Genomic DNA, 102,638 nt, shown 5'->3' on the forward strand with positions numbered 1-102,638 from the left:
CATTGGTAATGGAATTGATGTATTCACATGTAGCATTATTGGCAAGAAATTCTGGGTTATCTGAAAATCCAGGAAGGAGTGGAGGGTAACAGTGAATATTTTCCCACGCTCAAGAGTTCATATGAGTTCATGTCGCCAGGGGGGCGCAGCTTCGGTGAGGGCACCGCTAGTCACCAAAGCTTCGCTCCTTGCATTTCATTCATTCCCCAGTCATTTACAGCCGGGAGCGGTCACATTAGCACCTCTCCGGGTTTATTTAACCCCTTGGGATTACTGCGTGGGATATGACTGTACGGCGGACAGGTATGGGATATTGTTGCTTTTTTATTTTGGATTTTTTTTTTTTACAGGAGAACGAGGGCTTCGCTTGGATTGAGTGTGCAATAAAGATGTTAAACCTGTGTGTTTCATTATTTCATTAAAATACTTTACTCTTAATGTGTGTGTGTGTGTATTTTTAACCCTTTCATACTATTGGATTAGTAATGGATAGGTGTCTTATTGATACCTCTCCATTATTAACCAGGCTTAATGTCACCTTACAATAGCAAGGTGACATTAACCCCTTATTGCCCCATATGCCAATGCCACAGGGAGTGGGAAGAGAGTGGCCAAGTGGCAGAATAGGCGCATCTTACAGATGTGCCTTTTCTGGGGTGGCTGGGGGCAGATGTTTTTAGCCACGGGGGGCCAATAACCATGGACCCTCTCCTGGCTATTAATATCTGCCCTCAGTCACTGGCTTTAACACTCTGGCGGAGAAAATTGCGCGGGAGCCCACACCAGTGTTTTCCGTGAATTAATCCTTTAATTTAACCCCTACAACTCCCAAATTTTACACACACACACACACACACACACACACACACACACACACACACACACACACACACACACACACACACACACACACCTAACATTATTAGTGAGGAATATGTAAAAATTTAATGGATATGCAATGGTTTATTGTATGTAAACCATGTCTCATATCCTGTGTTTTGTTTATCATGTATGCCACACTGACAATGAAGAGGTCAAGCGAGCAAGTACACACAGTGTCAGGCCGGTTTCACACGTCAGTGGCTCCGGTACGTGAGGTGACAGTTTCCTCACGTACCGGAGACACTGACACACGTAGACACATAAAAATCAATGCATCTGTTCAGATGTCATTGATTTTTTGCGGACCGTGTCTCCGTGTGCCAAACACGGAGACATGTCAGTGTTCGTGGGAGCGCACGTTTTACACGGACCCAATAGAGTCAATGGGTCCGCGTAAAACACGGACCTCACACGGACATTCTCCGTCTGGGGTACAGTAAGCGCTGTCCCCCCCACATGGTGCTGAAGCCGGTATTCATATCTTCCCTGTAGCAGCGTTTGCTGTAGAGAAAATATGAAGAATAGTGTTAAAAATAAAGATCCATGTGTCCGCCGCCCCCCCACCCCCTGTGCGCCCCCCCGCTGGTCAGAAAATACTTACCCGCTCCCTCGCTCCTTCCTGGTCTGGCCGCGCCTCCTACTGTATGCGGTCACGTGGGGCCGATCATTTACAATCATGAATAGTCGGCTCCGCCCCTATGGGGGGTGGAGCCACATATTCCTGACTGTAAATGATCGGCCCCACGTGACCGCATGCAGGAGAAGCCGCGGCCAGACCAGGAAGCAGCGAGGGAGGCGGGTAAGTATTTTCTGACCAGCGGGGGGGCGCACAGGGGGTGGGGGGGCGGCGGACACATAGATCTTTATTTTAAACACTATTCTTCATATTTTCTCTACAGCAAACGCTGCTACAGGGAAGATATGAATCGCAGCTTCAGCACCATGCAGAGTGGGTACCACACGCTCCGTGTGGTACCCACTCGCCATACGGGCGGCACACGTGTGCCGCACGTATGGCCTCCGTGAGTTCCCAGGCACACGGACACGGATAACTCCGGTACCGATTTATTCCGGTACCGGAATTATCTGGACGTGTGGGACAGCCCTCAGTGTTTGCACACTCTCATCCCGCTCTCCTCTCTGCGTCGGTTGTTTGGTACTGTGTAATCCAGTGTGCAGTGAGCGGACACCGCAGACAGGAGAGAGGCAGGAAAGCGAGTCTGTATGGACACTGTGTGTTAATGCCCTCACTGGGCTTCTGCAGTGTTAGTGCAGGCCCAGAGATTTATTGCCGGCAGCACTCGCTTTGGATGTGAGGGCATGGTCATCAAGCTAACAGGACATTCGCAGCATGCTAATTGATGTCCTGGAACACTATTCTGGGCCCTTGGCCACACCATGGGTGCACCGGGGACCCCCCACTCCTGCATTTTTGTTTTAATTTCACTCGCTTTTAAATCTGCTGTCACCTCGGCTAAACAGGCCTACTTCACAACCCTCATATCTTCCCTATCCTACAACCCCAAACAGTTATTCAAAACCTTTAACTCCCTCCTCCGCCCCCCACTGCCTCCTCCAACCTCCCTCATCTCTGCTGAGGACTTTGCCACACACTTTAAAAATAAGATTGGCCAGACAAGTCTTCATTGTTCAACCACCACAACCCCTTTGTATACCAGACCAATGCCCAAACCCCATAACTTCCCTATCCAACATCACCGAAGGGGGGCTTAATTGTCTCCTTTCTAAATCGCACCTCACCACCTGTGCGCTCAACCCCATCCCACCTCCTCCCCACCACTCTTATCCCATCCCTAACCCATCTCTTCAACCTATCACTAACTTCTGGCACCTTCCCTTCTGCTTTCAAACATGCCACAATCACGCCTATCCTTAAAAAGCCAACCCTCGATCCAACTGCTATGTCCAGCTATCGCCCAATATCGCTGCTCCCATTCGCTTCCAAACTCCAGGAGCAGCACGTCCACGCTGAACTTTCCTCCCACCTCTCATCTAACTTGCTCTTTGACAATCTACAATCTGGTTTCTGCCCCCATCATTCAACTGAGACAGCCCTGACCAAAATCACTAACGACCTACTTACCGCCAAAGCTAACGGACAATACCCTGTAGTCCTCCTTCTAGACCTGTCCTCTGCTTTCGACACAGTTGACCACTGCCTCCTACTACAGATCCTCTCCTCCTTTGGCATCAAAGACCTCTCCCTATCCTGGATCTCGTCGTACCTTTCCAACCACACATTCAGCGTCTCCCACTCCCACACTGCCTCCTCATCCCACCATCTCTCTGTTGGAGTCCCCCAAGGCTCTGTTCTAGGACCCCTACTCTTCTTAATCTATACACTTGGCCTGGGACAACTCATAAAGTCCCATGGATTCCAGTACCACCTCTATGCTGATGACACTCAGATCTACCTCTCTGGCCCAGACGTCACCGCTCTGCTGTCCAGAATCCCAGAGTGTCTATCAGCCATATCCTCCTTCTTCTCCTCTCGCTTCCTCAAACTCAATGTGGACAAATCTGAACTCATAATTTTTCCTCCATCTTATAGATCTTCCTTACTTGATCTATCTATCGCAATCAACGACATCATGCTTTCCCCCGTACCAGAAGTCCGCTGCCTTGGAGTAACCTTTGACTCTGCCCTTTCCTTCAAACCGCACATCCAAGCTCTGTCCACCTCCTGTCGCCTCCAGCTCAAAAATATCTCCAGAATCCGGCCTTTCCTCAACCGTCAATCTACTAAAATGCTCGTGCATGCCTTCATCATCTCCCGCCTTGTCTACTGCAACATCCTTTCCTGCGGCCTCCCTGCTAACACCCTTGCACCTCTCCAGTCCATTCTTAGCTCTGCTGCCCGACTAACTCATCTCTCTCCTCGCTACTCCTCCACTTCCCCCCTCTGCAAATCTCTTCACTGGCTCCCATTCCATTAGCGTATCCAGTTCAAATGACTAATACTGACCTACAAAGCCATCCATAACCTGTCTCCTCCATATATCTCTGAACTAATCTCCCGATATCTTCCCTCACGTAATCTCTGGTCCTCCCAAGACCTCCTTCTCTCCTCCACACTTATCCGCTCCTCATCCAACCGCCTCCAAGACTTCTCCCGAATATCCCCCATCCTCTGGAATTCTCTGCCCCAACACATCTATCAACCACATTCGGATCCTTCAGACGGAACCTGAAAACCCATCTCTTCAGGAAAGCCTACAGCCTGCACTGACCCCGCTGCCTCCTCATCACTACTGGAGATACTGCCTCACCAACACTGGAGCTCCTGCAACCCTCAACCTACTGTATCCATCCCCACCATCCTGCAGAATGTAAGCCCACAAGGGCAGGGTCCTCGCCCCTCTGTATCAGTGTGTAATTGTTAGTTTGTTTGCTGTAAGTGATATCTGTAAAAAAGAGTTTTCTTTATTCACAAACTTTAAGCATAGAGGATACAGACTTCAGCACGAGCCATATGGGTAAGAATCTCAACGCGTTTCTGGAGACTAAGCTCCCTTAATCATGAACTTTTTTACGGATTCGGTGAAGCTGGACATTCTCTTCTTTTTTGGATTCTATACGCCTGGACACAGGGGGTCCGTGCTCCCGAAGATTGGTTTATGCATCACGGGTGAGCTGGTTTATATTCCTTCTTTCTAAGTGATATCTGTAACTTGTATGTAACCCCTTCTCATGTACAGCACCATGGAATCAATGGTGCTATATAAATAATAATTTCAGCGCAGTATTGGTGTCACTAATCCATGTTCCCTGCCCCTAATAATATACATATCAGCCACTGTCTACAGCTGTTCCTTGCATCACTTCGGTCCCGACCCGCCACCTTGTGAACACAACTTCTGACCCACCAAAAGGCAGAGATAGCAGTCGCAAGCTCTCAATGTAAGTCTACGATTGGATCTTTCTGGCACTCAGAGTTACATTCAGTATTGACTTCTAGATCGCCTAGAAAACACTGGACTGATGGGGCATATCACAACGTGCAGAAGATAACCGTATCAGTGTCGGGAAGAAGATGGCGGCTTATTTTTACATATTACTGGTTACCGTTAGTTAATAAAATTGCATTTTTTGCAGTTTCAGTTTGCAGTCTACATCTCTTCATTTAATTTCTGGACCTCCTGACGTGTAGTTTGCAGAATCATTCAGATTTTTCACTTGTGGGAGTAATGTAGGCAATTCAAGCTGGATATAAGGTCTGTAGGTATCCGTGGTGCCACAGTCTTCCTTAGCTCATGAATCAGCATAGTTTCTTACCTGTATTCATTTCCTCTTCATGTACTTTCCTCCTTTTCTAAAAGACTGATTTCTCTGCACTCCCCGAGACTGTAGATACTTTCTCCCTATCTATACTGTGAATATCTGTGTATAGCTCTTCCATGCTGTGAATTTCTCTTCTCCACTTCTATCTCTGACATTTAGAGAAGGGAGAGCAGAGAGTTATCAAAGCCAGGAGCAGCAGCTTTTCTTGAAAAAAGATGATAATCTGCAGCAGGAAAACTTGTGCAAAATTTTTAATGCAGACTAGTTAGGAGAAACAACAATGAACATTTTTTTTTGTAAAGAATGTACACACCCTTTAAAATTTAGGTACTAAAATGCTCATCTTAATATTAGGATTATATCAAATTGTAATATAAAACAGTATTATAAAACCCATTCTGACATGTATTTTGGAAGCCAGTACACCAGCCTCATCAGTTATAATCTATAGTGTGCGTGTATTTAATAATTTATGCAGTTTGTAATGTGAATCCTGGTGAAAACATTTTCATTAACCCCTTCCCACCATGGCCAATTTTCATTTTTGCACAATTACGGTACGTGTTTTCCTCCCCTTCTTCCATGATAGAGCCATAACTTTTTTCCCCCCCCTTCAACATGGCCATTAGATAGTAGTTTTTTTTCTTTTTTCAGGACAAGTGTTTTTGGACAGCACCATTTAGTCTACCATAGAGCTTACCGAAAAAATAGGGGACATTGTGAAAGAAAAAAAAAAAAATACAGCAATTCATGCATTTTTTTTGTTTTTGTTTTTTTTAAAGTGCATATTGTGTGGTAAAAAAAAAATTACCTGCACGTACATGATTTTCCGGGTTAATATGATTAAGGTAATAACATCGTAATTGTATTGATGATTACAATCATATTGTGAGGTCATTTTTTACCATAAAGTGTACACCGTAAAAACTATTCCCAAAAAACAATGTCAGAACTGTGTATATGTGGTACTTTTCCCTGGCATGAATCCAGTCTGATCTGGATGTATAATTTTGAGAACGACTCCATTAAGTCTAGTGGCTAGGATTTTTGTGAATATCTTGTAATCTACATTTACTAACGAGATTGGACGGTATGATCCACATTCTAATGGGTCTTTTCCCTTCTTTTTTAAGAACTATAAAAGGAGTTTGGTAAGTGTTCCCCTTGTTTGGTCTGCTAGAAGACATCCGATAAAAGGGGGGCTAGAGTATCTTGGTATTTGCTGTATAACTCAATGGGAAAACCATCTGGGCCTGCTGCCTTTCCTTTAGCCGTTTCTTTAATAGCAGTAATTATCTCATCCAATGCAAAATCTGCCTCCAGGAAGGATTGCTGAGAATGGGTCACTTCTGGGAATCACAAGTCTGACAGGTATGAGAGGCAGTGTGCGGTGTTATAGTCGCTTTTGGATTGATATAGTGATTTATAGTAATCATGAAATGGACTATGTCTTCAGTGGAGGTGGCTATAGTGCCGTCTGGCCTCCTAATTTGAAGTCTGGTGTTAGATGCATTATGTTGATGGGCCAAAAACAAACGATGCACAAAGTTTGATTTAGAACAATGTTTTAATTTAAAAACCAGTGAAAACGAACTTATCAACTTTTACTGGTAGACAGAACAATACAAATTATTTGACGTTTCCATACATAAAACATAAAAATACATAGTCGCCCATCACAAAAAAAACTAAACAAAAGCTAACAAAAAATTCATTTAAAAGGATTGGTCCCCACTACTAGACTAGTGGCCCCAGGATGTTGAAATAAAGCCTCAATACATCCCTCCTGAAACAGCCATGTTCTGAGCCGTGTGTCCCCCGCTGGTTTCATGATAAAGCGGTGTCATACGACCGACGTACACAGTAGGTGGCTACTGATTGCCTGCAGCGCTCACAGCTTTGTCTGAGCAGAACTGACTTATTTTCTACTAGGACAAAAATATGACTGCTGCAGCCGATCAGCTCCCCCCTATTGACTTCAGCCGCCATGTGACATCACTTAGGTGATGAGACCGGCGGGGGACACAGGGCTAAGAACAGATCTGGTCCAGGAGGTCAGTATAAAGACACCATAGGGCCACTGATAATACAACCACTTAATTTAGTAAGTAATATGGTTACAACCCCATCTCCAGCAGAGGTGATAGTTTATAGGTGGGACACGTCCTTTACACCTCGACATTTGGATATCGTGATACGTGTCACTGAGGACACAGACTTACTACTACTGTCACAATAAGGTCTCTAAATCTTCCCTCCCGACACTATAATTATACACTTACCAGAAAATGTTTACATTATTGTGTGCAAATATGATTAAATAATATATAGTAGGTGTCGTATCTGTTACTGCAAATTTGTAATGTTTCCGCCTTCGGAAGGTTACTGTAAAGGGCTCACAGTGAAAATGGCAAGTACCGGTAATTAAAATACTCGCTTGATATGGATTCAGCCTGATCCCCATAGGATAAGATTATATATATTTTTTCCATTTTAAAGGCAGGTGGCCTACACCATATGGTGTTTGTGCACTTCGTGTCAGGGCTAGGACTTGCTAAACCTTGTCATCGCCTCTATTTTTGAGTATATTTACTTAGGGCTCTGAATCCACTTTTGTTCTTATAAATTTAATGGAGTTTCCCCTTTCAGAAACGTTTTTTTTCCTATCCGCTTCATTAGCAGAAAAAAACAAACAAACAAATTTTGCTTTAGTCACCCTCCCCAGGTTCAGCGCTGGATCTTCGTAGCTGGCAGACATATGGTTTCCGTAATGTAGGCTATATTTCCCGTGAGGTCACGTGCTTTGCAGAGGGGCAGGGTCTCACACCATTCTTGCTTCTAGGATATTGTAATCCTGGTGGGTGTGGACCCACGGGCCGGGCTTACTCTGGAGGGGCAGAACTAAGTATCTTCCGGCTATTCACGAGAGCCTCTGGTGGTGAAGATAGGCTTTGCCACCGGTAGTCACCAGGTACCACTCCAGAACAGTCCCCGGTTCTGCAGCAGCTGACTGGAGGGTCAGAGGCACGGGTACAAGGGGCAAAACAGAGGTATAGTCAAAAGGTCGGGGAAGGCAGCACAGGATCAGTATACGTAGCCGACGGCAGGATCGGAGAGGATAGAAAGGACAGGTAAACAAGCCGGGTCGTTAACGGAAAACGGAATATGGACAAATGCATAAATGGGTGCTATCAGGATAGGAACTAACGTTTGAGCAAGAAGTGGTAAGAGGAGCTGTCTAAAAAAGGCCCTGCTAGCAAGGGATTGGCCGAGGAAGCTAATCTCTACAGGACCCAGCAGGGCTAAGTTCCTGCAGGGACCGGCCATGCCCCTTAAGGTTATATGAATGCATATGTAGATGCTGCAGAAGCAGACTCAGCGGGACGACCTGAACGCGGGCAGAAACCAAACAGTGAGTAGAGGCGTGCTGAGGAGGGATGCAGGTTACCGCCGTGACAGATATCACTAGCTGTGTGGGCCGACATACAGAGGCACAGGGAGAGTGGCGCTAGGTCAGGAGAGGTGGGCGAGAGCTGCCAGGAAGGATTTGATTGGTGGTGATGTCATCCTGTAGTTCACAGGAAGTCAGAGACTGACATCCTGTCTCCACACGAGTGCATGTAGTGGGCTGGTAGTCACAGTACTAAGCGCTTCACATTTATTACAGGACATCCATGTATGACTAAGGCAGTAACCATTTATATTACTCATTATGTACAATACGAAGAAATGCCAAGACTCCACAGAGAACCATATTATACATACATACATATATAAAAAGATTATATTTCTCTTTCCTCGGTCGTCTGTTAGTTACTCACAGGATAGAAGTCGGGTATTATCTAGCCTGATACACCCAGTAATGCAGATTTATACTGGGCGTACTATGACTATTGCCTATAGTGCTTCTAATTTCAACTTGGAGCCATACCAGAAAAAGCTGCCTGTGAACATTAGCAGATGGATCGATCATTTACAGTATATGCCAGTCGTCCATTCATGGCGGAGAATGCTACAGTAAGTGAGCCGTCTCTTCATGGACAAGCCCTTGAATGGGAGCGCTGTCATTGAGATCACCGAGGGTCTGGCACATGGATGGCCCCCGCCAGACTGATAGGGGTTCCCCAATGATGTCCATATGCCCTAATAGCGCCTAAAGATAAAGACTGGCCTGATAGGGAAACCCCTTCAATGTCTAAGCTTCCTATTAGAACTAAACAAAAGAGGCAAAAATTCTAGATCTGATCTATGTACACAAGGAGCGACGTCATCAGCAGCTAAAGAGACTCAACTTGTACCAAATTCACCATAAAACAGAATGAAAAGTTCTCCCAAGTCGGTAGAAAATGTCCATTCTGGGATTTTTCTTACCGTACAGATATTAAAACAAAATGTAAGGCACCGGTGAGATAATCAGAAAGTTATTGTATATTTAGCGGCTCAATGTGTATTGGTCACATGACTGCTCCGAATGGAGTATGGCGTCCAGATGATGATCTGTATGGCGGCTATACCGAGAGGAATGATGCACGTCAGGTAGAACATGGCGTCATGGAGGCCTAGAAATAAACTGAATTATAAAGTTAATTTTATTAATGGTCTGCAGAATAAATGATCCAAAATCATTTCACAACAGCAGCAATTTGTATATATATATATATATATATATATATATATATATATATATATATATATATATATATATATATATATATACATATACATACACAAATTTTTGCTGGTGTGAAATATATATACACACATTCATACATATACACACATATAAAGTTATTTGCTGCTATGGAAAAAGCTAGGCCTTATACCATCTCACCAGTGGATGGCGCCAAATGGCCTTTTTAGTGATGGCTCTTCACAGCAATCATAAAGCAATTATTACATATGCCCCAATGAAGCGTATGATCAGGGTATATATATTATATATCATATTTTTTTTTATTGGAGTATTGGAGATGACCAGAATTAATTAATATGAATTAAATAAGGGAGCTATGACCGCAAGACAAGAAAACCCCCAATGTATTCTTCATTTCAGCATGCTGTTACTATGCGATCTAATAACTTCCGTGAGAATGCATGTGTATAGGAGGGGCGTTATAATTGTTAGCCAATATAGGGCGGCATAGAGACATATCAGCGGGGTGCGACTCACCTGGGATCTGGCTGATCCACTTTGTTGGTTAGGTTTTCATATCCATACTGATTAAGAATAGTAACGACCAACATAGGTGCCAGGGACTGGGCAGGCTTTGTGAAGAGGGCATTTGTCCCAAAAACCATGGATGACAGTGGGGACCTAACGAAAAAAGAATATTCATTTATCTTGATGCAAGAACATTTTGTAAAAGCTAGTGGCAGATGTTGCTTTTCAAGGTTTAAATGAAATTATAGGAGCTGTGCAGGGTGAGAAAAACATGAGTGCTTCCTTTCAGAAACAGCGCCACCCCTGACCATGGGTTGTGTGTGGTATTGCAACTCCGCTCTATAGAAGTGAATGGAGCCACGATTAACCCATGACCACCGGCACAGTTTCTATAAGAAGGCAGCCATATTTATTCTAATCCTTGAAGTGCCTGGAACAAAACCAATAAAACATGAGCAGAACATACGTAAAAGGGCTTGGCTTAGGAAGATCACCAGCAATACACAGGATAGGTAATAAATGTACGATCGCTGGGGGTCTTACTCACACCTACTGATCCCCCCCCATCCTGGCCCCATGCTGGTATATAAATATATGTCCTAAATCCTGAGATAGATATATAGATATATATACACATACACACACACACACACACACACACACTGTATATACAGTGTACTCCCCATCCTGGTATACATATCCCTTACCCTTGGCCCCATCCTGGTATACAAGATCCTGGTGTGTGTATATATATATATATCTCGAGGGCTGCAAACAGGTCATGTTTTCAGGATTTCCTTGTATTGCACAGGTGATAATTTAATCACCTGCAGAGAATGATTCCAGCATCTTGTGCAATGCTAAGGAAATCTTGAAAACACACATGGTTTGAGGCCCTCGAGGAATGCAGTTTGAGACCCCTGTACTAGATGGTGGCCCGATTCTAACGCATCAGGTATTCTAGAATGCACAGCCCACATAGTATATAACACAGCCCACACAGTATATAACACAGGCCACGTAAAATATAACACAGCCCACGCAGTATATAGCATAGTCCACGTAGTATATAGCATAGCCACGCAGTATATAACACAGCCCACGTAGTATGCAGCACAGCCCACGTAGTATATAGCATAGCCACGTAGTATATAGCATACTCGTAGCTACGTAGTATATAGCATAGCCACGCAGTATATAACACAGCCCACGTAGTATGCAGCACAGCCCACGTAGTATATAGCATAGCCACGTAGTATATAGCATACTCGTAGCTACGTAGTATATAGCATAGCCACGCAGTATATAACACAGCCCACGTAGTATATAGCATAGACATAGTATATAACACAGGCCACGCAGTATATAACACAGCCCACGCAGTATATAACACAGCCCACGCAGTATATAACACAGCCCACGCAGTATATAACACAGCCCACGCAGTATATAGCACAGCCCACGCAGTATATAGCACAGCCCACGTAGTATATAGCATAGCCATAGTATATAACACAGGCCACGCAGTATATAACACAGCCCACGTAGTATATAGCACAGCCCACGTAGTATATAACACAGGCCATGTAGTATATAACACAGCCCACGCAGTATATAACACAGGCCACGTAGTATATAACACAGGTCATGCAGTATATAACACAGCCACGTAGTATATAACACAGCACACGCAGTATATAACACAGCACACGCAGTATATAACACAGCACACGCAGTATATAACACAGCACACGCAGTATATAACACAGCCCACGTAGTATATAGCAATGTGGGCATCATATCCCTGTTAAAAAAACAATTAAAATAAAAAATAGTTATATACTCACCTTCCGTCGGCCCCCGGATCCAGCCGAGGCCTTTAGCGATGCTCCTCGCGACGCTCTGTTTCCAGTAATGCTTAGCGGCAATAACCCGTGATCATGTAGCGGTTTCACGAGACAGCCACGAGATCTCGGGGCATTCTTGGGACCGGAGCGTGAAGAGCGGGAAAGGCTGCGGCGGACTTCGGAAGGTGAGAATATAATGTTTTGTTTTTTTTAATTATTTTTAACATTATATCTTTTTACTATTGATGCTGCATAGGCAGAATTAATATTAAAAAGTTGGTTCGGGATGGTCGCTGATTGGTCGCGCCCAGCGATGCGTGATTTAAATCCCGCGCCAATGTCGCTGATTGGTCGTGGCCGGCCTGCCACGACCAATCAGTGAAACGGTGGAACCGGAGCATCGCAAGGCGCAGGAAAAGCTGCCGCAGACGCCGGAAGGTGAGAATATCACAATTATTTTTATTTTTTATTATTTTTAACATTATATCCTTTTACTATTGATGCTGCATAGGCATCAGACGGAAGTACCCCTTAGACGATTATAGAGATATGGTATGTGACCCTTATCCTGGCAATATGTTCCTTATCCTTGGCCCCATCCTGGTATATAACGACCCCATTCTGCCGCTGTTTAATGCATAGAGAAAAAAATTGTAGTTACTTACCGATAACGGTATTTCTCTGATCCCATGATGGCACCATGGAGAGAGGGGTCCGCCCCCAGGGACAGGAAACCTACAGGTGAAAAAGGGCGTACCTCTCTCCCACATCAGTTGGTTTACAGAGCCTTATACAGAACTTCAGCTGCAACTTAATATTTACACAAATTAAGCTTAACAATTTTAACTTAACAGAGGCACCGTGACTAAACTAATTATCAATATTAATATCATGTGCACACCTGTGTGTGAAAAGGGAGGGAATATACGGGTGCCATCATGGGATCAGAGAAATACCGTTATCGGTAAGTAACTACAATTTTCTCCATCCCCATGATGGCACCACGGAGAGATTTACATAGATTGTAACTTTTTAGGGAGGGACCACTGCCTCTAGAACCCTTCGACCAAAGGTGAGATCAGAGGAGGTCAAGTCTAAGCGGTAGTGTTTGAAAAATGTAGACTGGGAAGACCAAGTGGCCGCTCTACATATCTGTTGAATTGAAGCGCCAGCTCTTTCCGCCCAGGATGATGCTACTGCTCTGGTCGAGTGCGCTTTTATATTCTCCGGGATGGCCGCCCCGCTGGATGAGTAGGACAAGGCGATGGCATCTCTTATCCACCTCGCTAGCGTAGCTTTTGACGCTTTCTGTCCTTTCCGTGGACCCTGGAAGCAGACAAACAAAGCCCTATCCTTCCTGCACTCCCTAGTGGCTGACAAGTATTGGAGTAGGCACCTTCTAACATCAAGGGTATGTAGTGTTTTTTCTCCCTCATTCTTGGGGTTGGGACAGAATGAGGGCAGGGAGATCTCTTGTGTCCTGTGAAATTGTGACGCGATTTTTGGGAGGTAAGCCGGGTCTGTTTTTAGAATGACTCTGTCCTCGAGAATTTGAGTGAAGGGAGGACACGCGGACAATGCTTGTATGTCACTAACGCGACGGGCTGAGGTTAGGGCCACTAAGAGTGTTGTTTTTAAAGATAGAATCTTTAGGGGTGCGTCTGCCAGGGGTTCAAAGGGAGATTTGGTTAGCGCGTTTAGAACAAGGTTTAGATCCCATGGAGGGGCATTATGCAAAGGAACAGGTCTTGACCTACCCGAGGCCTTGATGAATCTCACGATCCATCGGTTTCTGGCTAAATCATAATTATACAGCGCCCCCAAGGCTGCTACCTTAACCTTTAGTGTACTTGTAGCTAGACCTTTTTCCAAACCCTTTTGCAGGAACTCGAGAATTTTTTCTATTGGGATTTCCCCCCCTGGGTCAGCCCCCGATACAGACATGAATTTTTTCCACACTTTGCCATATATTTTGGTGGTTACGAGTTTCCTACTCTGTAGTAATGTGGACACCAGGTTGGATGAAAACCCTTTGTTGCTTAATAGCTTCCTTTCAAAAGCCAAGCTGTCATATGTAGGCTTTTTACACTGGGGTGACACACCGGGCCCTGGGATAACAGATTTTTCGTGTCTGGTAGCACCCATGGGCTGTCTATGGACATCTTTCTCAACCAAGAAAACCATATCCTGCGAGGCCAGAATGGAGCTATTATTATCACTGTTGCCCTCTCCTCCCGAATTTTCCTCAAGACTAGGGGAATGAGGGATATTGGAGGGAACGCGTAGGCGAGACGATAGTTCCAGGGGACTGTAAGAGCATCCAGAGCTACTGGGCCTCCCCGGGGATCGATTGAGCAGAACTTTCTCACTTTTCGGTTTTGATAGTCCGCGAATAGGTCTATTTCTGGCTCTCCCCAACGCCTCACTATTTGGTTGAACACCGACTGTTTCAGCTCCCACTCCCCCTGTTTCAAGCGTGTTCTGCTGAGGAAGTCTGCCGTCTGGTTTTCTGAACCCTTTATGTAAAGGGCTGTTAGGGACTTCAGATTGTGTTCTGCGATATGAAAGATGGATCGGGTTTCTTCCATCAGTGTTTGCGACCTGGTACCCCCTTGGTGGTTTAGGTATGCCACCACTACCTGATTGTCTGAAAAGACTTTTACGTGGTGGGAGCGGAGGATTTGTAGGAAGTGTGTTAGGGCGAGTTTTACCGCTAGCAGTTCTTTCATGTTCGATGAGGTTAGCTCTTGATTTTTGCTCCAGTTTCCTTGTGCCACCTGACCGTCTACATGAGCACCCCACCCCCAGGGGCTTGCATCCGTCGTTAGGATTTTTTCTATCGGCAGTGCCCAAGGAACCCCCTTGGTAAAATTTATCGGGTCCGCCCACCACTGTAGGGAGTATATCGTAGTTGGTGATATATTTAACTGCCCGTCTAAATTTCCTCCCAGACACAGGTTTGAACTTAAAGTCTCCCATTGTAAGTCCCGGGAATGGCACTGCGCCCACTGTACGGCCGGGATACAGGCTGTCATGGAGCCCAGCAGGGACATGGCTTTCCTGAGCGTGGTGACTGGAGATGCTGACAAGTGCACCGCAGCCTGTGTCATTTTTTGAATCTTCCCCTGAGGAAGATAGCACACTTGTGTGGTTGAGTCGAGGACTATCCCTAAGTACTCCTGTACCTGTGATGGGACCACTTTTGATTTGGTAAGGTTCAACAGCCAACCTAGGCTTGACAGAGAAGTCATAACCAAATCCAACTGTTGTTTGCAGTGATGGAATGATGTCCCTGCTACAAGGAGGTCGTCTAGGTAGGGAACTATCAGGATATTCTGTTCCCGTATATGAGCCATCACTTCCGACATTATTTTCGTGAATACCCGGGGTGCAATAGCTAACCCAAATGGGAGGGCCCGAAACTGATAATGTTTCACCTCCCCCTGGATATTCACTGCTAGCCGGAGGTACTTTTGATGATCCTTGTGGATCGGTACATGATAATATGCATCTCGTAGATCTAGAACAGTCATGAAACACCTGGGAAAGAGTATTTTTACGCAAGATTTTATTGTCTCCATTTTGAAGTGTGGGATCTCGAGAAAACTGTTTAATTTTTTGAGATTTATTATCGTCCTGTATGATCCGTCTGGCTTTTTTCGGAGGAAGAGGGGAGAGTAGAAGCCCATGCCTCTTTCCTGGTATGGGACTTCCTGTAAGACTCCCTTCTGGACTAGGCCTAGAATCTCTTCCTGGAGAGCCGACTGTTCTTGAGACTGTCTCTGCGGTGTCACCATGAAGAGGTTGATGGGGGGAATACGGAACTTTAGCTTGAGTCCTTCTCGTACTATGCCTAGTATCCAGGGACTGCTTGAAATTTTTTCCCAGGCTGGAAGAAACCCGGTTAGTCTCCCGCCAACCTGGGGGACACCTTCATTGAGTTTTTTTATTATCGGGAGTGGGTTTGTTGAATAGGAAACCTCTGGTTTTGTTTCTTTTGTCCTCCCATGTTTCTTTGTTCCCTTTCGGAGGTTTTCTCCGCATAAATTTTTTATTCCGAAAGGAACGTTTGTAAGACTGGTTGGGGAAACCAGGGAAAGATTTTTTCTTGTCCTCGGCTTTCTCGAGGATATCATCTAGCGTTGCGCCGAACAAGAACTCACCCTCACAGGGTATTGAACACAGTCTTGTTTTTGTCTGAAGGTCCCCTGGCCAACATTTTAGCCACAGAGCACGTCTTGCGACGTTTGAGAAGGCGGCAGCCCTGGCTGCTAGTCTGGCCGAATCTACAGATGCATCCGCCAAAAAAGCTGCTGCACCTTTCATTACGGACACTGATTTTTGAATTGTGTCTCTTGAGACTCTCCTTTAATTGGGAATCCAAGTGCTCGAGCCACACCATTAGTGCGCGGGCCGTGCAGGTGGCTGCTACAGCTGGTGTAAGCCCGCCTCCTGCTGCTTCCCAGGAGTTTTTTAAGAAAATCTCGGCTTTTTTGTCCATCGGGTCTTTTAGGGTACCCATGTCCTCAAAAGGCAGGGCAAACTTTTTTGAGGCTTTTGCTATGGCCACATCTAATTTTGGTGCCTTACTCCAGGACGAGCAGGCTGGGTCATCAAACGGGTACTTCCTTTTGGAGGTCAGGAGAGCTTTTTTGTCTGGCTTTTTCCATTCTCTCTTAATTAGAGAGTGAATTTTTTCATTTACTGGAAATGCTCTTTTCCTTTTTTGTTCCAGACCGCTGAACATTATGTCCTGCGCTGTTCTTTTAGGTCGCTCATCTACTAGCCCCATTGTTGCTCTGACCGCTTTCACCAAAGCGTCTGTTTCCTCTATAGGAAAGCAACTGCGCCCCCCCTCTGAGGATACTGAAGAGGTGTCAGAGGCTGATGAATTATTTGAGTCTGATAACTCGCTTTTTGACTCGTCCGCACTGGACTCAGGGAACTCAGGACTTTTTATATGTTTTCTCTTTGCGGTTTTAATGCCTTTTATGGCACTTTCTACCTGGCTTTTTATCAATGACTTTAATTCTGAGGTAAATGATGGGGTTTCCTCCTGAATCGTCTTTTTTATACAGTCGCTGCATAGTCTCTTCTCCTAGGAGGAAGGCAGCTCGTCTGAACATATGGCACATTCCTTGTGCTTAGTTTTGCCTGTACTTTTTCTCCCCTAGGAAAAAAGAGTAACCCGGTATTAAACTCAGCACTTTCACGTAAATCACTCACCCCCTGTGGATCAGAGATACCGTCTCAGGCCTGGGGACTGTATCCGCTGGAATCGTCGCCGGCCGTGTGGTTTTTGAGGACCCCCGACTGCGTTGAGACTCTGATCGTCCGCTGCTACTGCGCTGTACAGAGGAAGCGTTTCCTTTTCGCTGGTGCTGTGAGTGCGGACGCCGCTGCACTTGTGTCTGCTCAGGTAATCGCTGGACAGCTTCCTGCATAACCTGCTCCTCGTTTTCGCTCATAGTGGCCTCCGCACTGTGTGGTGCACTGGAGTTTTAATTTGCCACGCTTTCCGTTTGCTGGCCACTTCTTTTATTGTATTGTGCCGGCGACACCGGAAGTGACGGTCCGCGCATGCGCCCGCCCAACTTCCGGTTCCAGCCTCACATGAGGGAATGTAAACGCTGGGGCACCGGCGCGCGCACACTAGCGTTCCGTTGCGCACTAGCGTTCAGTTGTCGCCGGTAATGGCGTCGGCGAGCGCGCACTAGCGTTTAGTTGTCGGCGCTTTTGTGGCAATGGCGCCTGCGGGCGTATGCCAGCGCTTGCTGTCGGCGCCTGCAACTGTCTCGGTGATGGCGCCGGCGTCTCTGCCCACGGGTGCTCCCCGAACTCAGCTGGGCTTTATGGAAGATAGCCGCCGCTACCTCCATGTTATTTGTAGAGCCCTACGGTGACCGCCGTCACCCGCTCCTTCATCCCTTTTTTTTTTTTTTCTCTGAGGAAGGCAGACTTAATCCTTTCACTGCCTTCCCTCCACTCACCCATGAGGCCCGCCGACCTCTGTGGTGGTGCTTCAGGCAAGGGAGAAAAAGAGGGGAAAAAACCGCTTGATCCAGCCGTAACAGGGCGCCCCCTGTCATGAAGTCGACTGTACCAGCCCCTGGAATCCCACGAAGATCCTTCAGGTACGTGCTGTAGGTTCCCCGTCAGGGACAGGAAACCAACTGATGTGGGAGAGAGGTACGCCCTTTTTCACCTGTAGGTTTCCTGTCCCTGGGGGCGGACCCCTCTCTCCGTGGTGCCATCATGGGGATAGAGAAAAAAGCGATTATACTCACCTTCCCTCCACTGTCCTCTTCTGAAGCCGGCAGCTGACTTCAGCGTGCAAAGACAGGAGCGCATGATGTCACTGCCACGCATCCCCAGTCTCGTGCACGCCGACGTCAGCTACTGGCCTCTGATTGGCCAACAGTGTGTATTGCAGCGCATGGACCAGGCAAGTCTCAGCAGCGCAATACACTTCAGCAGAATATGTGTCCAAAACCGCACATCCAGTGGAAGTTTGTGCTAGTGTCAGCAGGCCCCTCACCCACTCGGGCCTGGTCACAACCGCGGTCGTTACTTCCTTGTCTGTAACGCTTATCTCTCTTCTTCTGAGCCAGGTCAATTTGTGACCAAATCAAAGTTAAACTCTGATGCATTACAGTCACAGGTAAGCAACAAGGCTCAGTTTTTTATTCACCTTATAAACTGAAAATTTGTAAAGAGGTAACACAAGGAGGGAGGCTCTCAGCTGTGCACTGTTAGCCACTCCCATTTCCTATATACTCTGGGCCCTGGCTAGCACTCATTGTCAGAGTTAGCTTTTGCTGCATGGATGTTGTTAGTGGTTATTATTGGAGAAGGCTTTGGTGGATTTATCTGTGACTGTTGCAAGGTTTTGAGCGTGTGACAATTCCCTTTCTTCTCCTACTTTGGTTTAACCCCATCCCTCCACTTCCCAGTGCATTCCTCTGTTGTCTCTGTGAGTATATTTGTATGTTTGGTATTTTTTGTAACCCCTGTTTGTATTACCTTGATCGGCAGGTTTGTGTACTACAGTACACTACTACTACTCCCCACTTCCCTGGGTGGGGGAAGGGTACAGACGGAGAGCGGATTCAGGAGCTAAGGCATGTGGCACCGGCATCTTCACCATCAGAAGTAATCTGGGGAACAGGCCGAGCTAGGGTGCTCCTAGCGTTAAGGACAGGGAAGGAGCACCTGGTCCCAGGACACCCAACAACAAAGTTGTGGACACCAATGCTGCAGATCTGTCCATTGTCTATTTCCATCATAGAATGTTAGATTTGGAAGAGATCAAGGTGTCCACCCCACCGCTCAATGCAGCACCATCAGCTATGAGCACGTTTGAAAAAAAGTCATAAAAGGTTGCCAACTCAATGTGTTGTAGAACGACGTCCCTGTGACATCTCCTCTCCACTGATAATAATCGGACTTATGGTCTATTATTGTAAACCAGGTTGGCATGAATTTGTATAACCAGCCTCCCAGCAGACGGAAATAATGGATCCCATTCATAGTGAGGAAAGGAATAATAGGTCAGATATTACGAGTAAGGTGTAGACAGGTTTTACAAGAAGTGCAAAGCATCAGCAGCAAATCAGGTCAGGCATCATAAAACATGGTAAATGATTGGATAGATTTCCTCTGTTCTTAAAGGGATTGCACATAACACTTGAAGCCATGTGTGTTACTTACTTGCGTTTGTAGTTGGCAAAATCTGCATCTACAATATCGGCCAGAGGCAGATTAAATACGCTGAATGAGGCATGTACCAATACCCTGGAGAGAAAACATAACACAAGTTACAAATAAAAATAAACCTCTAGTTTGTCAGTAATTATAGAGTAATCTCCAATGCAATGTGAATCGGAATAAAATGGCTATGACACAAACTACAGGTCATGTGTCTATTAGGATAGGCAGAAGTGAATAGAACATGTGTCACTATGGTAACAGACTACAATCCAACCCTGTGTAGTCAGATCCTGCAGTCATAGCCTATGCCTCCTGCACACTGATGTTAAAGACCAGCTGTCAGATTCATTTTACAGTGTTATCCAGAGGTAGAGCTCTGTATATCAGGGGGCCACAATTCCAATGATGCCTCTTTAGTCTGGATCTGTTGTGCTATTGTTGAGAAATCCTGTTTTTATTTAGCTTTATGCAAATTAGACTGCAATTGCACTATGGACGTATTGGGGCACTTGCAGTCCATGCCTAGTCTTCCTTTTTCCCCACCATCAGGTGCTTGATTGACAGTGGAGACAGACGCACCGGTGTGAGGTCATCTGTGTGCCATGCTAAAAACGTCACACATACGCCGCCCTTCTTTTGGCTGGAGGAGTGCATGAAGAGCGTCACACGTCTCAGATTTGGGATGGGGCAGGCACGACCTCAGAACAGCAAATCGACAGCAAAAATAGTAATTGCACCCAGTGCCAGAGGCAGCAAAACAACCAGAAAACATCTCTGAACCTCCACCATATTTGACGGTAGGGTTTTTGTTTGAAATTATTTCCAATTTTCTTTTTTTTTACAGGTTTTTTTTTTTGTGTTGTTCCAATACACACAGAGGAAATAAAAATGTGTATAACAAAACATCTGTAATTGCGATAATTAATTTTCTGGGAGAAATACTTCATTTTCTGGAACAAGCTCAAGGGTGCCAACGCTTTGGCTAAGACTGTAAAACATACTAATAAAGGGAATCTTTCAGCAGGTTTCTGCTACTCCATCTGAGAGCAGCATGATGCTGGGGCAGAGACCCCGATTCCAGTGATGTATCACTTACTGGGATGATTATCAAAACTGAAACAAAGTCCCTGTTTTATCTGCTGCATATTTATCAGTTCTCTGAATGCGGAGCTCTGTATAACTCCAGCCACACCACTGATTTACAGCTTTCTGTGTACACTATGCATAGGCAGAAAGCTGTCAATCGGTGGTGGCGGGGTAATATAGCTTAGGTCTATTTAATGCTGATCTATCACCATATTCATCAATACAATCTGCATTCTGTAATAAGCAGATCTGTCTCACCTGATGAGGGGGTGTACTTACTTTGAAACTCCCTGTCAGAATGGTTTTGTAATCCGCTTTGAAAATATCCCTACCGAATATTATAATGCTCTTTCAAGTGCGGATTATACAAGCTTTCTGATGTGCCAATACCAGCCTTATCAGCTCGAAGAGATCCATTTATTAATACTTTCTACAAACTGTATTGTAAAATCTAATGACCGATCCGCTTTATGGATCCGTGACGGAAAGTATGAACAGCAACACAGATTTCCATTGAAAAACAATAAGAGGCAGTGTTTGGGCAGAAGGTTTTGGAACGGAATATGTGCCAAAATTCACATGGAATGCGGAAGACTAGTCACAGAGGTATGTCCGCTCCGGCATCTCCCCCAACCAGCTCCGCATGATTGACAGGTTTTTTTTCTACCTGTTTGTACACAGGGATGTTTCACGTAAAACCTATGTCTGCAATAACATATCCAGTCTCAGATTCATCCCGTCCATGCTTTGGGCAGCATGAATCATTTCCCAGGTTCCCACAAATGCTGGAATATCAGATTTTCTAGACCATCAGATGAACGACTCTCCCACTAAAGATATTTTACTGTCAAGGTTCCCTTGCTGTAATTTATCAGGAGGTCGAGCCGAAAATTACATAATATTCGGTAGAGCAAGAAAAGCAAGTAAGAGAAAATGACAGGGCGGATACATGACACAAGCTAATAAGAGCAACATGCCTTCTCTAAAACAGTCTAAGTACTGTACATATGTTTAAAGATGACCTTTCACCAAATTTTTCATTTTGACCTAATTTTTCCTCTCTGTTGCGGAGATATTAGCAACCAAAGTATATGACACCTAACAAGTTTATTTTTGTTAAGTCCAAGTAGACAATATCAGAGAGTTTTCACTGTGGGCGTGTACTTCTTCCCCCTATATGATGTTGCCCAATCATGAGCAGGAATCAACACAAAGGAGAAAAAGAACACGCCCCCAAAATAGCTTACAGCAGGTTTCTCAGTGTGTGAGGCGTAATGACAGATGGCCTTAATCACCTACTCTCCTGGTCTAACCTCCTGCATGATTAGAAAGTGCTGGGAGTAAAGAACAGATCACTCACACCTTTCAGGTGAGGTACCCATGCAGGGGGAGGACATCACAGTCAACTTTAGCTGTGTCATATTACAAACCCTTCCATCAGCTATCCTCCTCTCATAACACTGTCACCTCTGCTGTTCTGCCCCCACCACCCAATTTGCCTGTCCGGAGGAGAGTCACACAACATGTAATGGATCTGCAGTAAGATCAGATCACATTACATCTCACACAGGAGAAGACTGTTCTGAGCTATAGAGGGACACGCACTTTTTCTCGTCTGTGTTGCTACCTGCTTATGATTGGGCAGTGTCATACAGTGAGAAGAAGTACACGCCCCCAGTGAAAACTCTCCGATAAAGTCAACTTGGACTTAACGAAAATTAACTCATTAGGAGTGGAATACTTTGATTGCCAATTTCTCTACAACAGAGAGGAGACACAAAAACCCCAAGCATTGTATTCCACTCTGCAGCCACTATTACATCATGTGTCCAGTGCAACGTGAAAAGTCCTCTTTAACACTTCACATGTTCAGTCAGCAATACCAGAAATGCCTATATTCCCCATGCTTTAACCCCTTTCTGACCTCGGATGGGATAGTACGTCCGAGGTCAAACGCAGACAGCGGCATTTAACCGGCGCTTCCGGCCGGAAATGAGCGCATCGCCAACCCCCGTCACATGATCGGGGGTCAGCGATGCTTCTGCAGTGTAACCATAGAGGTCCTTGAGACCTCTATGGTTACTGATCGCCGGTAGCTGTGAGCGCAACCCTGTGGTCGGCGCTCACAGCACACCTGCATATCTGCTGCCCAGCAGCGATCTGATGATCGCTGCTATGTAGCAGAGCCGATTGCGTTGTGCCAGCTTCTAGCCTCCCATGCATGGCAAAAGTAAAAAAAAAAAAAAAGTAAAAAAAAAAAAAAAAGTGAAAAAAAAAAAAAAAAAAAATATATAAAAGTTTAAATCACCCCCCTTTCGCCCCATTCAAAATAAATCAATAAAAAAAAAAAAAATCAAATCTACACATATTTGGTATCGCCGCGTTCAGAATCGCCCGATCTATCAATAAAAAAAAAAGGATTAACCTGATCGCTAAACAGGCGTAGCAAGAAAGAAATTAGAAAAGCCAGAATTACGTTTTTTTTGGTCGCCGCGACATTGCATTAAACTGCAATAACGGGCGATCAAAAGAACATATCTGCACCGAAATGGTATCATTAAAAACGCCAGCTCAGCACGCAAAAAATAAGCCCTCACCTGACCCCAGATCATGAAAAATGGAGACGCTACGAGTATCGGAAAATGGCGCAATTTATTTAATTTTTTTTAGCAAAGTTTGGAATTTTTTTTCACCACTTAGATAAAAAATAACCTAGTCATGTTAGGTGTCTATGAACTCGTACTGACCTGGAGAATCATAATGGCAGGTCAGTTTTAGCATTTAGTGAACCTAGCAAAAAAGCCAAGCAAAAAACAAGTGTGGGATTGCACTTTTTTTGCAATTTCACCGCACTTGGAATTTTTTTCCCGATTTCTAGTACACGACATGGTAAAACCAATGACGTCGTTCAAAAGTACAACTCGTCCCGCAAAAAATAAGCCCTCACATAGCCATATTAAAGGAAAAATAAAAAAGCTATGGCTTTGGGAAGGAGAGGAGCGAAAAACGAACACGGAAAAATGGAAAATCCCAAGGTCATGAAGGTGTTAAAGACTATGAACACCTTTAACATGGAAAAAGTTATTTTTCCATGTTAGGGATTACCTTTAGTTAATAAAATGGCATTCTTCATTACTTCATTAATTGTCAGACTCTCGATGTGCAGTTTGCAGACTAAGCTAAGTGTCAGATTTTTTTTCTGTCATGGGAGTGTCTCTCTCAGTAATATAGGTTGGATGTAATCTGTGTCCAGGGTGCTGCTTTCTCCATTAGCTCATTTTTCTGTACAGCTTCTATCCTGCACTAACTTCCTCTTCATGAGCTTTCCTCTTTATGTTAGGCCAGGGTTCTACAAAGTTTCAGAACGATATCCCTGACACTTTTAGCCACAAAATGTCTGACATTTGGGCCTGGAGTCATTGAGATTGGCGTTTTGCATGACAGTCTTATAAACAGTGTACTGGCGCACGATAAGACAAATTCAAGTGAAGTTGCTGTACACCACCACCAAATATGTTCAATCAGCCCCTTGTCAAAAAATTTGCAGAACTGGTCGCTGCTGGTGTAAAAACACCAAAAGTCGCTGAATTTTTGTGCAAGGCTGATTGTATATGTAAAGATTGGCGCCATATAGAAGCCTGCCAGACAAAATACAATTGAGGAAAAACAGAAGGAAATAAAAGACCGTGGTATACCGGACATTGACAGAAAGCAGGAGATGTTTTACTTACATGTTGGTGACGAGGAATGTCGCAAGGATATAGTAATGCTGCGGTCCTATGAACACCATCAACACCGCTGAAATGGCTTCTACATAGAATCCATACAAGATGACCTTATAATACCCGATACGTGATAATAACGAGTGACTGATCAGAACGAGAAACTGAAAATATAAATGAAAAGTGTTCAACCGTGACAAATTCAGAATATGTGACTATAATAATTACATGTTAAGCCAGGCTACGATAAAAAGGATTAAGTATCACATAATATAACTGTGGGACTGTCTCTCACCATTGATATGGAAAAAAATTGTATGTTAGTAGTTACATTTTGTTAATAAAATTGCAATAAGTATCAGTCTACAATCTTCATTCCTTCGTATCATTTTCAGACTGACCCAAGTTTGAAATTTTTCTCTTTTGTGAGTTTCTCTTCCAGTAATACATGCTGGATTTGAAGTCTGAAATTATCCAATCTTTATTAGCTGATATAACAGCACAGCTTCTATGCTGTACTTCATTCATTTTCATCTACTTTCCTCCTTATCTGTAGTCTGTTTTCTTTCCCGACCCTGAGACTGTATATACTTTCTCACCTCTACACATTATGGAGTTCTGTGTACAACTACCTCTCTACTACTGTCTCTAACACCAAAATAAAGGAGTGGGAGATACTGGGTCTAAGTGGTTCAGTTCCTACATGACTGCATGGGAATGCCCATCACAAATGACTCCAAGACGTCTACTATTGGATGACCCTGAACAATACCAACTGACTGTAAAAAATAGATTATTATTAGTGTACAAACTATGCCATTCGTTCCTGGTAATGATTTATTGGACATCAAAACTTTTGTACCCAGGTTGTTTCAGAAAAAAATATGATTTAAAGATCCGGTTGGGGACCATAGCTGAAATTAGTCCTGCTCCGCTCTTAAGTGCCTCTGACAGGTCTCTCGCTATGGAAGAGACCTGTCAATCATCTGTAGCAGTCCTGGGAAAAAAACGGACTTGCCTCGCATCTGGGAATGGTCCCCTGCCAGAACTTAAAGTAGAGCATCTCTGAAACGCCAGAACATACCCGGCTGTAATCGTGCGACCAGGCTGCGATTCATGCTGCTCATGGTTCGGGCAGCACACATTAAGTGACAGGTTCACACTGGAAAAAAAAAAAAATCTGACGCTGTTGGTACCAATAAGACAAGTCCCTTTCAAAAGAGTGGTGCCATTTGTCAATTTTTCCAGAAAAAGATAACAGAGGAAATGGTACAATATTATTTTTTGGGTTAAAAACAGAAATCTACCGGGTCTTTATTTCACTCAAACTCCAAACATTTTCTTTCTCAGAATGGGTGGGCGATTTGACGAAAATGGGACCAGATTCCAGGTGCATGACGTTCCATAATGTTGTCATCGGACGCGTATACAATGGGAGGGACTCGTGCCAACAGCAAGTATTACTGTACTTTGTCAGAAGATTTTTTAGCGATTTTGCACATAAACAGTTAAAAGATAACATTGATAAAACCCCCTTCACACCCCAGTTCACCAGCACCTCCTGTCATCACAAAATCGCTTCTGGGTATCAGAGTTAATACACCAAAGAAAGTAGGAGAGGGAGAGAGACAATTGTCAGATCCCAACATGACCACGACTCCGATGCCTCAATTTCCATGACACCGACTCAGACTCCACCAAAATGGGCTCCGACTCCACAGCCCTGAAAGTGCTATGGAGTCGGTAAGCCAAACCTCCGACTCCTCAATTTCCATGACACCGACTCCACCAAAATGGGCTCCGACTACGACTCCACAGCCCTGACACAAGCTGGCCATACACAATAGACTTATGTTGGCCGAACCCGCCGATATCGAAGGGTTTGACCAATGGTCTAATGTGTATGAGGGCGCCGGCCGATTGATGGTCTGGAGAGGTGTTGATCACATTGTTCTCGCCGAGCTAACCAGTCAGACGATGTGTCAGTCGGCGGCATTCTTATAGAAAGCACAGGATCGTTGGGGCTGAATGAGCGTTCCTGTTTACGGGAGAGTCGGCCGAGAGCCATCTAATGTGTACGGCCAGCTTTACGACCCCTAAATATTGTTATGTCCAAGACAAAATCCAGCACCTCCTTCCAATACCCGTAATGACGTTGTGAGCATCCACAAAGCATGTGAATTAGGTACTGGTTCTGTAGAGCACCAAGGACATTTGGCATCTGACCATCAGCCTAATTTTCTGAAAAATTCTGATGTCCTACAGCCAATCTATCAGGCTTTGTTCACACATCAGTATGTTTGATCAGTATTTGTATGGCCAAATCAGGAGTGTCTCCAAAAACAGAACAAGTGTGAATCTTTAAATTATAGTTTTTCTCTGTTATGCTACGTTCACATTAGCGTTGTGCAGCGCAGCGTCGGGCGCAGCTGCGGCGACGCATGCGTCATGCGCCCCCTATATTTAACATGGGGGCGCATGGACATGCGTTGTCTTGCGTTTTTTGACGCTTGCGTCTTTTTTGACGCAAGCGTCAGGGCGCAGAGGACGCAGCAAGTTGCATTTTTTTTGCGTCCAAATACACAACGCATGCGTCGCAAAACGCAGCGTTATGCATGCGTTGTGCCGCTGCGCTGCACAACGCAAATGTGAACGTACCTTAAGTGCCACTCCTGGTTTTGGCATGCAAAAGACTGAACCAAACTACTGATGTGTGAATGAGACCTAAATTCTAGAGTTGTGTATATGACCTGAGGAAGAAGACTGTACGGTTTCGAAACGCGTCGGTGGTTTTTATAATAAATATTCTAATACCTTGTTACACACTAGCGATGCATCTTTTCATGTGCTTGGAATCTGTAGTTTGGATTGATTTTATTTTTTATTGCCGGACAGATAGGGGAGAAGCAGCCTTGTACTTGGAGCTATCCCATATTATATAACTTCCAAGGGAGCAATTTTACACTCTTCTTCCAATCTACCTTACAGGAGAGCCGCTATTCATATTTCCCTTTATAGCAAAACCCATTTTCGACAAAAGATTTTCAGGTGAGTATTTTTTATTTTTTTAATTCTATGATGGATATTAAACCATATTACAGAAATGTAGCAGGTTTTACTACTTACTGGAGGAAAAATGAAGCCAGCTCCATACATGAGACTTCTGATGGCAGAGGGGAGGGCATCTTTAGGAATGAGGTTATCAGCAAATATTATCATGAAGTTGCTGCAAAAAGTGCCGTGAAAAACTTGGAAAAAGTTCATAGACACAAACAACAGAAAATTCTTTTGGCTAAGGATCTGTTTGGTGAGAGTCAGCACAGCGGCCCAGGATAGAGAGGTGTCTGACTTGGCGCCGCTCTCCACCGATTTTTCCCGCTGTTCGTACTGGCTTATGCCAAACACCCCAGTGTAACACATGCATGCCGCGGCCAGGACGGCCACAAAGACTGTAAATGTCTGAAAGCGGGGGATGTTCTCCATGTTATCAGATGCAAGTCCGCAGAAGAGAATGCTCGATGATGCCAGAAGTGAAGCTACTTGGTTGTACTTAATGAGCTGAAGACGATTTTCGTGCTTGGATGAAATCTCGGCAAAGAGGGCGCATTGGGCAAGCAAGACAAAGGTAAGCATGCCATCAAAAATGCAGAGGGCTACCATGAGATGGACACCACTGAGCCATTCACCTTCTGCGTAATCCTTCCAAGGAAACCAAGGAACCAGAAAAGCGAGGGCATAAAATGGAGCACCGTATAATATGGAGCGGCGTCGTATAGAGCAGAAGCCAGTTTTGGAATTATCTTGGATATAACCAAATAGCGGGTCGTTTATGGCATTCCAGACCATAAAAATTACCTGTAAAGATCAAAATAGCATGTGAAAGAATATAAAGAACAACTACACCCCCGTGTACTAGCAGCTTAGTAGTATCAATAGTCCAAATGCCCTTCCCCCATAACCTCCCTCTCCAACATCACTGACGGGGAGCTTAATTGTCTCCTCTCCAAATCATACCTCACCACTTGTGCACTAGACCCCATCCCATCCCACCTCCTCCCCAACACACTTATCCCATCCCTAACCCACCTCTTCAACCTATCACTAACTTCTGGCACCTTCCCGTCTGCTTTCAAACATGCCACAATCACGCCTATCCTTACAAAGCCAACCCTCGATCCAACAGCTATGTCCAGCTATGGCCCTATATCGCTGCTCCCATTCGCTTCCAAACTCCTGGAGCAGCACGTCCACTCTGAACTTTCCTCCCACCTCTCATCTAACTTTCTCTTTGACAATCTACAATCTGTTTCCATCCCCATCACTCCACTGAAACTGCCCTGACCAAAATCACTAACGACCTACTTACCGCCAAAGCTAACGGACAATACTCTGTACTCCTCCTCTTAGACCTGTCCTCTGCTTTTGAAACAGTTGACCACTGCCTCCTACTACAGATCCTCTCCTCCTTTGGCATCAAAGACCTCGCCCTATCCTTGATCTCCTCGTACCTTTCCAACCGCACAGTCAGCTTCTCCCACTCCCACACTGCCTCCTCATCCCACCCTCTCTGTTGGAGTCCCCCAAGGCTCTGTTCTATGTTCTAGGACCCCTACTCTTCTCAATATATACACATGGCCTGGGACAACTCAAAATCCCATGGATTCCAGTACCACCTTTATGCTGATGACAGTCACATCTAACTCCCTGGCCCAGACGTCACCTCTCTACTGTCCAGAATCCCGGAGTGTCTATCAGCCATATCCTCCTTCTTCACCTCTCGCTACCTCAAACTCAATGTGGACAAATCCGAACTCATCATCTTTCCTACATCCCACAGATCTTCCTTACCTGACCTATCTATCGCAATAAATGACATCACGCTTTCCCCCGTGCCGGAAGTATGCTGCCTCGGAGTAACCTTCGACTCTGCCCTGTCCTTCAAACCACACATCCAAGCTCTGTCCACCTCCTGTCGCCTCCAGCTCAAAAATATCTCCAGAATCCGTCCTTTCCTCAACTTTCAATCTACTAAAATGCTTGTGCATGCCCTCATCATCTCCCTACTGCAACTTTTCTGTGGCCTCCCTGCTAACACCCTTGCACCTCTGCAGTCCATCCTTAACTCTGCTGCCCGACTAATTAATCTCTCTCCTCTCTACTCCTCCGCTTCCCCCCTCTGCAAATCTCTTCACTGGCTCCCATTCCCTCAGCGTATCCAGTTCAAATTACTAATACTGACCTACAAAGCCATCCATAACATGTCTCCTCCATATATCTCTGAACTAATCTCCCGATATCTTCCCTCACGTAATCTCCTCCTCCCAAGACCTCCTTCTCTCCTCCACACTTATTCGCTCCTCACCTAATCGCCTCCAAGACCTCCCCCAAATATGCCCCATCCTCTGGAATTCTTTGCCCCAACACGTCCGACTATCAACCACATTTGGATCCTTCAGATGGAACCTGAAAACTCATCTCTTCAGGACAGCCTACAGCCTGCACTGACCCCGCTGCCTCCTCACCACTACTGGAGATACCGCCTCACCAACACCGGAGCTCCTGTAACCCTCAACCTACTGTCTCCTTCCCCATAATCCTGCAGAATGTAAGCCCGCAAGGGCAGGGTCCTCGCCCCTCTGTATCAGTCTGTGATTGTTAGTTTGCTTACTATAAGTGATATCTGTAATCTGTATGTAACCCCTTCTCATGTACAGCACCATGGAATCAATGGTGCTATATAAATAAATAATAATAGTAATCATGTAAGATTTTTCCCACATTATTGATCCACAAGCTGGAGGTCTGACTATTGGCTCCTTATCAATCACAAGAGGAGGGTCCCAACATCCCATGTTGAATTGCAGTGGTAGCAGCCATGGTCTACCAAAGCTACCTTCACACATGGAACTATGGGACCCTGTTCTTGGGATTGGATGGGGTCCCTGTGAACATTCATCATCTAATATATAAAAATTACAAGATTAGCAATACAAATGAATAGAGAGGGCCATGCACTGGTTGGTGGTCTCAAGATGGGTTGTGGGATTCACATTTGTCATACCATTACGGCATATTGTGTGAATAGGCCATGAATGTTTAAAATGGGACTAATCCTAAACCTTTACCTTATGTGTTTCACTGCATCGAAGTGGACTTTAACGTCTTGCTAAAAAGCTACAAAATAACAAGTCGATATAAACACACACAGTGGCATGTAAAAGTTTGGGCACCCTTTGAAGATGTGAGTGATCAGATAACTTTGACCAAGGTTTCAGACCTTAATTAGCCCGTTAGGGTTATGGCTTGTTCACTATCATTGTTAGGAAAGGCCAGGTGATGCAAATTTCCCAGCCATATAAAAACCCAGCCTCCTCTCACCTTGTGCCCAAAACAGCAGCCATCGGTTCTTCTCAGCAGCTGCCTAACACTCTGAAAATGAAAATGGCGGAGGCCCACAAAGTAGGAGAAGGCTATAAGAAGATAGGAAAGCGTTTTCAAGTTGCCCTTTCCTCAGTTCGAAATGTAATTAAGAAATGGCAGTTACCAGGAACAGTGAAAGTCAAGATAAGGTCTGGAAGACCAAGCAAAATTTCAGTGAGAGCTGCTCCAAGGATTACTAGAGAGGCAAATCAGAACTCCAGCTTCACTGAAAAAGACCTTCAGAAAGATCTAGCAGACCCTGGAGTTGTGATACATTGTTCAACTGTTCAGAGATCCCTGCACAAAAATGGCCTTCATGGAAGAGTCATCAGAAGAAAACCTCTCCTGCATTCTCACCATAAAATACAGCATCAGAAGTATGCATTTGGAAACAAGTCCTGTGGACCCATGAGGTTAAAATAGAACTATTTGTCCACAATTAATTTCAGGAAAAGAACATCTTGTCAACCATTAATCATGGAGGTGGATCTATCAAGCTTTGGGGTTGTATTGCAGCCAATGGCACGGGGAACGTTTCATGGGTAGAGAACAGAAAGGATTCAATAAAAGTTCAACTAATTATTGATTAAAAAAAAAACCATATCATCTGTAATAAAAAGCTGAAGTTGGAAATAGGATGGCTTCTATAAATGGATAATGATCCTAAACACATGTCAAAATCCACAACAGACTATCTCAAAAGGCGCAAGCTGAAGTTTTACAATGGCCCTCATAGTCCCCTGATCTGAACATCATTGGAAATCTGTGGCTAAATCTCAAAATAAGCAGTACATGCAAGACGACCCAGGAATCTCACAGAACTGGAAGAATTTTCCAAGGAAGAATGGATGAAAATCCCTCAAACAAGAATTGAAAGAAGCTGTGATGCTTTTAAAAGGGGTGATACTAGGTACTAACCATGCAGGGTGCCCAAACTTTTGCATCAGCCCATTTTCCTTTTTGTAATTTTTAAAATGTAAAAGATGAATATATATATATATATATATATATATATTTATTTATTTATTTTTTTTGTCTAAAATACAAAGGAAATGTGTCAAATTTAATGCTAGGCCTTTTAGAGACCATTTCATCTTCAACTTGCTTAAATGTTCACAATAACAGTAAGTTTGGCCAGGGGTGCCCAAACTTTTACATCTCACGGTATACACATACCCCCACCAATCTTTCCACTGCCTTATAATAGTGACACCAGATTTCTGCTGGGGTTCTGAAGTTTTTGACATACAGATGAACGGTGTAGACTGCACTATTCTCAGCATAAAAAATACCAGAACCACTGACGGAAAGCGTAGTGGGACGAGAGCAAATGGAAAATGCCTATTTAACAAAGAAGTCAAAACATTGCGTCAATGTGATTTCCAAAAGGAGACTGATCCTGAATCTCCATTTTACCTGCGCTTGGTGAAAGGCTCCTTCTGATATTTTGTAGTGGTTAAGAAACAGCTTCACGTAATAGAAATGGAATATGCTGTTCATCATTCCAGCCCCTAATGTGGTCATGGAGTAGGCCAGGGCCGGCCCGTGGATTCCGAAGGATAACTTCATGTTTACAGTTCACCTACGGAAACATAAACAGCGACAGAACTACATAAAAAGTATAATACAAATATATAAAAGTACAATACTAATACATTAACCATAATACAAATATATAAAAGTATAATAGTAATACACAAGTATAATACTTTAATGTATTTGTATTATGCTTTTTATGTATTTGTATTATGCTTTATGTATTTGTATTATACTTATGTATTACTATTAGACTTTTATGAATTAATATTATACTTTTATGTATTTGTATTATGACTTTTTATGTATTTGTATTATACTTATGTATTTGTATAATACAAATACATAAAAAGTCGTAATACAAATACATAAAAGTATAATACAAATACTTAAAATGCCATAATACAAATACATAAAATGCCATAGTACAAATACATAAAGTATAATAGTAATACATAAGTATAATACAAATACATAAAAGTATAGTACAAATATGCCATATTACAAATACATAAAAGTATAATACTAATACATAAAAAGTTATAACACAAAAGCATAAAGTAAATGAAAAATAACAGAAAGAAATGAGGTGCGCCCTTCAACTGTGTTCGGTCCTGTTTGGCTGATCTTCTGGACAGGGGCAGAGTGATGTACGGGCTCGTAGACTTTTTATTAGAGTTGAGCAGAATGGTTTCCAGCAGTCACGTCAGTAGTCCATGGCCACCAGGCCAGAGTCCTATGACTTTCCTCCTACCTGCCACCATCCCAGGACCACTTCTGATTAGTTGGCCCAACACGATGTCTTGAGAGTGTCACACTGCAATGATGACATTGCGCTGGTCCTACTAATTAGAAGAGGTGACGAGGATGATGGCAAGTATTATTATTATTATATTATCTATTGTTATAGCGCCATTTAGTCCATGGCGCTTTACATGTGAGGAGGGGTATACATAATAAAAACAAGTACAATAATCTTAAACAATACAAGTCGCAACTGGTACAGGAGGAGAGAGGACCCTGCCCGCGAAGGCTCACAATCTACAAGGGATGGGTGAGAATACAGTAGGCGAGGATAGAGCTGGTCGTACAGCGGTTTGGTCGTGGTAGTAGTAGTAGTAGAAGGTTCACAGGCCTCTGATACGGTGGCCGTGGACTAACAACATGGTTGCTGAACCACAGTCCTGAAAATGTTTTTGCTCATCTCTACTGTCTATAGATCAACACATCACTTGGCTTCTTTCTGAGGATCAGCTGAGCAGAACCAAACACTTAGCTAAGGGTCTCCACCTCTTCATTACACTGATCGTGGGAGTTTCAGGACCAGGATCTGCATCTATTAAAACTTGTGCATGTTGCTATCACACGTCAAAAACTATTCCAAAGCGCAGTTCCCCATCAGTCAAATTGCACACCTACTAAATGTATTTTTGTGGACAAGCGCTTGAGCTTAAGGAAGGGGGTTACTTGGTACTTTTACAGTAGTATCTCATGCCTCCATCTATAGTCTCTGAAGGGCCTAGAACAGGCCTAGAACTTTTGCATGTACAGTCTATAAGGGTTTAACCCTTATAGACTGTACATGCAAAAGTTCTAGGCCTGTGTGGGGGAAAACGCTAGCTTTGAAAACTAGAAGTGTGACTAATTTATTTTTATCAAGTTACAAAATGCAAAATTAATTATTTTGTGCGATTTACCTTCAAAACACAATCAGTTCTTCTAGTTACATTTTCACTGTTTTTGAAAGAACTCGGTAGGGAGATTGTCCCAAACATCTTGGAGAACTGACCACAGATCTTCCGTGGATGCGGCTTCTGCAAATCATTCTTCATATCAGATTTGATTATGTTGAAAATCATGGCTCTTTCAGAGCATCACTTCCAGGATTTTTTTGTCTTCTTTACACCAAAGATAGTTCTTAATGACATTGGCTGTATGTTTGGGGTCTTTGTCCTTCTGCAGAATAATTCAGACACCTCTATAATGGTATTACATGATGGATAAGTGTCAGCCTCTATGTCTCAGCATTGAGGACACCATTAATCCTGACCAATGCACAGCTCCATTTGCTAAAATGCAGCCCTCAAACTTGCAGGAGCCTCCACCATGCTTCACTGTTACCTGCAGACCCTCATTATCGCACCTCTCTCCGGCCCTTCGGCAAACAAACTTCCTTCTTCTACTGCCAAATATTTCCCATTCCTCACATCAATTGAGAGCATCATCGCGTCTGTCTGGGATTATATAAAGAGACAGAAAGATTTGCACAAGCAACATCCACAGAAGATCTGTGGTCAGTTCTCCAAGATGTTTGGAACAACCTTCCTGTGTAATTTCTTCACAAACTGTGTGCAAGTATCTAGAATTGATGCCGTTTTGAAGTCAACGTGTGATCACACCAAACACTCATATGACTTAGATTTCTCTTTTGTTTATTCACTTCAAATTTGTATTTTTAATTATAATAAACTATTAACACATTTGTTAGGAAAAACATATACCAGGATCATATGAGATCACAAACCACATGCCCCATTGAATTTGATAATTACCTATTTTTTTCTTGTTTTTAGAACCCCGCATGATCGGTGTTCATGTTGGCAAGAATATTTATAACCATTGGTTTGAAAATGAATATTTTAATAAAAATATTTAATCAATGTCTTATAAAGCTTCCACTGATACCTAGACCAACCCCACTGTGCCATCACGGGGTATTTTTTTTAAATAAAATATTACCCTAACTAAATGGACTCAGCTTCTGGCTTTGAACCTCAGGCTGTACTAGAATATCCAACAGTTGGCGCATTTGGAAAAAAAAAAAAGAAGCTAAAGAGACCTCTGTGCCCAATAGATGCCGGCATCCAGTGATCTGACCCGGACTGTATATCTAACCTGTAAGGCCACAATGTCTATGGCTGGCACACTATGAAACGCATGACTTATCAAACACAATTACAGCTTTGTGCTAAAAGGTGCAAGTTGGCCACATAAACCTGGGAACACCGGGCACGGGATCGTCATATTATTTGCTCTCCTTGTCCTGATGATTTATCACTTTCCGTGTCCTGATGATTTATCACTTTCTGCCTGTGTACTGAAAAGATCAAAACTCTAAGCAAGTTCTGCAGAATCCATAAGTCTCATCAGTGTCTCCGTTTTCCTTAAATCCGAGCCAGGTTGGGGGTTAGGTAAAGTTGGCATCATATGTATGTGATCTATGTCATGTAGTACTACAAAGATCAGAAAGTAGTCAACTGTCAGTCCTGGGCTACACAATAAAAGTGGTGGTGCTCACTGCACAATGTCACCTGGAAAGTCGCCCACGGCAATTTAAAGGGGCCTGTCATGTTGGAAATGGCCTCAGATTTGCAGGCAGGAGCTGATCACAAAAAGTTATTGAGAAAAGTTGTTGACGTCCTCGATACTTGTATGCACAGGAGTCCAGTGGGCGGTCCTATTCAGTGATCCAGTCTTCCTTGCATGACTTTATAGCTGTCAATCACCAAATAGGACCGCCCACTGGACTCCTGTGCATACAAACACCAGGGATTGTAATAAATAATATAAAAGTTTTACTGAATCTTCCCCCCCCCCAAAAAAAAAACCCCCCCATCTATATATCATTCTGCTCAGCTTCTCCATGTCTATACCGCGCTGTCCACAGCTCGGACTGGATCCCTTTAACGTGGCATGGTGACAGTTAAAGGGATATTCTGATTTTTTGTAACCGTAGCCTAATCATATTTTAGTGACACTGCCACAAACTAATAGGGAGGTCCGGTGACAAAATGTGCAATGGGAAGCGGGAGATCCAGCGTCAAATAGATCAATCCGGTCACATCCGCCGAATGTTCAGACGCTGCGCGGATTTATAAAGCGTTTTTAATGATTTCAGATGCTGGAGGATCTACACCAGGGACAGCACAGCCTGCGATCGGTGTCACACCCTCAGCATTTCCAAGATCTGCTTACAGCCAGTGAATGCAGACAGCATGAGTGTATCTGGGCCTGAGGAACATAGGTTTCATTCATTAATAGCAAGCAGAGATCTTGATAGTGGGGAGGAACTGAATATTTGGTAAAGCAACACGAAAAAATGCAGCAAGACACATCTATAGCAAGCAAGCACCCATAGAGAACACATACCACCAGGCAGAGGACATGGATGGTAAGGACGCGTACACACAGGGCGCCAGGACGCGCAGGATCTCCCACCGGCACCCCGCAAGCTTCTGAGCATCTAGCAGCAAAACACGGAAGTGCTACAACAGAAATCTGGGCGTGTTCATGTGCTTAACCAATCACAGCAGGGAAGGGTGCCTTTACTAAAAAGTGATTGGTCCAAAGGTAACCGCCCTCCCTTTATCCTGAGATTTGATTGGTTAGTTTGTAAACAGTCCTTCCCATCTGGAAATTTGATGTCACACACTCCGAATGCCACGTTGCGGCGCTGTTCGGAGGAGTTCGGCTGTTTCCGGCAGCGGTTCGGGGGATGGAGGAGGCGGGAGGGGCAGGCTGGAGGAGAGGAGCAGAAGAATCTGCTGCCTGAGCCGTCAGCATCAGTGCCCGCCGCCGCCTGCTGCAGCCGGGAGTCCCGGGAGAGCGGAGCTCCCGCCGTCATGTTAACCGACAGCAATGTGGAGGAGTTTGAGATCAAGGAGGACGAGCCGTGGTACGACCAGCAGGACCTGCAGCAAGGTGAGAGCGATTAAAGGGACGTAGTCCATGTGCAGCCTGGGGCTGGGATGTCAGCGGCCACTGGTGATCGTGGGGGGCAGAATGGCCAGGAAACGCCTCATCTGAATACTGATATATATATACACTTATACTTGTGGCATCTGTATGTTATGTATGTGTGTGTGTGTGTGTATATATATATATATATATATATATATATATATATATATATATATATATATATATATATATATATATTAGTATTTTAGCACCTTGTTGCGTTGACATGGCTTTTACAGTGTTTTTTTGTTTTTTTTATTATTTATTTAATTTTTTTCCTAAGTATCCTCTGTTATTTACGGTACTTGCACTCTATTTACCTAGTACGGGATATTTGCACATTTTGTTTCTGCCTTAGGTTTTGTTAAATGGCCGCAGTGTGAACGTGCCTCTATATGTTGCACGAGTCCCATCTTTTGCTCCAGCTCGTTTCTTTGGCTTTATCCTATAAATTGTGTCGGTCTTCATTGTTCCTATGTCTGGCGCCCTACAATCGCCCTGTTATATCTGGTCGGTGGTTGCAGCCTGTGTGGCGGATGTGGGGTGCTGGCTGCAATCCCGGACACTGTCCCTTTAACAGTCGTGTCCTTCAGCGCTGTAAAGTGAGTCACAGTAACAGAATCATATCCCACACATCACACTTATTAGATATTTTCGGAGAAATTCTGATCTAAAATCCTCCTGTAAACACTTTTTTTTTTTTTTTTTTTTTTTTTTTTTTTAAGGATGATTTCAAGGAGTTTTTATAGCAGAAATTCTCAATCTGAAAACTCCTATTTAAAAATAACTGAGTGGTTGTGTTTTTTTCAGGCAGATTCCACTCGGAATCTGCCTGAAAAAAGCTCCACAAAAAATTGACAAAATGCACAGGAATGTGAAAACGACATTGCTGTGCACATGTTCAGTATTTTGTTACTTCTTCTTTTAACTGCTTGACACGTTCATTCTTGGGAAGTGCTGTATAAGAGCAGGTGCAAATTGCTGTAGAGACTCAGATGGCATCCGAGTGCAGGTTTGTTTTTTTTTTTGGTGTTTTTCTTCCTTCCATGTGTTTAATGACTTGCATGGCTGATTGCAAACCAAATAGCGGATCAAGCGTGGTCAGTATGAGACTGTCCGAGGGAAAATATCAGACGTGCTCGGGCCCCATAGAATAACATTGGCCCGAGTTTGATCCGATGTTTTGTTGGAGCGAAATCCGCTCGTTTGCACCTTCTGTAATAGAAGATATAAACGCATCAAACTGGGCCCAGTCCAGCGAAAAGGCTTCAAAAATGTCTTCTAAAACTTCACCAGCAAAGTTCAAGAAAATAAAAACTTCAGCCAAAAACTCCCCAAGGCTATGTGCATATAGAATTTTTTTTTTTTGAGGAGCGTTTGTTCGGAACAGAAACTGAACCTCTCCAAATACGCAGCAAAAAAGGCTCTGTGTGCACGTAGCCTCACTGAGTTCTCAGAGCAGAAACCGCTTCGAAACTCCTACAAAAAACTTTCACTTGGAATCTGCCTGAAAAAGCGCCAACGAAATAGACACTTTTGACATCAATGTCAAAAAACTATTGCTGTGCACATGCTCCAGTGTTTTGTTTTTTTTTGTTTTTTTTTCTGAAGCGTCTTTGTGTAAATTTTCCTGTTTGAATTTCTCCTAGCTTTTGGAGGGCCATTCTCCTGATATTTTCTCAAGCAATTTCATTTTTTGTAGAGAAAACACTTTTACTGATCCTCTAGAGTTGGCACGTAATAATAAACAGTTCCCGATTTAAAAAAAAAAAAAAAAAAGTAAATAAAAGTTTTTTCTTAGGTTGACTATAGGTTTAATAAAGGGAACATGTCCTATAATTTCAGTGCTGTTTCCGCTAATAAAATGGCAAGATTTTATTTATTTATTTTTTTTGCTACCTTAAGTCACCACTAGAGGGAGCGCACTAGGTATGGATTAAAGGGTTTGTCCATCATAATTTTTTGTTTTGCGCGGATTGATTAAAAATGTGAAACTGCGACAAACTCTCCTTCCGCCGCCCCCCTGTGTATACGGTGCAGGCTGCTGCGGAGGTTTGCTCCTGAGTGCTGCAGAGCTTTGTGCGAGATCCATGTAGCTTCTGTAGGGCAAGTATGTTTCCATTTCTTATATTTAATGAATCCGTGTCTTAAATGATTTTTTACGGTCGGGACAACCCCTTTTTATAGGCTGACGCGAGCACTGTTTGGCCTGACTCTGATGGCCGTACCTCCTGTACTGTCAGGTTGTTGGGCTCTAGGTAGTACAGTCCCTAATATAGGAGTCTGGTAAACCCTCCGCAATGACGATATGTGCTGTGCCGCCATCTCTGAGGCTGTTATGCCCAAGTGTAAACTGCAGGAACCGCAGTGAATTCTGCTGAGATCAGTGATCTGCACCGGGGGTGATGGCTTATGCAATAGGAATGCTAATCTGCGGCGTGGACTCTAGAGCGGACTGCGTCCACGCTGTGCACCTGGCGAGGGACGGCTGTCGGGGTAATCGATTGATCATTAACTGTTAATGTTTTATATTGCTCATCACAAGGCCTCCTGTCCCAGTGTCGTGCGGCGACATGAAAGCATCGTCCCTAGAAGAGAATACTTCTGCCATTCTGTACTATATGGCGGCTGTACTGTGGAGCCCCAGGCGGACTGCGTGCTGCGCCGTGTACACAGGCCTCACACCTGTACATCGTAGATCTGTTCCAGAACCAGGAATGTGTCCTTAAGCTACAGTCACACTTTCTTGTCAGGTGTCGGTGTGCAGTCCTATGTAAGCCCTAGTCTTATCCTCAAAATCAGGGTCTTAGGGGTCTCGCATGTGGATCTGATTTCCACCGATGTGACTCTGTGAATTCATGTGTTTGCTAAACAAAAAAACAAAAAAAAAATCGAGCCGCACATGTCCAACTCACATGGATGTGTGTAGCCTAAGAGGGCCGGACTGGCTGGTAGCTGTCGCACTTGGGCCGGCTAGTCCGAGCACTGTGTTCTGATCTTGGCCCGATATATACAGGTGTCTGACTGCGCCCTAACACTGAGGAGAAAAGAAGTGACCCCAAATACTTGTATCCAGACTAAGGGCTCGTGCAGGCAACGTAGCTTTGGTCCGTGTAAACGTCCGATCGCACTGCTACCAATGGTTTTCAATTTCTTCATTTCTCCACGTGAGAAAATTAGGCCGCTCCCTGACCACACAATCCAGGTGAGGGCACTATGGGCCCAGCTCACTATTACACTTGTTTTTGGTGGGGGTTTTTTTGTTTTCCCTTTTGCGCCTAATCTTTCATTTAATCTGCGCTTATTCTACAAGTTTTTGCCTCCTTTTGTTTCATTTTATGTTGGACATTCTGGACGGGGTTTTTGTTTTCCAGTTGTTCATAGATGATTCGTCACATTTGCCTTTTTTTTTTTTTTCTTTTTTTTTTGTCTTCAGTCTCAGTTTGGCGCAGAATTAATGAAACGTGAGACTTTTTTTGCACTAAAGGCTACGTTCACATTTGCGTTGCGTCGGGCGCAGGTTTGGCAACGCATAGCGGCGCATGCATCATGCGCCCCTATATTTAACATGGGGGCGCATGGGCATGCGTTGTCTTGCGTTTTGTGACGCATGCGTCATTTTTGGCGCAAGCGTCAGGGCGCAGAGGACGCTGCATGATGCAGTTTTTTTGCGCCGAAAATCATGCCAAAATTGGATGCATGTGTCACAAAAAGCTGCGTTTTGCATGCGTGTTGCGGCGCTGATGCTGCGCCCAACAACGCAAATGTGAATGTAGCCAAAGCCGCAGAGCAGGTCAAAGACGAAAAATAATGAGCATTTGGTTTTTTTTTTTTTTTTTACTTTGCTAAAAATTCATGAACCACGTGTGCCCTTTTTGAGGGATTTGGCGCAAAAATGTCAACAAATGCAACAGGACCAGAAACCTAACCCCTCCCCCCCCCCCCCCCCCCCCCCCCATACAAATGATGACTTGGGCCCCATGGCTACATTTTTGCACCCATGCAAATGCCAGCTGACCAAACAAACAGCATAATCTCTGAGGCTTTAGGGGACCTGCAGTAATAACACATTGATATGTGCAGCCTTGTCATTAAAGGGAGTGACTGCAACTGGACACCTCCCCGGATTGGTGCCGTTGCCCTGATCACAGCGCTGTTCGCGCACTAGTCACGTGCCATTGGCTGCAGGGGTCATGTGACAATTGGTGTCAGCTGCAGCCTTCTCTGGCCGAATAGTAAAGGCTGCTGACAATCATTGGCTGCTGATTAGCTGACAGTCACGTGACCAGTTGAGGGGGCAGCAGTTCATAAAGCGTTTTGGACAACCCCTTTATATGTGGCCATACTGCACTTAGACTATAGTGGTGTGTAGGATTCAGACTATCACTTAATGGATGCTGTTAGATGCAGTCAGTTTGTGCTGCAGAGAGCGTTGATCTTTTCTGCAGCACGAAAGATCCTTTCACCCGACGAATGTTTTGCTCGTTCGTCAGGTGGCTGGCAGCCTGTCATACGGACTAGTGATAACACAAGGAGGTGGTGTAATCCCCATCAGTGACTCTGAAGTCTCCTTTGGGTTTATACTTTCTCCTTTTTGCCTCATTGCGGCAGGATGTTACATAATCTGCTGTGTAACGTCTTCTTGTGTTACGCTAGATACTAATTTTTTTTTTCTTTTTTCTGTTCTTTGCTTCTCTCCATTGTGTTTGTACATTCCTTTAGTTCAGCAGTTTCCTCAAATGCCTCCAAGAAATCCTGAGCATGTGAGCCGGAGATCCTGATTCCTGTTCGTGAGCGATATTCCCTCCCGGACAAAGAGCAGAACTCTCGTCATTTTATATTCATCCTGTTAATATTCCTCCAGCAAAACGGCCAACATATATCTCTGCGGGAAAAAGTGTATCCTGTCTGATGGTTATATCTGCTGCCCTTGTGCATAGTGGATGGGTTACTTGCTGTATGCTTAAAGGGATCCTCTAGAATTAGAGACATTTTTATTTTTATTACCGAAACGACGCCATCCTTGTCCTGTCTGGCATTAAAGCTCAACCCCATTTATGTTAAATGGGGTAAGTTAAAATGTCATAACAGCGCTTTTCTTAAAATGAGTGGAAAACGCTAAAAGAATTTACATGCTGCAGATTTAAGTGCTTCAAATCTGCCACGATAAGATAAGCGTGAGATTTCAGAAATCTCATCATCGGACTTGTGGCAAAAACACAATGAAGGAAAAAAAAGTGATGTGTGCGTATACCCCAAGTCTGTGGGAAGTTTAGTAGCTTCTTGGATTTATTTAGCGAGGATCTGGCTTAGCAAGCGGCCTACAAAGGGTTAAATAGGCCATAAACAATAGCGTCTATTCATATTGACCTCCCATGGTTCAATATTCGGGCCTGTAAATAGGTCACAAGATGGCCGCTGCCCTCCCTGTTTTACTGAATCCTTTGTTCGCACTACAACAATGTTGTCTTCCTTGATGCGTCGAGTGTCTGACAAGAAAGAGGGGCAAAATTGTCTAAAAGAAACCATCTTTATTGTCCATCGCGGCCAATCACAGTGCAGCTTTCACTTTACCTGAGTGTTGTTAAAAATCAAAGCAGATCCCTGGTTGCTATTGACAACTGACTTTTTTCCCCTCTCCTTTAATAAAGAGGCCTTTTTTAAAAAAGTTTTCTTAACTAAGAAATGTATGTAATAAAGGGCCTGCCTGTGCCGCTGTGTCCACACAACACGTTTGTGTAGGTTTTGAATGATGTTTGTATATATCAGTGAGGAGTCATTTTCTGAGGCCTAATAATTTGCATAGCTCGTCTTCTCGTTGTCCAGTTTGTGAATGACCCCTCTGTGTCCCGTGCAGCTGTGCTCGCCTCCATCTATTTAGTCATGGATGTTGCTGTAATTCTCACTATGTGGAAGGCCAGCGCTGGTTAGCTAATGACATCCTGGAGTGTGGGCTACGGGTTTATATTCTTTATTAAGGGCACTTAGCCGTTTACACTAATCCATAGACATGGCTGCAGCGTGACCTTAGCAAGTGTATGCTGCTTTTGCTCTGAATTATTTCCTCATGGTTATTTAACCTGCACCAGGCCTAAGTATATACGGTAATCACCAGATCTACTGTAGCATTGGTGTATTGTTAGAACAGGTGCGCAACATAGTTGGGGAAGTGTGAGGGCTGGCGGGTGCATGATGCGGATGGGGGAAGTGTGAGGGCTGGCGGGTGCGCGACACGGTTGGGGAAGTGTGAGGGCTGGTGGGTGCATGATGCGGATGGGGGAAGTGTGAGGGCTGGCGGGTGCGCGACACGGTTGGGGAAGTGTGAAGGCTGGCGGGTGCGCGACATAGTTGGGGAAGTGTGAGGGCTGGCGGGTGCGCGACATAGTTGGGGAAATGTGAGGGCTGGCGGGTGTGTGACATAGTTAGGGAAATGTGAGGGCTGGCGGGTGTGTGACATAGTTGGGGAAATGTGAGGGCTGGCGGGTGTGTGACATAGTTGGGGAAGTGTGAGGGCTGGCGGTTGCGTGATGCTTTTGGGGGAAGTGAGGGCTGGCGGGTGCGTGACGCGGTTGGGGGAAGTGAGGGCTGGCGGGTGCGTGACGCGGTTGGGGGAAGTGAGGGCTGGCGGGTGCGCGACATGGTTGGGGAAGTGAGGGCTGGTGGGTGAGCGATACGGTTGGGGAAGTGTGAGGGCTGGCAGGTGCGTGACGCGGTTGGGGGAAGTGAGGGCTGGCGGTTGCGTGACGCGGTTGGGGGGGAAGTGTGAGGACTGGTGGGTACGCGACGCAGTTGGGGAAGTGTGAGGATTGGTGGGTGCACTACATGTAGCACTACCTCTGCCCACGTACCAGAACATCAAAACAGGAGGAAAAAAACAATTGGTATCCATGGTTCCAGACAGACTCAGAACACTTTTGGACCTAATAGGGGCCGCTTAGCGTTTATTCAGCACCCACTATTGCGTCCGGAATATTATTCTGTGTTCTATTCGGAAACCACTGACACTGTAGCATATGGCGTCCACAATAAGGATTTTTTTTTTTTTTTTTTATTGACATATTTGAGATGTAGACGTATATGTTGAACGCCATAATTTGAGCGCCTCACAGTATATGTGTATTCATGTAATAGCAGTAAAACAGGGCAAACCTAAAGATAAAGGAATTAATTCCGGTTCTACTTCCATATCGGACCATTACTGATAAGATAATGTCCCGTCTAATGATTAACGAGACTTCACTTTCTAGTGAACTGAATAGAACTAGCCGAGTTACAGAATATGTAGAGACTTTGTAACCTACATACACTTATTTTATCTTGCCTACTACATGCTCCCTTTCTGCGTGGCATCTGACATGCGGTCCAATAATGATCCTTGTATGGTTACTCGGTATCCGGTACAGAACAGGAAGTTTGATTCTAGTGTTAGGCCTAGTAGTTTTGTTATGAAAATTGCAAGACATTTATTTTTAATTATTTTTTTTCATATAGACAATAACCTAGAAAGTTTGAAAAGGAGAAACAAATATTGACAATAAAAAAAAAAAAAAAATTGAGCCATCTGAAATGTATTTGGTACTCCTCTGTACTAAACACTGTATGTTGGGATCAGAATCCTATGAACGGATAACAATTGGCTGCAGTGTTTACATTTAATTCAAGTGGGGAAAAAACATCATAGTTTTTCTATTGAATCGTTCCAATTCATTTGGATCATCTCGTGTTGTGAATGATACATGTTACTTTTTTTTTTATTAGCTCACCAGTTTTGCAGTACAAACTAATGTAACAATGGCATTGGCTGTCATTTGTCTTTTTTTTTTTTTTTTTTCCTCTAAAGTTGGGATGCTTTTTTTTTTTCTGTTTTCTGCCTTCCCAATAGCTAGAAAATGGTTACACGCAACTACAATGTGGGTTACAGAATATAGTGACACCTGGAGATGTATATGATTCCATAGAATGTAAACGTATGAATGCTGACATTGCACACAACTCTCCGTAATCCTATTCCTTAGTCTATTTGCTGTTTCCAGGTTCGTAATTGTTGTTTGAACTGGTCCCAGCACCTCCCAGATTAAGGTAACAATACGACTTCAGCTTTTACAGGGCATTTTCTTTTCTCATAATTATGTGTTGGCTTTTGCAAGCAAACATCAAACCTATTATACAGATGCACCTAAAGAATGTGTTGCTAACCACCTAGTGCCTAAGCCCAAATGTTCTCTTGTGCCATGTCACTTTATATGGCAGTAACGCTGGAATGTTTAAAATTTCCCAGTGATTATGACCTTTACATAATTTTTTCCGGGGCACAATGTACTTTATTACATGGGTGGAAATAAAGGTAAAGGAGCCGCTTCCCACCACCCTCCATTATAATGTTGCAAATCTAACATGCCACCTTAGCTGGCGGACTGGGACCAGTTCTCTACATACATGATCGGCAGCAGCATCTAGGGGGTTAAACGGCCGGGCTAGGCGGTACCACTCATGGTGGCCAATGCAGCAGGTCAAGTCTAGTAATACAGCTGATCAGCATTTGAGCTCTGCTAGATCTGCAGCACGGAAGTGTCACAACTGCAGCACCCAGTAAACTAAGTGATACATCGCTGGAATCAGGGTCCCTGTCCCCACAACAGTTTCAGATTACATAGAGAAACTTGCTGACAGATTCCCTTTAAACACTCCATATGCCCAGGCCTATAAGTGACAGACAGATCCATCAAAACACTGATGTAGAACTAAAGCCAAAGTTTCCCCGTTGTATCAGCTTCCATCCATCTATCTATTTATTTTCTTTAGTTTTGTTTTTCTCTCATCTGGATCCTTTACAAACAGGTCACACAAAGGTCACGCTTTTAATTATTTGGAAATATGATCTATTATCTTCATATTTTCTATCCCGCACATCGCCAGCATTTATACAATCTATATTGTGATTATTTCCAGATCTGCAACTTGCTGCCGAGCTTGGCAAGACATTACTAGACCGCAACACGGAGCTTGAGGAGTCTCTGCAGCAGATGTACGCCACCAACCAGGAACAGATCCAGGAAATTGAGGTACAAAGCTTTTCCTGCCGCTGCTCCTACTTCTGTGCAGAGATTGAGATCACCTACTTATGATGTCTTCAGGCTTCGTGTCATGTTCTAATTGTCTCCTGTGTTATACCCAGAGCTGGACTCAAAATTCTGCTGCCTTTCTTTTAGCTCTCAGTAGCCCGCGTCCTGGGATTCCTGCCCATCCTATAGAAAGGTGCTTGTCTGGAATGGGTCATATTGAAGCACTTCAGGTTAATCCATACTCTCCAACAAATCCGCAGACATAAAGCACCTGTAGAAGAGTTCCAGAGACCTCTCTATGCTGTGACATTCAGACATGAAGATGTTAATACATGGTTTGTCTAATAATTGGATCCAGATTATAAAGTTGGAAATGATAAAGCTGTAGGTTATGGGGAGTGGAGTACAGTAAAAGCTGTGAATGTTGACTTCTGCTCCTGTGGCCTAGCGCACATCCTGGGTTATATAATCTACTTACTTTGCCATATGGAGATTTGTTTCTTCCTTAAATCAAATACCCTTTTGTAACTTTAGTTAAAGGGGTTGTCCAAGTGGACAACCCCTTCTGAATTACTGTGTTTCCCCCCAGTAAAATAGTAGCACTTCCATTGACGGTCCCGTTCCAGCGGTGTTATCACTGGCTGTCCCAGGGCTTGTGTGACATTAATGTCATGCGAGCCCTGCAGCCATCAGCGCTGGAATCACTCTCCCCCTCTTTCAGATAAATCATGACATTTGGGAGAAGTGAGAATGGAGACTGCTCTCTTCCTCCAAATGTCAATTATGTCAGTAGGAGAGTGAAGCCAGCTCTGATTGTCCGCAGGGATTTCGTGACATTGTGCCCCGGGAGAGCCAATGGCGCTCACTGCTGGAATTATTTTACAGGGAGGGGAAAAGGGGATTCAAATGGGTTGTCCGAGTAGTGGACAATTCTCTTAGAGTGAGGGTGTACAGTTGGGCACTATCCTATTTTGGAGGACATTAATTTATGTTGCGATGCTGATGATGGAATAGAGGAAAGGAGAGAACTTTTTTTTTTTTTTTAACATTTGTATCCTCCCAAGTTGTCATGTTTTGTTTTTACTACATGCATTAGTTTATCGTATGTATACTAAAGTGAGTACCACCTCCGTTATTTTTTTTATATATATAAATATTTTATATCTTCTCATGGGAAAACCCTGAAGATATGACACAATGTAAAGTAGATGGTGTCCAGCTTGTAGAACAGTGTAAATTTGGTGTGCCCTCTATCTTACAGCCATTGAGGTCTACACCGCTGGCAACAAAATTGAGTACACCCCTAAAGTGAAAATAACTAAAGTGTGAATATTTTATGATGCCACTATGCTTTTCAAGCACTGCCTTAGCTCTCTTGGCCATGGTGATCACTAGAGCTTCACAGGTGGCCACTGGAATCCTCTTCCACTCCTCCATGACGAAATCATGGAGCTGGTGGATGTTGGAGACCTTGTGTTCCTCCACCTTCTGTTTGATGTCCCAGAGATGCTCAGTAGGGTTTACGTCTGGAGACATGCTCGGCCAGTCCAGCACCTTCATCCTCAGCTTCTTTAGCAAGGCAGTGGTCATCTTGGAGGTGTGTTTGGGGTCGTCATGTTGGAATACAGCCCTGCGGCCCAGTTTCTGTAGGGAGGGGATCATGCTCTGGTTCAGTATATCACAATACATGTTGGCATGCATGGTTCCCTCAATGAACTGTAGCTCTCCACAGCCGGCAGCACTCGTGCAGCCCCAAACCATGACACTCCTACCACCATGCTTGACTGTATTATGTGCATAATAATGTATGTGCTATAATGTAACTAATCAGGGTTTCCCACTGAACTAGGCTTGTAAATGAACAACTCATGCCGCTTGACCATGTCACCCATGTAGGTTACTGGGACCTGCAATGGAAATGTAAAACTTCCTACAGCTTCTCCTGAGTATATCGACTGATTGCTTGGCCGGCTTCATTTTCAGAATGGTCATGATGGTTGAACACCCCTCTTTTTAAATGGAATTTGTCAGCACAACTCGGCACGCTCTCTAACCATCTTCCCCAAACTGTTATATAGTCATGAGACTTTCTGAAAGATGTAGTCCACACCTTTACTGATGCAATCTGCTCCTTGACTAAAGCATTTCAGTATTCATTCATATCCAAATGACGCTTTAGCACTTCCTACTTGACTGGCCGCGACCTGACGACGGCTCCTGGCCGCGACCTGACGACGGCTCCTGGCCGCGACCTGACAACGGCTCCTGGCCGCGACCTGACGACGGCTCCTGGCCGCGACCTGACGACGGCTCCTGGCCGCGACCTGACGACGGCTCCTGGCCGCGACCTGACGACGGCTCCTGGCCGCGACCTGACGACGGCTCGTTGCATGCTGCCATTCTGTCTGGTCTGTGTATAGATTCTCTGTCCATTAATGCCTGTTTTCTCCCACATATTATGTATTGCAGTAAAATGTTAAATGTCTCCTCACTGCAACAAAGTAGGTGCAGATATTTTTACTCTCATGATGTTCTTTTCCTGCCAGTACCTCACAAAACAGGTGGATCTACTGAGGCGGATGAACGAGCAGCACGCCAAGGTGTACGAGCAGCTTGATGTCACAGCCAGAGAGTTAGAAGATGCCAATCAGAAGCTGGTAATGGAGAGTCGCTCATCACAGCAGAAGATTACAAGGTGGGTGGCCCGGTGGAGGGGAATCCTTGTTAACAATCTCTCTATTTTTGTCTGGGGGCTTTTTTTGGCAGCAAAACTGCAAGAAAAAGCTGTTCCTGCTTGGGGCAAGATCTAAATATGCTAATTTTTTTGTGTTCGCTAACCATATTATTTGTTTGCTAGTGAGTGGGAAGCTGGGGATTAGGGTATGATTCCTTCTAAAATTTAAAAATCTAAATAAAATGTCCCAAATAATTAGCTATAATTAGATCGGGTAGTTAAAGGGGCTGTCCACCTTCTGGGGACTATATATTTAATGTATTTATAGCTTAAAACCAGTTTTGTACATGTACCATTTGCATTCTATAGATTTTGTTACGCTGCCTATTGCTGGCTGAAAAAAATGCGGTAAATTGAACCTGTCAACTGTGCCCCTTCCCAACATGGCCCTTGTTTTGTTTTATGGAACTGCCCATATTGAAGTAAAATCAACGCATACATAGCATCTCTGTCCGCTAATGACCCAGGACTAGTCTGGTGAGGCGTTTATGGAGCGCCCCCACAGCCACAGGGCCACAGTGTACTCCGTACCGGGTCTCTCCCTGCTGGCTCTGTCGCTGTCACGGTGGCTAGACCCTGGCCCGTGACCCTGCTAAGGGGTGTCCAATAAAGAAATAACAGTTCGGTATGTGATGCAAAGCGCAATCAATAACGAGGACACAGGGTTGCAGTCTCTTTACCTCTTTACTGAAGGCTTCAGGATCCTCAATCCAGAGCACTGCTAACCGAGCTGGCTGGGTCCGGCCGGTCCAATGGCACATCCAGAGTTCCCTTCGCAGGTGGAGATCGGTGCCTACCAACTAGCGCCTGAATGTTGCAGTCTTCCCCTGCTGAGCACCACGGGATAGTCCTCACAACTGTTGTCTGTTTCTGATGTTCCCTCACAACTGATCCTGATGTTCTTCTCCGTCCCCCAGATGGTTTGGCTAGGACGCACCCGTATGACGAGTAGGCCTGGAGTTCTTCCGGGACCCTAGAGTCGCCCCTCTCCCACAGTTGCCCCCATGTCTTCATAGGTGATTTGTGTGAGACAGCCAACCTGTAATCAACTGTCCTGCCTCTGTTTGAAGAAATACTTGGAGTCAATTACTTCCTCGGCGTTCTGGCCACCGGCTACGCGCCTTATTAGGAAGTTGCTCGATCTTTCAGCACTACTCCTACTGGCTTATCTCCTTGTTGCTTTGATCTCGTTTCTCACTCTTCTCAATGCACCTCGCTTCTTGTCCTTTCTTGGGTACCGCCGCAAGGAAGTGCAGGCGCGGTCCCATAACGTTCTCTCTTGTTCGCTAGGTCCCTGCCAGGATCCCACCCCTGACAGGTACCCCCCTGAGTCTCTCCCCGCAACACCCTCTGCCACAGGATGTTGCCTGTTCAATCCCCAGTCAGCTTCTCCTCTCACTTCCTATCCAACCCCCAGTTTTACCAGATTGTGAGGAGTGGCCTAATCATAGCGCCCTTAGCTCCCCCAGGAGGCCAGACTGTGAAGTGTATTGGTGTCTGTGATACCTGCTCAGATGAACTCCTTTTGTGCCATCAGACGTACCATAGCCCCCCTTAGCGGCGGAGCATCAGTACTGCAACGACCAGGACTCTGGGGCGCTGCATTTACTCGCTGACACTAGTCCGTGTTCAGTTTGCGAACTTCCTGGCATCTATCTTCCCCCATTATATCAATCATAGCTTGGTGGACTTACAATCCTATCATAAATAACATTTGTCAAGTGCAATAAACTTCCAAAAGTGCTCACTGCTTTGGCTATTGCCCCCTGAAAACCAAGTCAGAGCCTTTTATACCTACATGGTTACGTCCTAAAGATCTTTCACGACAGGTCGCACATGCTCAGTAGGGAGTAATGCAGTAATTCTCCTCTACCTGATCTGCTATAATATCATTGACTTTTTTTTTTTTTCCCACCATTCGTGTTATTTGGTTGCTCCTACTTTGGTTGATGGCCTATTTCTTAATATTGTATAGCCCGTTTGTATCTTGATCTGCATTTGTAGTATCTATGTTCTGTCCTTCTACCTAGTTCTGTATTTCATTTCTGATGCCGGGTTTTGTGTTTAGACACGTCAGCTTGATTTATTAATTAATAAACATCTATACCTTTTGTGATAAATTTGGTTGTGGACTTGTGTGTTCTAGGTTCCCAGGGAATAAGTGTGGACTGCTATTTTGTGCATTATTGTGGAGCGTCCCTGATCTTGTAGGTTGTAATTGGCCTACAAGGAATACACTGCCAAGTGCTTTATCGTCCCTTTTGTTGTTTGTTTTTTTTGTTTTATGTTGGCATTTGTGTGTAATGATTTCCCCCCCCCCCAGACATTTTAGTAGGAAAAAAATATATATATTTTTTCCACATGTACTGTAATTTAGCTTTGTACTGTAGCTTTGCCCTCACCTTGTGCTTCTTCACTTGCCCAGTTTCCTAAGTTGCATGGCCGCATGCTTTAATGAGGGCAGTCTTGCTGACCCAGATGGATGAGTATGTGTTGCTTGTAAGTGTAATTTGTGATGTTATTAGTAATGCCTCAGTTTGTGAATGAAATGACTGCTAAACTGACAAGATAATGATGGTGTGCACATGGGATCATGAGATTATAGGGAGGATGTCTTCCATTTCTTAGACCTTGTCACTGATCCCACTGCAGTAATTCTCCTCTACCTGATCTGCTATAAGATCATTGACTAATACCGATATTATTATTATTATTATTATTATTATTATTATTATTTTTTTTTTTTTTTTTTTGGGTGCGTGGGGGGGACTGTTCTAACAGGTACTTTCTAATGCAAGGGCACATGGGTTACACCATTACCAGAGCAAGAATACTTCCAATTAGGTTGTGTTTAGCATGGCCAATGACGAACAAAACTTGTAGGCAAGATGTCACCCATTAAACTGGAAGCAGAGCTCTTCCTATATGTGAAGGATTTGGGCTGTTGATGCCAAAAGGCGCCTTAACGTCCAGAGTGGATCTATCATGGAAAGAACATATGGAACTTTAGTAAATGGCATGTTGGTTACTTGAGCATCACAATCGGGACACCTACAAAGCTGGCCATGAGTTTAAGACCTTCTGGGCACCATACACCTTAGATAACAGCTGGATGAGCCACAGTATTAATTGGTCATCTAATGCACTGGCGGACACAGACTGACCCTGTGCAAGAACAATACATGGGCCCTTTGCAGTCCAATAGCTCATCACAACACACAATTCCCATATTTTGGAGGCGGAAGTGGCCCCCTTACCTACAGTATTGGAGCCTTGTCTGGTTCCACCCGTGATTTGATGTACATGGGGGTCTCCTGACTTTCCCCTGATTGTTGGAGGACAGTATGTTTGGTGGGGAGCCGGTGGTTCTGTAATACAGAAGAGCAGCAGGTCCGTTTATATAGCGCCATTTTTCACCTCTTAACGACGCTTTTAGCAAATGGCAGAAGGTGGAACTGATCATCTGTATCGGCCAAGCTGTGTCTTAAACCTGCCCCAGGTAGGCGCTTTCCGCCAATGCAGAACGAAATGGTCTCCATGCGAAGTGATGTATGGAATAAGCTATTAATATACAAACACTTTGCTTCTTGTGAATGCGCTCTCTCAAACTTTTCTGACTATTAATCCTTTGTGAATTGATGATGCATTGTTGGTTTCCTTGTAATAACCATTTTTTTTTTTCTCTGCTTAGTTTGACAGAGACTATTGACAGTCTGCAGATTCACATTGACGATCTACAGAAAAAGATGGAAGAGCTGAAGAAGTGTCGTAGCCGCGAGACGTTTGAGCACTCGAGGTCAACTCACAGCTTCTCCTGTCTGAAGGAACTCTATGACCTGCGCAAGTAAGTTTCAGAAATGATATGGTTGAAAGTATATATTTTTCATGGTCAATTTTATTGTACTTTTTTATTTTTAAGGGATAATCAGAATGATTGCCTAATGTAACAATAAAAGAGATGCCAATTTTGTAGTAATCCGATGTGGCAATGCTGAGGAATCGAGCTTTAAAGACGCATGTGAATTAACCTGTAAGTGCATTGTGGGTGTGTCTAATGTACTCTCCATGCATCGACACCGCCTCAATGCACTTCCAGGTCTATTTGCATATTGACTCAAAGCTCCATTCCTTAGTGCTGGCTCATCAGATTACTACAAAATGTGTAGTTGTTTTTTTTTTTACTGGGACCTATTCTGCCATGCCACTAGTTTTGGTAGTAAAATTGCCTTGGCAGGTTTTTTTTTTTTTTTTTTTTTTTAAACATATTTCTTGAATATTGAGAGATGAAGCCATATTAATGGGAGAGTCTAAAAACTGTCTCTTGCTTTGTTGTCATACCATGTGTGACTTCAAGACGCCAAATATATCCACATCTAAATTGGGCCGGGCTTTGATGCACGTCATGGCCAAACTTGCATGTAGCCCCCTAGACTTCCAGTCCTTCACGGAAAGACATGATGACCCATTTGTACTCCAGACAGAAAGCAGATGATTAGCTTCTATCTCCCTGGGGAACAAACAGATTATAGCTCAGCTAACAGTTCTTCGATCTCCCTAAAGCAAAACCCAGGGGGACAGGGCTCCTGATACGTCATGGTGAACTCCTCTCCTTCCTGACATCCAGATCTCTCCATCCCCTTTTACCCCGTTTTGCCTTCTCATGCTCCGCAACCTCATCCTTCAACTCTCGCTTCTGTTTTTTTTTTTCGTGTACGCCCTATCTTTGTACTAGCCCTATTGAATCAGCGATAGTGGCGGACATATCATTTATGCAACCTGTGCAGCCACACAGGGCCCCAAGAAGTAAGGGGAACCCATTTCTACCTCCAAAGCAGGAGCAATTTTGCATTTTTAGGAGCTCTTGGGCTACAAAGGGCCCATATATTCGTGTATAGACGGACTAATACCTGGGTGGATCTGCTGCAAAGCCAAAGCGAAGTGGCAGCCTTTGAGGGATCCAGTAATAATTGTCAGATATGCAAATTCAACATGTGTGAACATATCCAAAGCTTACAGTCTTGTCAGAGTGATAATTATATCTCTTCAGTTGGCGGTGAAGAGGAAAAAATGTAGTTTACCAGGCTTGATCTGAGAGGTTTTACTAGAAGTGGTGGTAGACTAAGTATTTTTCTTACTCCGCAGGTATTTTGTCTATGATCACGTCTTTGCCGAGAAGATCACGTCTCTAAACACACAACCTGGTCCCATTGAAGAAGAAAATGATCATCTGAAGAAAACTCTGGCTGTCCTGGAGGCACAGCTCGGCCTAGAACGCAAGAAGAGGGAGACCTTAGAGGATGAATATAATCAGGTCTTGAAGGAAAACTCAGAGTTAGAAAATATTCTCAAAGATAGGGATTCATGTCATGCCCGGGCAGAAGAGTTGGAAGCTGAGGTGGCCGAAATGCGTCAAATATGTTGATCAGACAGTGTATTCTCTAGCAGTGTTGAAAAGCTGATACCAGAATCCATCTTCATATCATTCAAAGAGACTTCAGATAAGGATTCGGAGCTCGATCCAATCTCCGAACTAGAAAAAAAGCCCTTAAAAAGGAGCAGTAGTGAGATGGTCTTGCCCACGGTCACAGCAGAAGCCATTCGTAATGGTCATGAGGAGACCTGTATCAGGAGGACCGAGGCTGTGAAACAAAGAGGAATTTCTCTGCTCAATGAGGTGGACTCTCAATACAGTGCCCTGAAAGCCAAGTACGAGGAGCTTCTTCAGCGCTGTCAGATGGAGGATGACCTCTTCAGTCACAAATCTGTCCAGACCACAAAGCTGTCCACCATGTCATCTCCAGACAACTCTCCACCAAATACCTTAAATTCAGGCACGCACACCCCCGGCTCCCCGGTGTCCCAGCCGGAGTACAAAATTCTTTTTCAGGAAATATTTACTTGTATTAACAAAACCAAAGAAGAAATCATTGAGAATCGAACAAAATACAAACTTATCTCCACCTCCCAGAGTAGTTAAGACCAACAGCAGAACTTCTGTTTTGTTTTTTTCTTCAAGAATAACAACCACTTAGACCTAATATATTCGTTTGTCTAAATTATTTTTAATTCTTGATCATAAAGAAGTCTTATGGCTACCTCATTAGCCCATACTATGGCCAACAAGCACGGTGATCTACTATATAAAGAGGAATCCACTTTCAGGTGGTGACATTGTTTCATCCCACAAGCTTTAACGTAGATCTTCTGGTCAGGACAGTAGTCAAGAAGGAGTGGTACAGGATTAGAAAAATGAGGTGGTCTTCTTCCAAAACCAGTGAAGCAGATTGGACCACACTACTTGTGTTGAAGCTTTGATGCTTATGGACCGGTGAAGTGTGGAACTGGACTACAAGAGCTATGAAGGACTGGATTCTTCACGTTTAATCCTCAAACCGGGGTCTGCTAAAGATGTTGTGTAGCCTGGTTTCTCTTTAGTTTGACTTTTCTGTCGGATAACAGGACTTTCAGATAATATACCTTCAGGTTTATACCTGATGTGTAAGAAATCCTCTACATCTACTAACAAAGTTGTTTTCTCTAGTCACCCTCCACCACAGCACCATTACCCCTGCTGTCGTGGAGGGTTCCTAGAAATGGAATTACCGGTAAGTCTAATTCTATTTATTTTATTTTTTTTTGCTACACACAAGGTGTGCAATACTCCTGCTGTTGGCACCAATATACCACTAGCCATGATGATATTAGCGAAAAGCCAGTCTCTGGTATTGCTGCTTGACTCTCCCAAAGTGAATGGGGTTAAGCTGCAGTACCACATGCAAACTGTGGACTAGTGTGGTGCCGTTTTGGAAGAAAACACACACTTTTCTCTAAACCAGACAACACCATAAATCTCTAGGTAAGCCTGCTATTCACACGTCCAACATTCACGGGCCTGAGAGATCCGGACTGCGTGCAGGTCTCCTGCCTGAAATTTGGGTCAGGAGACCCCAGTAGGTCCACACATCTGTCCATACCCAGACCCCTGAATGTCAGCCGTGTGTAACCATCCCAAGCCTTCGCTTTAGGTACGACCAGCACTATTTTGCTGTGACTTGTCTTTGTTAGTACGATACGCGTGGTCTTCTACGGTCTGGAGAAAAGCACAAACAAATGGTCTATTTTATGCATGACAGCCTAGTAGGAGCTGAACTGTGCAGATTATAGGTCTGCATTATATGTAGTTGTATGATACTTTTTAGTATCATTTTATGTAGACGCTGGAGTTGTGGGGCCGTGGAACTGTTCCTATAGGGAGATAACTTTTGATATAATACTGTGATGTCGTATTAGAGAACACTAATATATTGCACTTATTACGAGCTATAAATATATCTATTTTCTTTTAAATATATTTTTGTTTTGTTCCTAATTTTCTGGTGTAAAATGACTCTTGCATAAACAGGGGAACATCACAGCAGCCATTGGTTTCCGTTCCCTACAAACTGGTGGCCCATAAAGTTGTCTACCTGCTACTGTGTTACCTCCATGTGTGCTGAAATACACCCCCGATTGTTATTTCCTAGGTTTTCAAAGCCATGTCATCCATCCCACCCACCCCAGATTTGTAAGGATTTAGAGATTAATGGCTGGAAATGATGCATTATCCAAGTCTTTATTCCTGTGACTTAGTGTCCTCTGATTAGTGGGATCAGATGCCATCAGGGCAACGTACTTAAAGGGCTTGTTCCCTTTCAGAAGTCTTTGGACTATATAAGCTGCAGAAGTCATAAAATACAAGCTGAGCATTACCTTACATGGGTCCACACCGCTGATTATTCTGTTTGGCTGCAGCAGTGTTGAAGCTTTAGGTGTGGGATTTTGATACAGGTAAAATATATTATATATATATATATATATATATATATATATATATATATATATATATATATATATATATATATATATATATATATATATATATATATATATATATATATATATATATATATATATATATATAATTTTATTACATTCCTGACCCCATATATACCAGTTTCTCACTATCAATTACAAGACCTTCAATCTGGTTGATCGATTAGCGTAGTTAATCTGATTTTTGGAGGGGAGAAGGGGGTAGAAACATGGTAAAAATTAACACTCTTGGCACAAGTAATACTAGGTTGTGCCTTGCACACAGCCTGGGGGGGGTTAGTTCATTTTCAGCATTGGGAGACTGTTCCCTGTCCGTCACTGTACTGTGCTCCAGTTGTGGCAGGAGCGTGCTTTTTTAAGTTTTGGTGCTTTAGTGAAATTCTGCAAAAAAAAAAATGAGCGAATACTGCATTTTTGTAGACTTTTTATTTGTTTTAACTTGCTAAAATATGTGCTTAATTGACTAAAGCAGTAATTGTTACTGACTTACTATTGTGCTTAGAGCAAAGAACGCTAGGCAGAGTATGGACCGCCAGAAGAGCCAGATCTTGTTTTTTTTTAGTGACGGCTTTGAGACTAGAGCAGAAGAGAATTAAAACTGATCTATCACCAGATCATATCGGGATACAGGCGGCATACATTAATAAACAGATCTTGGCCCTAATGAGGCTGGTGTACTAATATCGCAATGGCTGTATAATCAGGTCCTTAAAAATAACATTTTAGGAGTTCAGACAAAAACTGCCCCTCTTTCATTTTAGGCAAGAGAAATTTCAGAAAGTATTATATAGGGATTTTGATGTAAAGACCTGATGGTGCTGAAGAACTGATAAAAAAAACTACCGTAAATGTTTAATACACAGTATTATAACATGAACTTTAGAGGTTGTCAGGTGTAAAACTACAAGTCTGCAGTTACTTTTGTCTGACTGCAGACTCGTAAATCCTCACATTGTGCACTGGTGGGATTCACAAGTCTGCAGTCAAAGTGACTGCAGACTTGTAGCTTTAGATTGGATAATTCCTTTAAGTCCAGGGTTGGATGTCCGTACTGAAAATTGGATTGGTCAAGACAATACGTTGTGGATGTGACTGCTCATCCACATTGCATACAGGTACTGTGCTGCCTTTCATTGCATGCTTTATTTTGCTGCCTTTTCCATGCAGGTGGTCAGTCCCTGTACACTGGCTACAATGGGTCTGTGGTGCACATGGACCAATTAAATGCTTAGGGTTCATTCAGACAAGCATACAAGTCTGGGCCAGCGCTTGCACCGTGCTTTAAGCAGCGCTCAGTGTTACTGTACCGTTCATAGGCTGATACAGGCTCATTTATTTCAATCCTGAAGAACTGATGGCTTTTGTGGATCATTTAGAAAGTCCATCCTTCATGTGGAATAATGCAAAAAATATATACATCAGTTGTATCCTGAACTAGTGCCCGTTTGTTTGGCTCTAGTATCTCCGGGGATATGATGGAGATTATCCCAGACTTAAGTGTTTCTAGGAATAATGCAGATTAGCGCTGGTATGAATGAAGCGTAAGAAGGCGGCTTATGTGGGGGAGGGCGTTATTAAAGGGAAAGTAAGATGGAGTCAGATTTTGTGATCTGGTATCAATATGATTGAGACTGGTTTATGCAACCAGAAGTACATGATTGTATGTAAAGGAATGTGATAGAAAACGGTATTAATGATGGCGGCGCGCTGTAGAAAGTCTGTACCACTAAACGATTACTTATTTGTACGCCGTCCAGTATCTGCTGCTCCATTCTATGATCTGTCCTTTGCTTAATCTGATCAGCACAATAAAGACATTCCTTATGTGTTTTTCTGTTGTCATCTTCTTCGGATCTCATTCAGCGCACACAAGACGGTCGAGGAAAAAAAGAATGCGCCGATGTCACAATATAGGCACCAAGGGGTTAAGCAAGAATTTTCCCACCATTGACTACAGTCATAGCCAAATAAAACTTACCAATCGGTTCAGCTTCCAATTATCACACAAGAAGACCCTGATACATCGGTGCTTTGATAAATTGCAAAATGTTTATACAACTCAAGCTTGTGCAAAAATTTAGCAATGTCTTTTTAATCCAGACCTACCATAAAAAATAAAAAAAAGCTGGTGTTATGACTTTGCAGGGCTGGGACCATGATGTTTCTTTTGCCAGAAACTTTATTCCAGTCCCTGACTGGAGTAAGATGTGTGGAGGCTCACCCCACTATTCTTGTTCATTAACAGATACCCACCTCCAATAAATCAGGTAGCGCTAACACCGATAATGAACCAGAGCCAAAATCTTCAGACATTTCTTCAGGTCTTTTGTAGTCAGCCTCATTTACAACACAGGCTATTAGTTCGCTGGCTTTCCCCTTCTTTATCAAAAGCGTCTAAACACGCAAAAGCAGAAACTCCTGTACATTAAGTTTTATTGTAACGTACATTTTCCAAAAATTTCAGTCTATGCTTTGTGCAGGTTCCCCTTTCAGTTCTGTTTTTACTTTTTTCGTACAGTAGCATATAACTGTTTGTGATACTGCCTGTGCAATCTAGTATTATGATAGATACTTTTTTTTTTTTAAACCCATTTCCCATAGTAAAGGACATAATGGTAATTGTAGGTTCATGTGATACAAGGTCAGCCTCCACAATCTACATTGGTAATTGATTGCTGTACTAAGCTTGGTGCTGTATTCCTGTACTGATGGTGCGTCTGGTGCTGTAACTGTGTTACAACCTATTGCAGCCCAGTTCTTGCAACACTGGGGTTCTAGCAGCATATCCTTGATGTTTTTTGGATTGGGGGGGGGGGGGAGACGAGGCATAAAATAACTGTATATGTCCAGTGAGTTTATAAGAATAAAATAAGACATACAATCCTGCCACCTTTATTTACATAAGGTAATAATTTACATGTAAAACAAAAGTACTCAATTTATTAGGCAAGTTTTTATAAGCCTCCACTTTGATATCCATGAAGGAGGATGTCAACACATGTACATTAGCCACACTGAACACGTTAACCCTAGCTTTTGTGCTGAAGCATCTGAGCATGTGCAAAGATCACTTTGAAGAGAGGGGGAGCTCTGACATCCCCTATTGTGATTGGTGGATCCTGTGTTATCAGCTGTGTATAGAGGATTACCTGTCAGTGTAAAGATGCCTTCACACTAAGCGACGCTGCAGCGATACAGACAACGATGCCGATCTCTGCAGCGTCGCTGGAGAGCTGCTAACGATGCCGAGGTCCCCGGGTAACCAGGGTAAACATCGGGTTGCTAAGCGCAGGGCCGCGCTTAGTAACCCGATGTTTACCCATGTAAAATGTAAAAAAACAAACAGTACATACTTACATTCGCGTCCCCCAGCGTCCGCTTCCTGCACTGACTGAGCGCCGGCCCTAACAGCAGAGCGGTGACGTCACCGCTGTGCTGTGCTTTCACTTTATGGCCGGCGCTCAGTCAGTGCAGGAAGCGGACGCCGGGGGACGCGAAGGTGAGTATGTACTGTTTGTTTTTTTACATTTTACACTGGTAACCAGGGTAAACACCGGGTTACTAAGCGCGGCCCTGCGCTTAGTAACCCGATATTTACCCTGGTTACCATTGTAAAACATCGCTGATATCGTTGCTTTTGCTGTCAAACACAACGATACACGGCGATCTGATGACCAAATAAAGTTCTGGACTTTCAGCAACGACCAGCGATATCAGAGCGCGTGTCAAACACAACGATATCGCTAGCCAGGACGCTGCAACGTCACGGATCGTTATCGTTTAGTGTGAAGGTACCTTAATCCTGCTGAAAACTCTCTGAAAAGACAACAGTACGAATCTAGAAAAAAAAAAAAGCCGCAATGGCCAATGTAAAAATTCCAGTTTTTTTTATATAGTACAGATTGTGATATGAATAAAACCCAGTTAAAGATAAAAAGAAATACGGTACATGTAAACACACCTGATTTGAATAGATCCTTTTCTAATGATCGCTTCCCTTTAATGTGCATGATACGTGACCTACCACTCTGTAAACTGTTTATATGAAGCAGCAGGATGTCTGACCTCCACTGATCTGATATTGATGACTTTTTCTAAACATAGGCCATCCATGTCAGAAGTGCCTACTGTTATAAAAAGCAAAAAAAAAAAAGTATTAACCCCTTAGTGACGGAGCCAAATTTTTGAAATCTGACCAGTGTCACTTTATGTGGTAATAACTCTGCAATGCTTCAACAAATCCCAATGATTTTGAGATTGTTTTTTCGTGACACATTATAATTTATGATAACGGTAAATTTAGGTCAATATGTTTTGTGTTTATTTATAAAAAATTTGCGAGAAATGTTAAAAAATTTGCATGATTATCCCTTTAATCCAGATGGTCATACCACAGCCAACCATTAATAAATAACATTTCCCACATGTCAGCTTTACATCAGCACCATTTGTAAAATGTTATTTTATTTTGTTAGCATTTTAGGAGGTTTAAAAATGTAGCAGCAATTTTTCATTTTTTCAAGGAAATTTACAAAAAAATTTTTTTTAGGGACTTATGCATGTTTGAAGTGACTTTAGGGGGTCCCATATATTGGAAAACCCCCAAACGTGATACCATTTTAAAAACAGCACCCCCTGACATACTGAAAACTGCTGTCAGGTAGTTTATTAACCCTTCAGTTGCTTTACAGGAATTAATGCAAAGTGGTATGACAGAAATGAAAATGTGTATTTTTACCACCTAAATGCCGCTAACTTCTGAAAAGATTACTACAGCAGTCAGACTCTAAGGCCGCTGTTTGGACTTGAATTGCCATTGCAAACATCAGGACCACAAAATCATGATCTGAGGGCACCAGTTTGGATAAAGAGGAAGCCCCCAGACTCTGTTAACCATTTATAATGATGTAGTCACTATTGACAGCAGCATCTAAGGGGTTAAACAGATTTGGACAGTGCAATCACTGATCATGGCTGATACAGCAAGTTGTCAGCTATAGTGTACAACAGACAGCTGCTGGATTGTCTCCTGTATGGGGAGGCTATTCTCTTATATCTCAGGTCAGTTAAAAGACGTATTGGCTGTCATTATGGGGTTAAAGGAGAATCCTTACACAACACATCCGAAAAACCTGTCTCTGCTCCTGACGGTCCACACATCCTACATGGGGAACCATGTTATCCATATGTCTAACAATTTAGTGTAAACTGGACGGGGTGGGGGGAGGCAAATGATGAAACCAGCAGTAATTGATTAGGCCTCGTCACCTTTATTTCTATTATTGTGTGCTTGCCAATAATTACACATTAGGAGCCAGTGACATCACGCGGTACCTCATTCCCAGCAATGTCACCAGTTCTTATTGGTTCCTCCGCGTCCACTCCCAGCACTTGACAATCCTATTGGCTGACCGCAGCAGAGCCGCGGGGCATCGTCCTTCCTTATGGAGGCGCATGCGCACATCTCCTTGTGTCAGTTCATCCTTATGAGCAAATCGGTTCAGGCCGTTATTGCAGTCAAAGTCGTGTCATTCAGATTCGGATGTTGGCACGTGTGTAAACCCAAAATTCACCCAATCTTTTTCCTCAACTGGGCGTGCATATTAACGTGAGGTTAGAGAACAAAAGGAATTTTTAAAAAAAGAAAATAAAGACCTCAAAAGAGCAGCTTTCTTCTTGGGAACAGTCTTCCTTCCACAGACCATACAGCGTGCTGCATCCTCTGCCTTTGGTAACGATTTTGTGATGGTGCAAGGGCCAAAGAGGGCGTCATCTAGAACAGATCCGATCTGGGCTCAGGCCACTGGATTATTCTACTGCTCCCTGGAACCATCAGGACTGTACTGTTCCTTTAAGATACCACATTCCTCCGTAACACACACAACAGTCCTAGGAAAAGAATCAGGCATTAATATACAGATCAGTCTCTTTTTTACTCTTGGGGTATGTGCATACGTAAGAATTTCTTGCAGAAAATTCCTGAAGAAAATTGGACATTTTCTGCAAGAAAACCGCATGCCTTTTTTTTCCCGGAGCTTTCCCAATGCATTATAAAGTGGGAAAAACATGAAAAAAAAACGCTAAATTAATGAACATGTAAATTAATGAACATGCTGTGTTTTTTTCCACGATGCGTTTTTTTCGAGGGAAAAAAAAACACATGTGCACAAAAATTGCAGAATGCATTCTAAATGATAGGATGCGTATGTGTTTTTATCGCGAAAAAAACACAACGTGTGCACACAGCCTTACAATTATCAGACAAGTATTTTAGTCATAATATTTTAACTTTTATTGCAACTAGCCAAAGGTTTACGAAGAGACCAGGAAGCCATTATCCTCCAGTCCAGAACTGCAACCTCTCTGAAGCCAAGTAGTACAAGGTGTTCGGTGCACAGAGACATGGCCAAGGTAAGGAAGGCAGAAACCCGACCATCACTGAGAGCAGGACATAGAAGTACAAGGTGCTCACAGACATGGCTGAGGTAAGGCAGAAATCCGACCGCCACTGAGCAAGACACAGAAATACAAGATGTTCAGTCCTCAGAGAAACGGCCGAGGTAAGCAGGCAGATAACCAACCACCACTGAGCAGGTCACAGATATACAATGTGCTCACAGACATGGCTGAGGTAAGTAAGGCAGAAACCCAGCCACCAATGAGCAAGACACAGAAGAACAAGGTGTTCAGTGCTCACAGACATGGCCGAGGTAAGCAAGGCAGAAACCCAAACATCACTGAGCAAGACAGAAGTACAAGGAGCTTAAAAACACGGCTGAAGTAAGGAAGGCAGAAACCCGAACGCCACTGAGAAAGACACAGAAATACAAGGTGTTCAGTGCTCAGAGACATGGCTGAGGTAAGGAAGGCTGAAACCTAACCACCAATGAGCAAGACACAGACGTACAAGGTGCTTAGAGACACGGCCGAGGTAATGCAGGGCAGAAACCCAACTATCACTGAGTAAGACACAGAAGTACAAGATGCTCAGAGACATGGATGAGGTAAGGAAGGTAGAAATCGGACCACAACTAAACAAGACTCAGAAGTACGAGGTGTTCCTTACCTCGGCCGTGTCTCTGAGCACTGAATGCAGAAACCCAATGACCACTGAGCAAGTCACAGATGTACAAGGTGTTCAGTGCTCAGACACGGCTGGGATAAGCAAGGCAGATAACCATCCACCACTGAGCAAGACACAGAAGTACAAGGTGCTCAGAGACATGGCTGAGGTAAGGGAGGCAGAAACCCAGCCACCAATGAGCAAGACACAGAAGTACAAGGTTTTCAGTGCTCACAGACATGGCCGAGGTAAGCAAGGCAGAAACCCAAACATCACTGAGCAAGACAGAAGTACAAGGTGTTCAGAGACACAGCTGAAGTAAGGAAGGCAGAAACTCGACCACCACTGAGCAAGACACAGAAGTACAAGTGTTCAGTGCTCAGAGACACAGCTGAGGTAAGGAAGGCAGAAACTTAACCAAGACTGAGCAAGACACAGACGTACAAGGTGCTTAGAGATACGACCAAAGTAAAGGTACCTTCACACTAAACGATATCGCTAGCGATCCGTGACGTTGCAGCGTCCTGGCTAGCGATATCGTTGAGTGTGACAGGCAGCAGCGATCAGGATCCTGCTGTGATATCGCTGGTCGTTGAAGAAAGTTCAGAACTTTATTTGGTTGTCAGATCGCCGTGTATCGTTGTGTTTGACAGCAAAAGCAACGATACCAGCGATATTTTACAATGGTAACCAGGGTAAATATCGGGTTACTAAGCGCAGGGCCGCGCTTTGTAACCCGATGTTTACCCTGGTTACCAGTGTAAAATGTAAAAAAAAACAAAAAACAGTACATACTCACCTTCGCGTCCCCCGCCGTCCACTTCCTGCACTGACTGAGTGCCGGCCGTAAAGTAAAAGCAGAGCGCAGCTGTGACGTCACCGCTCTGCTGTTAGGGCCGGGCTCAGTCAGTGCAGGAAGCGGATGCCAGGGGACGCGAAGGTCAGTATGTACTGTTTGTTTTTTTTTACATTTTACACTGGTAACCAGGGTAAACATCGGGTTACTAAGCGCGGCCCTGCGCTTAGCAACCCGATGTTTACCCTGGTTACCTGGGGACCTCGGCATCGTTGGTCGCTGGAGAGCGGTCTGTGTGACAGCTCCCCAGCGATCAAACAGCGACGCTGCAGCGATCGGCATCGTTGTCGCTATCGCTGCAGCGTCGCTTAGTGTGAAGGTACCTTAAGGCAGGGCAGAAACCCAACCACCACTGAGCAAGACACAGAAATACAAGGTGCTTAGAGACATGGCTGAGGTAAGGAAGGTAGAAATCGGACCACAACTAAACAAGACTCAGAAGTACGAGGTGTTCCTTACCTCGGCCGTGTCTCTGAGCACTGAATGCAGAAACCCAATGACCACTGAGCAAGACACAGAAGTACAAGGTGTTCAGTGCTCAGACACGGCCGGGATAAGCAAGGCAGATAACCATCCACCACTGAGCAAGACACAGAAGTACAAGGTGCTCAGAGACATGGCTGAGGTAAGGGAGGGTGAAACCCAACCACCACTGACCAAGACCCAGAAGTACAAGGTTTTCAGTGCTCAGAGACATGGCCAAAGTAAGGAAGGCTGAAACCTGACGACCACTGAGCAAGAGACAGAAGAGAAACATCAAGACTTGAACAATATGTCTTCAGATACTACTGTAATTGGCTAATGATTTTATGTACTGATGTGATGAGTGACTTGATGGACCCGTGGTTGGATTAGTAATGGGCACACACCTCCACTTCCACTCAGACACCAGTAAGGTGGAGGTGGGCACTGTTATGGGCTGGTATTATTAAAAATTAGCTAGTTGGATTTTTCTTTTTTTTTTGTTACAGATGGACTCAAAATTGAATCCCAAACCTACTGCCTGTTTTTAGAAGACGTTTTCCTCAAAAAACGTAACAGGAATAAGTATGCGTCTTTCAAGAAAACCGTGTTTTTTCTGCAGGACAATGCTCCTTTGCAGCATCTAAGTCTTCGCTGCTCGGCCCCCCAGTAAAGGCCTTAAAGATGAAAGAATAATTACATGGCCCCTTCCTCACCTGACCTAAACAGTACTGAGACCCTGTGGGTCCTTCTTAAATGGCAAATTTATGGGGAAGGCAAAGTCATCTCTCTTATCAGTATCTGGGAGGTTGTGGTTGGTGCCCAAAAAGATGATCGTCAACAGGCTCCAAGGATGGAGCTGATGACTGTTACTGAATAGAAGGGCGGCTATATGGGTACCTGATATTTTTGGGGAACGTCAAGTGTATTTTTGTGCATATTGAGTTGTTTGGTTACTATTCTCACTTTAGTTGCCTAATAATTCCGCACAAAGACATAGTCCCCTAACAAAGACAAAACTTTTACTTTTCTTAAATATTCAGGTTTATTAACCTTTTGGGGGAACCACCAGCTCTGTAGTTGCTCAATAATAACGTTAATCAAAAATACATTGCTATATGCAAATGGGAAGATATGAACAATGTTTTGCAGACAATTATTAGATGCCATCATAAAATATGGGTTCTGCATAGAAGCTTACAGAGAGGGTTCATTCCTTACACACGTCTTACCTTCAGCACCTTGTCCAGCTGCAGCTTACCGACACTTTCCCCAAACTCCTGGCTCATCCTGGTCTGGATGGCATTCCTACGCAACCGGTGGCCCTTGGAGAAGAGTTCCAGCAGGGTTTGTCTTTCCTATGGGACAAACATGTAAAGGTTCATGTGAAGTGTGGAGACCGGTGACCCTGTAAGGCTACGTTCACATTTGCGTTGTTGTGTGTTGCGTCGGCGACGCAACGCACAACGCATGCAAAACGCATTGTTTTGTGATGCATGCATCCTTTTTTTGGATGATTTTGGACGCAAAAAAAATGCAACTTGCTGCGTTCTCTGCGCCCTGACGCGTGCGCCCAAAAAGACGCATGTGTCACAAAACGCAACACAACGCATGTCCATGCGTCCCCATGTTAAATATAGGGGCGCATGACGCATGCGGCGACGCTGCAGCGCCCGACGCTGCGGCGCACAACGCGAATGTGAACGTAGCCTAACACTGAAGACCTAATGGCAGACAACCTCATCAGTGGAGAGAAGGATCTGGCATATCTGATTTCAGAGCGCCAATCCTTTTTCGTTCTTTGTGAGATAAGTCGCAACTAGAGAAGCCTGGCAGGGGCTCAGAGAACACACAAGCGATCGGCAAGACTTTTTTTGTGGCAGCAGCGCACCTACCCGACCGCTCTCTATACTCCATTCCCTCTGGAGCTGCTGAGCACCGGATCTGCTTTTTCCAGCAAACCCATAGAGAATGAATGGGGCAGCAGTCAGGCGTCCAACCTAATACTCCATGTTAAAAGTTACCCATCAATGAAAAAACACCCTCCTGCGGCTCCAGCAGTCAGACCCCAACTGGCAATCGATGGGTGTCCTATTTTTGGGAACCACAATAATCCCAACAGTTACCACTAGTCGATAGACAATGCCTTGTTTAGGCTGGATTACCCCATTATGTGTAGTTGTAGTGTAAAACCGTTTATTACAGGTTATTAAATGGAGCGGCGTCATCAGTGCACACAAGATACTGTGCTCCATCTTACCTTGTCATAGGGGTCCCCGCAGCTCCAGAGTGCAAACACTTTTTGTTCCTCAGGTGTAGCCGTGCTCTGAGGAGGGAACTAAGAACAGAAAAAAGCCTCAGATACCGAAGACAAATCTCAAGTCATTCTTTGTGGTTTTTTTATTGTTAGTTACACTACTAGGATAAATCCCATATAAAAGGGTTCCCCACTGCTTGTTAAAATGAACACCGTGTAGTGAGAAATAAAAAAAAACAAAAAAAAAAAAACACACGATCTCCTGACACTCCTCAGCGTCACTACCAGCGGCCCCGCCACTCCTCAGCGTCACTACCAGCGGCCCCGCCATTCCTCAGCGTCACTACCAGCTGCCCCTCCACTCCTCAGCGTCACTACCAGCGGCCCCGCCATTCCTCAGCGTCACTACCAGCTGCCCTCCCACTCCTCAGCGTCACTACCAGCGGCCCCGCCACTCGTCAGCGTCACTACCAGCGGCCCCGCCACTCGTCAGCGTCACTACCAGCGGCCCAGCCACTCTCAGCGTCACCGCCACTCCTCAGGGTCACTACCAGGGGCCACCGCCACTCCTCAGCGTCACTACCAGGGGCCACCGCCACTCCTCAGGGTCACTACCAGGGGCCCCACCACTCCTCAGCGTCACTACCAGGGGCCACTGCCACTCCTCAGCGTCACTACCAGCGGCCCCGCCACTCCTCAGCGTCACTACCAGCGGCCCCACCACTCCTCAGCGTCACTACCAGCGGCACCCCCACTCCTCAGCGCCACTACCAGGGGCCACCGCCACTCCTCAGGGTCACTACCAGGGGCCCCACCACTCCTCAGCGTCACTACCAGGGGCCACTGCCACTCCTCAGCGTCACTACCAGCGGCCCCGCCACTCCTCAGCGTCACTACCAGCAGCCCCACCACTCCTCAGCGTCACTACCAGCGGCACCCCCACTCCTCAGCGCCACTACCAGCGGCACCCCCACTCCTCAGCGTCACTACCAGCAGCACCGCCACTCCTCAGCGTCACTACCAGCGGCACCCCCACTCCTCAGCGTCACTACCAGCGGCACCGCCACTCCTCAGCGTCACTACCAGCGGCACCCCCACTCCTCAGCGTCACTACCAGCGGCACCTCCACTCCTCAGCGTCACTACCAGCGGCACCTCCACTCCTCAGCGTCACTACTCTGTATCACTATTAGTAGTTTCATGGTTTCCATTTCTGGGAAAATAAATGACCAATCGGTTGGAGCTATGGTCAGTGATGGGCCCATACTGACCCAGGATAGCGATACAGAGGAGTAATGCAAGATATTTAACTTTTTTTTTTTTTTAGTTACATTTATATCATTTTTACATTTAAAAAAAGAAAAAGTGCTGGAGCATCTTCCTGGAAGTGTATGATGGACTTTACTGGGAGTGACTGTTCCCCTCATCAGCGAGACGTGCTCCTGCGCAGTCTGGGCCTTTCCCAAACAGTGTGTAGGGCCACAATATATCCAAAAGGAGAATAGATGCCACAGAATTGTGATTTTCTGGGTAATACATTTATTAAACTAGACAGAAAACCAAATTCTGATTGGTTGCAGAGGCACCTGCACCATTTTTGTTTTGTACTAGCCCCCACCATGTAGCCAAGCAAGACGTCACATTCTGTATAAACCCATACGTTTTTTTTTCCATGGGGGTAAATACAAAATTAGCAATATCAGTTATTAGTGATGAGCGAACGTGCTGGGATAAGGTGTTATCTAAGCATGCTATGGTGCTAACATACTAACTTCAACATGCAGCCGCGGGGACTCGAACCTAGTATTCAATAACGGTGAAGTCACTCGGATAGCACAGGAGCATGCTCAGATAACACCTTATCCCAGCACGTTCGCTCATATATCACCCCTCTATAACACATGGGACTCTAGGAGATTTGCAGCTCCGTGTTCCCGAGTTACAACCTATGAATAGGTGCACTGTTACCCAAATCTGCAGGAAAATAAAGGATTAACTGAGTCATTATTCCGTAATCAATGCCATGTAAAGATGAATGCAGGGAATTCTTTTGTGTCGGTGACCTAATTAGCCGGATTATTAGAGAAGGTGCCTGGAACAATAAAAGCTTCTGAAAGAAAAACATTCCTGTGTTCAAGTGACCTGGGTACTATTCCTCTCATTCTGGTATGTAACCCTCTACATAAATACAACTGTGAACTGAATTAAAGGGAATCTGACAGTAGGTTTTGCTATGTATTCTGAGAGCAGCATGATGTAGGGACTGAGTCCCTGATTCCAGCGATATATCAATTACTGGGCTGCTTGGTGTAGTTGTGATAAAAATCAGTTTTGTCTGCTGCAGATCTAGCAGTGCTCTGAATGTTGAGCCCTGTATAACCCCGCCCACACCACTGATTGGCAGATTGCTGACAGTGCACAAAGAAAACTGCCAATCAGTGGTGGGGGCGGAGTTACACAGCAGGAGGACTACACAGCCCAAGACAACTAGTCATATAGTGATTAAAAAAAAAAAAAAAAGATCGCTGAAATTGCAAAAAGCAGTGCAATTTCACAAATTTTTTTTATTTACCATGTTCACTTTATGGTAAAACTGACCTAGCAATATGGTCCCCCGGGTCAGTACGAGAGCGCAAATGCCAAATGTATTAAATTTAATTTTTTTTTCATTTATTAAGTGCTGAAAATAGATTTGGAAATTTGTAAGTTTGCGTTTGTCGCCATTTTCTGAGACCTGTAAGGTTTTAATTTTTCGGGATCTCGGACTTGTTTTTTGCGCCCAGAGCTGACGTTCTTACTGATAGCATTTTGGAGTAGACACGATGTTCTCCACTTACTGCATTTTATTGCAATATTGCAGCAGACCCAAAAAAAGTCTGGTGTTTTGATTTTTTTGTTACGCCATTTACCTATTGGATCAATTTCATATTCTGAAAATGTATTTTTAAATTTTTGTTTTATTTTTAATAGGGAAAAAAGGGGCGATTTGAACTATTTTTTTGTTTTTTTTTTTCATATTAACCCCTTCATGACCCTGGGTATTTTCGTTTTTCACTTCCCTCCTTCCCAGAGCCATAACTTTTTTTATTTTTCTGTCAATATGGCCATGTGAGGGCTTATTTTTTCCAGGACGAGTTGTACTTTTGAACAACATCACTGGTTTTAGCATGTCGTGTACTAGAAACCAGGAAAAAAATTCCAAGTACGGTGAAATTGCAAAAAAAAAGTGCAATCCCAATTGTTTGGCTTTTTTGCTAGGTTCACTAAATGATAAAACTGACCTGCCATTGTGATTCTCCAGGTCATTACGAGTTCATAGACATCAAACATGTCTAGGTTATTTTTTATATAATTGGTGAAAAAAAAAATTGTGCCATTTTCCGATAACCGTAGCGTCTCCATTTTTCGTGATCTGGGGTCAGGTGAGGGCTTATTTTTTGCGTGCCGAGCTGACATTTTTAATGATACCACTTTTGTGCAGATACGTTCTTTTGATCGCCCGTTATTGCATTTTAATGCAATGTCGCAGCGACCTAAAAAATGTAATTCGGACGTTTCAAATTATTTTCACGCTACGCCGTTTAGCGATCATTTAATCCTTTTTTTAATTCATAGATCAGGCGATTCTGAAAGCGGCGGTACCAAATATGTGTATGTTTGATTTTTTTATTGTTTTATTTTGAATGGGGCAAAAGGGGGGTGATTTAAACTTTTATATATTTTTTAAAACTTTTTTTTTTTTTTCTTTTGCCATGCTTCAATAGAAGCTGGCACAACTCGATCGGCTCTGCTACATAGGAGCGATGCATAGATCGCTCCTATGTAGTAGATTTACTGCATTGCTATGGGCGCCGACCAGAGGGTTGCGCTCACAGCAATGCGGCATCAACAACCATAGAGGTCTTCAATAGACCTCTGGTTGTCATGCCGATGCATTGCTGACCCCCGATCACGTGATGGGGGTCAACGATGCGCGCATTTCCGGCCCGCTGGCCGCGTTTGACAGCGGCATTTAACTAGTTAAAAGCGGTGGGCGGACATGTCCCGGGCTTTGATGCGGGCGCACCGCCGGAGCCCACATCAAAGCAGGGGGTTTTGACCTCGGACGTACTATCCCGTCCGAGGTCAGAAAGGGGTTAAAAACTTTTAAAAAAATAGTTTTTACTGTATTTAGTAGTCCCCTTAGGGGACCTGAAGCTTGTGCCATACATAGCAGGGCCTCCTCAGCATTTATATTGCTAAAGCTACTAGAAACTGTAGAAAACTGCAGTAGGTGAGTATATTACTACCTTAACACTACTTTAAATGCACATTTACACAATGAATAACTTAGTGGAAGTGATTCTTTAACTCTTTGGGTAGTCTTTAGTGATGAGCGAACATGCTGGGATAAGGTGTTATCTGAGCATGCTTGAGTGCTAACCGAGTGTCTTCGACGTGCTCCAATAGTATGTTCCCCGCGGCTGCATGTCTCGCACATGCAGGGATTACGTTTGCATGTGATGCTGCTGTCGAACAGACGTGAGACAAGCAGCCGCGGGGATTCGAACATATTATTCGAGCACACCGGAGACACTCTGTTAGCATCAGAGCATGCTCAGATAACACCTTATACCAGCACCTTTGCTCATCACTAGTGGTCTTCTACTGAAGACTTTACCACTTGTTGCCGCATGATCCAGGGATGTAACCTGCGTCATGACCACCCTCTTGTACAAGGCATAAGAGTTTTGCCAAGGAGAAAGGAAGAAAGGTGTTCTCTTAAAAGCATTTTCCACCACGCTACTAAAAGGCCGAGAGATGAACCTAGAGCTCTTCTTCAGCCCACAGCCACCTCCATAGAATGGTTCTAGAGAAAGCCATCTCCTGCGACTCCCCGTAAACATTACGGTGCGGATAGGCAGAAAGATTAAACTGTTTTACGCTGGGGCAGAGAGAAGTGTGACCAGGCCAAGAAACTGCACACAGACAAGTGTGAAATGCTGCTCAGTACTTACAGGCACCATGATCTGTCTACAGCCAGAACTTAAAACCGTTTCCTGCAGCATTTTATCCGAGATGCCGCTAAACAGAATATGTCCGGGAGGAAGACTGGCTAAGTGGAGATTAAATAATCGTTTAAGTTCATTCATGGTCAGAACATACTGCCTCCTAAATGTGGACTCCACAAAAGCCACCAGTTCTTTAGCCACCAGATCCTTCTCTCCATTCATGGACTCTCTGGAGTTCTCGTTTGTATGGACACCATTGACCAGCCCGTTATTGAAGCTTTCATACGTCGAGGTGTCCATGCTTTCGTCGTCGCTCATCGGCTCCTCTTTGATGTGAACGTCCGCCACAACGGTCACGCTGGAGGTCAGTTTGGTCTGTTCTTTCTTTTTCAGTAAATCCTTTTCCAACCGTTCCTGGTTCTCCTTGGCTTTGGCTCTGGCTAAGCTCAACACTTGGTCCCCGGTGATCACAGTGGATGAAGCTCCTGAATACAAAGCAAATGTAACGAGAAATGAAGCCCAAGATCTGGTAACAATCTACTGTCATGTACACTAAGGACACCACTTTATATAGTAATGAGTTCTAGAACCCCAGTACTTTTGATGTAACCTTTAGATTCTAAAGTTGGCCAAGTATTTGGACATTTTCTGACGGACAGTTCTAGAACCCCCATACTTTTGATGTAACCTTTAGATTCTAAAGTTGGCCAAGTATTTGGACATTTTCTGATGGACAGTTCTAGAACCCCGGTACTTTTGATGTAACCTTTAGATTCTAAAGTTGGCCAAGTAGTCGGACATTTTCTGACGGACTTGTCACTCACTGCTGATATGTAATTCCTGTTGTAATTTTGGATGCCAAGTTTAGAAATCACTCATTGATCACTGCTGTGATCTGCTGCCTGGTCTAGGTTTCCATCTATGGAGACCACGGTATCTGATTATCCATGATTGATTCACGCCAACCCAACTACAGCACCGAACAAAGCCGGTAAAAATTCAACACGATAGATCATCTTTTTTCCCCCCCAAAAAAAACTGCCTTCGGTCAGCACCCGTCTACGATCACAGAGAGTTGGCCTATATGACCACCCAAAATCTTTGGTGTATGGCTAGCCGAGATAAGAGTCAGCCAGTGTTAAAGGACATAGATGTACGGTACGCAGGGGATACCTGGAGGTAATTATTATAGAGCTTTTAGACTCTGTTCTTAACCGTGTCACGGTGTCTGTTACAAATGCCGTTCCCGATTTGCCATACCAGACACCAATGGCGCCTGCGGACTTACGATGGGTTAGCGGGTAAGTGTCTGTCTTAAACAGAAGAGGGAAAATTAGGATGACTTCTTAGATCCTAGTTTCCTCCGGTGGATCAATCATGGATCATCAGCTTCCATGTCTTTAAGGACAAATCCATAAACAGGAGCTCGGAGATCGCATTTTGAGCCAATTCTTACGTTTTGAGACTACCATCAGTTGTAATAAGGATTGAGTAATGTATGTGTATCCCATCCATCCATCCATCCGCCTATTTGGGAGCCACATAACCCACGCAAAAATCAAAGCTGACATTTCGTAGCATTACCTGAAGACGTTTCCGTCCTTTTGGACATCAGATCTTTAGACAAACTGAACACTTTCTCTAACCTGGAAAAGGAGACAGACATCATGTAGGACCAAATGTAGAAGAAAGCTCGTACAGCCGTATATGACAACGAAGACCACTGGACTTTAGCTGCCACACTGGGTAGGATCCTTTTTGTATGGGAGATCCTGAGCCCCACCGCCATTGCTTGCACGGATAAGATCGCACATACACAGCCCACATGATTTTGGCTGTAAAATGATGCAAAATCCCTTTTAATAACGAGCAGTTCATTTCATGTCACCTGATGCTGCACATTACAGTCCAGATATATACATTATCTGGCACAGCTGCAATAGAGATGGCGCTCCCCGAGCCCAGATGTGAAGAGACTGCCCATCTCTGGGGTCTTAGAAGAATACCTGTTATTCTTCTTCTAATGTAACCCAGAGGACACGCTGATAGGACAAACCCTGCAGAGGATGAGTCCACGGGTTCATTTTCCCAGATTTCCAAAATGAGGGAACGGTGTCAACAGAACGGAGTTTCCCAACCAAGGTTTCTTACGAGAACTCCCTCGAGTGACATTATCTCCTCATCGGTGGTCCCGTATGTGCCATCAGATGTTGTGATGCTGTACTTACTTGGACTGTATACCTTTCCATAGCATAGACTGTCTCTGGACCACGTCTGGATGCTTCTTCATAAAATCTTCATCAAAGGGCAGCATAAACTCCCAGCCTTTGTTAATTCTGGGTATGGCTATCTGGTCCAGGAAATCCTTCACGTCTTCTTGGCAGAGCTAGGAGAAGAAACAAGAATGCAACCTACGTTCATAGCATTAATACTTAGCAGTATGTGTAGTACCATGACTATAAGATATGGGCAAAGTTATTTGCAGAACCCGGTCAGTGATCCATGGCCATCGGCCGACCTCCTACCGGCCGGAATCTCTGTGGCCAGGACAAGGTCATGCATGTCACTAAAAGCCAAGAAATCAGAGGTGGTGTTGAGGATTCTGGAAGGTATAAGGTGGTTCACACGGGCTCCTGTGCGATGGTCACGGATCACTGACATGGTCGCTGGACTAGGCACCTGAAACCATCTGACTAAAAATCTTTGATACCAACATTGCCCCAATCCTTCCATAGGGCAGCGAAGTCTGGGGTCCAGTCTCATACCCAAACTGGTCAAAGTGGGACGTTGGGCCTACAGAAGTATTCCACCTAGAGTCCTGCAAACACCTCCTCCAAGTCCATCGGAGCACATCAAACAGGTCCTGTCGAGCGGAGTCAGGCAGATTCCCACTATACCTTGTGATCCAGAACAGGACGCCATCATTCAAGGCTCATCTACAAAGTAGTAGTCCCAGCTCCTACCATCACAAAGCGCCCCCAACACAAATCACCACGACCTGACAAAAGGCGAAATACGGAAGACGGCACACAAAGGCAAAGAGGAACTTATAGAGATAACTCCTCCTTTTATGTAAAATATCCATGGAGGCGGATTCTCGGGGAGATCTATGTCCGGCCCATAGATCTTAACAGCTCATTTACATACAAGAAAAAACGTGGATTTCTCTAGAAGAAGACATCAGATCCCAGATATCAAGGTGTCATTTTATTCGGCTTCCTATGACCTACAAGTCCACATAGACGGCTTAGGAAGGTTGATCCCACTGACAGCTTTATTTTAAGTGGTGTAATAACAATGAACGTAGCCAACACCAATCGCTGCTTGTTAGAGGCAGGTGCCGGCTACATAACACCGGCACATGTGCTACACAACACAGAGGACACAATGGTGAGGATACGTCCATCATACCCATTCCGCCTGGATGTTACACTTATAGTGGTCTTACCTTTGTCACTGTGCCCACCTCCTTCCGCACCACCCAGCGATCTTGTGTGAACTTCCACATCTAGAAAAGACAATCAGCAGTGACAATGCTTTGCTCTGCATCTTATTAAGTGATGGCTTCACTCTTGGATATGCCATGACTTCATGATCTCCGGGATCAATACTAAAAATAAGCGAGGCTCAGCACCGATTCCCCTTCACAAGTTTTTCCTGCTCAGCAGCCCCCTCCCCAACACGTGGCTGTGAAGTGAATTGCAGTAGTCACCATTCATCTGACTGGAGAGGTCTTGCAGTTGTGGCCATTATTACAGGAAAAAACTTAAGGGGCTGCAGCCTCAACAACTTGTGGGGGTCCCAGAGGGGGAATCTAACTTCATGCCATCACTTAATGAGACAGGAATGCCCCTAAGGGATCTATGCAGCTACAGGACATGTACAGTGCAATAGGGCCTAGGTAAAAAAAAAAATGGAGAGAAGCCTCCTCTAAAAGATACATATACAAAATCCAGTGTCCAATATGAATGAATAATATTTAAAGAGCATTAATCCATTCAGACAAACTATATCAAAAAGCCTCATGTCTTACTACCTCACCCCCAACAACAAATTAAAATAACTTTTGGGGCAGAAACAAGTCTACTATGTCCAGATTCTCATACTCTAACTTGCCATCCACTCTTTTTTGAGTGTGTGTGTTCCTCTTAAATCAGCATTCTGCCGGCACTATAGGTGCTGGAACTTCCTCTCCTTTACTTCCTATAATGGAGGGCTCCTGCCCTCCGCTATCTCTCTGTAGTTTAAAAAATTGGTAGCAGAGAGACAAATATCAGACCCACGTGTATTGTAATATATATATATATATATATATATACTTACAACAAAATCTCTTCCACGGCACAAAACCTCAGCGGAGACCCCACTGTGAGGGCTGGACGACTCTTTTGGGTACACAACATCACTGGAGTAAAAACAGAATAAAGATTTATTTTTTTCCAGAACAGTTTAGAAAATAATAAAAAAAAGAACAGATTGGATTCTTTGGGCAACAAGGCAAATTTCTGGCACTACAATGAATTATAATATTTCATTAAAAGTAGGAAAATTCTACAATTTCAATTATAAGTCAAACATATTCTTGACTTTTAGGACAGAATTGTGCTTTAGTAGAAAAAAATCTGCCGAGATCACAAATATTATTAAATTAATGCATATTAATTAGGGGGATGAGACGCAGATCGCTGGAAACGGCGGCGCTCACCTCTTGACCACCCAGTTTCCCTGCACCAACATCGCCACCTGCTGTATGCACCGCAGAACTGCAATAGATTCGGTTCCCGCAGCCATTAACCCCATCAGATTTGCAAAAGGAATTACTTTAACTGCAGAGAAAAAAAAAAAGTTATACATTTCACAGAAAAAACAAACATAGGAAACAATTGTAAAAATTATTTAATCCAATAGATATTGGGAATTGTGACGTCGCCAGGTATCCAACCTGAACCAGGACCTCACGGCACATTACATTGTGGCTTTCCGCTCCTGCATTCTAGGGCAGACATACCATTTTTCATCAAGATCTTGATTTGATCGGCCAGTGGTAAAGTCCTCAGTTGAGCCATGGATAACACGTTGCTCGGAGCTACAGGCTTTTCCCTGAATGGGAGAAAAAAATACAGAATTATTCAGAAATCAAATATATTTTTTCTATCCTGGCATATTGCATATTGTTCTAAATAAGCTTTAAATCCCAGCTGACATGAATGACAGACATTTCTTCTTAAAGGCATTTACATATAATAAAAATAAACTGAACTTAAAGGGGTTGGATGATGAAAATAATTCTCTCCTGTCCGCAGGATAGGTGATAACGTGTTGCCAAATGGAAAGCGGACCCCTCAATCCTGCAATGATCGGCAATGCACATATGCTTGACCGCCGATCCGTTCGTTTTCCATGGAGCTGCTGAGCGCTGCACATGGTTTTCATTTCCGGCAGTCCCATGCAAAATGAATGGAGCGGCGACTGGATGTCCGACCTGCCACCATGTTTTGTAAATAACCAACCAAACACAGAGCAATCGTAGCCAATGCACAATATGCAGTAGTCTGACCCAGCTGGGGACCACCATAATGCATGACACAGATGGAAGCCCCTGCAGTCAGCGCAGGAAGCTGTGGACATGACTGGCCCCCCATCCGCTCATAACCATGTAGAGACCCCGCGTTTCCCCATTGTGGATTGATACTCCACCTCCCCATTCATAAATGTGACAGTCAGTAAGCGGTCTAGTAAAAATCGCTATAATATCCATAAAAGTCATTATGCGGAATCCGAGGGGTGCCTGGCATCCAGGTCCCATCAGTTTTCTGATCCCATACATTTCCCAGGTGGGAACCGGCAGTCAGACACCAGGTCATCAAACATTCATGGCATGCGAAACCGAGAAACGACAAAGTACTTACGTTTCTTCCTGAACGCTGGGAGGCATCAGCATCTGGAGATACTCACTGAAATACAAGACAGAGGGAACAGAATGTATAAACTGAATATTCAGAAAAACTATATTGCTCCTGTAAGAATATAGATTTTTTATTATATATGCTATTTTATCACAGCACCTGTAGTGACTAAAAAGGGATAAAACTTCACATATTGTGCGTTTCCTGCTTTAGAACCCACAGATGATCAGCGCGGGCAGGGCAGACGCCGCACATGATCAGCGCGGGCAGGGCAGACGCCGCACATGATCAGCGCGGGCAGGGCAGAAGCCGCACATGATCAGCGCGGACAGGGCAGATGCCGCACATGATCAGCGTGGGCAGGGCAGACGCCGCACATGATCAGCGTGGGCAGGGCAGACGCCGCACATGATCAGCGTGGGCAGGGCAGACGCCGCACATGATCAGTGCGGGCACGGCAGACGCCGCACATGATCATGATCAGCGTGGGCAGAAGCCACAAATGCTTACCTGGAAGATTTCATTAACTCTTGGTTTTCGGTCATCGTTTGATTTTGGCAAAGCAGATATTGTTTCTCATGTTCTGATCGACTGTCCTAAAAAGAATAATGTGTAAAAAAAAAATTAGCTTCTCACCAAATGTAGTTGCATCTTTTATGTTACGCTGGGAAAAACTCCTCCATCTACCCCTTACCTTGATCCCACAGTAATGCAGATGCACCCAGGACTCCTCCGCTTGCTTCTTCTGCAGAAATTCATAGGATTGCGCCCTCCTCTGTTTCGCCTGCTCAGTTTCAGGGCGTGAAAAACGTACCTGAAAGGGGATAAAGCGACATTTACAAAGAAAAACTAATCGGAGTGTCTTCTGAGAACAAACACAGCGTAACGCATGTCTGCATCGCCTCTACATCTTATTCATTTAAATAAGAGATTTCACATATAAAATGATGTAGCCAGAATAACCTGCCGGAAATGAAAAAAAAGCAGACATCTGCAATGTGTGTCCAAGACAGTAAACGACAGACAACTCGGTAGAAGCGACAGACCCCGATATAAGTCAGTGCCCTCCACCGTGCGCCATTAGCGTGTCCTGTCTGATAGACATCACAACACAGAACAGGGTCTCGTATAAATCAATGGAAACCAAGACAAAGATGTGTAACACTAAGAATATGAAGAGTCGCCATAAGACTTACAGTTACTTGCTTGACGTCATCCTCACCTTCATCCTGGGAGGAATCACCAGCAGCTGATAAGACAAAGCAATAAGTAATTGTTATAATGCCGGAAGCGAGTGGTCAGATCTGCCGTGCCCGCGCCATCACTATGGCCTACCATCATTTGCGGCCTCTCGCTCGCGATACTTGCTATCCGCTTTATCTAAATATGTGAAACTGGGCCGCAACTGTAAAATCCCGTGCAGAGGGGTCACGTGAATTTCACCTGCATCGGAGAGAAAACAAAAAGTTATTGCACAAAGGAACAAGGATATTTAAAAAGGAGTGGACAACCCCTTTAAGGACTATACGGATGAATATTGATAAATTGGGATCTCCAGGACTTCGTAAAGGGAAGGAAAATAATTCCCAGGGATCCAGCAGCACTAATATCTAATGGTATAGGATGCACTGCCGGCAGGACAAGATGCAGCAGTCCTGTCCTCTGGTAACCACGTGCTGGCCATGCATGCTGCAGCCAATCATCGTCCTTAGGGGGTCACCCGTTATCCAAGCTGCCATCACCACTGAAACCAGTCAGTAAGTCATTACTGCAGGATAATGATTGCCTAACAAACAGGAAATCCCTGCATGTGTTCAGTCTGTCGAATAGCCGCGAGACTCGAACATATAATTCGAGCACCCCTGAGACACTCAGTCAGCACCCGAGCATGCTCAGATAACACCTCATCCCAGCACAGTCGCTCATCACTAGAGTTGAATTATATGAACTCATGGATTTCTCTGCTTTGAGGCCATTTAATAAAAGGTGCAGACAGCTGATTGTGGGGGTACCAGATGTCAGACGCCACTGAGCCGACCTGGAGAAGATTATTCAACAACAATTGTACCTTTTCGATAAAATCCAACCGCATAGCGAGACGTGCCGCCTGCAGCTTGTATGGAGGAGAAAGTCTGTTTGTCCATAAGTTTTCTAGAACAAAATTGGTAAGAAAAAAAAGACAGATACAATATAATAAAATTACCCCAAATTACTTTCAAAACTGTTACATTGGGTGTGCAATCATCACCCCCAATAATGCTTGGAGGATATACCGTATTTTTCGGACTATAAGACGCACTTTTTCCCCAAAAAATTGGGAGAAAAATAGGGGGTTGCAGCAGAGGTGTGCCGACGCTGCGACGGTGGGTTATGTGGAGTGCACCTGAGAAGGGTCCTTTCTTCAGGATTCCGACGGCAGAAATGTGTCAGCGCCGCGGTCTGGGGTCCACGCTGAGCAGAGTGCATCACCTGTTTCCCTGCGGCCAACTTCATGAAGCCGTGGGCCGCCGGAGGCTTCAGGAAAATGGCAGCCGAGATTTCAATCTGCGCACGAGCGGCCTCTGGAGGCCCACGGCTTCAGGAAGATGGCCGCAGGGAAACAGGTGATGCACTCTGCTCACAGTGGACACCGGGCCGTGGCACAGCCACATCTCTGCCGCTGTGATCCTGAAGAAGGGAACCCTGCTCCGTGATCCGCAGCATCGCACCCCGGGACTGCAGCATTGCCCCACTTCTGCCGCCACCGGCTTCCTGAGGAAGAGATCCTGCCTTCGAGACCCCACTGTACCACCGTCAGCTCTCAGGTAAGTTACCCTAAATTCGGACAATAAGAAGGACCCCCATCTTATAAAAAACAATCTTTTTTTTCTGCTATTTTCCAACACAAAATTTGGGGTGCGTCTTATGGTCTGAAAAATATGGTATATATTACACACAGAAATGTATATGGTGAGAACAATAACCTCTTTACTTACGAGGAGTAGGTGCTGGTCTCATCATTGCAGGTTCCATCTACATTTAGTGCAATCTGTTCCCCTTTACTACGACAGTAATTTGGGCTGACTGTATTAATGGCCATGTCAATCTCCACCTGAAAGCACGCAGAAGGCAATGTAAGTGCGGTCACATTCTGTAAGAGTCACTAAAGATGACAGAGTCAGTATGTATCTCGCACCTTTTGTTGCTTTGGTTTAATCCTCGCTGACAGATGTGGGACGCCATCATAGCTCATCAGTGACGGTCGGATCGGATACTGGGAATAGGAAAGAAACAATGTTCCACCGAGCTCCGTTCACACATTCAGACGTCTGCCGCTTGTCACAAATACAGTATAAAAAAACTATTCTACCATGTTTGAATTTTTACTTTGTGCTTACTGCATTTACTGCCCTGTAAAAATTTACAGCTTTAATGTTACTACCGTGAAAAAAAATCTGATTTTTCATTACTTTATGTATCACCATTTTTTTTACAGACCCATAACTTTTTTTCCCCCCTTCAATGTAGCTTTTTATATTTTTTTGGACAGGTGAAGTAACTAAAAAATTTAATGGGAGGGGGGGGGGTTATACTGCATTTGCTATATGGGATAAAAGCACTTGCCACAAGGGCAATAACATTTTTTTTTTACTTTTACTATTTTCAGAATGGGAAAAGGAAGGAGTTTAGGATTTTTATATACCGTATTCTTTTTTTATTTTTATACACACAGCTGCCACATTTCCACCCAATGGCAAGAAAGCACTAGAAATAAAAACAGCGGACATTGGCAAGTTTTTAGCACATTTTCAGGGGTGCGCAGCCCCTTCTAAGGACGTGCACACCCGGTTGTGTCTTGTACTTCCATTTCTTTTTAACAACTTTAATGTTATCTCCTATATCAGAGATTGCTCCTAATGAGCGGGGAGGCACGTCCCCTCCGCCAGGGCTGTGGAGTCGGAGCCCATTTTGGTGGAGTCGGTGTCATGGAAATTGAGGAGTTGGAGGTTTGGTTTACCGACTCCACAGCCCTGCCCTCCACATACATGGCTGCTATAGGTTTCCACTATATGAAATAACTAGACGACAACAGAAAAAGTGGCGCAAATACAAATGATGTAACTCGTTAGTGATATATAATCAAGCCTAGGAGCATACCTGGAATAAGTACAGCTTCTCCGCCAGGCTTTTGGCCAGATACACATCAAGCTGCAAAATAATGAGGGTCAGTAAGGCTACAATATGGCGAATATGTAAGGCTACAATATGGCTAATACGTATGGCTACAATAAGGCAGTAACGTATCTTCTGACACGCAAGGCGACATCTGTGGCCATCTGTCCTGTTTAGTTCATCCTGCGGATATTATGCCCACGGAGGGGTGATTGATGTCCCAGCAAAGCCCTCGCCGTCTCCTCCCTGCACCGCAAATTTTGCACATTCGCCCAACTCTGGAAGAGCAGTGCAGTCACGGAGCTGAGGAGGAGGACAGCGCTTTCCTGGGACATCCCTCGAGCCTTTGTGGTGTGACATTGGCAGGATAAGCTGGGCTGATCCTGACTGACTGCCTTGGACTAGTCCAGGTCATTACTGTATAACTTGTAAGGCCCGGAAATTTGCTGAAAAAGCGGGGAACTTTGGCTAAACAGTAGGAGTGATGAGAATGGGGGTAAGAAGAAAGATGCAGCGCTCACATCAGGGAATCCTGCTGACATTGGATCTACAAACTTGTTAAGTGATCCGCCATAAAAACCATCAACTGTCATTAGATCGGGGGTCCCGTGGCCCCAGCTGCCCAAACTTCCGCACATATATGGGATTATTAATAATGGCGATATACTGATGGCTCCACTTACCTCTTGTATAATTGGGTCGTCATCTTCATTTTCCATACTACTGTCAGACAAACCAACGCCCTGCGCTCTGCTCCACACCGGACAGAACGATGGTACCTAAACACATGGCGGCAAACATTGAGGTTACTCCCATGTGAAACACTTTTCTCACTTAGGCTTCTTTCACACTAGCGTCGGGCTCGGCCTGTCGCGGTGCGTCGGGCCGAGGTCCCCGACGCTAGCGTTGTCTCCGCCGCACAACGGATGCATTTTTCCAGCGCATCCGCTGCCCCATTGTGAGGTGCGGGGAAGTGCGGGCGGAGTTCCGGCCGCGCATGCGCGGTCGGAAAAAGCGGACCGTCGTGAGCAAAAAACGTTACATGTAGCGTTTTTTGCTCCCGACGGTCCGCCACTGCACGACGCATCCGTCGCACGACGGGTGCGACGTGTGGCAATCCGTCACAATGCGTCGCTTCATGTTAATCAATGGTGAAAAAACGCATCCTGCAAACACTTTTGCAGGATGCGTTTTTTCGGCAAAACGACGCATTGTGACGGAATGCAGTTAACGCTAGTGTGAAAGTAGCCTAACATTACATGCACATGTCGTCTTTTTCAGGCAGGTTCTGCCTGAAAAAAAAAAATGTTAAAAAAAAACACCAAAAATAATGAATACCGTATATGCAAAGCAAACCTGATACTGAAAGGGAATGTGGATTGTGATGATGATGATGATGATGTACAGTGCTGTGGAATGATGCCGCTATATAAGCGAGTAAATTAAATACAAAAAAAAATTAATTGGCAAATCAAGGTCTTATAAATACACTCCGCACATTGCAGCAATTAGGCTATGTATCCAAATCTGCAGCAAAATCCAATGCCGACCTTCAGGTTTCTGCTGCGGATTTGTTGCACAACTCTACACTGCAAAGTGTGAAATCTATAATGAAAATCCTCAGCATAAAAGGGGATAGGCGGCGTTGTCCGATCTGCTGCCATACCGGCCAATTTAGGCAGATTTTCTCGGCAGCACATGGATACGATTTTGAACCCAACAATGGTGTTGTAATATGCTGACTCACTAATGTTCCAGGAAGTCCGGGCTCTCCCGGCTACTAAGATTATTTACCTCAGAGCTCGGCGAGCTACTGAAATTATTTACCTCTGGGCTCGGCCGGCTACTGAGATTTACCTCAGGGCTTGGCCGGCTACTGAAATTATTTACCTCTGGGCTCGGCCGGCTACTGAGATTATTTACCTCAGGGCTCTGCCGGCTACTGAGGTTATTTACCTCTAGGCTCTGCCGGCTACTGAGATTATTTACCTCAGGGCTCGGCCGGCTACTGAGGTTATTTACCTCTAGGCTCTGCCGGCTACTGAGATTATTTACCTCAGGGCTCGGCCGGCTACAGAGATTATTTACCTCAGGGCTCGGCCGGCTACTGAAATTATTTACCTCAGGGCTCGGCCGGCTACAGAGATTATTTACCTCAGGGCTCGGCCGGCTACAGAGATTATTTACCTCAGGGCTCGGCCGGCTACAGAGATTATTTACCTCAGGGCTCGGCCGGCTACTGAAATTATTTACCTTTGGGCTCTGCCGGCTACTGAGATTATTTACCTCAGGGCTCGGCCGGCTACAGACATTATTTACCTCAGGGCTCGGCCGGCTACTGAGATTATTTACCTCAGGGCTCTGCCAGCTACTGAGGTTATTTACCTCAGGGCTCGGCCGGCTACTGAGGTTATTTACCTCTGGTCTCGGACGGCTCCTGACCTGAGATTATTTACCTCAGGGCTCGGCCGGCTACAGACATTATTTACCTCAGGGCTCGGCCGGCTTCTGGGATTATTTACTTCAGGGCTCGGCCGGCTACTGAGGTTATTTACCTCTGGTCTCGGACGGCTCCTGACCTCAGATTATTTACCTCTGGTCTCGGCCGGCTCCTGAGATTATTTACTTCTGGTCTCGGCCGGCTTCTGGGATTATTTACCTTGCACAGGCACAATGGCTATACTGGGTCCGTGGCTCTGACATAGTGCACACGGGTCTGTTATACTCTCATACCCGCCCTGGGAAGGAGAAGCTGGAACATTTTTTTCTCTTTTTACACAGAAGAAAAATGGACACAAAAATGAATGAAAATCAGATCTAGCCCACTGGAAAGAAAAAAGTCTGGGAGGTTTTGAACATCAATGTTTAATTCGTAGGGCTTCTACATTTGTGATCCTCGCCAATCCACACAATGCCGGAGCTGCGCCTCAGCTTCTGTTTCTATACAGCGCTGTACAAATATTGTGCCAAGGACAGGTACTAAAGGTCAGTCCCATTCATGTGATTAGGAACAGGCACCCAGACAGACTATCCAAGGTACGGGGGCAAGTGCGAAAGCCCCATACATTCCGCTTATTATTGGCGAGGGTCCCAGGGGTCAATATTTAGCTCTGATAAAGCCCTTAAAAGGGTCAACATTTCACTAGATGCCCACCAACCCTGTGTGAATGAAGCCATAAAACCTGTGTGTGACCTAAGGCTTCTTAGGGGAGGCACTGCATAGGGCGACCTCTATTTACTTCAATGGGAGCAGTATCCTGCCCGATTCCATCTCCCACAGGCAGTTTTCATGATCATTTGCGGATCCCCTTTTATACAAAGTGTAAACAGCAATGAATTAATGGAACATGTCCTCAGACAATTACCGTACCTATTTTTAAGTCCGGTTATTGCTGGTAATTTATTTTTTAAATTTCATGATCTTTATTTAAAAAAAAAAAAAAATATGGTAATCTTGTATTTTACACTGGGACTTTATTTAGATTCCTGTTTACTGTCCTTTCGAGGCCAGCTTTCAGCAGTCTCATTATCATCCCAGGCAGGTTCGCAATGATAGGTAACGCCTCTATACAGAGCTGAAAACACAGGATCCATCAATCACAATAGGTGATGTGACAGGCGACCCTGCTTCACCTCCATTCTTTCCAGTGACCTTTGCACATGCTCATTAGACACCTTAATTCACAAGGTAGGGTCTAATGTACATGTGAATTTTCAGGATTAATGGCGTCCTGAAAGCTGAGAAAAACAGGCAATTTCGACATCATGTAAGACGACGCTCTGCTGCGCTGAATGCACTTGGGCCCAGAAATCAAGATCAGCTGCTGACAGCTGCCTGTGTAATTGCCGACCAGTGATATCCCAGATGTGCTTGATGGGAGACAAGTCTGGAGATGCTGCAGGCCGTGGGAGCGCGGCTAGCCTGGAGACGCTGCAGGTCGTGGGAGTGAGGTTAGTCTGGAGACGCTGCAGGTCGCAGGAGCGCGGCTAGCCTGGAAACGCTGCAGGCCGCGGGAGCGCGGTTAGGCCACACAGGCTGTTCATGATCATATGTGGCTTGGCGTTGTTCTAGTTGGAAAACTGCTCCTGGGACACTGTGGAGAAACGGCCGCACCACTGGTTCCATGATTGATGCATTTTGCACATCACACACCAAACTGGTGGCGTCAGTGTCTCCACAAACCATCAGTAGGGATTTGACCACACTAGGTTACGAGCCAGGCGTCCAGAAACAGTGACCTCACACCACCGATCTAAAAGGCCGTTACGTTGCATAGAAAGAGGGTAATGGAGGCGAATCCCCTTAAGTGATGGTTCCCAGTCTTCTCCTGAATGCAGTCATTGCCGGATTGCTCTGGACACCACGGGGTCGACCCCATGCAGAGGGGGCATTTTTTCAACATGACACCGCCAGGCCGCATATTGCTGGTGCTACTGTGAGTGGCCTGCAGCGTCTCCAGACTTGTCTCCCATCAAACACAGCTGTGACATCACTGATCGGCAGCTGCCAGCAGCAGATACTGAAACAAAATCTGAACGTTTTGAACGTTTTTTCCTCATTTGCAGATCAGTAACGTGTATTCAACTCGTGATCTGCAGAATTCCACAAAATGTAGTTTGCTGTATTGCTGAGCAGCGTATATTCTATAGATTAGAGATGTACGAGTGTCGTGGTGGGAGACAAGAAACCAGGCGGATTTACACTGCAGGAGTCTGTAGGGGCACTGCTCAAAGAGGCCGGCAGCAGTAAAGGGCAGCACTAGGTAGGGGCAGCAGCAAGCACTAAGCAGGGGCAGTTGTCAACAGTAAGGGGGCATCAGCACAGTGGTAGAAATTAGCAGGGGCAGCAGTAAGAAGTGGCAGAGGGCAGCAATATGCAGGAGCAGTGGTAAGCAGCAAACAGTGGCAGGGTGCAGTGGTAAGCAGGGGGGCAGCGGTATACAGGGACAGTGACAGCTGGATGATGTAATCACACGGTTGTTATTAGTGAGAAGTTCCCGGCACCAGGGGGATGATGGTCCAGGACACGGCTGTGGACACCTAATAAAACACAGCCGGGGAGAAGCCTGTGCCCGCGGCCTGTATATACCCCCCGGCCCGGATATCCCCCCCTCCGGCCTACCTGCCGCACGCGACTCCCAGACGTTCACTCCCGGCCGAGAGCTCAGGCGGCGGCCATACTGCCTGTAACGCAGACACGTGGGGAGCGGCTCATCTTACCCACAATGCACTGAGCTGTGTGTTTAGCGACGTCATCACTAGGTGGCGCTGTTACCGCATTCAAAAAGTATAAACTCCTAGTGTAGAGGAATAAGCATAAAAATATACTGGCAGCGGTGGGATTCGAACCCACGCCCCCGAAGAGACTGGAGCCTTAATCCAGCGCCTTAGACCGCTCGGCCACGCTACCTGCTAATGACTATAAGCTTTGCACAGGTAGTTGGGTCAATCCCACGTGCATCTGCAGGTTTATGTTAGACTAGATTGTGGCCTGATTCTAATGCATCGGGTATTCTAGAACAGTGTTCCCCAACTCCAGTCCTCAAGGCCCACCAACAGATCATGTTTTCAGGATTTCCTTTGTATTGCACAGGTGATGCAATTATCACCTGGGCAAGACTAAGGAAATCCTGAAAACATGACCTGTTGGTGGGCCTTGAGGACTGGAGTTGGGGACCCCTGTTCTAGAATATGCATGTCCCCGTAGTATATGGACAATGATGATTCCAGAATTCGCGGCAGACTGTGCCCGTCGCTGATTGGTCAAGGCAACCTTTATGACATCATCGTCGCCATGGCAACCATTATGACATCTACGTCGATACTGTGCCCGTCGCTGATTGGTCGATGCGAATTCGCGGCAGACTGTGCCCGTCGCTGATTGGTCGAGGCAACCTTTATGACATCGTCGCCATGCTGGGCCCGTCGCTGATTGGTCGAGGCCTGGCGGCCTCGACCAATCAGAGACGTGGGATTTCCAGGACAGACAGACAGACAGAAGGAAAAACCCTTAGACAATTATATAAATAGATTTTCTTATAAGAAAATTAATCACTTAGTTTTATTGTTGGCTTTAGTAAAAGAGTAAAAGAAAAAGTCTCCATCCCATAGATCTGTCTACCACTCTCCCTCCTGTAGGTCCGTCACATCACTCTCCCTCCTGTAGGTCCGTCACATCACTCTCCCTCCTGTAGGTCCATCACATCACTCTCTCTCCTGTAGGTCTGTCGCATCACTCTCCCTCCTGTAGGTCCGTCACATCACTCTCCCTCCTGTAGGTCCGTCACATCACTCTCCCTCCTGTAGGTCCGTCACATCACTCTCCCTCCTGTAGGTCCGTCACATCACTCTCCCTCCTGTAGGTCCATCACATCACTCTCTCTCCTGTAGGTCTGTCGCATCACTCTCCCTCCTGTAGGTCCGTCACATCACTCTCCCTCCTGTAGGTCCGTCACATCACTCTCCCTCCTGTAGGTCCATCACATCACTCTCTCTCCTGTAGGTCTGTCGCATCACTCTCCCTCCTGTTGATCCGTCGCGTCACTCTCCCTCCTGTAAGTCCGCCACATCACTCTCTCTCCTATAGGTCCATCACATCACTCTCCCTCTTGTAGGTCCGTCGCGCCACTCTCCCTCCTGTAGGTCTGTCACATCACTCTCTCTCCTGTAGGTCCATCACATCACTCTCCCTCTTGTAGGTCCGTCGTGCCACTCTCCCTCTTGTAGGTCCGTCGCGCCACTCTCCCTCCTGTAGGTCCGTCAGACCACTCTCCCTCCTGTTGATCCATCGCATCACTCTTCCTCCTGTTGATCTGTCGCGCCACTCTCCCTCCTGTAGGTCCGTCGCACCACTCTCCCTCCTGTAGGTCCGTCACATCACTCTCCCTCTTGTAGGTCCATCGGGCCACTGTTCCTCCTGTAGGTCCGTCACATCACTCTCTCCCCTGTAGGTCCATCACATCACTCTCCCTCTTGTAGGTCCATCACACCACTCTCCCTCCTGTATGTCCGTCGCACCACATCCCTCCTGTAGGTCCGTCACACCACTCTCTCCTGTAGGGCCTTCGCACCACTCTCTCTCCTGTAGGTCCATCGCGCCACTCTCCCTCCTGTATGTCCGTTGCACCACATCCCTCCTGTAGATCCGTCATGCCACTCTCCCTCCTGTAGATCCGTCGCACCACTCTCCCTCTTGTAGGTCCGTCGCGCCACTTTTCCTCCTGTAGGTCCGTCTCATCACTCTCTCCCCTGTAGGTCCGTCACATCACTCTCCCTCTTGTAGGTCCATCGCGCCACTCTCCCTCCTGTATGTCCGTCACACCACATCCCTCCTGTAGGTCCGTCACACCACTCTCTCTCCTGTTGGTCCATCGCACTACTCTCTCTCCTGTAGGTCCATCACATCACTCTCCCTCTTGTAGGTCCGTCGCATCACTCTCCCTCCTGTTGATCTGTCGCATCACTCTCCCTCCTGTTGATCTGTCGCACCATTCTCCCTCCTGTAGGTCCGTCGTGCCACTCTCCCTCTTGTAGGTCCATCGGGCCACTCTCCCTCCTGTATACAAGCAAAAACAATCCAGCACTGCATATTCATAAGGGTCAAAGGTATGTAGTTTAAAACCTTTCCCATATATTAAATCGGCGCATTGCCAGGTGAAATACTCAAATATCAAATTAGACACCAAGAGAACCAGAGTATCTATAATTCACCACCACATAGTCTTAAAATAATTAATTTTTATTTAAATATTCAGTATAAAAAACAATACAGAACAAATAGTATAATGAGGGAAAACAACAGCTGAGCACTCAAAAAGGGAATCACTGCTCCATTAATATGACCTGGTGTAGCATGTGTCTATGTATTTGGTAGAAAAATGTCACTCTTATTGGTGTAAAAACGCAAGGAATCATGCTCGTATCGAAAAGTAATTAACACCGCATAGTTGTCAACAATATATAAAAAATACCGACATCACTGCTTACCCATTGTAGGTCCAGCTGGAAACAGTGGTCCACCCTAAGACCCCTGACGCGCGTTTCGCGTTTTGATGGCTTTTTCGAAGGGGATGAGTTAATCCTGCACATGCCCGTCCTTATATACTACCCCAAGTTGCTGATGATAGGTCGGCGCATGCGCCCGCGCTCCCCCACACATGTAAAAGGCGTCGCCTCCTATTGGCGTCATCTGCCCAGTGCGCATGCGGGTAAAAATATACCCAGTGACGTCAGGTGCAGGCGCACTGCGCAACATTGTCGCCACACAGAGGTACGTTGTGTGGAAGGGGGCGCGACGCGCACGCGCTCCACCAGCAATCTATCTATAATATGGCTCGAGTCAGAAAAAGAGGGAAGTGAAACAAAAGAAGCGAAAAAGAGCGCATGCGCAATGTGCCGACCAAAAAGGTAATGTGTTTAGATGGAACATGGCACGCTCGCGCACCAGCAACAATCACTACGCCAGAAACGCTACAGATGAAAAAAAGCAAAATAGAGCTTGTCAGCCCACAGCCCTGCATAAATCCACTGTGTTAAATAACACAGCACACATATACATTGACAGCGGTCTATAAATGAACAATGACAGGTGTGAGTGAACAAAATATGAGAACTAAGGAAAAAACCCGTAATATAGTGAGAATGTAAAAAATAGCATAAATAAGGAAAAAGAAAAAGAAAAAGATTTTTTATATATATATATCACTGTGACTAATATAACTAGAGTGCATAAGTAATACATTGTGATACATTATACAAATATGTTTTACATTAAAATACAAGCTAGGATATAATTAAGACCCAAAAGAGGGAATATATAAAGTGCAATATGATGTAAGTGGAAAAATGTTTCACACATCATATAAGTGCAAAAAACACCTGCCTTCAACATTAGAATCTGACAACCCATTGACAAAGGCACTAGATACATAATGACAACTGGAGAGCATTTTCTTCTTCCTTTAACAGTTGACGGCATCTTGTTCTCCTCCCTCAGATCCGGACTCTCTATGAAAGGACAGGCAATCTTCTATAACCCATATACTCAAAACAAGTACACTAAATAAACAAACAGGACAAACAAAGGAATTAAAAAATTAAGCAACAGAAAGGGTAAGTAAACAATCATCATACCAAGTTCTTGCAAAAAATTTATTTTATGTCCTAAAAACCCCTACAGATTGTGAAAAGAACAGGGCATGCCAAAGTCTCCAACTATTATATTAATCGGATGGATCAGAGAAACATCACAAAAAAGTACTCACAAAAAAGGTGCAAAGGTCAATTTTTCATTTAACCCCTTTGGGGATAGAGTGTCAAGGATCGTAATCCATCTGCACTCACGCTGGGCAAGGATTTGTTTCAAGTTTCCACCTCTCACTCCACCGTGGATGCAGTCAATACCCCTAACCCTCAAGCCCCGGGGATCGGATCCATGGAATTCCCTAAAGTGTTTAGGTAGGGTTTTTAAGATGGATAAATCTACCTCATCTTTAGCAGCCTTGATGTCACGTACATGCTCACGGACTCTAATCCTAAGTTCTCTAGAAGTCAATCCCACATAAATGAGGGAGCAGGGACAAGTCGCGTAATAAATTACGTATGATGTCCCGCAAGAAATGCGATCACGAATTTTAAATTCCCTGCTTCCATCAGACACCATAAAGGTGTCACATCTCAAGATGTTTGGACATGCCACGCACGACCCACAGGGGGAGCAGCCATTCCTTGGGCCACCAGAATTAAAAAGTCTCCTTTCTTTTGCCACATAATGGCTTTTTACCAGATGGTCACGTAGGTTCCTGCTCCTCCTCTGTGTCATGCGCGGCACCTTTGGTATGTGGGCTGCTAGGACTGAGTCCGTGAGCAATACTGGCCAATGTTTTTTCAAAATTTCATGGATCCGATCCCACTGGCAATTGGAGGTAGAGATATAACTAATCTCAAAATTGGTTGTTTCCTCCTTCTTTTTAGATGGCTTTAGTAACTCACTTCTCTCTACATTTCGTGCACATTTATATCCAGCTTTTATGCTGCGGGCACTGTAACCCCTGGATTTAAACCTCTCTGCCAAGATCGTGGACTGTCTCTCAAAACGTGTCGCTGTAGAGCAGATCCGCTTGTTTCTGAGATACTGGCCAACTGGGATGGCCTTAATTGTGGAATAGCTGTGTGCCGAGGAGGCATGCAAGAGTGCATTAACAGAAGTATCTTTCCTATATAAGTCTGTTTCTATCCTTCCATCCTCCCCGACAACCAGACTAATATCCAAAAAATTAATATATTTCTTATGGAAATTATATGTAAATTTTAAATTGAAAGTATTGGAATTGAGGTACCGCATAAACCCCGATAGGCTGGTCTCGTCACCCTCCCAGATCATCAACACGTCATCAATGTAACGAAACCAGCCTATCACTGGGTCAGCGGCCTGCGCCCCGTCGCCCTGAAAAATATGTCTCTCCCAAAAACCGAGAAAAAGATTTGCGTACGCCGGGGCACAGGCCGCGCCCATCGCGGTACCCTGTATCTGTAAAAAAAACCGGTCTTTAAAAACAAAAAAATTATGTGTTAAAATAAATTCCAATAGATCCAAAATCAAATCAGACAGATGGCCATCCCAGTTGGCCGTCTCAAGAAAGAACCGGGCTGCTCGCAACCCATCAGAGTGTCTTATTGAAGTGTACAACGATTCAATATCGATAGTCACCAGCAACATATTTTCGTGAATTGAGACACCATCAATCTTGGTGAGAACGTCTGTCGTGTCTCTGACATAGGAGGGGAGGGTCTCGACCAAAGGTTTTAAGTAGAAGTCAATAAATTTACATATATTGTCACTCAACCCTCCTATGCCAGAGACTATTGGACGTCCAGGGGGATTTATCTTATCCTTATGTATTTTTGGTAATGTATGTCCGTCGCACCACATCCCTCCTGTAGGTCCGTCACACCACTCTCTCCTGTAGGTCCGTCGCACCACTCTCTCTCCTGTAGGTCCATCGCGCCACTCTCCCTCCTGTATGTCCGTCGCACCACATCCCTCCTGTAGATCCGTCACGCCACTCTCCCTCCTGTAGATCCGTCGCACCACTCTCCCTCCTGTAGGTCTGTCGTACCACTCTCCCTCCTGTAGATCCGTCGCACCACTCTCCCTCCTGTAGGTATGTTGCACCACTCTCCCTCCTGTAGGTCCGTCACACCACTCTCTCCTGTAGGTCCGTCGCACCACTCTCTCTCCTGTAGGTCCATCGCGCCACTCTCCCTCCTGTATGTCCGTCGCACCACATCCCTCCTGTAGATCCGTCACGCCACTCTCCCTCCTGTAGATCCGTCGCACCACTCTCCCTCCTGTAGGTCTGTCATACCACTCTCCCTCCTGTAGATCCGTCGCACCACTCTCCCTCCTGTAGGTATGTTGCACCACTCTCCCTCCTGTAGATCCGTCGCACCACTCTCCCTCCTGTAGGTATGTTGCACCACTCTCCCTCCTGTAGGTCTGTCGCACCACTCGCCCTCCTGTAGGTCCGTCGTGCCACTCTCCCTCCTGTAGGTCCATCGTGCCACTCTCCCTCCTTTTTTTTTTTTGCTGAATCATTCACCACTCTCCCTCCTGTAGGTATGTTGTACCACTCTCCAAACTCCGTTGCTTGGATTAAGTGAATATAAACTTTTTTTTTTGTGGAGAATGGCACTGTATTATCCCTTTTGGAAATGGCACTCAGAAGACATCATTACTTTTAAATGGGGCGCAAAGGGACATTAATACATTCAAAAGAGTACAGTGTGGGTGCATTATTTTTTTAAGGGGGCATTACAGGGGGATTATGCCTGGGCGGGGGGTGCAATATTTGTCAGGTGCTAGCAACACACGCAACAAGACTGAAAAACATATAGTATTTCTTTCACATTGAATTCCTATGGTGACAGATGCTACATTATAGCATCCATCAGACGGATCTGTGTAACCAATACATCCTGGCACATACGCTAAACAGATGTCTAACAGTAGGTGCACATAGGCTTAGATGGATGCGCAGTTACAAAGCTCAATATCTCATGTGAAGCACCTAAAGTTCTACTGGAAAAAAAGAAAAAGTACCGTATACTGGTAGGGTCAACATTTTTAAAGTGGATTTATCACCAGATTTCACAATAATTATTATTTATAGCACCATTGATTCCATTGAATTCAAACAGTATACATTATTAAATAGATCACACAGACCTTACAAGTCTGGAGTACTTACTTTGAAAATCCATTTTCAGAATGGCTGCATAATCCTGATATTAAATTGTGCCTTTTAGGAGTCCAGCTAATATGTTTGAGAGCTCATGAGTCCAAGTGTATTCAGTGCCTGCCAACCCAGGCTGAGTGACAGTTGCAGTGTGTACTGAGCAATGTGAGATTTCAGCAGCAGCAAGGAAGTGTGTCACTGAGGAGCAGTCAGTCATTCTGTGTGGGGCAGAGATTAGGATTAAATGTTTCAAAAAATTGTAATATAATTCTGACAGATTTTTAAAAGTAAGCACACCAGCCTCATCTGGATAATAGATTTATTTAATTATTTGTGCGGTTGGCATTGTGAAGTCTGGTGACAGGTCTGTTTTAAGAAGTATTCAAAAGCTTTAATAACATTATACTGGAGATCTGTATACTGTACAGTAACAACATTCACCCAACTTGATGTAACCGCAATACCCCTTAAAGGGAATCTGACAGTAGCACAGTGTTGGGACTGAGACCCTGATTCCAGTGATATGTCACTTACTTTACTGGGTGCAGCAGTTGTGATAGAATGACCGTTTTCTCTGCTGCAGCTCTAATATATGCTAATCAGCGGTTGGAGCAGGAGGCACGAGACAGCTACTCCTGTAGTGATAATCTCCTGCCAAGAAACCACTGGTATAATTGAAAAAGCAAAATACAGCCCAGCAAGTGACACATTCCCGGAATCAGGGTCTCTGCCCCTACATCCTGCTGCTCTCGGATTTCATAACAAACCCTGCTGACGGATTCGATTTAAAGGATCAAGAATATCCTTCTTTCCTAGATTCCTGAAATCCTGCAGTGAGAAGAAAGTGGGAAAAAGAATAATTTAAATAGAGCGGCATTGCATTTTTCTGCACGGCCTGCAGCCAGGGGCCTCTGTGAAACACATATGTGGATTACTTAAAGGGAATGAATACATATTCCTGCTGATTTTAGTAAATCGGAAGCAAATGGTTGTCAGCTATAAAGATAAAAATTGTGTTCGACCTTATTTTTTTTTTTAGCCCTTTATGTATTCGTTTTCAAAATTTGCCGGGACAAATGTTTTGCATATGTTGTCACATATAGTCGAATTTTACCTAAAAAAAAAAAAAATTTCGTTTGTGAGTTTTTCGGCTAACACATTGCAAAGACATAGCCAAATGTATCACCAGATGTCAGTGTAAGGAGACCTCACGGCTGTGTATAATGTGATGTGCAATCTGAATAATGTCCTGTGTCTTGTGTACATCTTGTGTCATGTGAAGGGTAAGATGTTTGCCTATGTAATGTGATCATGTAAGGAATTATTAAGCTTAGTGATGTGATGCATGAAAGATTAGGACTTAGGACGTGAGGTAGTGTTTGCACAGAATGTAGGTGAAAGGGTACGCCTAAGGCTTCTTTTACACTTGCCGTTGTTTTGCGGCCCCAATAGATTTCTATGGGGCCGCAATAATTTCACGGTGCGCCGTATTGTGACCTGCTTCCTGAAGTTAGTCAATGAGAGGAGTTAGGGTCTGAAGAAGTGATAAGTGTGCAGTGCTGCCGTTTGGGTGATTGACAGCAAAGGAGACGACATGACAATGAGGTAGTGTGACTAGGAACCGACAGAAGAGTGGCCTTCTACCTTAAAGGGGTCATTGGATAGGATGAGGTATCACAAGAAACCCGAAGCTTGATAAACGCCAAAGAAGGTACAGACTGAGAGTAGCGAGGGTCCCAAGTGGTAGATCCAGGGTGTCCATTGCGATAGGACATGGAGCCGCTGAGCGGGTGTAGAGAAACTCGCTGAACTGTACTGTGGCGACAAGCTACTCTGTGAAGTATGGCAAACCAGTGCGCTATACTGGCAAACCAGTGCGCTATACTGGCAAACCAGTGCGCTATAGCGGCCCTGGAGCAGACTACAGTGGAAGGATGATGTCAGCGAAAAGGCTTCTTGCCATGAATGAAAAGTGCTCAAGACTGTGCCTCAGGCCACTTCCTCCACCAATCAGCGCGTGAAACAGCTGATGAGATTACGTCATTTCATCGCGCCAGCTGCGTACTACGGAGAGTCAGCGCACCGGAGACACCAACACAGGCGCAGAAGCAGAGGGCCGGGGAATGGGACCGAGGTGAGTATGTGTTTTTTTTAGTTATTTATATATATGGGATGTTTGGCTGCACATCGGGAGGCTATGGGTGTCTTACTGTGGACATAGGGAGGCTATGGGGGTCTTACTGTGGACATGGGGAGGCTATGTGAGTCTTACTGTGGACATAGGAAGGTTATGGGGGTCTTATTGCGGACATAGGGAGCCTATGGGGGTCTTACTGTGGACATGGGGAGGCTATGGGGGTCTTACTGTGGACATGAGGATGCTATGGGGGTCTTATTGTGGACATGGGGAGGCTATGGGGGTCTTACTGTGGACATGGGGAGGCTATGGGGGTCTTATTGTGGACATGAGGAGGCTATGGAGATCTTACTGTGGACATAGGGAGGCTATGGGGGTCTTATTGTGGACATGAGGAGGCTATGGAGATCTTACTGTGGACATAGGGAGGCTATGGGGGTCTTACTGTGGACATGGGGAGGCTATGGGGGTCTCACTGTGGACATTAGGAGGCTATGGGGGTCTTACTGTGGACATGGGGAGGCTATGGGGGTCTTACTGTGGAAATGAGGAGGCTATGGGGGTCTTACTGTGGACATGGGGAGGCTATGGGGGTCTTACTGTGGACATGGGGGGCTATGGGTCTTACGGTGGACATGAGGCTATGGGGGGTCTTACTGTGGACATGAGGAGGCTATGGGGGTCTTATTGTGGACATGGGGAGGATATGGGTCTTACTGTGGACATGGGGAGGCTGTGTGGGTCTCATGTGCTGGACATGGGGAGGCTGGGTGGGCCTCATGTGCTGGACATGGGGAGGCTATGGGGGTCTCACTGTGGACATTAGGAGGCTATGGGGGTCTTACTGTGGACATGGGGAGGCTATGGGGGTCTTACTGTGGAAATGAGGAGGCTATGGGGGTCTTACTGTGGAAATGAGGAGGCTATGGGGGTCTTACTGTGGACATGGGGAGGCTATGGGGGTCTTACTGTGGACATGGGGGGCTATGGGTCTTACGGTGGACATGAGGCTATGGGGGGTCTTACTGTGGACATGAGGAGGCTATGGGGGTCTTATTGTGGACATGGGGAGGATATGGGTCTTACTGTGGACATGGGGAGGCTGGGTGGGCCTCATGTGCTGGACATGGGGAGGCTGTGTGGGTCTTATTGTGGACATGGGGAGGCTATGGGGGTCTTACTGTGGACATGGGGAGGCTATGGGGGTCTTATTGTGGACATGGGGAGGCTATGGGGGTCTTACTGTGGACATGGGGAGGCTATGAGGGTCTTACTGTGGACATGGGGAGGCTATGGGAGTCTTATTGTGGACATGAGGATGCTATGGGGGGTCTTACTGTGGACATGAGGATGCTATGGGGGTCTTATTGTGGACATGGGGAGGCTATGGGGGTCTTACTGTGGACAGGGGGAGGCTATGGGAGTCTTATTATGGCCATGAGGAGTCTATGGGGGTCTTACTGTGGACATAGGAAGGTTATGGGGGTCTTATTGCGGACATAGGGAGGCTATGGGGGTCTTACTGTGGACATGGGGAGGCTATGAGGGTCTTATTGTGGACATGGGGAGGCTATGGGGGGTCTTACTGTGGACATCGGGAGGCTATGGGAGTCTTATTATGGACATGAGGAGTCTATGGGGGTCTTACTGTGGACATAGGAAGGTTATGGGGGTCTTATTGCAGACATAGGGAGGTTATGGGGGTCTTACTGTGGACATGGGGAGGCTATGAGGGTCTTATTGTGGACATGGGGAGGCTATGGGGGGTCTTACTGTGGACATCGGGAGGCTATGGGAGTCTTATTGTGGACATGAGGATGCTATGGGGGGATCTTACTGTGGACATGAGGATGCTATGGGGGTCTTATTGTGGACATGGGGAGGCTATGGGGGTCTTACTGTGGACAGGGGGAGGCTATGGGAGTCTTATTATGGCCATGAGGAGGCTATGGGGGTTTTACTGTGGACATAGGAAGGCTATGGGGATCTTATTGTGGACATAGGGAGGCTATGAGGGTCTTACTGTGGACATGGGGAGGCTATGAGGGTCTTATTGTGGACATGGGGAGGCTATGGGGGTCTTATTGTGGACATGGGGAGGCTATGGGGGTCTTACTGTGGACATGGGGAGGCTATGGGGGTCTTATTGTGGACATGAGGAGGCTATGGGGGTCTAATTGTGGACATGGGGAGGCTATGGGGGTCTTACTGTGGACATGGGGAGGCTATGGGGGTCTTATTGTGGACATGGGGAGGCTATGGGGATCTTACTGTGGACATAGGGAGGCTATGGGGGTCTTATTGTGGACATGAGGAGGCTATGGAGATCTTACTGTGGACATAGGGAGGCTATGGGGGTCTTACTGTGGACATGGGGAGGCTATGAGGGTCTTACTGTGGACATGGGGAGGATATGGGGGTCTTACTGTGGACATGAGGATGCTATGGGGGTCTTACTGTGGACATGGGGAGGCTATGGGGGTCTCACTGTGGACATTAGGAGGCTATGGGGGTCTTACTGTGGACATGGGGAGGCTATGGGGGTCTTACTGTGGAAATGAGGCTATGGGGATCTTACTGTGGACATGGGGAGGCTATGGGGGTCTTACTGTGGACATGGGGGGCTATGGGTCTTACTGTGGACATGAGGGGGCTATGGGGGGTCTTACTGTGGACATGAGGAGGCTATGGGGGTCTTACTGTGGACATGGGGAGGATATGGGTCTTACTGTGGACATGGGGAGGCTGTGTGGGTCTCATGTACTGGACATGGGGAGGCTGTGTGGGTCTCATGTACTGGACATGGGGAGGCTGGGTGGGCCTCATGTGCTGGACATGAGGAGGCTGTGTGGGCCTCATGTGCTGGACATGGGGAGGCTGGGTGGGCCTCATGTGCTGGACATGAGGAGGCTGTGTGGGCCTCATGTGCTGGACATGGGGAGGCTGTGTGGGCCTCATGTGCTCTATAGAAGAGGCTGTATTCGGGTTCAAACGGTATATAGGGTAATGTCGGCATACTTAATTCTGCTCAATATTGAGTGATATTAATATAATATTCATTAATATGTTTATTAATATTGAGCTTAATTCATTTCAGCCTACTGGTTCGGCCTCCACACCATTCAAGGTCTCTCATGTGGCCCCTCAGGAAAATTAATTGCCCACCCCTGCTCTACTGGCTTCAATGCCCTGTCAGTGCGGTGCAGTAATTAAAGGTTATGCTACAAAATACTAAGTTATGGCATTGTAACAATTAATTACTCTATGTTGTGATCAATAAAAAGTATATGTAATAGTTTTGGCAGTTTTCTCTAATTAAATGACCATCCCTATATTCTAAAGCATTTTGGTTAAATATTAAGGTCTTGTATGATGGCAACTTCATGCACTTTCAAGTCATCACCAAGAAAATGACATCGCAACAACCAGAAAGAAGTAATCTCACTATAAAAAAAAGCAAAAGTTTTGGTCGCCACTGTACGGAGGATCACAGTAGATTATTACTATATATGGTGATATTAGGGGGCATTATTACTATATATGGGGTGATCAGGGGACATTATTACTATATATGGTGGAATTAGGGGGCATTATTACTATATATGGTGGTGATCAGGGGTCATTATAACTATATATGGGGTGATCAGGGGGCATTATAACTATATATGGTGATCAGGGGGCATTATTACTATATATGGGGTGATCAGGGGGCATTATAACTATATATGGTGATCAGGGGGCATTATTACTATATATGGGGTGATCAGGGGGCATTATTACTATATATGGGGGTGATCAGGGGGCATTATTACTATATATGGGGGTGATCAGGTGGGGGTGATCAGGGGGCATTATAACTATATGGTGGTGATCAGGGGGCATTATTACTATATATGGGGTGATCAGGGGGCATTATAACTATATATGGTGGTGATCAGGGGTCATTATAACTATATATGGGGTGATCAGGGGGCATTATTACTATATATGGGGTGATCAGGGGGCATTATTACTATATATGGGGTGATCAGGGGGCATTATAACTATATATGGTGGTGATCAGGGGGCATTATAACTATATATGGGGTGATCAGGGGGCATTATTACTATATATGGGGTGATCAGGGGACATTATAACTATATATGGTGGTGATCAGGGGGCATTATAACTATATATGGGGTGATCAGGGGGCATTATTACTATATATGGGGTGATCAGGGGGCATTATTACTATATATGGGGTGATCAGGGGGCATTATAACTATATATGGTGATCAGGGGGCATTATTACTATATATGGGGTGATCAGGGGGCATTATAACTATATATGGTGGTGATCAGGGGTCATTATAACTATATATGGGGTGATCAGGGGGCATTATTACTATATATGGGGGTGATCAGGGGGCATTATTACTATATATGGGGTGATCAGGGGGCATTATTACTATATATGGTGGTGATTAGGGGGCATTATTACTATATATGGGGTGATCAGGGGGCATTATTACTATATATGGTGGTGATTAGGGGGCATTATTACTATATATGGGGTGATCAGGGGACATTATAACTATATATGGTGATCAGGGGGCATTATTACTATATATGGGGTGATCAGGGGGTATTATTACTATATATGGTGGTGATCAGGGGGCATTATTACTATATATGGGGTGATCAGGGGGCATTATTACTATATATGGGGTGATCAGGGGGCATTATTACTATATATGGGGTGATCAGGGGGCATTATTACTATATATGGTGGTGATCAGGGGGCATTATTACTATATATGGGGTGATCAGGGGGCATTATTACTATATATGGGGTGATCAGGGGGCATTATTACTATATATGGGGTGATCAGGGGGCATTATTACTATATATGGTGGTGATCAGGGGGCATTATTACTATATATGGGGTGATCAGGGGGCATTATTACTATATATGGTGATATTAGGGGGCATTATTACTATATATGGGGTGATCAGGGGGCATTATTACTATATATGGGACAAATAGGGCAACAATAGGCTCCGCATTGGGGTAACAGCCTGATGAAGGGTTTGCGCAGACTGGGAAGATGGCGATGTGGCTGGAAATAAGAATAGTCAAGTGTGCCTGTTACAAATTTTGCAGACCAGTCATAACTGGAAGAAGTTGTTATGTCAGTCTGGCATTAGCACATAAACTGTGCCATGGGTTTCCATGGCCGGGCAGCTGCATACAATTCTTACCTCACCAAGCGTTGGATGGCGTGGTGTAAAGCCACCAGCACTGGAACCTGGAGTGATGGATCACCCTTCTGTATCTGGTAGTGTTACGGGTAAGCCTGGGTATGGCGAATGCCAGGAGAACATTACTTACCAGACTGCATTATGCCAGCTGTAAAGTTTGGTGGTGGAGGAATAACGCTATGGGGTTATTATAATGGGACGGCCCAAGTCCCTTTGTCACAATTTCGACAACCGTAGCTTCGCACTTTGAAGGAGTCTCCTT

At 44.9% G+C, this 102,638-nt stretch overlaps 3 protein-coding genes and 1 non-coding gene across 4 annotated transcripts; 1 reads left to right on the forward strand and 3 right to left on the reverse strand.

Moving 5' to 3' along the window:
- Positions 1–6,732: 6,732 nt before the first annotated feature.
- LOC143785905 (transmembrane protein 180-like) lies at positions 6,733–36,947 on the reverse strand. The gene is made up of 7 exons (XM_077275044.1): positions 36,816–36,947; positions 32,547–32,712; positions 27,837–28,565; positions 24,720–24,874; positions 19,903–19,986; positions 10,355–10,498; positions 6,733–9,754 (listed from the first exon to the last, which is right to left on the reverse strand). The coding sequence occupies exons 2-7, from the start codon at positions 32,697–32,699 to the stop codon at positions 9,625–9,627; spliced, it is 1,395 nt and encodes a 464-aa protein (XP_077131159.1). The 5' UTR covers positions 32,700–32,712; positions 36,816–36,947; the 3' UTR covers positions 6,733–9,624.
- A 118-nt stretch (positions 36,948–37,065) lies between these two features.
- CDR2 (cerebellar degeneration related protein 2) lies at positions 37,066–56,562 on the forward strand. The gene is given in 5 exon segments (XM_077275043.1): positions 37,066–37,367; positions 46,356–46,468; positions 49,015–49,163; positions 52,894–53,046; positions 54,345–56,562. Coding segments are annotated over 5 exon segments (1,530 nt in total). The 5' UTR covers positions 37,066–37,087; the 3' UTR covers positions 55,180–56,562.
- A 5,760-nt stretch (positions 56,563–62,322) lies between these two features.
- POLR3E (RNA polymerase III subunit E) lies at positions 62,323–88,158 on the reverse strand. The gene is made up of 21 exons (XM_077275045.1): positions 87,883–88,158; positions 83,444–83,539; positions 82,746–82,796; positions 81,784–81,861; positions 81,584–81,699; positions 80,677–80,759; positions 79,944–80,051; positions 79,805–79,857; positions 79,303–79,422; positions 79,119–79,204; positions 78,612–78,656; positions 77,711–77,802; positions 77,408–77,528; positions 77,026–77,107; positions 76,151–76,210; positions 74,931–75,088; positions 74,287–74,348; positions 72,709–73,187; positions 67,716–67,793; positions 66,688–66,813; positions 62,323–62,963 (listed from the first exon to the last, which is right to left on the reverse strand). The coding sequence occupies exons 2-21, from the start codon at positions 83,477–83,479 to the stop codon at positions 62,907–62,909; spliced, it is 2,091 nt and encodes a 696-aa protein (XP_077131160.1). The 5' UTR covers positions 83,480–83,539; positions 87,883–88,158; the 3' UTR covers positions 62,323–62,906.
- On the reverse strand, positions 88,089–88,170 carry TRNAL-AAG (transfer RNA leucine (anticodon AAG)). The gene has a single exon. It is a non-coding gene; the product is annotated as a tRNA-Leu (tRNA).
- Between the last annotated feature and the right edge of the window lie 14,468 nt (positions 88,171–102,638).

Source organism: Ranitomeya variabilis, chromosome 7 (assembly GCF_051348905.1).
Source record: "Ranitomeya variabilis isolate aRanVar5 chromosome 7, aRanVar5.hap1, whole genome shotgun sequence".
In the NCBI taxonomy this organism is placed as follows: Eukaryota; Metazoa; Chordata; class Amphibia; order Anura; family Dendrobatidae; genus Ranitomeya; species Ranitomeya variabilis.

What these genes read in the sequence shown, in the direction of transcription:
- LOC143785905 (XM_077275044.1), bottom strand. Translation starts at nt 32,699, where the DNA reads ATGAAGTTATCCTTCGGAATCCACGGGCCGGCCCTGGCCTACTCCATG. An exon ending in CTGGCTTCATTTTTCCTCCA is followed by an intron (nt 24,875 to 27,836) that starts GTAAGTAGTAAA and finishes TTATATTTTCAG; the next exon opens with TTTCTCGTTCTGATCAGTCA. An exon ending in GTGGATCAGCCAGATCCCAG is followed by an intron (nt 9,755 to 10,354) that starts GTGAGTCGCACC and finishes TTTATAATTCAG; the next exon opens with TTTATTTCTAGGCCTCCATG.
- POLR3E (XM_077275045.1), bottom strand. Translation starts at nt 83,479, where the DNA reads ATGGAAAATGAAGATGACGACCCAATTATACAAGAG. An exon ending in AGAAGCTGTACTTATTCCAG is followed by an intron (nt 81,862 to 82,745) that starts GTATGCTCCTAG and finishes TCCTATTCCCAG; the next exon opens with TATCCGATCCGACCGTCACT. An exon ending in AAGGACGGAAACGTCTTCAG is followed by an intron (nt 73,188 to 74,286) that starts GTAATGCTACGA and finishes CTTTGTATTCAG; the next exon opens with GAGCTTCATCCACTGTGATC.